Genomic DNA, 130,858 nt, shown 5'->3' on the forward strand with positions numbered 1-130,858 from the left:
ATATGGGTGGGATTTAAACCAGGAATGCAGGGCTGGCTCAATATTTAATGGGGCAGCTAAGTGGTGCAGTAGGAGTGCACCTGGAGTCAGGAGGACCTGAGTTCAAATACAGCACCCTTTTTCATTAACACTAGAGAGCTTAGGAATCATTTTCCAAACTTAAGAAAAATCTAGATAAAAATCAGCAAGTGCAGTATCCTTGAAACAAAACTAAACTGCTTGCAACAAATCACGTCAGCATTTCTATATATTACCAACAAAGCCCAAGAAGAAAAGTTCCAATCTTAAATATTTGGGAGTCTACCTGCTGAGATAAGCCCAGGAACTATATAAACACAATTGGAAAACACATAGATATAAATAACTGCTCATGGGTAGGCTGAGCTAATCAACCTAGCAGGAAAAAAATAGCAAAGGAATAGGGGAGAATGCAAAGAAAAATAGACTAGCTGTAGCAGACCTAAGTGGATCAGTGGAATAAGTTAGGTATCCAAGACAGACTTGTGTCTGAGATAAATTACTATTTTGACAAAAACTAGGAAAACTAGAAAACAGTGTGGCAGAAACTAGACATTGAAGGTTGAAAATGGGTACTATTATAAGCCAATGAGAAAAAGGAACAGTTTGTCAAATCTAGTGAGAAGGGAAGAATTTGTGATTGGATAAGATGAACATGCATTTTGATTACATTAAATAGGGTTTGTACAAACAGAACCAATGCAACCATGGGAAAATTTTTACAGCCAATATTTCTGGTAAAAGCCTCATTTCTAAAATGAGGACTGAGTCAAAAGAAATTTCCCCAATTGATAAATGATCAAAGGATATAAGCAGGCAGTTTTCAGTTGAAGAAATTAAAGCTATAGTCATATGAAAAATGTTCTAAATCTCAATTAGATGGAAATTAAAACAAGTGCCACTCACACCTATCAGACTGGCTAATATAGAAAAGGGAAAAGATAAATATTGGAGGGAATGTGGGAAAACCAGGACATTAATTCACTGTTGAATTCACTATGAACTGACCCAACCATTCTGGAAATCTATTTGGAACTATGTCCAAAGAGCTATCAAACTGTATACTCTCTGAAGCACCATTTCTACTGCTAGGTCTGTATCCCCAAGAGATCATATAAAAAAAAATCACCCATAAATACAAAAATAATAGCATTTTATGGTGGCAAAGAACTGGAAATTGAGGGGATGCCCATTTGGGGAATAACTGAACAAATTGTGGTATATGAATAAGGGAATACTATTCTAAAGAAATCATGGGGTGGCTAGGTTTCACTGTAGATAGAGCATTGGCCTTAGAGTCAAGAGTACCTGAGTTCAAATCCAGCCTCAGACACTTAATTACCTAGCTGTGTGGCCTTGGGCAAGTCACTTAACCCCATTTACCTTGTAAAAACCGAAAAAAAGAAAAAAATATCATAAGCAGGCAAATTTCAGAAAAAAGCTGGAAAGATCTGTATGAACTGATGCTGAGTGAAATGAGCAGAACCAGGAAAACATTATACATAATAGCAACATTGTGTTAAGATCAACTTTGATAAATTTAGTAGCTCTCAGCAATACAGGGATCAAAGACAACTGTAAAAGATTTGTAATAGAAAATACCATCCATATCCAGAAAAAGTAGTATGGCCTTTGAATGCAAAGCAACTATTTTCACCCATAAAATTTTCGTGCTTTGGGGGTTTTTTCTGATTAACAATATTCCTAATGTTTCTATCATGTTGTATATGAATAATCTCTTTCAGATTGCTTGTCTTGGGAAGGAGGAATTATAGAGAGGGAGAAAAATGTGGAACTCAAAATCTTACAAAAATGAATTCTGAAAGCTATCTTTCCATGTAATTGAAAAAAACAAAAAATAATGACTCCATGCATAACTATGAGGATCTAGTGTCACTGATTGCCTGCCTGCAGACAAAGCATTTTAAAATCAAAAAACTTACGAAGAAGTGGAAAATAAAGAATAAAGGAGATGAATTTAGAGGATTTCAGACCTAAGGGAGGAAAAATAAACCATGCCTTTTTAAATTCAACAGACCATACTAACATAAAAGCATAAAATCAGTTCTTGTCCTCAGGCAACCTACACATGGTCCCAGGTACCACAGATAAGTAATTTGAGGGAGAAAACACAACAGCTGAAGACTTTGGGAGAGAAATGGAGGAACCACCTCCTGAAAGAAACTAGGGATTCTAAGAGGTGGGAGGGAAGTACATTCCCAGAGCAGGAAACAGCCTAGGCAGAGGTAGGAGAAACCAATTCAGAGAAAAATTGGATTAGTTTGAAGGGTATAAATAATATGAACTATCTAAAAAGTTAATGGCATCTGGAATGGGGAAAATTCTACCAAACAAGATGAGATTGTATTTTATACAATTGTATAATTTTATATTAGATTATTATTTATATTAGATTATTTGAAAAAATGGATCAATTTGCAACACAATTTGGCAGACATGAGTCTCAACATCAAATCAAAGTCATTAAACCGATTTCATATGCATACAGTGTATATACAAGTGCAAAGAATGAAAACACTTCCTACTCAAAAAGCATAACATTCTAAGGGAAAACGAGTACATTTATAAGTATAGATATTATGAAACTAGGGAACAAAATACTTAAATTCAAGGTAATATGAAAGGCCAGTATCTGTTGGAATGAAAGAGGGCTTTGTACAGAAAATGTTTCTTGAACCGTGTTTTAAAGGAAGAAAACGATTTGAATGAGGCAGAACTGAGAGTCCAGCCAAACAGGATGAACAGAGCAAAGAGATGGAAATGGGAAATAGAGTATCTTATGTGAGAAATAGGGACCAATTTGGCTGGATTGCAGTATGGGAAAGAGTAATGTCCAGTGAGGCTGGAAAGAGAGAATTGGGTCAGGTTACAAAGGACTTAGATAAAATATAACCTTCATTTAGTTTTTATGAGAGACAAATACTAAATGAATATATGGTCCAAATATAAAAGATCCCTTTTAAAAAAAATTGGAGAATGGAAAGAGATGCCTTGTATGTCTATGGTTTAAAGGTGGTTCTGATAGAACACTGGCCTTGGAGTCAGGAGGATAGGAGTTTGAATCCAGCCTCAAGACACTTGACTCTTACTAACTGTGAGACCTTGGGCAAGTCACTTAATCCTGATTGCCTCGCATACAGAGCCATCTCCAGTCCTGTTTCATATCTGGTCACTGGACTCAGCTCTAGAGGAAAAGGTGAGGCTGGTAACTTAGCACAGCACCCCCTCATTCAAATCCAATTCATATGTTTGTCATGGCATCACCTCCTTGATGTCATGGTCTTTGAGAATGAAGGACAAAACAAAACAAAAAAAAAATCTTAAATGAGATATTTATTATTGGAAGTTCAAATGATTGTTTCATTACATAATACTGAAATACTCTTGTACAAAATGAATGCAGCCAGAATTAGAAGAGAAGCATGAAGTGCCTCCTGTATTTAGATACTGTTAAGTGCTACCTATGTATATGTATGTAAGAAAAAGAGCCATTCCCCAAAGAATAAGTAGACTCTAGAATGAGGGTTGTCCCCTGACATGCTGTAGAGAGTATGGTTTTACAAACATATGGGCAGGCTAGGCATTACTACCCAGAATATGATGACATTTTCCAATAAAATCTTGCTGTATCTAGGCAAAACATGGTAAAAAATTTGTTCAACCCACTCTGTCAATAATCTACCAATATGACTTCTGGCCAAGATGGCAGAGAGAAGACAGGCACAGTTCTAAATCTCCTGATCTTTCCCCATCTATCATATGAAACAAACCTCTTAAAAGAAACCCAACCTGGTTCTCTTTAGTCCTGGCGGCTGGAGGAAGATGACGAAGGGGACAGCTTCGTTCGGTAAGCGCCGGAATAAGACGCACACTTTGTGCCATTGTTGCGGCTCTAAAGCATACCATCTCCAGAAGTCAACATGCGGCAAATGTGGATAGCCTGCTAAGCGCAAGAGAAAGTATAATTGGAGTGCAAAGGCTAAACGACGAAACACCACTGGTACTGGTCGAATGAGGCACCTAAAAATTGTCTATCGCCGATTCAGGAATGGATTCCGTGAAGGAACAACACCTAAACCCAAGAGAGCAGCTGTTGCAGCATCTAGTTTATCTTGAGTATTCAACTATTTGTTAAAATAAATATCCTGAATTTAAAAAGTAATTGTAGTCAGTTTCATTTGATCCATTGATCACTTTAGTCAAATTATTGAGTTTTTGGTGGATATTTAATAACCAAAACTGGACTTATTTAGTAACCTGCATCTTAGGTCATATTTGGGTTTTGTTTGTGACTTAAGTTAGTGTTAGGCCTTCCACTGCCCTGTGAACATCCTCTTCACCCCCGCCCCTCCCCAATGCACAAAGAGACACACTTCAGCTATTAGAATTAATTAGTACTTAACCACTACCCATCTGTAGTACTCTACCTTACAGAAGTGTTGTAAGATTTAAGTGAAATCATGTATATAAATGTGTTATAAACTTAATACTATATAAATATTAAACTGACAGGAATTGGAAAAAAAATTAAAAAAAGAAACCCAACCCACAAAACCAGGAAAGAAAAGCCAGGAGAAAGAACATCTACCTCAGGATTTGTCTCCCCCAGCAACAAAGAACGAATTCAGGCAGGTGAATCTGGGCTCAGAGGGAGGATCAGTCCCAATCAGCAAGATTAGCAGCTGAAGTGGAGCCGGGAGTCTGAGGGCCGAAGAGCTGGACCTGCTGGATCAGCAGTGGGGCTAGACAGCAGGGGCTTGAGTCAACTAGGGAGTAGAGGCACTGGTGTTGGTGCTGTCCCCTGGGAGCTTGCCGACAGGGCTGGGGGGAGAGTTCCGAAGCAGGAGAGCTGCAGACACCATCCCTGGGCTCCTATGGTCTGAAGAACTCAGAGTCCACACCTCCATTACAGCTCATACCTCTTCCTGAACAAACAATTGCAGACTACTCCTGCCTCAGGCCCAGGTGTGTGAGCAGAAGAATCAGCCCTGCTAACAATCAATGACCTCAGGCTAGAGTAAAGCCCACAATTGATTGAAGGCAAAAGAATTCAATAGCTCCAACTCCTCCCTTCACGCAAAGGGAGAAGGCCTCAATCAAGGTCACAGACACTCCAGAGAAAGCAACCAACATCTCCTACTGGCCAGCCAGAGAAATTGCACTCAGTGAGTAAAGCCTTTAGCAATCCCAATCCCTGGTGAACCAGCCCCGCCCCCCCAACTCAAGGTTTTAGCAAAATAAAGAAGGGTCAGCGGAAAGGTGGATCCATAGACAAATTCTTGGAAGGGAAAGACCCTAACTCAGAAAGACCTAGAACCTCTGAGGAAAATACGATCTGGTCTTCAGCACAGAAAGACTTCCTTGAAGAAATAAGGAAGGAGCTTAAAAATTTGGGAGAGACAATTAATACCTTGCAACAAGAAAACAAATCCTTAGAAAGTACAATTGGACAAATACAAAAGGAGAATAAATCTCTCAGATCATCAATTGGACAAATACAAAATGAAAATAATTCTCTCAGATCCTCAATTGGGCAAATGCAAAAAAAAAAATAATTCTCTCAAAACCTCAATTGGTCAATTGGAAAGCTCTTTCAAAAGTAGAATTGACTAATTGGAAAAGGAGTTGCAAAAGGTTAATGAAGAAAACTCCACCCCCAAAAAAGAATGGAGTCTACAGAAACTAATGACTCCATGAGACAGTAAGAGTCAGCTAAACAAAATCAAAAAATAGAAAAAATGGAAGAAAATGTAAAATACCTCATCAACAAAACCATTGACCTCGAGAATAGATCAAGAAGGGGCAACCTGAAAATTATATGACTTCCTGAAAGCATTGAAGACAAAAAAAATAATCTACCAATATATTCACAAATCTCACCAGTTCTGATAGATGTATTTTCATCAAACTCCTAATTTAATACCTCCCCAGCAGCTAAGTTTGTACCACCTTCTCTTCATATTTCTATATTGCCAGAATATTACATATTGCATATATCAAATGGAACTGATCGAATGAAAATCCTGGCTATGGCACCCACCTGTTATGCCCATGATATGGCTCTTCCTTTATGCATGCAATTAAAAATGCACTGATTAACCTAAAATTCCAGTGCTCTGGCTTAGTTTGACAGAATAAAGATACTTCCTCAGAGTGACTCACAATTGCAATAAAGGTACCAATGAGGCAAGTCCTGTAAGGTATAACATAAAAACTTTAAAAAGAGTACAACAAAAGTACCTTAGAAGCTTAAATTCAATGAGGAATATAAAGACTAAAGAAGGACTAAAGTATAATGGGAATGAATCAAAAAAAATCTATGTAATAGGGAAAATTAAGAAGAAAAGTACTTTTAAGGGAAAAGTACTTGTTGGAAAAGGAAATGCACAGAATTTAAAACAATTTTTAAAGCAACTAATAAGAAGAAGGGGGAAAAGAGGGGAGAATTAAATAGATAAAATCAAACAGGAAAGAATTAAGCAAAACTTCAAATCTTAAGGAAAAGGGGGCGGCTAGGTGGCACAGTGAATAGAGCACCGGCCTTGGAGTCAGGAGTATCTGGGTTCAAATCCGACCTCAGAAACTTAATAAGTACCTAGCCATGTGGCCTTGGGCAAGCCACTTAGCCCCATTACCTTGAAAAATCTAAAAAAAAATCTTAAGTAAAAGGGTAACACAAAGGGGAAGGAGAGTGGTTTGAGGGTCAGAGAGTCAGTGGGAATAGAATTGCCTTAAAATAGAATGAGCTAAAATAAATGAAAAAAAAACATAGTACTATGTTTACAGAGAAAGAAAGGGGAAAGCCCTAATTCTAGGAAAAAATAATAGAAATGAAGGAAAAATAAAACCTGACTCTAATAATTTTGAACACAAATGGATCAAATATAAATCAAAATTTAAAAGTGAATGACTGAATAATAAAACATCACAGTCTGTTGCTTAAATGAAACATTTTTAAAAAGACAAAGATGGAATAAAAATGAAGAGCAGCAAAAATGTACTATGCATGAAATGGATCAAAAAAATCAGGAGTTGTAATCATGCTATCAGACAAAGCAAAAATAACCACTCAAAACTTAAAAAGGCATAAATTACATTATGCTGAAAATAACCATAAATGACAAATGAATGTTGAACTTATATATTCCAAATGCATTAGCATCTAAATTCATAAAGAAAAATAAGAAAGCATAGTAATGGCAGGAGATTTCAGTATTTCTCAATTTTGGATAAGTCTAATAGCAAAACAAAAGGGAACAAAACAGTAGAATTAAACAAATGACTGGAGAAAAGTAAACCTCAAAAACATATGACGTCTTCCAAATGGGACTGCTTAAGAATACACTTTTTGTTATTTTATTTTTTCCAATTACATGTAAAGTTGGTTTTCAACATTTATATTATTTCAACATTTTATTTATTTTGAGTTCCACATTTTTCTCCCTTCCTTCTCTCCCCCTTCCCCATGACAAGTAAGCTGATATAGGTTGTATATGTACAATCATTTTAAACAAATTTCCATGAAAGAAGAAGCAGGTTAAAAGGGGAAAAAACATGAAAAAGAAAAAACATACAACAAGTTTTGAAAAGTGAAAATGGTATGCTTTGGTCTGCATTCGTGCTTCATAGTTCTTTCTCTGGATATGGATGGAAAGTCTTTTAGAATTGTCTTTAATCACAGTATTATCCTAGTTAATCATAGTGCAATGTTGCTGTTAAGCTGTAAAATGATCTGGTTCTGTTCACTTCACTCAGCATCTGTTTTTCTGAAGTCTGCCTGCTCATGAATTCTTACTAAATATTTATTTTTCCAACTACATGCAATAGTAGTTTTTAACAATCATTTTTTGCAAGGTTCTGAGTTTTACATTTTTCTCCCTCCCTTCTGTCTGACAGAAATCAATCTAATATAAACTATATATGGATATGCTAAACAAAGATCTGTATTAATCATATTATAAAAGAATCAAATCTAAACAGAAAAAAATAAAGCAAAAAAAAAGACATACATAAGACAACTTTTAAAAATTGAAGATAGTAAAGCTTTGGTCTACATTTAAACTCTACAGTTCCTTCTCTGGAAATGGATGGTATTTTCTATCATAAGTCTTATAGAATTGTTTTTGATTAATTTGCTGCTGAAATGAACAAGTCTATCATCATTGATCATCATCTATTATTGCTGTTGGTATACACATCAATGTTCTTCTGGTTCTGCTCACTTCACTCTGCATCAGTTCATGTAAGTCTTTCCAGGCAATCCTAAAGTCCTGTTCCTCATGATTTCTTATAGAAAAATAGTATTCCTGGGGTGGCTAGGTGGCATAGTGGATAAAGCACCAGCCTTGGAGTCAGGAGTACCTGGGTTTAAATCCGGTCTCAGACACTTAATAATTATCTAGCTGTGTGGCCTTAGGCAAGCCACTTAACCCCATTTGCCTTGCAAAAACCTAAAAAAAATAGTATTCCCTCACATTTATATACCACAATTTGTTAATCCATTTCCCCAATTGATGGGCATCCCCTCAATTTCCAATTCTTTGTCACTATGAAAAAAGCTGCTATAAATAGTTTTGTACATGTAGGTTTTTTAGCCTTTTTTTGTGATCTCTTTGGGATACAGAACTAGTAGTGAAATTACTAGATCAAATGGGAAGCACAGTTGTATTACCCTTTGGACATAATTCCAAATTGTTCTCAGAAAGGTTGGTCTAGTTCACAACCCCACCAATGATGCACTAGTGTCCCAGTTTTCCCACATCTCCTCCAATACTGATCATTTTCCTTTTTAGTCATATTGGCCAATCTGATAGGTGTTGTGATACCTCGGAGTGTTTTTATTTGCATTTGTCTGTGATTTAGAACATTTTTTCATATGACTAGGTCTGTTTGTGAATTCTTATAGAACAATTATATTCCATTACAATCATATAGCACCAGTCATTCTCCAGTTGATGAGCATCCTTTCAATTAGTATATATTTTTAGCAGCATAATTTTTACAAAAATTAAACATGTTTTAGGGCATAGAAATATTACAAACAAATGTAAAAGAGTCAGTTAATAGCAAACACATCTGTGACAGGCCTTTAATGCATCAAAAATAGCAGTCAGGGAACATAAGCAAAAGACTCAAACCCAAATAAAGACTTAACAATGAAATCCTAAATAATAAGTGCGTCAAAGAACAAATCATAAAAAAACAATAATTAGGGGAAGCTAGGTGGCATAGTGGATAAAGCACTGGCCTTGGAGTCAGGAGTACCTGGGTTCAAATCCAGTCTCAGACACTTAATAATTACCTAGCTATGTGGCCTTGGGCAAGCCACTTAACCCCACTTGCCTTGCAAAAACCTAAACAAACAAAAAAAACCCCAATAATTATGTGACAAAAAGGATGAAACAACATACCAAAATTCCTAAGATGCAACTAAAGTAATCCATGGAAGGAAAATCATATCCCTACAAACGTATATTAACAACACAGAAAAAAAAGATTAATGAATTAAATGTACATTTTAAAAACTAAAAAGCCAACAAACCTAAAATAAGCACAAAAGGGACGGATCTAATGAGGACCACATCAATTTGCAGGGCTCTCCAGCAGACAAAACTGGACACTAAGACAAGAAGCATTAGGGTAGGAAGAAAACCCAAGGGATCCTTCAACTAGCTGAGGATAGCCAACTCTATAAATCACTCTCCCCTTCCAGGTGGCAGATGCAGAGTTAACTGAGGAGGGGATTTGCAGCTCGTGGAAGAAAAGAAGACTGGCTCTAAAGTGGGCCCTACCTGACTGAAAAATAAGTGCAGAAGCAAACAGTAGCTATGTGTCTCTCAATCCAGGAGCAAATCAGGGACTCCATTATACTTCTGATCCCAGGACAAAGCCTGCAATGGGATAACCAGGACAGAAATTCTAAACAGAGAAGAGTCTGCAGTTCAGTCACTATGAACCAACAAAGTCTTCCAGTAGGCTTAGACCAGCAGCCAGGCCTAGGACTTGGTCAGACACTTGCAGAGTTTAGATCCAAAGGGCAGTGACCAGGTGTTATATTGGACTGCATCATATTGGGAGAATTGAAGCTTTCAGACCCCAAATCAGAGTTATGAAAGCAGCAGAGGAACACAAGGGGACAGAAAGTCAACCAAGACCTTCCTCACAGAAGTGTACAGAGCCCAGTCTTAACATAAAGTCCAGTCAAGAATCAGGTTGGAAAAATGAGTAAACAAAATAGAATCCTACAATAATATTATGATGACAAGGAAACTAAAAAAAAACAAACAAAAAAAAAACAGAATTAGAGCATGATGTGAAAATATATCTACAAACCAAATCTCTCTCTCTCTCTCTCTGTCTCTCTCTCTCTCTCTCTCCCTCCCTCCCTCCCTCTTCCTGTCTCTCTCTGTCTCTGTCTGTCTCTCTCTCTCCCCATATATATATATATATATATATACATATATATGTATATATGTATGTATTTATATATGTATATAACTTGGAAAAGTCCAACCAGAATTTCTAGTTAAAGCAATAATTTTAAAAGAGTTAAAAATCAAATGAAAGCAGTACAGGAAAAAATGAGAAATGAAATGAGTTATGAAAGAAAACTCTAGGAGGTACCTAGGTGATGCAGTAGATAGAGCACTAACCCTGGAGGCAGGAGGACCTAAGTTCAAATCCAGCCTCAGACACTTAATAATTGCCTCGCTGTGTGACCTTGGGTAAGTCACTTAACCCCATTGCCTTAAATAAAATTTTAAAAAAAGAAAACTTTGAATAAGAGGCAAAAAACCCTACCTTAAGAAAATAGCTTTCTGAAAAATTAGAATCTATTAAACAAAAGTTAGTGATGCTCTGAAACATGAAATATTAAAACAAAGTCAAAGAACTGAATTAAAAAAGTAAGATATAGCAAAAAAACTGATCTAGAAAACATATCAAAGAGAATTTAGGAATCACTGGACTATTTAAAAAACTATGACAAAAAATAGTCAAGACATCATTTTTCAAGAAATCATAAAACTACCTGCATCTCTTAGAACCAATAGTTGAAATAGAAATTAAAAGAATCTGCTAGTCATCTTCTGAAAGTAACCACAATAAATGAAATGAAATGAAAACTTCAAATTCCAGATCAAAGAAAAATACTGCAAGCAGCCAAAAAGAATGAATTTAAGTAGAAAGGAGCCATAGTCAGGATCACACAAGATTTAACCACCATTCTAAATGAGTGGTTTAGCTTAGAATATGATATTCTAGAAGACAAAATAATTCTAGATTTACAACCAAGAAAAACTTACCTAGAAAAACTGAGTGTAATCCTATAAAGGAAAAAAATGGATTTTTGCTGAAATAAAGGACTTCCAAGCATCCCTATGAAAAAACTAGAGCTAAGTAGAAAATATGATTCAAATTCAGAAAGAAATTAAGAGAAGCATTCAAATGTGATCAAAAAGTTATTCCTGACATAGATTTTCCAGGCTTGAGAATCTGACTGGTGAAAAGAGAGTTTCTGTATTAAAGGATTGATCATTAATTAGGGAAAGATCTTAATCCCTCCCCAGTTTGGCTTATCAGAAGATGTGCAGTAGAGTCGATTATGTTTCAGCTGAAGTGAAACAGGCAGGGGTGGCAATCATGATCTGAATCAAAGCAAAAGCAAAAGTAGAACTAATTGAAAGAGCTAATCAGGGGGATGGCTAGGTGGTGTAGTGGATAGAGCACCAGCCCTGGAGTCAGGAGGACCTGAGTTCAAATTGACCTCAGACAATAATTATCTAGCTGTGTGGCCTTGGGCAAGCCATTTAACCCCATTGCCTTGCAAAAACCTAAAGAGAGAGAGAGAGAGAGAGAGAGAGAGAGAGAGAGAGAATGAGAATCAGGGAAATTTTGCTGAAAGGTAGCAAAAGACATTGAAGTATATAAAAAATTTTACAATAACTATGACAAAAGTCTCATTTCTCAAATATATAGGAAACAGAGTCAAATTTATAAAAAGCCATTCCCCAATGGACAAATGGTCAAAGGATATGAACAATTTTATGAAGAAATAAAAGCTATCTATAGTAATAAGAAAAAATGCTCTAAATCACTATTGATTAGAGAAAAGCAAATTAAATCAACTCTGAAGTACCACCTCATATTTATCAGAAATAGGTACATTAATGAATTATTTGATTGAGTAGTGAACTGGTCCAATCATTCTGAAGAATAATCTGGAATTATTTCCAAAGGTCTAGAAAATTGTTCATACCCTTGGATCCAGCAATACCATTCCTATGTCTGTACCCAAAAGAGATCAAAGAAAAAAGAAAAGCATATATATTACAAAATATTTATAGGAACTCTTTTGGTGGTAATAAAGAATTAGAAATTGAGAGGATACCCATTGAGAAATGCCTAAATAGTTTACCTTCTCATTAGGTGGGGAGAAGGTGACAGGGAGGGAGAGAATTTGGAACTTAAATTAAAAAAAAAAGAATTTTTAAAAAATTAATTAAAAAGAAATTTTTAAAAAGAAATTATGAGGTCCTGAACTAAGATTGTGATTATGTAAATAGAGAGAAGGGGCTGTATATGTGAAATATTTTAAAGACAAAGTGACAAGATTTTGGCAACAGATTGAAGAATGTGTTCTGCTTTGGACATTTTGGGTTTGATTCAAGATGTCTAGGAGACTTAGTAATGTAGAATTAGTGCTCTAGAGAGAGAGACCTATCTTCACTATAGAGACCTGGCAATCATCAGCACAGAAATATTCATCAAGCCCATGTGAGCTATTGAGATCAGCAAGCAAGATAGTATAGACAGAGAAGAAAAAGAGGTCTAGCATCCTTGGAGGATCCTCTCAGGACGAGTGAGCATGAAATGGATGAAGATCATCAAGAGAACTTAGTGCTCACTAAGTATCAAGCACTGTATTAAATGATGGGGATAGAAATACAAGCAAAAAGACAGTCCCTTTCTTCAGGGAGGGATTGGTGAGGAAATTAGGAGAGTAAATGAATGAATGAATAAAAGAAGGACGTTTCTAAGGGGATAGGCTAGCAGGGCAGTGTCAGAACTATCATGAAAAATTAGAAGTAGACAAAAGCCCAAACCAAAAAATAATTCAGTTCATAGATGAGGTTTTTCGTTTTGCATGTAGTCTCAAATTCATGATAATAAAAAAGAAAACATAATTAAATGAAAGAAAAATTATGGATATGAAGAATTGAGAAAAACATGAAAAGACACATGAATTAGTACAGTGACATAAGCCAAACAATGAGAACATCTTACAAGAGGACCTCAATGATGTCAAGAAAAACAACATTGCAAGACTTTCAGACCTATGATCAGTATCACAATCAACTGGCTAGGAAGCATCCTCCTGCCAATTTTATTGGCTGTGCTTATTTGTTACCAGAAGAGCTATCTCAGGTGGAATGAGGGGGAAGCCTTTGCATGTGATAGCAATGTTAAAAGGCATTTTGAATCAATAAAAACATTTTGAAGAGAGATTGGTAACCCTAGATATAATAATTACAGGAGAGGGAAGAAGTCTTCAAAAATGAGTTTGCCAAGTTCTGGGGCAAGTCAGTGGTGAGGAAGGGGAAACAATGGACATAAGCAACTCTGTAAAAGCTGAGCAGTTAAAAGAAGAAAAGATTGACCAATAAGTGACTAACATAATCAAATGAAGGTTTTCCATGTGTAGGAGTCAGGAACCCTAATACCAACAGTGCTTTTAGCTACTTAGTGCTGACTTCAGAGTCCCCTGCTTCATTTTCCCCATCTCCAATGTGAGGGAATTAGATTCACTGAGCTCCAAAGTTCCTTTTAGCTCTAAAATTCTTAGGGTCTGAAAACATTTGGTCCAGTCACCCCATTAGGACAAAAATCTTGTCTACAGTATGTGTGAAAGAAATTAGTCTTGACTTGAATACTCAGTGATGGAAAGCCCTGGGCTTCTTCGTGAAGCAGTCAATCCCCTTGGTAAGTAAGTGACTTTGTACTTTTGAACCCCAATCTGTCCCAGTACCTGTCTCTCTTTTGGCCTAGTTATGCTCTCAGTAGCAGTATTAAACAAATATATTCACTTTATATCTTCTAAAAAATTTGAAATGATACTATTCTACATTCCCCCTTCTCCTTCAATCAATAATTCTCTTCTTCAGGTCAAATATATTCCAGATTACAAAAGCTCTTCTTCCCGTATGATATAGTTTCAAAAACCCTCAGTATCCTGGTTGTCCTCCTTTGGGGGTGCATTAGTTGGACAATGCCCCTTCCAAAATGCAGTTTTCAGTTCATTTTTTTTTAAATCTATTACACACTAAGCTCCCGTTATATCAATCTGCTAACATGTGACTAGGGTAAGGGGGAAAAGGACAACAGCTCAGGTTCTGCAATGGACTACTCAAGATATAAGGAGAAAGCAGAGTAAGGCTTGGATGGCCCCTCTGTGGCAAATTTGTGGAAGGCTGTGGTTTAGACTCACAGGGTGGGTTGCGATCTGCATTGCTGGGAGAAATGTCAGATGATTGAGACTGTAGATCCATTTGAGTATCAACCCTGGAAATGGACTGATGTGTTTGAGTACACATGCCAGCAATAAGGAAGGTGGTTGTGATGAAAAGACCCTGGGGGCGGGGGGGGGGGGATTGGAATCAAGCTCAAATTCAGCCTCATATACTAATTTTTTGACCTTGGACAAATCAGTTAATCGTTGTCTGCCTCAGTTTCCTCATCTGTAAAATGGGGATAATATTAGCATCGTCCTCCTGTTATGAGGATCAAATGAAATATTGACGGTAAAGTGCTTCTCATAGTGCCTGGCTTAGAGTCGGTGCTCATGGAATCGCTTGTTTTCTTCTGTATAGATGTATGTATGTAGAGGAGACATATACAGATTTTCTTCATTTTCTCTCGCTCTTTATTTCCCTTTTCTCATATGCACTTGGTCTTAAGCAAATACATTCATCCATCCACTCGGGTCAGAAATCACTCTGCCTGCATTATCTCATCTGAAGTTGGAAACCCCAGACATGACTATCCCCATTTTACAATAAGGAAAAGGAAACCCAAAGAGCTGGTGACTTGCTGGTGGCTGTGCGATGGGCTCCGGCCCCCAGGGGCGGCGAGGGGTCATTTTCTTATTCCCCAAGAGTTCTCTTACCCGCTACTTCTGCCCTTAGCAGAGACTTTGTGCCTGACGTCATAACTTCCCACTTAGGCCCCTCCCTCACCAAGATCCCCAACCCCCCTCCTCAGGTTTCCTCCGCCCCTGCGTTGCCAAGATAAACTAAGGAGGGCTGGCTCTCATTGGTTCTTGGCGAGAGCGGTTGCCTAGCTACTCACTCGAACGTGTTTAACAACCGTGGGGGCAGCTTAAGTGAGTTCTAGAACAGTGTTGGACGAGGAGGGAGAGGTAAGAACCCCGGACAGTTGAGGGAAGGGAGTGGGGCGCCCCTTCCCCTGTGGGCTCCCCGGGATCTCATTCTCCCAAATCGAGTCGCTCCCTTCCAGCCTCTCCTGGGAGGCAGAGAAGCCTGGGCACCTCCCCCTAGACTGAGGCGCGGGCACCCCGCTCAAGGGCTTTCAACCAGACCCTTCTCTAGTCTCCCAAATAGCCCAGAGCTTTGTGTAGGGTTTGAGGGGGAGCAAAAGTGACAAGAAACAATGAAAACTGGTTGATTGAGATTGGCACAGTTGGGGTGGGGTTAAGTGGGAAGAGGTGATCCTGATGATCTTGTCCACCAGGCCAACACATAGTCGCTCCTCCCATCCAGTTCAGCTCAACTCAAAGAGGTATTTGACACCATCAGCGAATTTTATCTAGTTTAGACCCTTTCTTAGGGGCATGTTGATTATATGGGGCTTGAGAAAAAAAGAGACTTAACCCATTCCCCCTCCCTTTACATAGGTGCACATACACTGTAAAAAGAGAAGCAAGCTTACTATAGAAAATACCTTTTAAGTTCATTCTGGAAGGGTGAGAAGAGTAGGTAAGCAGGGAGAAAAATATGGCAGCAAGTGGGTGGTAAGAAGGCGGGGGAGAAACTGAAAGATGGTTTCCTCCAGGCCTCCTTTATTTATTTATTTATCTATTTACCTATTTATTTATTTATTTGTTTGTTTATTCGGTCATTTATTTATTTATTTATACATTTGTTCATTTATTCATTTATTTTTATCCAGAAGATAATTGGGTTCAAGGCATCAAGGACTGGGGTTGAGTGCCCCTGCAAACCTTGAACCATGGCCACACTGAGCCTCAAGCCTAGTTATCGCTTCCGGCTCCCAGACTGGCACATTAACAGCTACCTGCTTTCCATTAATGCTGAACGGCAGAGGGATGCCGCCAACCAGATCAAACAAGAGTGCCGAATTCTGCGTAATGAGACCAATAACCAGGTAAGGAGAGAGAATTAAATCAAATGTGATTCATTTCTTGTCCTTGAAACCCCTAATTGCCACCATCTCCCCTAGCTAGAAATTTGCTTCAAACTCTCCAAAGCACTTTCCTTATCACAGAGACATGGTAAGGTGAATTACTGATGCAGAAACAAATTCAGGTTAAATTATTTACCCAAGGTCACAAAACTCTCATGTGTTGGTCTAGATTTTTTTTCCTACTATATCATGCTCCTTCTCACACAATTCCTCTCTCTTCCAGACTATATGGGATGAACAGGACAACCAAACCCGCCTATCAGAGTGCATAGATTGTGTTAATCGATGGAAGGAGACACTAGACAGATGTCTGACTGACATAGATGCTGAGATTGATGCCATGACACAGGCAAGGGAGCTGAGGGAAGACTATCAGTTGGGTAGCAGGGCATCATGGGGCAGCATCCTTCTTGGGCAGAGAGGCATCGAAGGCTCTCCAGTGCCAAGAGGTTTGACAGGGCAGCAATCCAACCTGGGAGAATCACTCCCCCTGCCTTTTACCCTTAGATGAAGGAGGCAGCAGAGAGAGCCCTGCAGGGCAAAAACCTCCCTCTTGACGTGGCAATCGAATGTCTAACACTTCGGGAGAGCCGGCGGGACATTGAGGTAGTGAAGGATTCTGCAGAGGAGGAGCTGCACAAAGAGGTGGAAGTGATTGATAATATCCGGCAGGCTCTGCAGCAGAAGATAAGAGAGAACTTTGAGCAGCTTTGGTAAGAACTGGAAGGAAAATGGTACCTGTGCTCATAAGCAAACAAGGGGGCATCAGTTTAACCTGCACTTGTGCTGGTGCTTATGGGTATCCATGGGAGTCAACCTGCTTGTACCTGGAATTTCTGCTTTTACATACACATACATGTCTTTTACATAGGTATAAATATGCTCAATGTCTCCCAGGGTATGTTAAAGATGCTTGCATGCTCCACATGAGATATAAATGCAAGTATATTTACTAACATGTCCACCTATGGACAATGTCAGTGTCCTTGTGGCCACTCATCATATATCAGAGGCATTCATTCATTGAGTATTTTTTTTTGTTTTTGCAAGGCAGTGGGGTTAAAGTGACTTGCCTAAGGTCACATAACTAGGTAATTTTTTAAACGTCTAAGGCTAGATTTGAACTCTGGTCCTCCTTACTCCAGGGACAGTGGTCCTATTGACTATTACACCTAGGCTGCCCCTCATTGAGTATTTATTGAGCACACATGAAATACTATGCTTCTAGTTGGGAGGGATTATGAATGATCTGGAATTATCTAAGAAATGGGGTATAGTCTATGACCTGCTTCCTAGTGGAGCTTGAAGGTGGTTGGAACCATCTTTTCCATTTGTGGAGCACTCTCCATATGACATAATGATGATCCCCCTCTCAGAATTCAGCTCAACTCCATGCTCAAAGTGACAACTAGGTATAAAATGCTGCATTAAGGGAAGAAAATGACACATTTCTGCCTTCAAAGAGCTAACATTATACTTAGGGGTGGCATGTGGACACATCCACAAATGTGATATAATAAAGGTCAAAGGAGAGATCCAGATAACATATGAAAACCTGAAGCAAGAAGGAACACTTGTATCTGGGCATTTATGTATATTAGAGAAGATTTCACAGAGGGAGTTGGTCTCTAAAACTCAGCTTGCCTAAGAGGAAGATAAAGGAATTCTGGAAGGTGAGACAGAGGAATGCATTTTAGGCATGGGGACAGCCTGGGCAAATTCAGAGAGGTGGAAGATGGGATGCTGAGTTTAGGGAACAGTTAAAATTCCAGTCCAGCTGCAGTGCATAATGTGTGGTGAATCAAAGACAAAAGAGGCTAAACAAAAGTAGATTTTGAGCTAGACTGTAGAGGACCTAGATTATAAAAGGATTTCTTTTTGAAATTTTTGTTTTATTTATTTAAGGCAATGGGATTAAGAGTGGTTTGCCCTGGGGCAGCTAGGTGGCACTGTGGATAGAGCCTGGCCCTGGAGTCAGGAGGACCCGAGTTCAAATCCAGTCTCAGACACTTAATAATTACCTAGCTGTGTGGCCTTGGGCAAGCCACTTAACCCCATTTGTCTTGCAAAAAAAAAAAAAACAACAACCTAAAAAAAAAAAAAAGAGTGGTTTGCCCAAAGGTTACACAGCTAGGTAATTATAAGTGCCTGAGGTCACATTTGAACTCAGGTCCTCCTGACTCCAGGGCCAGTGCTCTATCCACTGTGCCACCTAGCTCCCCCCCCCCACTGAAGGATTTTTAAAGAAGAAAGTGAGATAATGATACCTTGGGAAGATTATTTTGACAAATATATGAAGGATTGATGGGGAGGGAAGAACCTGGAGACAGGAAGATGGGTTTAAGAAGTTAAATAAGGTGAGGGCCTCAACTCAAATAGGTAGAAGGAAATGAACCAAGATGTGGAGATTAAACAGACAAGATGTAGCAATGGCTCAGCTTGGGGGAGGGTGATACAGGGAAGGGTGAGGAAGAACAGGAAGTCGACAATGTGATTCCAAAATTTGGGCTCCAGGAACTTGAATTCCAGCAATCAAACCAGGGAAGTTGAAGAAAAAAAGGTTTGGAGGGTTGGAGAAGATGATGTTGTTGGGTTCACCTTTGGACATGTAGAATTAGATGAATCATCAGGATATACAGATAAAGATATTCAGTAGAGAGTTGGAGAGGCCAGTGGTCACACAGCTAGTATCAGAGGCATAATTCAAACCTGACTGCATCTGACTCCAGCACACTGCAAGGTGAATCCTATCAAGGGAGATAAGAAGGATGAGAACTGATAGTGATGATTACATTCACGTTTAGTTCTGTCCTGGGTACCAATCTGTCTTCTATACATCAGCCCTCAAAATACATCAGTCCTCAAAATACTTAGACAGCTGTCTATTCATCTTTGCCCAGATTCTCTCCTCCATGCTTCCCAAGCTCTGGTCCCTCCCTGCTTCCTTTTGCCTCACATATATTCATTCTGTTCTGCCCATTCTTCCTTTTATCTATCCTTTCAGAGCTATGTGACAGGCATAGGTCTCATTGCACCAAGTCTCAGTGATCCCTACAAGGTCAAATCTTGTTCCTGGTATTAGAATCTCTAGTTGCTTGTTATACATTCATATATGGACAATGGATCACCCAGGAGGTCTTGTTGCCCTTTCTTAGGAGACTTCCCTAGAATGAGAACAAGTCTTGAGACCTTTTACATTCCCCTCAAATCCTAGTGTTAAATAGATGTCAATCAACCTGGCTGGACAATGGCATCACACTATCTGACCCCCCATTGACTGTGCCCTAGAGCAATCTCATTCCCTTTCTGGGTCCTATTTTCCTCATACATAAATGAAGGTTAGAATGGGTCATCTCTAAGGTCCCTTCCATCTCTGACATTCTATATTCTATGACTGACAATTTCTGTCTCATTACCAGATCTCATTACAGATGGCCTAATGGGAGTATGACAACTTCCTCATGCCAGTTCATGCTTTCTTCAACCTAGCCAAGCATACAGAACTTACATGGGTGCAGTGCTCAAATGAAGTTTTTGTCTACCCCCATATTACCTTACCTACTGCCTCCCAGAATGTTGATGCCACCCACTCAAACTAAGAATTCTCTGGCACCTACATTTTCTTCTTTTTTTTGCAAGTGAACTTTAATTTATTATTACTATTATTACAATAATTTTGTTATAAGAGTAAACATAAACCCACACCCCCCCCAAGAAGATGAGAAACCTCAAGAATAGTGAGAGAGGAAAAAAAGTACTTCAGTCTGTGTTCAGATTCCAATAGCTCTGTCCACCAGAGAAGTTGCTTCAATATTTTTCCCAAAGTTGCTATTACTAGCTGTACCTCCCCTCTATTCCTCCCCACTCTCATCTATTCTATTCTCTCTCTCCTTTCATCCTGGCCCTGTCCAAAAGTGTGTTGTATTTGAGGACCCTCTCCATCAATCTTCCCTCTCTTCTATCACCTATTCCCCCCTTCCCTCTCCCCATTCTCCCTTATCCCATCCCTTTCTTCACATTTTTCTCTAGGGTAAGATAGATTTCCTCACCCTATTAAGTGTGTATGTTATTTCCTCTCTGAGCCATTTCTGATGAGAATGAAGGCTCACTCATTCCCCCTTGCCTTCCCCCTTTCCACTCCATTGAAAAAGCTTTTTCTTGACTCTTCTGTGAAATTTCTTAGCTTCTTCTTCATCTCCTTTCCCTTCCTCCCAGTACTTCCCTTTATCACCCATTGACTCCATCTTTTTACTATATTATACCATTATATTCCATTCCTTCCTGTGTCCTGTCTAAATATACTCCTTCTAACAGCTCTTATAAAGGAGAAAGTTCATATGAGTTATCAATATATTCTTCGCAGGAATACAAACAGTTCAAATATCATTAAGTTCTTCATAGTTATTCCTTCTCATCCATCTCCTCTGCTTCACCAGAGTCCTGTACTTTTTGTTCACCTCTGGTTGTCTCAATAGGAAAGTTTGAAAGTCCCCTGTTTCATTGAAAATCCATCTTTTCCCCTGAAAGAGGATGTTCAGTTTTGTTGGATAGTTGATTCTCAGTTGTAAACCAAGATCTTTTGCCTTCTGGAAGATCATATTCCAATCCCTACAAGCCCTTGATGTAGATGCTGCCAGATTCTGTGTAATCCTGACTATGGAGCCTCAGTAGTTGAATTGTTTCTTTCTGGTAGCTTTTAGAATTTTCTCATTAATTTGGGAGTTTTGGAATTTAGCTATAATATTCCTGGAAGTTTTTCTTGTGGGATCTCTTTCAGGAGGTGATCAGTGAATTCCCTCTTTTCTATTTTACCCTCTGCTTCTAGGATCTCAGGGCAATTTTGCTGTATTATTTCTTGAAAAATGAAGCCTAAGCTCTTTTCCTGATCATGACTTTCAGATAGCCCAATAATTTTTTAATTATTTCTTCTGGATCTGTTTTCGAGGTTGATTATTTTTCCAATGAGATATTTCACGTTTTCTTCTAATTTTTGGCTTTTTTGGAAGAGTTTTATTTCTTCCTGATTTCTTGCAAAGTCATCAGCTTCCTTTAATTCCATTCTGCATTTGAAGGAGTTATTTTCTTCAGAGAACTTTTTTAGTCTCCTTTTCCAGCTAGCCAATTCTGCTTTTTAAGGGATTCTTCTCCTCATTTGCCTTTTGTTTTGCTTTTTTCCATTTGACCTAAACTGGGGTTTTTTTTTTTAGGTTTTTGCAAGGCAAATGGGGTTAAGTGGCTTGCCTAAGGCCACACAGCTAGGTAATTATTAAGTGTCTGAGACTGAATTTGAACCTAGGTCCTCCTGACTCCAGGGCTGGTGCTTTATCCACTGCACCACCTAGCCACCCCTGAAACTGGTTTTTAACATATTTTCTTCAGTATTTTTTGTATTTCTTTCACCAAGCTGCCTATTTGGTTTTCATGATTTATCTGCATCGTTCTCATTTCTCCTCCCAATTTTTCCACCACCTCCCCTGATTGCTTTTCAAAGTTTTTTTTTAGCTCATCCATAGTCTGGAACTTTTCTATTTCTCTTGGAGGTTTTGGATATGGAAGCTTTGATTTTGTCATCATCTGAGTATATGCTTTGATCTTCCATGGAACTAAAGTAACTTTCTATGGTCAGATTCTTCTTTTTCTGTTGTTTACTCATAGAACTTCCAAGGCTTTGGGGTTTTTTTTTGGGGGGACACCCCACTGGGACCTTTATTCCTCCAAGATCTTATGCTCTCTTGCCTGTGCTTTGATATGTAGATGACCACTGCACTTCCCTCTGCCCTGGTGTTGTAAGGAGGAATCCTGCTTGGCTATCTTAGTATGGAAGCCCAAACTGCAACCTGGATCTGAGTGTGGGCAAACAGCAGAGTCCTGCCCCCAGGGAGAGAAGAGATTTTTCTGCAGTCTTCCCTGACCCCTTTACTGTCTGTGGGCTGTGCTCTGGTGGTACGGGCTGCTTTCTCCAGATTCTCGCTGCTGACTCTCTGGCCAGTGCTCCCTCACTCCTTCATTCTGGTGTAGCAGAATTCTTTCCCCACCCCTTCAAACTGTTCTGGGGCTATACTTCAACTGGGGCTTTTTCCAGCTCTAGGTCCTGGTGAAACATACCTTTCCCATGGAACTTCTAACTTATCTTGGACTGGGAAAATATATCACTCAGTCTTTCTGTGGGTTCTACCCCTCTAAATTTCAGCTAGAGTCATAATTTGTTGGCTTTTGGAGTTTTGCGGGGAAGGAGATCCTGGGAAATGCTGCCTTCATGCCACCATCTTGGCTCCACCACCCCCACACCTACATTTTCATAGCTCCCTTTCATTCTGAGCACAATACTGATTAGTTCCCAGCCTTTGGTGCTTTCCTTTCCTAGCCTGAGCAAATAGGTGATGAAGTGAATAGAGCATAGGCTTGGAGTCAAGAAAACCCATCTTCATGAGTCTGGACAACCTGGACAACTCAATTAACCCTGTTTGCCTTAGTTCCCTCAACTGTCAAATGAGTTGGAGAAGGAAGACTCAACTGAATAACAGCAACAAGTTCCTAACCTTAACCCATAAGGCTCCTCAACACTTGCCTGCTTTGCAGGACTGCTGTGAGGATAAAGTGAGATAATAGATGAGAAACTGCCATGAAAACTGTCAAATACTGTGCCTACAGACACCCTTGGGCATTCAGCCAGAACATGAAAATCTTCATCTCAAGTTCACAGAATCAAAAATTCCCTATTGCAGTGTTGGCAACTCTGATACAAGGCAGACCAAGGCTGCAGAAAAAGCTCCAGCCTGAGAGGAGACCTGGGTTTTAGTTGGCCCAACAATTCACTATATTACCTGGGGGGGGCTAATTATACTCTATTTCTGGGGTCTAGACAATGAGGGAGGTTAAAGATTTGTAGAATGCTAGAACTAGAAGAAATCTTAAAGATCCAGTATAACCTACTCCCCTTTATTTTTAGAGAGGGGAAAACTGATGTCCAAAGAGAAGGTCTCAGCCAAGGTCACTGCATCAAGACCATGGTAGAATTAGGTCTAGAACCTAGATCTCTTAGCTCCAAAATTGGAGGTCATTGTGCTGCCCTCCTGCTGTGTGGGTGGTCTCAGATTGGAGGAATGGGAAGTTATTCTTTGGTGGATGTGCTATGTGGGCAGATGTGGAGCTTAGGGCTTTTAAGCTGGTATTAGGATATCTGTATATGCTATAAATGAGAGAAAAAGACCAGGAAAGAGGCATAGCTAGTTGGTGCAGTGGATAGGGCACCAGCCCTGGAGTCAGGAGGACCTGGGTTCAAATCCAGACTCAGATATTTAATAATTACCTAGCTGTGTGGCCTTGGGCAAGTCACTTACTCTTTTTACCTTACCAAAAAAAAAAGACCAGGGGGGAAAAAAAACCTCTTTCTACTTAAGGGAATCCTGAATCAAACTCTAAACTGGGCCTGAAGATGATATCTAACTGTCCAGGGAATGGGTTTTCTTGACTACAACACATGAATACTTATGCCCTTGGTCTCCCCAGCCTTCTTCAGGAGGCAAGGCAGCAACTGAATTTTGACCATCGAGCCAAGATGGAAGCACTAGAGATCGATCGTGTCTGCCTCTCACTCAATGTTAACTCCCCCAATATATCTCTGAAAGTCAACCCTACTCGTATTCCCAGTGGGTAAGTCTGAGCCTTTGGTCCTAAGACTGCTCCTTCTCTTGTTTTCTCCTTGATTTGTGGTCCTCCCTACCCATGGGGTTTGACCCAACTACTCATGCCACATCCTCTCGACCAGACAGCCTTTATAAGAGTCACATCTGATCCTTGTTCAATTCATATGACCTATGTCTGATTCCATTATGACCCATGTCTAACCCTTGTGGGCCTGTGCCATTGTGGCTGCCCCAGCTCCTGCACGATGCAACAGTGGGATGACTACAGTCGGCACAACAAGGACCGAGCTGTGGCTGAGATGAAGGCTTCTGCAGATCTGCGTGAAGCTACAGCCCTCACCATTGCTGAGGTGAGCCCAAACAACAGGCTCCCCAAAACACATTTCCATTCCTGCTCAGGGAACTATTCACTATCCTTGCCAAACATACTTATCTGTCTATATAAAAACATATGTACACCCATTTTCCCTTCTCCCTTGATGAATCCTCTACCAGGGGATTACCTTCTCCTGGCTCCCTGTCATATTCCCATACCCTATTCTCACTTCATTATTCCCCTGGCCTTGGTCTCATCTTCCTTATCCCCTGACTCTTAACCCCAGACCAACAATGAACTGGAAGCCCAGCGTGTGGCCACCGAGTTTGCCTTCAGGAAGAGGATGAGAGAACTAGAGAAGGCCCTGAATGAGCTCAGGTGGCAGGAGAAAACTGTAAGGAGCCCAGTGGCTCCTATGGCTGGGGATGGGAGCTGGGGTGGGCCCAGGGAGACAGTGGGCATGGAATCAAAGGATGTTGGGGGTGGGGTTGTCAACAGAGAAGAGTGGACAGGAAAGCATGTCCACCCACCATCTGGCCTCTTCCCTTAGAGCTTAGAAGAAATTGGAGACTTGGAAGAAGACATCCGAAGGCTAGAGGAAGACCTACGTGTAAAGATGTGGAATCTGAAGCTAGCACACACCCGACTGGAAACCCGAACATACAGGCCCAATATGGAGATGTGCAGGGATCAGGTACGTGTACAGATCTGCATATGTCTGTGCTTACCCAGGGAAAATTGAGAAGTTTGACAAAATGGAGATGCAGAGGGAGGGGAAATGATTTATACAAGGCGACACAGTATCAGTACTGGATTTCAGAACCCCCTCAGGGTCTTTCCCTCTCAGCTCCCTCTGATGTATTAAAACTTAAAGGTTGAGCATCAAGATCAGTGGAACTGAAGGAGTCTAAGTACCCTGATCCCCATCCCTATCTTAACCAGGTACAATATGGGCTCACTGATGAAGTGCACCAGCTGGAAGCAACCATTGCGGCTCTGAAGAAGAAACTGACCCAAATACAGTAGGTTTAGAGTATAGTGAACTTGAGACTCTTGGGGCCCCATAAGTCACCCTGGCCCTTTAGCTGGTCTGAACTCTGACCTCCCATACTCAGGGGACCAAGTCAGAGGATTCATTCATTCATTCATTCATTCAACAAACATTAAGTACCTAATGTGTACAAAGAACTGCATATTTGGGGCTGGGGCAGATAAAAGAGAAGCAAATCTTCCCCTTTGGAGTCCCAAGACATACAAAGTGAACTACAGATACATGATATTAAATGATCAGTGCACAAGAAGTCCTAGTGGAAATGTCTCTTGGGAGCCTGGGGACCAAGAAAGACTTCTGAAGGAGATGGCATTTAATTAGACTTTATAGGAGGGGAAGGGATTGAAAAGGAGCGAAACAAAAGCACAGAGGTGAAAGAATACAAAAGATGTTTCCTGGGCAAAGAGTGTGACAATATTTGGGAGTACAAGGATACCCTCAAGTATCATCTAACTCCTTCATTTTACAGATCAGGAAACTAAGGTTCAGGGAAGTAAGGACTTTCCTAGACATACAATGACCTAATGGCAAAGGGAGATTAGGAGACTCTTGGGACCAGGGCCAGAGCTTGGGGAACCTGGGTTACCAGTTGCTCTTTTCTGTCTCTTCTGTGGTTAAGTACATGGGTAACTCAGCCATGCTGAAGTTCAGGCCTTTTCCACCCTTCCCTCTTGTGGAGCCTTGCCTAGGCTACAAGGAGAGAGGGCAGGAACAGGCTGGCCTCAAGCATTCCTCCATATCCCAGGGACACCCTAGATGCTGTTTACAAGCACCTGGCCCGGCTGCAAGCTGACATTGCCTGCAAGTCTAATTCCTTGATGTTGGACACCAAGTGCATGGACATCCGTCGCAAACTGACAGTACCAGCTGAAAAGTTCGTGCCAGAGGTGGACACCTTTAACCGTACCACCAACCGCACTCTGGCCCCACTCAAGTGCCGGCAGCTGGAGATGACTTAGTGACACCACACTGGGGGTTGAGGGAAATGAAAATGGGACCGAGAATGGGAGAGTCTTAAGTCTAATAAAGTACCAAGTATAATGATGATGATTATATCTGTAATCATGGTGGCTTGACTTTTGTGGGGAATTGGGGAGAAGGCCTGACTCAGAATGGCAGAAGGTCAAAGTTGGGAAGGATCTAAGGGTGATCAACTCTAACTTGATCCTCTGGGGAAGCATCACTAACATCTTAGACCCTCTGCTCGAATACTTTCAGCAAGGAGAAATTTACCATCATCTGAAAAGATCAGTCACTTGGGGACACCTCCATTAGGGAGGAAGCTTTTCCTTACATCAAATCTAAACTTTCATTTCACTGCTCTGCTCACTGGGGCCAAACACACTTCCTTTCATGTGGCAAGCCCTTCTGCTACTGGAAGTTAGTGATGGAACACCTGCCTCCTAAGTTTTTTTTTTAATTCCAGAGTAAACATCCCTAGATCCTAGATAGCAGCAGGCTCCAGTGTTGTTACCATTGTCATCTTTGTTCTAACATGTAGTGCCCAGAAAGGAAAATGGTCATTGAGGTGTAGTCTGCTCAAGGTAGTCCTCATTCTGGACACAATATAATGCAGGGTCACTTGTAGTAATCTAAACTCCCAAGATCTAATTCATACAAATATCTTCCCCCCATACTGTCTTTTTAAACCAAATGTATTATAATTGTTTGGGTCCATTCTATTTTTGGATTCTGATTTTTTCACTCAACACACTTGCTATTCCTCCCAATTTTGTCATCTCTAGATTAAATAAGAATGCTTTAGATACCTTTATCAAAATCACTAATACAGGGGCAGCTAGGTGGTGAAGTGAATAGAGCACTGGCCCTGGAGTCAGGAGGACCTGAGTTCAAATTCAGCCTCAAACACTTAATAATTACCTAGCTGTGTGACCTTGGGCAAGTCACTTAACCCCATTGCCTTGAAAAACAAACACAAATTACTAATACAAATATTAAGCAGCCAGAACTAAGGACCTATTATTAGCGAGTCCTACCCCCAAGAAGACATAAAGCCATTGATGATTACTAATTTGGTCTGGTCTTTAAATCAATTCCCAATTGTTATCTATAAATGAAAGAAATCTGCTGGAGTGAGAGAAAAATCGAACACTTTATTCATGAAACCTACAGGATACATGTAGCATGAAGCACAAAGTGGGGTAATTACATCAGGTATTATATAGTCTTTAGAAACACTTTCCCCTCCCACCTGGATTTTCATAGGCTCTCAGAATTTGAGTTACAGTCTAAGAGGTTCACCCATCCCATGAAATGTCCCTAATGATTCCCCCCCCCACATCATTCCATACATGTTGATGAGCCCCAGTTGTCATGGGGAGGGGGGGATAATATTCCATTACCTAATTAGGCAAACTCAGTTGCATTAGGTCAAGATCTCTAGGTCACTCTTAACTGGTTAAGGACTAGATTCTTCTAAACTTGGGTTTGTCATCTTTGGAATGGGATTAGAAGAACTCTCCCAATTTTGTGATTGGGGCCATTCTCCCTTTGTAATGGATTTCAAATCTACCCTGTGAAGACCCACCAACATCCTACATTCCTCACACCAATCTACCTTAGCATCCCATTATTTAGTCCATGTATCTCTATGTCCAATTCTATAGACATTTACGAAAAGCCTGTAAGATCTAAATCATTGATAAGAGAAATGAAAATTAAGCATTTCTGAGGTACCGCCTCACACCTCTCAGACTGGCCAGTAAGACCAAAAAGGACAATGATTAATGTTGGAAAGGATGTGGGAAATCTGGGACACTAATACATTGTTGGTTGGGCTGTGAATTCATCCAAACTTTCTGGAGAGCAATTTGGAATTATGCCCAAAGGACAATAAAAATGTGCATACCCTTTGATCCAGCGATACCACTACTGGGTCTATATCCTGAAGAGATCATGAAAAGGGTAAAAACATCACTTGTAAAAAAAATTTTTTAAAACATCACTTGTACAAAAATATTCATAACAGAAATCAAGGAGATGCCCATCAATAGGGGAATGGCTGAACAAACTTTAGTATATGCATGTTATGGAACATTATTGTTCTATTAGAAACCAGGAGGGATAGGATTTCAGAGAAGCCTGAAAAGACTTGCATGAATTGATGCTGAGTGAAATGAGCAGGAAACAGAATATTATACACCCTAACAACAACATAGGATGATGATCAACCATGATGGACTTGCTTATTCCATCAGTGCAATAATTGGGGCAATTTTAGGGTATCTGTGATAGAAAAGATCATCTATCCAGAAAAAGGATTGTGGATTTTAAACAAAGACCAAAGATCATTACCTTCAAAAAAAAAGTTGTCTACACTACATAATTTTGCTATCTCCAATATTTGATATCTTCTTAAAGGATATGTTTTTTTTTTCTGATTCCTTCCTCTGGAAGACATTGCATCTGTGGCTCCCCTACAAGTGACCTCCCAACAGAGAAGGCTAAAGGGAGGCAAAGGCAAATTCCTTTGCTCTTTACTCTCAATGCCAGTCTATCACTTTGCTACCATAAGCAACCTCTCCTTCGAGATTTATTTCCCTTGACTTTGTCACCTGCCTAGATTCTTGTCACTGTCAACTATCTTGCATCTAGTAGGTGCTTACTGAAAGCTTCATGGATATCAGGATATCATATTCAGCACAGAAGACAAACATGAGATTTGATTTGGGAGAGTTCTAATTCTTCCATTTCACTTAGGTATTTGGAATACTTATGGCTTAGAGACTTGCCTCATAAGAAGGCCATTAACAGATATAGTGGGTTGGGTTTTGGGCTTCATGGAAATAATTTGAATTCAAATAGATTTGAATTCAGAATGCTGAATTTGCATCCCAACTATGTATTATATAGTATTGAGACCTTTATTGAGATCTATTAACCCCTCTGGGCCACAGTTTCCTTACTGGCAAAATGGGGTTAATGATGTCTACTTCTGTGAGCTGATGAAAACCAGTTTCAATTCAATATGGCCCCAGCCCCCAGGATGCATATAGGCTAAATCCTAACTTATATAGAGAGACCAGGCATCATGTCTTTCCCCAGATGCTTACTTGCTGTGGTAGAGGTAGAAATATTTCCTGAGTATCTGCCCTTCATTTTTCATTCTTTATTAGGCAAGTCTAATAATACCCTGATTTCAGTGATTGGGACTGACCTGCTACCTTGCCTTACAGGCGATACAAGATCTGTCAAAAGCTCAAAAAAAATTTTGAAGGTCCTCTCACTCTACACCTGAACCACCAGTCTACACATGAAGCTGGGAACACTAGGAGAACCCTTAAGCTCTTCCTCAAAGTCATCTGATCCAGTGCCATGGCTGTCATTTGTATGGCAATGTCATCTTTTTTTTTTTTAGTTTTTTTTTGCAAGGCAATGAGGTTAAATGGCTTGCCCAAGGCCACACAACTAGTGTCTGAGGCCAGATTTGAACTCCAGTACTCCTGACTCCAGGGCCGGTGCTCTTATCCACTGTGCCACCTAGCCGCCCCCAGCAATGTCATCTTGAGGAACAACTCCCTTCCCCTTTTCCCTGCAAGTGCTTTTACTTTTAGCTTGAAATTTAATAAATTATTTACTCCTGGTGGGATCAGAATAGTTGTGTATAGGAGGTGGTATTGCCTGAAAAGAACCTACAAGCAAACCAAGGAATGCAAGAACAGGGGAAAGCTGCATTTTAGAGTCTGGGAACGGCCTGTTTGAAGTCCCAAAGGACAATATAAAACTCTGACAAACACTTTGCCGAAATGTATCAGCAGCATTATCCAGGGAGAGGGCTACCCAGTTTGAAAGGGCACAAGAGAAATTTCTCTTTAGTTTCAATCAGAGAGATTCATGCCTTCAGAAAACCATCACTTGGACAACAAACAAATATTTATTCAAATTCAACATTGTATAAAATCCCGATTGAAAACAGAGTACTCTAGTGATAGTTGAGTCTGTATGACATTAAGGTGAATCTGACAAAACTGGCAAGTCCTAGTAAGCTGGAATGAGTTTGAGTACAGGCCTACTGTTGCTATTGTATTAGTATCATGCAAGGACTAGGGTTCAGCCTAAATGAATATGGGAAAAATTCACCATCAAATGCAAGCCTTTAAAAAAATCCTTCTTCCTTTCTGGGCCTCAATCTCCTTAGCTGTAAAATCAGAAAACTGAGCCAAATTATAAGATCCAGAGCTTAGAAATCATCTAGTTGGGGGCAGCTAGGTGGCACAGGGGATAGAACACTGGCCCTGGAGTCAGGAGTACCTGAGTTCAAATCTGGTCTCAGACACTTAATAATTACCTAGCTGTGTGGCCTTGGGCAAGCCACTTAACCCCATTGCCTTGCAAAAAAAAAAAAAAACCTAAAAAAGAAATCATCTAGTTCAACTCCCTTTTATTTTTTTTACAGATGAGGAAATTGAGGTGCAAAGAAGCTAAGTGCTTAATTTCTAAGAACTCTTCCACTGCTGAAATTTTCCAATTTTGGTCATGAATGGATGAGTTTTTTTACACATAACTAAAGAAACCACCTACTAAAGGTAAAATGATAAGATTGTGTAGGCAAACATAACATGGACACTACAGATCTCTGAAGGATTAAAACTATACTTGCCTGCCCTGGGTCAAGTGGGATTGAAAGCAGAAATGGAGATGATTAAAACTTGGTTGCCATCCTCGGGACATTCTCAGACCATCAGGGAAAATCAATAATCGAGGGAGCTTGACTGGACAAAGAAATGGTCTGGAATCACAAAACATCACAGCTATGAGTTTTGGTCTGCCTCTAATTCAGGCATTTTTTGTTTTAGTGTAACCAACCCCTTTGGCCATGGTCTAAAGAAATCTAAGAGGGTGTGGCTAGGTGGCGCAGTGGAGTCAGGAGGACCTGAGTTCAAATCCAACCTCAGACACTTAATAATTACCTAGCTGTGTGGCCTTGGGCAAGCCACTTAACCTCACTGCCTTATAAAAAAAAAAAACCTAAAAAAACCCCTCAGGTCACTGTGACTCCCAGTCGGGATTTGCATTCCCTCCTGCCCCTTCCTCGGACAGGCCCCGTCTTTTCTCTAAGCCTCAGTTTCTTCCTCTATAAAATAAGGGGGGAGGGGGTGCCCAGCTTGGCTGCTTCCGAGGACCTGGCCAGGGGACCCCGCATGCCACAGGGGTGGAGGCGGCCCTAACAGCGGCTCCTGATTCTCTAAGTTAATACAAGGAAGATTGGTCACCTCGTTCGATCCTCGTAGCAACCTCAAAGAGATGGGGGCTACCATGCACCCCCATTTGACAGGTGAGGCACCCCTGCCCAGGGCCCTGGGTTCAAGCTTTAACTAGGCCCAGGTTCCTTTAAGGCAGGCGAGGGCGTTTATTTATTTATTTACAACTTTCCCGCCTTGGCACGCGCCTCCGTCACCTCCCAGCCGCCTGGCGCGGAGGTGCCAGACCCCCAACCGGGCCCTCCCGGAGCAAGGGAGGCTCAACCCGAGGGCGGGAAGGGGCGGGGCCTGATGGGGCGGGGCCGAGGAGGGGCCTGTGCCCCGTGCGGGGGTCGGGGAGCGGGGCGGGGCCTGTGCCCCGTGCGGGGGCGGGGGGGGCGGGGCCTGTGCCCCCCGTGCGGGGGCGGGGAGCGGGGCGGGGCCTGTGCCCCGTGCAGGGGCGGGGGCCCCGTATGGGGGCGGGGCCTGTGCCCCGTACGAGGGCGGGGCGGGGCCTGTGCCCCGTGCGGGGGCGGGGAGCGGGGCGGGGCCGACGCTTCTCCGCGGGGCGGCTGGCGGTGGAGGGGCCGGAGGGGGGCGGGGCGGGCGTGCCGGCGCTCCCGGAAGTGGCGGTAGACTGGGGCGGCTGGCGGCGGCGGTGATGGCGGCGGTGGCGGGCGGCGCGGCGGCCGGGGCGGCGCGCTCCTTATCGCGGTTCCGGGGCTGCCTGACCGGGGCGCTCCTCGGGGACTGTTTAGGGGCCGTCTACGAGACGCACGACGACGTGACCTTGGCGTCAGTGCTGAGTCACGTGGGCAGCCTGGAGCCGGAGCCGGGAGCGAAGGGGAGCGCGCGCACAGGTGGGGGAAGGGCCAGGGGCGCGTGCGCCGGAGAGGAGGCGGGGCGGGGCAGAGCCTCCGCCCTGGAGCACGTGGCCTGGGTTTGGGTGGAGGACCCCCCTCGGGGCGGCCTTCACCGGCCCCTCACGGCCCTCTTGTCCGGGACCAGCCGAACCAGCCCGGGCCTTCCCATGGCAGCCTGGCCTTGGCCTCGGCCTCGCCCCTCCCCCCATCCAGAAGCTCACCCAGCAGCCCGGGTGGGGCAGGGGAGGGCCGGTGAAGGCAGACCCGGAAAGGCCCGAGCCCCCCGTACACATCCGACTGACAGCCCGCCCCAGGGCCTCGGGTAGATGACCGAAGCTGCGGCCCTGCCGCCACCCACTCCTCCCTGGAAACCATGACTTTTTGTAAGGCCAATGGGGTTAAGAGACTTACCAAGGCCACACAGCTAGGTCATTATTAAGTGTCTGAGGTCGGATTTGAACTCAGGTCCTCCCGACTCCAGGGCCGGCGCTCTATCCACTGCCCACCTAGCTTCCACTGAAACTATGACTCTTTTTTTTTTAAAGACTTTTTTCAAGGCAGTGAGTGGGGTTAAGTGGCTTGCCCAAGGCCACGCGGCTAGGTAATTATTAAGTGTCTGAGGTCGGATTTGAACCCAGGGCCTCCTGACTCCATCTGCACCACCCAGCCGCCCCGGAACTATGACTCTTAATGGCGCACAAGATCGTATTAGCTTTCCGAGTTGCCTTGTCACCTTGTAACCTCACACTGAATCCCCTAGATCTTTCCTAGATGAACCCTTGTCTAGCCCTCCCTCACCTGTCTTCCACCTGAGAGGTTGGTTTTCTGAACCTACCGTTAAATTTCATCTCATTTTTTCCTTAGCCTGTCAAAAAATCTTTGAATCCCGACTTTGTCATCCAGTGTCTTAATTCTCATGCCTGTCTTTGTGCGAAGATTTAATAATAATTTCATCTATGCCTTAATCATGCCATTAATGAAAATGTTAAATTGTCGAATAGAGTGGAGCAACAAGAAAGTACTATGAAAGCCTCCTTGACCTTCCCTTTTCTGTGCCCCAGCTTCTCCTACTATAAAAATGAGAATTATGCTGGGTGGTTTTTAAGGTTCCTTCTAGATCTGACATTTTATGATCTACTTTTTTAAAAAAAGAATTAAAGATTTTATTGATTTTGAGTTTTACAATTTCCCCCCGATCTTTCTTCCCTCCCCCCCCCACAGAAAGCAATTTGTCAGTCTTTACATTATTACCATGGTATACATTGATCCAAATTGAGTGTGATAAAGAAGAAACATAAAGTATAAGAAATAACAAGATCAGACAGTAAGATAGCATATGATCTACTTCTTAAGGAACTTCCCTCTCCCTTTTCTGCTTTTCATCTCTCCTCTCTTCATCTACATCAATAGGCACTGGAAATTCAAGATGCTGTAAGAATATCCCTTATAAGACACACAAGGTCAGATATTGTAGTAATGCCAGAACATGTTCTGTGTCACATAATAAGGGGTATAGACAATTGAATTGACTGCTGAGGTTCAGAGGAAAGACATCACTGGAATCAAAGATGCCTTTTTGGAGACTATAGTATTTGGTTGGATCTAAAGGCTGACCAGGACAAAGGTAGTAAAAAGGTATAAGCAAAATCAAGGTGGGGAAAGCACATCTGCTTTGGTAAAGTGAGCTCCCCGTTGACTTGAGTGAAGGGGCTCATGCTAAGGAATGGTAAGAGAAAAGGTTGGAGATGTGGGCCTAGGTTAGATTGTGGAGGGCTTTCAATGCCAGGATAAATTATATCCTGTAGGAACTGGAGATTTAAGGAAAGTTGGGAGACCAGGAGCTGCTGGTGAGTGCAGTGAAGCATTTTAGTAAGGTAATTTTGAAGAGACAATGAAGGGGGCAGTTAGGTGGCACAGTGGATGGAGCACCTGTCCTGGAGTCAGGAGGACCTGAGTTCAAATCTAGCCTCAGACACTTAATAATTGCTTAACCCCATTGTCCAAATAGATAGGTAGGTAGACAGATAGTGAAGGTTTACTTAGGGACACAAAAGGTTCAGACTTCAGGGGAAGGCCTCACCCAGAGTATCAGCAGGATCTGTGGAGAATTGGAGAGTTTGAAGTTAGGATTCACCAAGCCTTAGTGCATGCCTAGACAGAGAGGGCCGAGAAGAAAAAAGAATAGAAAGGACTTGACATTTCCAAGTTGGGAGAATGACAGAGCCTGAGCTCACATGTAACCCTGTTGAGTTTGAGAGGGATGAGCTGCCCCTTGACTACAAACCTCAACCTCCCAACCCTGCCTACCTTGGCCCTCTCCCTGCAGAGGCCCTGTACTACACAGATGACACAGCTATGACCAGAGCACTGGTGCAGTCCCTGCTGGCCAAGGAGGCCTTCGATGAGGTGGACATGGCCAAGAGGTGAGGGGGTAAGGGGCAGGGGGTTGGGGAGGAACCAGGCAATAATACCCTGATGTGGTTAATGCTTGTCTAAGGCTTCTGAGCCTCCTGCTCAAAAAGATTAAGACAATAAGCCTTTCACTCTCCTCCGACTATTTCCTTTCATGGCTTTGGGATCTCTTGAGGCCTAGCCTGGGTCCTTACCTTTCCCTCTCTAGGTTTGCTCAGGAGTACAAGAAAGACCCTGATCGAGGCTATGGCGCCGCAGTGATCACTGTGTTCAAAAAGCTGTTGAACCCCAAATGCATAGATGTCTTTGAGCCAGCTCGGGCTCAGTTCAATGGAAAGGGTTCCTATGGCAACGGGGGTGCCATGAGGGTGGCTGGCGTCTCTCTGGCCTACAGTAACACCCAAGATGTTCAGAAGGTTTGTGAGCTAAACTGCCTATTGGAGCAGTTCTTCCTTCCCTTCCCTCTTCTCCCCCATGTGGCCCCTGTGACCACATTCCACTCTGCCTCTTCCTCTTCCCTGGCACAGCTCCTATGACAATGTTTCTTTCTTCATCTTTTCCCAACTCCCTTTCTGTAGTTTGCCCGACTCTCAGCCCAGTTGACCCATGCCTCCTCGCTGGGCTTCAATGGTGCCGTCCTGCAGGCTTTGGCTGTGCACCTGGCCCTGCAGGGAGAGTCATCCCGGGAGCATTTTCTCCAGCAGCTCTTGGACCACATGGAGGAGGTGGAGAGTGATGACCGGTCTCTGTCAGAAGCAAGGGAGTGAGTAGGACTGGACACTTGAATGGTGTTGGGCGAGTGTGGATGAACCATGAAGGCCCAGCCATGACCTAGGCCAGTACTAGCAGGGGTCGAGGAGCTGATTCTTTTTTTCATGGAAAGCATTAGGCAAAAGTTGAAATTCTGTTTTTTCTGATGAAAAGGTGCCTTGTTGGGACCCCCTGGATCTCAGTGAATAGATGACTACTGCAGTAGAGTTGATATTATATGTCCCTACACACACACACACACACACACACACACACACACACACACTCTCTCTCTCTCTCTCTCTCTCTCACACACACACACACACACACACACACTCTCTCTCTCTCTCTCTCTCTCTCTCTCTCTCTCTCTCACACACACACACACACACACACTCACACACTCACACTCTCACACTCTCACTCATTTCCCTCCCCAGCCCCACCACAATTTCCCAGGCTGCATGCTTTATCTAATTCAAGGGTCTGTTTTTCTTTGTAGCCCTCCCAAACTCTCATCCCTTCTCTGCATGTTCCTCAGTATTCAGAAAGCTCAGATCTGTTCCTTTCTCCCAAATCTGACCTCTAGTCCATTAGCTGTTACTTCTCGGCCTCTCTTTGATCTCCAGGCTGGGCATGGGAGAGCGTCCATTCTCCAGCAAACTGAAGAAGATCGGGGAGTTCTTGGAGCAGGGCTTAATGGCCAAGGAGGAAATCTTGTCTGAGCTCGGTGGGTCTCCCTGACCCCCACCTTGGATGGAGAGGATTGCCTCCATCCTTGCCATCCCTGGGTGGGCAGGGGGGAGAACAGGTGCCTCCATCACTGGGTCATCGGGGAGAAACTTGACTTTTGCAGAGGTTGGAGTGGAGAAGCCGGCAGGAGTGTCAGGCTCCTTTACTTTTACTTCAGCTTTGAAAGCAAAAAAGCGCCCTCTGTTCAGTGCCCAGAGATGGCACCAGTTTAATTTACCAACCATAAAGCACAGACTGAACATCTTGGCCCCTCAGTTGGGCTCATCTCTCTCCCTCCCTTGGGCTGCCTTACTAGATCTGCGAACTCTCCCAATCATCTAGCCTAGTGCCCCCCAGAGTGAGAGTCATCTCTGACTTGGGGTGGTCTACCTCGTGTCCCCACAGGGAACGGCATCGCCGCTTTCGAGTCAGTCCCCACCGCCATCTACTGCTTCCTACGCTGTATGGCTCCTGACCCCACAATCCCAGCCACCTTCAACAGTCTCCAGCGGACGCTCATCTACTCTATCTCCCTGGGGGGGGATACTGACACCATTGCCACAATGGCTGGGGCCATTGCTGGGGCCTACTATGGGATAGAGCAGGTTCCTGAGAGCTGGCGGCAGAGCTGTGAAGGCTATGAAGAAACTGATGTGCTGGCCCAAAGCCTGCACCAGCTCTTCAGCAAAGACTTGTGAGGGCCACTGCCAGTGCCCATCCTGGGACCTGCTGATTTTCCCGCCCTGTCCCACTCCAGCCTGGGGCCATGTGTGGAGATTGAGAACTGAGACCCTCTTTTTCATTGGTTTTGGTAACTGGAGTGAGTGGCATAGGTGTGGCCCTCTGACTACATCTCTGACCCCTTGAGACCCCAGAGCTTGAGTCTGGGGCCTGACTCAGGAGACCTACAGGACTAAAACTGGAACAGGTTTGAACTGAAAGGAGACATTTCTGACTCTTGGCAGGAATGAAAAATAATTGAAACCATGGGTCTGGGGAGATAGATGTGGTTTCCCGAGTCCCATTCCTTGTGGGCATTCCTGGACTGATCAGGCTTGACTCACTTGTCTACAGACCTTGAGAGTCTTGAAGTTGTTAGTTTGGGGACCTCTTGGGCCTCAGAATGGACTGCTTCCTTGAGGTTCCACTAGGTATCAGCTCTCATGGGGTGGGCTCCTTACAGCTTCCCCTGGAAATCATGTAGACTCCCAATAAAGTTGCTGGTGGATCCTGCTGGTTTCTTCCAAGCTCCTTGGTCTTTGGTTCTGGATACTTTGTCTCTTCTACCTTTTTCCATCCTGGAAGTGTGTGCCAATAGGAATGGGAGTTGGGGGGAAGGCAGCCTTCCTCAGAGCTGGGAACCCCAGGGGACAGGAAGGCAGGTTCCTCTGGGGCAAGCTTTTCTTGTAGAGTGTCACACAGCAGGGTTCAGAAGATTGGGCCAAGTGTCTGCCACAAGAATGTTTTCCCCACAGATTTGAAAGCTACTTAGCCTTGGATACCAAAAAGGGTGAGGTAGCAGAGAAAGCGTACGGGTCCAAAAAAGTTTCTCCTGCCCAGCGGGAGTCTGACCCAGCTTCTCAGGCTCCCCAGACCAAAGACAGAAGCCTGCTTTGAGGCAGCTGCAGTTGAAAGGAAAATGGCACCTGATGAGAGGGCCAGGCAAGATCATTATCTGCATGACCCATGACCACAGGATTGCTCCATGTGGAGCAGCAAGAACCCTGCTACATCTGTTTTTTCAAAAGCTCTGTTCTGTATTCTAGCTGATGGAATGTTTTGCCTTGCAAGGGTCCTGTTTACTTGCCCAAGCTGGGTTCCAAGAGGAAGTAGTTGGTTTGCCCCAGAGCAGAGATGGATACACTTAGGAGTTTATACAAAGAGTCTCATTCCTGGATAGGAAGGAGAGCACCAGACATCCTCCCTGGGATGCTGCTGCCTGGCTGGAATCTCCTGCCCTCTAAGTTGTGGGAATGTGAGGTCTGAGCCCCCTGTTTACAGGGAGGAGGTCTGCCTGGAGAGCAATTTGTCCCTCACTGAGAGCAAAATATGGAAGAAATAAAGATTTTTAATGACAGCTCTTTCTAGGTTCAATTGTGCCTTCTTCAAGACCAAACTGAATTTGTCCCACATTGGCCTGAAGAATAGAGAAGTGAGTACCCCTGGTTGTCCCAGGGCAAGGCTGTCAAATGCATGCTTTCTGGTCCAAGTCCCTGCTTGAAGATCAAATCCTCTCACACAGATGGTCCCTAAGGCTCAGTTTAAAGACTTCCAATAATTGGGAGTTGTAAGAGAGGTCTGCCTCAGACAACTGGCCCACATTGAACCCCATCTTCTACCCTTGAGAACTGGGGCCTGGCTATGGTTCTGCCTTCCCTTGGGAATGAGGATTAGTGATTTCATTCATAATTTGCATCAGATGTTGAAATAACTTATGTTAGGGACACAGCCAGCTGTCACGCTCTGCTGCTAGAGAGCTCTGGAATGCTCTGGAGAGGTTTGGTGTCTGCCCCAGAGTAGCCATCGGCAGGCCAGCAGCTGCCTTTCTGGGCTTGCCCAGAATTGCCCTGAGAATAGATGTGTGCATGCACACCTATGTGGGCTGTAGGCAAGGTTGCTTAAATGGGGGTGGGGGGGCAGGTAACAGCAGGAGAAGAACCAGGCAGAAATTCTGGGCCTAGCCACTGCTTTCATGATGCAAGAAAACAATTCAGTGCTGTATTTTAATAGATTTTTATTGATGTGTCATTACACTCAAGTACTGTAGTTTTAGTTCCAAAGAGAAACCCATTTGTTTATCACAAGTGTTTTTTAAAAACCGAATTTGTTCTGACACAGTGCATGGAATAGGAGTGTACAAAACTACAACCCTCTATATATCAATCAGGTTAGCAATAAGGATACTAGAGGCAAATATTTTAAACATTAAAAAAACAATTAGAATAATATACAAATGCATGGGGTAATGCAGTTTTCATAGTTTAAAAATTGACAGACTTAATCAGAGTCAGCCCTTAGGAGGCACCTAAAAGTGACCAATTCAAGGTCCTGCTGGCTGGGAGTCCTTGCTGAGTGGCCAGGGGCTTCTGGTGAGGGACAGTCCTAATTGGGTGGCTTTCTTCTGCCACTAACTCCACATTTGAGGCAGATCAGTGCCTGCCTGGCCATTTCAGCCCAAGGGAGTGGTGGCTTTGGCACAGAAAAGGAAAGGGACAAGTGGCACAGCAAGTGGGGTTTGGTGCTTCCTACAGATAGATAAACCCAAGAAGGATGAGAACTCCTTCAAGGCCCCCTTTCCCTAACCTTCTGCATCCCAGGTTCTTCCCCAACCCTTGTACCAGAGAGTGGGGTAGATTCCCTTTAGTTGTCCCTGCCACCATGAGGTGGAGATTCAGATGGTCTAGATTATGGGGAGAGGAGGGTGGAAGAGCATATCAGAATGCACCAAGGTTAGCAAAGGCCCCGAGTGAGCCAAAGCCTGGAGAACAAGCAGCAGTTGGCAGTAGTTTCGTCACAACGGACGCTGGGTTCTGGAGCAGCTAGCACCAGCAGTTTCAGAGATGATTGCAAAGTTCACACATTGTCTCAGTAAAGTGGTTAGGTTGGTCAAGCCTAGGATCCTTGGTTTTAGGGACCAACACTAGCTTATAGGGCTGCTGGGCATTTAATCATCAATTTGAAGGGAAACCCCTTCTCTCTTCACAGTGGGATGGAGTGACCACTGGCCTTGCTGTCCCCCATCATGTCCTCTTCCCTTCCCTATCCCCAAAACTAAAGCTGGAACTGGTGAGGAGAGGATAAGCTGCAGCCATCACCCAGCAGTGAAGCCTCTGGCAGGGAGATCCAGCCCAAACTCCTCTCCTGCCCCTTTTGTGAACACACACTTGAAGTTAGAAGTTGGGAAGAAAACAACCTGATTGTCTTCTGTCCTCTTTCCAGATGTGGCTGCCAAGACTAACATCTGTTACCATCCAGTCTTACTGCTCTTTATTTTTCTAGACCCTAAGATCACATAGAATATCAAAATGAAATGGGAGAGGGCCCCCAACTCTTTGCTTCATGGTTCTTGTTCAGGAAAGCAAGATGGAAGTGAAGAATGCAATAAATATCTAGACTCCAGTCAATCTACCACAGACTGGCAGCTCCCCTACCCTTGCCTAAGGATTATGGGAACAGGACCAGAGTGCCTCAGCCTTTCACATAAGTCCTCTTTCTTTGGGCCTCATGGAGGCAGGTTAACTGCAGGATCCCAATATTGACTACATCACACCCCATCCACCCAGTGGCTTTAGAGGGAGGTGGCTTTTTCATCCTCTACACATCTGGGTGCCTTGTCTTCCTTTCCCTCTAAGAGACCCCTTGGGAGTAGATCTTTCTTGATGATGTCTCCACATTTCCCCTCTCCTTCCTCCAGTAGGAGCTTGGGTTGTGGGAATTAGAGAAAGCAAGAGTCGTATGAACACCAGTAAGGCAGCTGGACCCAACCTCAAGCTTCATCCCTGTTCACCCATCTAGTTGGACTTTTTAGGGGGAGTTTGTGGCCAATAAGCCTAAGGCACTTTGTCCTATAGGGACACCACACAGGACATTGTAGCATCTCTGTGACTAGGGACTTGTCTTCCTCTCTCCCAAAATAAAACTTGTCTTGGAGCCAAAAGCCCTGTGCATTAGAAGCGAGGGGACAATGGAGAGGGGAAGCTTCTTTGAATCCTCAGTGCAGTCTGAGTATGAGAGCCCCCCACTTTTTACCCAGCAGAGAAGCCCAGGGATGAAGAGAGGCAGATTTCCAATAATGGTCAATGAATCTTTGCCCCAAGACAAGTGCAGAGAAGATCCATGAGTTGCCTAGTCCTTGGGATCAGAATTCCCATTAAGACCTGGAAGCCAGGAGCCACCTGCCCTGAGTGAGTTCACCCTCATCATCTCTGAGGCTGGTCAGTGGTTGGCTCCGTCAATTCAGCACCATCTTCGGCCCCAGTCCCAGAAGGAATGGGGCGGGGGGGGAGGCGGTCCCACCTTTGCAAAGCCTCCTTGGGGATCGGTCTCTTTCAGAAGAAATCAGAAGAAGAAAGCCGATCTCCTCTAGCCATTGCCATCTCCCAGTGTCTTCTCTAATCATCAGGTCCTTTGCTTTTCATTAAAAAATACTACTACTACTAAAGATGGGTGTGGGAGGGGTAGTGGGTGGCCCTGGGTCCCCGGCCTGTTATGTGGGGCAGAGCAGAAAGCCAGAGAAGGACGAGTGGATATACTCAGTGGAGTAGAGACCATTGGCTTGGTCGGAGGGCATCTGCACCCAGACCTGGTCATTGGTGCGCAGCTCCAGTACAGCCCCACCGGAAGCCTGATCCAGGTAGCCTTTCTTGTATTCGTCATAAGTGTATGTGGCAGGTACATTGTTCTTATAGAGAGCCACCCATACACTGGTGCCCTTAACATGGACATGGTAAGCAAAGTAATAGACACCACCAATGGGGCAGGTGAAGATGCCTGTGGCAGGGTTGTAACCACTGTGGCCGTTGTACAGCGTCCGGTCAAATTTGACTGGCATCCCCGAAGCCGGAAAAGGTGAGGTGAGCACTGCAGTAAAAGCTGGAGCTACGCCGACCGACAGTTCCCCAAGACCGGACTGGGGTTTGGCCCCTCTGCCATTGCCTAACACTGCCCCTTCTACACCCCCGTTGGGCAGGTGCAGCCCTGCTATGCCCATCTCATCTAAACCCCCTGGGGGCCCTGGTGGACCAGGGGGTCCTGGAGGCCCTGGGGGGCCATTAAGTCCTGGGTTGCCAGGGATGCCTGGGGGGCCTGTAGGTCCAGCTAAGCCTGGCTCACCCACCCTTCCCTCCCCAGGAGGACCTTGAAGGCCTGGCTCCCCTTTTAGGCCTGGAAGACCCTGAGGCCCAATGGGACCAGATGGGCCCTGCAGCCCAGGGATCCCTGAGGGTCCCCTCAGGCCAGGTTGGCCTGGAAGGCCTACCTCCCCTTTCTGTCCCAGCCCTCCTGCTGCACCTGGTCCCCCAGGAAGCCCAACAATGCCCGGTTCTCCCTTGGGTCCACTTGGCCCTGGAGGTCCCTGTGCCCCAGGTAATCCCCTCTCTCCAACAACCCCAGGTTTTCCCACAATACCACTTGGACCCTGGTCCCCTCGGATCCCAGGTATCCCTGGAGGCCCACTTGACCCTGCCTCTCCTTTGGGCCCAGGTAACCCATGCCTCCCTGGTAATCCCATGGACCCAGGAAGTCCAGGAGGGCCCATAAGACCCTGAGGTCCTGGTTCACCTGGCTCACCATCTTCTCCTGGCTCACCGGGTTCCCCCAACCCTCCTGGGACCCCTGCAGGGCCCCTTTCCCCTTTAATGCCTGGGAGCCCTGGCTTCCCATAGCCTGTAGGTCCTGGCATGCCAGGAAGGCCCCTTATCCCAGGTTCCCCCTTTGCACCTACAGGCCCCTGGGGCCCAGGTACACCTACTGCCCCAGGTACTCCAATGCCATCTAGTCCTGGGGGACCCCTCGGTCCCAGGGCCCCTGGCTCCCCAGTTAGTCCTGGTCCCCCAGGAGCCCCAGTGGCTCCCTTGTCTCCCGGGGCACCTGGAAGCCCATCAAGTCCAGGTTTGCCCAAACCCATGGGACCTGGAGGTCCTGGAGGGCCAGGGGGACCACCATTGCCTGGGACACCTGGCTGTCCTGGTGTGCCCACCCCATTGTCACCCTTGAGGCCTTTTTCCCCTCGAGGTCCTGGCTCGCCTCTGGGACCAGGTTCCCCCCTAAACCCTTGTGGACCTAGAGCACCCTGTGGGCCTGGTTTGCCAGTGACAGCAATGCCTGATGGGCCTGGAAGTCCAGGGGGCCCAGGCAGGCCTCGAAGACCCTGATCCCCCCGAAGGCCTGGCTCCCCCTTGGGACCGGGCTCCCCCTTGCTGCCCACCTTGCCTGGGACACCTGGGACACCTGGCTTACCCATCCTAGAGAAGCCTGGAGGGCCAGCAGGGCCTGGCTGACCATGCAGACCTGGCTTGCCTGTACCTGGCTTTCCTGGGTAACCAGGAGGTCCTGGAGGGCCCCGGGGGCCAGGCTTTCCAGGTGGTCCAGGTTCCCCTTTCAGATCCATTGGGAGCATTGGTGGTGGCAGTTCTGAGGAAAGAAACAGACAGACAGGGTGTCCATAGTCAAAGGCTTTGGGAATGAGATCACCTTTAACACTTTCTTTTCTTCCGACCTAGCCTAAGATAAAGAAGCTCAAGGCTTTGAGGCCAGAAGTTGGGGAGAGAAAAGACTCAACAAACAGTGAGAGGAAACCTCAGGAAGCTGTAATGGGTGGAAAGGACCCATTTCCTGTGGGGAGACTCCAGTCTGGTGGGTTCTCTGAAGAGGCAGGAGGAACTGCTCTTGTTCTGTGGTTCCTTCCACTCAGGATTATGGGGGGAGGGAGTCGCTGTACACCTAACACTGAGGCAGTCTCTTTGTTGACCTTCTCCCTCAGACCCCTAACTGGGGCCCTCTGACTAAAGAAGATGTTCTTGTGGCTCCTTCAATGGGAGGGAATTGACCCAGTCACTCAAGGCTGCCCACTCAGAGTCGTGTCCCCTCTTGCCCATTCTCCCTGTGGAGTGAAGCCCAAGGGTTGCAGGTGTATGGGGGGGCGGGTGCCAAAACCATAGAAAGCCCCTCCCTTCTGCATCTCTACCTGGGAAAAGGGTAAAATGAGAACGCTCCCAGGTGATGTTAAGAGTCTCCACCCCCTTGGCCTCCAGATTAAAACAGTCCACAGATAGGAAGGATGGAAATCCAGAGAGGCAGTGAGAGAGACGGAGCCTTTCGCAGACATCATGGAGATACGAAAGAGGCCAAGAGTCCAGGCAGCAGCAGGAGCTGTCTGACTGCCTTGACCGGCTCAGGGCAGGGAATGAGGAGTGGTGGGAGCAAGTATTGGCAGATGGAGATCTTAGGAGAAATTGAAAAGAAAGGAGGAGGAGGAGGGGGGGGGGGGCTAAGGGAGGCCTGTGGCCTGGGAAGGACAGGGAGAGGCGCGGTGGGGTCCAGGGAGGGGCTTACCCAGATACTGGCCCTTGCCCTCCCGGAAGGGAGGTCCGGCAGGTCCCTTCACCATGGGCTGCACGTACTTCACTTGCGCGTAGCCTCCCCCGCCGGCCCCTCCTCCGGCTGCCGCCCACAGCGCGGTGACTAGCAGCAGCAGCAGCGGCAGCAGAGAAGGGGACGGGGGCCCCGGCGGCATGACGGCTCCCGCTCCGATCGCGCTCCGGCCCCGGCTCCGGCTCGAGCTCTGGGTTTAAAGGCGATTCGCTCTGCTGGGAGGGACGACAGAAGCTCAGCGTGGTCCCGGGGGCCGGGGGGACTTGACGGGGAGACGAGGCTCTAGGGGGCCACTAGGGGAAGGGGGGGGGTCAGTAGGGTCACCATTAGGGCATCGGTACAATCACCACTGGAACATCAACAACATCAGGGTCACTATATTGGAAGCTGATAGAAGTGTCACCATGGATAGAGCACTAGCCTTGGGAGTCAGGAGGATGGGAGTTCGAATTCAGCTTCAGACGCTTCCTAGCCGTGTGACCTTGAGCAAGTCACTTAACCCTGATTGCCTCGTTGCCAGATGACTCGGGAGGAGAAAGTGAGGCTGGTGACTTTGCACAGCCCCAACCCCCCTTACTCAAATCCAATTCATGTGCTTGTCTGACATCACCACCCTGATGTCGTGGTCTTCTTGGAGAATAAAGGACACTCGTTAAGTGCAAGCGGGGAGGCTCTAAGACAGTGTAGGAGCAGCAATAGAGAAAGGCAAATATTTCCGTTTTCCAAAAAGAGAGGGGGCATATTTTGCAAACTGTGGACTAGTGAGCTTCACTTTGTTCCCTGGCAAAATTCTAGAACACATCAAAGGGATGAAAAGGGGGAATCATAAGAGTCTTCAAAAAAGGAGAATCTTTATAAAAGCCTTCAAAACAGCTAGCATTTATAGAGTGCCTTAAGGATTGTAAAGCATTTAAAACAGTGTCATCTCATTTGATCTCACAATAATGCTGAGAGGTAGGTACTATTATTATCCCTATTTTACAGAAGAGGAAACTGATACTGAAAGAGGTTAATCAATTCATCCAGGCTTACACAACTAGTAATAATAATACTATTAACTATAATGTATATAACACTGCTTCACAATTATTATTTCATTTTATACTCACAACAACCCTGGGAGGGAGGTACTCAGAATCTTCATTTTACAGACAAGGAAACTGAGGAAGGCAGCAATTAAGTGACTAGCCCAAGCTCACATAGCTAATAAAAATCTGAGGCCAGTGTTGAAATCAGGTCTTCTTCAGTTCAAGTCTACTTTGCCCCAAGGGTTCAAGACCATATCAGGGAAATTCAGCCCACAACTTAGCTTTCAACAAAGCATATGACAAAAATAGAGACCTGGGCTAGATGATAGATAGTACAGTTAGATGAACTGGCCATAAGTCAAGGTCAGCTTGAAGAGAAGTCTTACAGAGTGCCCCAGGGGTCTGTCCCTGACAAATATGCATTTTATCATTTTTATCAATGGCTTGAATGAAAGTAATGATGACATGCTTATCAAACTGGCAAAATGACAAGAAGCCTGGAAGGATAGTTGCCTCATCTGATGACAAGAGTCTGGAGTCCCCAAAATATTTTAGGCTAGAACAATGGATTAATTTTTTTAAATATGATATTTGGTAAGGATAATTGTAAAATCCTGTCCTCAATTTCCAAAAAATAAATCCACAAAAATAAGATAGAAGAGGTTAGATAACAGTCTTGGCAAAAGCTGGGGTGGGGGGGTTACAAGCACAATGTAGTTCAACAATGTCATGAGGGATTCAAAATATCCAATAGTCTCCTAGCTAGACTGTAGTTAGAGAGAGTCACTAATAGTCACTTCCCTCCCACAAAGGGAGATCTAGCTCCCAGGAATAAGTACTTTAGTCAAGGATTCCCCAGCTGGGGACCCAAGGGAGAAGGTCAAGGATAATGGAGGTGATGCTCTTACTATACTTTGTCCTGGTCAGTCATATCTGGGGTGCTGCATTTACTTCTGGGCATCATGTTTTGAGGAAAACCTGGAAAACCTGGAGCATGTCCAAAGATAATATCCAAAATGAAAAGACTGGAGTACATGCTTAATGAAAATTGATAAAAAGAACCAGTCTAAGGTAGTTCACCTCATACACAGAAAATTGGTTAAAATGAGTATAGTCAATGTTGGAGGGATAATACTGGAGGATACACTAATGCAGTGGCTGTCATAGTTTTGGGGTTCAAGATTCCTTAATATTAACACTCTGAAATTATTGAGGACCCCAAAGAGTTATTTGATCTATTTGGTTATAGCTATCAATATTGACTATATTTGAAATTAAAATAATACATTTTTAAAATATTTCTTAATTTAATAAAAACAACAGTAATAAACCCACTAATAAGAGTATAAATCACATTTTTAATAAAAAATATTTTTTCTAAGCCAAAACTTTAGTGCAAAGAGTGGTATTGTTTTACATATTTTTGCAAATCTCTTTAATATCTGGCTTAACAGAAGACAGCTGGATTCTCCTGTCCACTTCTACATTAAATTTATTGTGCTATATTGTTTTTGTTGAAGAATATGAAAAATATCCCGCCCTCAGAGATATGTAGTTGGCAAAGGAAGGGAATATTTTAATAAGTAAAATAATGTCTTAGTATTATAGCAAAAATACTTTTGACTTTAGGGACCACTTGAAAGAGTCTCAAGAATCCCAATGTGTCAGAGAACCATGTTTTGAGAACTGGTGCACTAATGCATTGTTAATGGAGCTGTAATTGGCCAACTATTTTGAAAAGCAATTTGGAATTATGCTAAGAAAGTGTTAAAGTACCCATATTCTTTGATCTAAAAATCTCACAGAAAGGAACATATCCTAAAGTAATAAATGATAAAAAGAAAGGCTCCAGACACTCTAAAATATTTTTAACAGTACCTCTTACAAACAATACCACTGATTTTGCTTACGAATATATTACAATATTATTCTGTTGTAAGAAATGACTATGTCAAAGGATATAAAATGACAGTTTTTAAATGAAGAAATTAAATCTATAGTCACATGAAAAAATGCTCCAAATCATCAATGATTAGAGAAATGCAAATTAAGCCAATTGTGAGGTACCAACTCACACTTATCAGATTGATTCAGATGACACAAAGAGGGGGCCGCTAGGTGGCGTAGTGGATAAAGCACCAGCCCTGGAGTCAGGAGTACCTGGGTTCAAATCTGGTCTCAGACACTTAATAATCAACTAGCTGTGTGGCCTTAGGCAAGCCACTTAACCCCATTTGCCTTGCAAAAATCAAAAAAAAAAAAAAAAAGATGACACAAAGGGAAAATGATCAATGTTATAAAGGATGTGGGAAGATTGGGATATTAATGTCCTGTTGATGGAATTGTGAACTGCTCCAACCTTTTTGGAGAGCAAACAGGAACTATACCCAAAAAGCAATAAAAATGATCATACCTTTTGACCTAGGAATACCAATACTAGACCTATATCCAAAAGAAATCATAAAAAATGGGAAAGTCTCACATGTTTAAAAAATTGTAGCAATTCTTTTTGTAGTGGCAAAGAACAGGTAATGCCCATCAACTGGGGAATGTTTGAACAAGTAATGGTATATAAATGTTATAGAGTACTGTTAGATCTATAAGAAACCATGAATGGTCAGACTTTAGGGAAGCATGGAAAGAATTACATGAACTGATGCTGAACAAAGGGAACAGAACCAAGAGAACATCGTACACATTAATAATATTGTGAGCTGATCAACTATGATGGATGCAGTTCCTCCCAGCAGTTCAGAAATCTAGGACAATCTGGGAGACTTGCTGTGGACAATAGCATTCACATGGGGGGGAACCCCACAAAATCTGAATTTATACTATGTTTACTTTGTTAAAATTTCTCTTATGTTTTTCCTTCTTATCTCACGTTTTTCTTTCTTTTCTTGTAGCCCTAATTCCTCTTGCACAAAATAATTAATATGGAAATGTGTTGAACACAAATGCACTTGTACAATTTTTACCAGACTGTTCACTGTTGAGGGGTGGAGGGGAGCAGAGGGAAGGGTAAAAATAGAAAAATATTTAACTTATAAATTTGCAAATGGATGAGTGATGAAAAACAACCATAGTATGTAATTAGAAAAATAAAATAAAATATCAATTAAAAAAGAAAAGAAATGACTGTGATGAATTACAGAGAAGCAAGAGTTCTACAAGAAGTAATGCAGAGTGAAGTAAGTAGAATTAGGGAAATAATATATCTAAGAATGTAAACTGGATGAAGAACTATAGCAAAATGCTGTTAAACTTGTCCCCAAAGAAGGAAAATAAGAAGCTGCCTCCTCCTAATTCTTTGCAAAGGTAGAAGAGTGGTTGTGGGACATTACATAGATCAGCTTTTTTAAAAATCTATTTCTTAATTTTGTTGAACTGTTTTTTCTTCTTTTTCTTTTTGTTTTTTGATATAAGGCAACATAGGAAAGGGAGAGCAGGAAGTCTATGACTCTAGGATTCAGAGCAAACCACTCAGTGCTTTAGGCAATCTCAGACTCTGGAAGCTAATGATGTCAGAAGGAGTTGACAGTAGTACCTCACCTGGACACTCCTAATACCAAGGAAAGATCCACTCCCTATCCCCGGGGGGAAGAGAGGTGTGCTTTGGGAAAGCAGGTTGTTTTTGTCCTTTGTTCTTGAAGAGGACTGTGACATCAGGGATGTGATGCCATGACTTGCAAGTGAATTGATTTTAAGTGAGGAAAGGTTATGCTGTTACCAGCTTCATTTTCTTCTCTGGAGCTATCTGGGTCCAGTGACTAGAAATGGATCAAGATTGGAAATGACCCAAACTGCAGTGGGAGACCTTGGTCTTTTAAAGCTAGGGTCTTTAACAGGCTTCAGTTTGAGTGAGGTAATGAATGACCCATTCAGTGATTAAGGCTAGGTAAGAAAGAAATGAAGTAAAAAAAAAAATAAAGTCAAAATTAATTAATTAATTGATCAAACTGGGAGAGGAATAACTTCAGGGTTTGGGGCCAAAACTGAAACAATTTCCATTGAGCTAATCAGGGCCCAAATAAGGACTAAGTTCAGCTTTAGCCTGGGGCCTGTGTTTGGTCAATCAATAAGAGCAGGTGAGGTCAAAACCAAAGCTATCAACAACTTAAAAAAAAAAGAACTGGGAATATTTAGCCTAGAAAAAAGAATAAAAAGGAAACTTCATAGAGTTATCATATTTCATTTGTTCTCTTTAGTCCCAGAAGACAATAATGGGTGGAGCAAATTTAGACTTTCCTAAGACAAAGTTTCCTCATCTTTGGAGCTCTCCCAAGAATCAAAGGTGTCTTCAAGAAGGAGAGTGATCCTCCCTTCTGGGAAGACTTCCTGCAGAGGCCAGATGACCACATATTCAGAACTTTGTCCTTTATTCTTTTTTATTTTTTTTTTAATTTTGCAATTTTTTTCCCCCAATCTCGCTTCCTTACCTCCACCCCTCATAGAAGCCTGTCTGATAGTCTTTACATTGTTTCCATGGTATACATTGATCAAAATTGAATGTGTTGAGAGAGAAATCATATCCTCAAGGAAAAAATAAAATATGAGAAATAGCAAAATTACATAATAAGATAACTTTTTAAAAATTGAAGGTAATAGTCTTTGGTCTTTGTTTAAACTCCACAATTCTTTCTTTGAATAGAGATGGTATTCTCCATCACAGATACCCTAAAATTGTCCCTGGTTGTTGCACTGATGAAATGAGCAAGTCCATCAAGGTTGATCATCACCCCCATGTTGCTGTTAGGGTGTACAGTGTTCTTCTGGTTCTGCTGATCTCGCTTAGCATCAGTTTATGCAAATCGTTCCAGGTTTCTCTGAATTCCCATCCCTCCTGGTTTCTAATCGAACAATAGTGTTCCATAACATACATATACCACAATTTGTTCAGCCATTCCCCAATTGATGAACATTCACTCAATTTCCAATTCTTTGCCACCACAAACAGAACTGCTATGGATATTTTTGTACAAGTGATGTTTTTACCCTTTTTCATGATCTCTTCAGGATATAGACCCAGTAGTGATGTTGCTGGATCAATTTTTATTGCCCTTTGAGCGTAATTCCAAATTGCTTTCCAGAAAGGTTGGGTAAGTTCACAGCTCCACCAACAATGTATTAGTGTTTGTCTTTCATTCTTAAAGAAGACCACATTAGGGAGTTGATGCCAAGACAAGCACATGAATTGGATATGAGTAAGGAAGTACTATGCTAAGTCACCAACCTCACTGCCTCCTCCAGAACCAACTGGATACAGTGACCAGATATGAATCAAGACACCTGGAGATGGTACTGGATATGAGGCAATTGGGGTTAAGTGACTTGCCCAAGGTCACACAGCTAGTAAACCTCTGAGGTTAGATTCAAACTCCCATCCTCCTTGACTCCTAGGCCAGGGTCCTATCCAACGTGCCATCTAGCTGCCACCTAGCTACAGTGCTTTGTAGAAGGGCTGGGGCAGGGTAGATATTCAGTGAATCTCTTTGGTTCACTAGAAAAGGGGGCAGTACTTTCACTCTGACAAGCAGTCAGCAGTCACTGTATCAGCATGGTATCAGCATGATCCTTCTTAAAGGGGAATACAAAGAGAGACCTGGGTTCACATCCCCGCCCCCCCCCCCCACAATTAGATGCATGATTATAGTAGTCATTTAACATCTCATAGCCTCCATTTCTTTTTCTATGAAGTGGACACAATATTGCCTTTCTTTGAAACCCTAGCTCTGAGGACAGTATTTGGCCCCTAGGTAGTGCTTATGTAGATGAGGAGGAGGAGGATAATGATGATATTAATACTTGCATCAACATGTTGTTTTGAGCTCAAATGAGATAATGGATGTAAAGCACTTAGGAAATATTAGAGTAACAATCTAACAATATTAGTTGATGTTATTATAAAGAGGGGATTTGGAGTCAGGAGGACTGGGTTCAAGTCTTTATGACCCCAGGCAAGCCCTTTAACTTCTCAGTGGCATTCTGAAGTGGTAAAAAGGTGTTTACCTTCATTGGTAGAACTAGTTATATCACTGAATGCAACCCACAGACCTGGTCTGAAACATTATATTGTCACTTGTAGAGGAACTGCATTGAGAGGGAAACTCAGAGAGGAGAGGAATCAGAGAATGTTGGAAAATTAGAACTGGGAGAGACTTAGAAACTGTTCTTATCCAGAGCCCTTCATTTTTAAGAGGAGAAAAATGAGGCCCAGGGAGGGGAAAAAGACTTACCCCAAGTCACAGAGTCAGATAGTAAAGGAGCAGAAATGGGAGGTTTTGGAAGGGAAGCCTGGGGAATTGGAGGGAAAGGTGCTGAGAGGACTGTGGGGGTAGTGAGAGGAAGAGTTGGGGCCTGAGCCATGACTGTGGGTTGAACCAGGTAAGACAAATACAGGAAGTGCTGATTCAAGGGGTTTGGGAGGAGTCCACTCTGTATTGTGACAGCTGTAAACCCTTAAAGGAGATTTTTCCCCCCCTTTCACCAAATCCCTGTGAAATAGAGTTTCATCCAAGTCAGCGATTCTGCAGCAAAAGCCTGGTTGGAGCCAGAAAACAGCCAGATTTGTCTTGGGCTAGGGCCCTCCCTGCTTTCTTACCCATGAAGGGGCCAGATAGTAAACCAAAGATGGTGGAGTTCACCCCTATCCTGCCAAAGGAGGTCCTGTAGATTGTGAACCCCTGAGACTTAGCACAATGTCCAGCACATAAAAGGTATTTAATAAAGTTTATTGATTGACTGACTAGCTAGACTGAAGGGTGGAGGAAATACTGATTTCCATATCATTTACTATCTGATTTTTTTTTTTGGTTTTTGAAAAACAAAGGGGTCAAGTGACTTGCCCAAGGTCACATAGCTAGATAATTATTAAGTGTCTGAGGCTAAATTTGAACTCAGGACCTCCTGACTCCAGGGCTGGTGCTCTATCCACTGCATCACCTAGCTGCCCCTCCATCTGATATTTTAACTCTTCTGGGGTAGGGCAGGTGAAGTAGAATGGGAAAGATGCAGTAGAGGTCTTTCCCATCTAGACACTCTTTCGAAACACTTGACCAATAAAGTTATAGGACCTTGGAAACCATCAAGCCATCAAGCTCAAAAAGAAACTTACCCTGGCCCAAATAGGCAGAAATTTAAACTAGATTCTGGTGTTGAGAAGCAGGGGTGGTAATAGAATCGGCTAGAAAAAAGGCCACCAGACTTCTGCCCTCTCCAAGGATGCCAAGTTCCTAGAATTCATTCCTTCCAAGATGTGTTTTCCTCTACCTCCTTCAGAGATTAGGCCCCCAAGCCCTAGCCTAGCCAAGGTTCCAAGGCTCTTCTGGTCCTCTTCTCCACAACTTTCCTCAGAATAACATAAGAGGGATCATGTCACCTTACAAAGGAAATGCTCAGAATTTTCCCAGGTTCTGTGTCTCTGTCCCACTTTCCTGGGCCTCACAACCTTTCCCCATTAGGTCTAACTTAGAGAAGGAACTGGTGAGACTTAACTACACCAAAGTATCACATGGAAAAAGGAAGAGAACCCAACAAAGTGGAAAGGACAGACAAATCATGCCTTTCACTCTCCTAGTTTCCCTTGGTCACCTGCTCCATCAAGAGGCATGCTACTTATGTCAGAAAATTCATCTCTCAATCAATCAATAGGTAGGCATTTCCATTTCCTGATGGTAGTGATGGTGATGGACAGTATATGATACTTGGGGGTCTAGATTCTTCCAAAGGAAGTTTTCTTCTTAGCTCACTGTTGCATTCCTACATCTTTGTGATCCATAGGCTCTGCTCTCAGAAACCTCTCCCCCCACAACCAAGGGGCCTCTACTGAAGTATTCTCAGCTGCACTTCATGCCTCCCCCTTTTCCCTCCTCCCCATCGTGGCCCCAGATCTTCCAGACCCAAAAGAGTGTGGGGAGCCCGGCTGCCTTCGAGGTGCATAACTCGGTCAGCCCCAGGGCCTGGCCAAACCACAGGTATTTTATGAGACATTTCCTGTTATGAAGATATTTCTGTGGGGATTCTTGCTGCTCTGTTCTGTTACTGCCCCCCACCTTCATATTCCCCACCCCCATTGCCTTCTCTCTCTCTCTCTCTCTCTCTCTCTCTCTCTCTCTCATTCTCTCTCTCTCCCACCACTGATCTGTATCTAGTTCTGTATCTGTCTGTCTCTTGGACAACGGAACTATCTGAGATCTGGAAAACACTGAATTTCCAGGCCTGACTCTGATTCCTACCCTTTCAGTTGGGGGAGCTAACAAGGTAGGTATGTGAGGCCTGGAAGGGGGTTGTTGGAACCAGAAGTAGGACCCATGTATCCATAGGCAGCCCAGTTCTTCGCTGCCAGTTCGACAGAAAAAAAATCTAATATCTAGAGCAAGAGAGATGATACTTCTGCTTCCTCTGTCCTGGGCAGAGCACATTTGCAGAATTGTGGGCATCTCCAGGGTCACAATTTAGGAGGAACATTGACAAGCTGGAGCATGTCCAAAATGGGGAGGGAATTTAAAACAATCATGCCCTACGAGGAAAAATGGAAAGAAATGAAAATATTTGACTTGGAGAAGAAAAGCTTTTGGGGAGACATAATTGTTGACTTCAAGTCTATGAAGACCTGCCATGTGGAAGAGGTATATTAGTCTTGTTCTGTTTTACCCCAGAGACCAGAACGGAGAACACTAGGGAGGGGTGGGGTGCAGTGTTAAAAAAACTAATTTTATTTTTATATAAAAAAGAATATATTAACAATTTCTTGGGAAAGGACTACCTACTTGACAAGAACTACTGGGAAAAAGCTGGCAAAAAAATAGATTCATACAAACATCTTATACCACATAGATTTCAAAATGATATTCAACCTAAAATGTAAAAGATCACATAACAAAAAAATCTAATAAAATGGATAAGGGTACCTATTGTAACTATGTCTAGAGGAAGAATTTTACCTGAGAAGGTAACTGGAATTTAACTAAGCAATGTTAATTATTTTAATTTGTTTTCCAAAACAAACTTTCACATAAACAAAATCAACATAGGGGAAAATGTCTGCTAAGAAATTTTTATATTATATAATCCAAAGTATTAGGGAATGAACACCAAGAAGCCCAATGCACAAGTGATAAAAAAAATAATTCCTTTAAAGAACTGCAATCATTAACATTCCTTTGACTGCTCTAAACTGCTAGTAACAGAAATGAAAAAAAAAAAACATGGAGTTTTTACCTTAAAACCAACAAATTGGCAAAGATGATAATAGTCAATGTTGGAGGGGCTGTGGGAAAGCAGGCACATTATGCACTGTTGAAGGGGCTTGAAATGATCTGGTGATTCTGCAAAACAATTAGGAATTATTACATCCCCACCCCCATCAGCCCCCCCAAAATTAGTGCTTCTCATCAATCAGAACTATCCTATCAAGGATGTGGAGGATTGATTTTCTGTTGCTGGGCACATTTCCCAATGAGGTCAAAGATTAAAAGAAATGTCTCATATGAACAGAGATATTTATAGCAGCACTTTTTGCATTTACTTTTTGTAAGTCAATGTCTAAAGAAATTGTGGTACCTGAAGACTGAGCCATAAGAAATAATAAATACAAAAATTCAGAGAAACATGGGAAGATATATATGAATTGATACAGTGTAATTTTAAACAGAACCAGAAAAGCAATATATATGATGACTGAAAAAAAAAAACTTAAACTGAATGATGTTTAATGAATAAACTGAATCATAATGATCAAGATTGAACCCAGAAAAGAGATGGATAAATATCCTTTTCTCTTTTCATTGGAGAGATAGAGGATTGTAGGTATGAAATGTTTCTTATGTTGTCAGACATGGTTAATGGATCAGTTGGATTTTTAATGGTTTTTAAAAATCTTTTTAAAAATTTTTATTTTTTACAAAGGATAGTTCATGGGTAAAGAAGCAGGAAAGGGATGAGAAATGAATGTGAGGCAGGTCAATGTAACTGATAGGGTATTGGACTTGAAATCAGGAAGATATGAATGCAAATCCTGTCTCAGAAACTTACTAATCAGTTAAGTGACTTAACTTCTCTCAGTCTTGATTGGCTCATCTTTGAAATCTCACAGGATCTTTGTAGGTATCAAATAAGATAATATAGAGTCAGCTAGGTGGTGCAGAGCACCAGCCCTGGAGTCAGAAGGACCTGAGTTCAAATCCAACCTTTAATAATTACCTAGCTGTGTGATTGAAGAGCAAGTCACTTAACCCCATCGCCTTGCAAAAACAAATCAAAACAAAACAAATAACTTTGCAAACCATAAAAGGGGAAAGAAAATGGTTACTATAAGGACAGGAATTATTAATACCAAATGTACTGTGGATTGTCACTCCTTTAAATGATCATAGTAATGTCAGAATTTCAGTAAGTAATTCCTTGCATTCCTTTTCTTAAAATATTCTTGATTAAGTGAGGTCCCCCCACCCAAGGATTTTGCCCCATGCAGGGGCTTAGCCAGTTCAAGCTTGACCTCAGCTTCTAGAGTCCTTAGTCCCTTCCATTGGGAGTCATAGCATGAAGGACAAAATCGTCAGAATGAAGTGACTTTCTTTGCCCGTATCATCAAGGGTCATTTCAATCCCATGGCCAGGATTTTCTACCTCATACTATCTCCTCCCACTCTACTCCTCAAAATATAAACATTTTTTTCATGGGTGTCTTTGGTTGATAAATCCATTTGACATTCCCCAGTATGGCAGGTTTGCCACCCTTTTATCTCAATTAAAGATACTTTATTCTTCAACTCATGTTATTGATTTATTTCAAGACCTGACAAAATATTTAAATGGCTATCAATATTGTGGAAAAACAAAAGACATCATCAATAAAAACTGAAACAACTTCCTGTCAATCAGAACTGAAACACCAAGGATGTAGAATAGAAAGTTCCCTGTCCCTGAAGATATTCAAGGAACAGTTGACTGATTCTGTCAGAGATGGATTGGAGGGGTGAAAGGTTGAAATAGATTGGTCACTAAAATCCTTTTGAGTCCTTCAGGGCTGACTCTTTGGGGACTTTTCATCCCCAGAGGTTGGGAGCTGACTTTCTATCTAAATCACTCCTCCTATCTGCAAGAAAAATAGTCTCTGAATTTCTAGAAGTTACATCTCCACCCATTCCCCATCCCCACCCTATGATTGATGCTATGTTCTTACTAGATTCTGTTTCTTCCACCCCAGTCTTCCACCAAAGTCTTTAAGGCTTTGTTCTCTAAGAGTTTTTGAGTTGTGGAGTCCTCAGAATGCTATATTTAAATGTATTACATAAAATACATTGGATTACAAAGGAAAACAATAATAGTGTCCCAAAAGTCTTGGTGCAGTTTTAAGCTTTAATAACCTTATAACAATTGTATTGAAATGCAATTGTCAAAAGATTTTTTTTCTTTAGGTTTATAGACTCCAGGTTAAGAACCCAAGCATACAGGTCTGGCCTGAGCATCTGTATTTGATTCCTTATTTGATGTGACATCTTGGGGAAAGCCTTTCTGGGCTTCATCATCCCCTTCTAAATAATGAAGGGTCAAGCAGTGTTTGAATTAACTAATCTCTAAGGTCTTTTCCTAATGTAATATTCTGTGATCTACTGTTGCCTGTCCCCATCATCCATCATCCTAAGTGGGGGTCTCTAGACTGAGGGAAGGCAATTCTGTCAGAATAGCCCAAGTATCATCATCTATAACTCCTGGGCCCTTGGTTTGAGGCCCCTGGCCTGGCTTTCTATTCTTCTTTTTTCCAGCACCAGCTTGAACTCAGTCAGAGTTCCACTGGATCCTTTGATCTCTCTTTCCCACTGCACCCCCAATGTCTTTAATCAAAGACTCATCAAACCCACAGTCTAATAAGGAGCTGTCAGGAGGTCCATAGGCAACTTGATCACTTCAGCAGCACTCCTTCACCAAGACACACTTAATCCCTATCAGCTTCAAGTACCTTTTTCTAATCACAAATGGTTTGCTGTTTTTTTTTAATAAGGAAATAACCTTTCTATTTAAATAAGCTTTAGGATTTTCAAAGTATTTTTCATCATTTCCCTTGAGCTTCATAACAACCTTGTGAAATAGGTGCTATTGTTATTTCCATTTTACAGAGGAGGAAGAAGAGGTATACACAGGTAAACTGACCACCACAAAACCCGTCTTCTCCCAAGTCCAGACCAGTCTGTGCTTCAAAAGAGATTCCTCTGACTAGAAGGACTTTTCTTAAGTTATATGATCCATCTTCCTACTCCAGATAGGACTGCCCCCATTAAAGAATCTACAGTCTCATCTACCCTAATATCTTGCTGTAACTGTCTCTTATTCCTATTAAATCTCTTTTTTCAAAGACTAGGAAATTCTCCTTTCTGATCAAACTCAAACTCTCTTGTTCTATGCTAGTTCATGATCTTACCCTGGTTTAAAAGACAGGAGACTTAGGTTTTAGTCCCAGAAGCAATGCTTTGGGAAAGCCATTTAACTTACTTTTCAAATTATAGCTTTTCCATAGGTAAAGTGGAGAGGAGAATCTTTCTGGAGTTCAAAAGAGATTGTATATAAAAGTGAGAGTGTTCCTCTAAAGGAACAAGGCATTTTACTTTCTAGACAGTTTGAAAATTGTAACTGTGTGATAGTTTCCTGGAGGTTCTACACTCCCAACCTTCCCAACCACCCTGACCTTACTACTACAACATGGCTTCTTTTAAAATAATTGGGGCAGTTAGGTGGCACAGTGGATAGGGAGCACTGGCCCTGGAGTCAGGAGGATCTGAGTTCAAATCCAACCTCAGACACTTAATAATTGCCTAGCTGTGTGACCTTGGGCAAGTCACTTTGCCTTAAATAAATACAAAAGCAAAATAATGGAAGGAAGCTTGGTATCTTGGTAAATCTGGAGACAGAAAACCTGACTTCAAATCCAAGCTTTGTCCCTGGTCCCACCTCGCTATCCACTCTCTGGGTTTCAGTTGCCTTCACATTAAGATGAGATTATTAGAAGTGGTAACCTGGAAAAAAATATTTGCATCAAATATTTCCAATAAAACAATGTGAGAACTAACACAAATATATAACCCCAAACTCTAAAGATTATATTCAAAGAATATGAACAAACAGTTCTCAAAAAAAATACAAGCTATTAAGTACCATGTGAAAGACAGTTCAAATAACTGATAACAAGATGAGAGAAATGAATGTCAAAACCACTCTAAGGTTTCACTTCATACCTAGCAAGTCAACAAACTTAGAATAGTCAGTACCCCAGGGGTGGTAAAAGATAGACACACTAATTCACTGTTAACAGAATTTAGCTCAATCATTCGGGAAAGCAATTTGGAATTATGCTAAAAAGTAACTAAAAATGGCCATTCCTTTGATCTAGAGATCCTACTGTAAGTCATGTCCCTTAGAGGTCAAAGACAGAAAGAAAGGTCCCATATATACAGAAATATTTTTAGCAGTATATTTTCTTTTTGTGGTTGCAAAGAACTACAAAGTAGATGGCCATCTATAGGGAAATGCTAAAAAATGTTTTGGTACAAAAATATAATGGAATTTTACTGAGCTGTAAGAAACAATGACTTTGATGCACACAGAGAAGTGTGGAAAAGTTTAAATGAACTGAGGCCAAAGGAAGTAACTAGAGCCTAGAAAGCAATATATGAATAGACTACAACAATAAAACAATAAAAATTGGATGCTGTGAAATTTAAAGGATCAAGTATGGTCTTAAAAAAGAGAGACTATGGGGGGGGCTATAGCTGTGGAACAGAATGTGTAATGTCAGACTTGATTGCTTGTTTTATTGGTTTGCTTTGTGAACTTTTTTCCCCTCTTTTTCTTTCTTTATTGATGGTTCAACTGGAAGGGAATGTAGAGGGCTATATTTCAAAATGAAAATAACACAAAAAAATACCAATTTAAATTTTTAAAAATAAAATGAGAGTGTTAGATTCAATGAGTTTTAAGATCCCTTATAGTTCTGTAGTTAGACAAAACTAATGAGGCATTTAGTTGGTGTAGGAGATAGAATATTGGCCCTGGAGGCAGGAAGAACAGAGTTCAAATGTAGCCTTGGAGACTTACTAGCTCTGTGACTTTGGGCAAGTAACTTAAACTCAATTGCCTCAAAAAAAAAAAAGAAGTTAGACAAACCTCTTGCCCTACAAGCAGCATGCAACAGTGGACATAGTATAAGATTTGAAATCAGGAAGACATGGATTCAAGAACTGAATACCACTTGTAATATATATTATTAGCAGCATACCCTGGCCAAGACATTTAATTCCTATGTGCTTCAAGTATCTTTTCCTAATTCACAAATGGTTCCTTGTTCTTTAATAAGGAAATAATCATTTCTACTTATATAAACTTTAGGATTTGCAAAATATTTTTCATCTATCATTTCCTTTAAGCTACATAAAAACTTTGTGAAGTATGTGTTATTCCCATTTCACAGAGCAGGAAGATGAGACACTGAAGAAGTTAAATATTTTTTCTAGGGTGCCAATAGCTAGACACTATCTGGCATAGAATTCGAATCCAGGTCTTCCTGACCTCAAATCCAACATTCTAGCCACTATTATCAAAACACTACAAGCCATGAAACCTAGGATTAGCTGGTATTAAAAATATGTGAATTCATCAAAAAGTTTTATTAAAAAGTGCCCCTTCCTTCTACTTCCTCCCAGCTTCTCCTTAAACCCCTACCTTTCTAGCTTAACCACATGCTTAGGTCAGGAAAGTACTTTGTAAGCTGTTAAGCTCAGTACAAATATAAGGGATTATCATTATTGCTATTATTCATTCCAGGAAGGTCCAGCCCAGAGGCAAGAAGGATATGGGAGGTAAATACCTAAGGTTCCTCCCAGTCCAAGCATTTCATTGTTTCTACTCTCAAGAGGTAATTCAGGTGTTGAGTCCTCCTAAAGGTTTTCCCTAAATACTTAGACCCATACTAATTCTCTTGCTCTTGAATTCCCAGGACATTCATTGTATTGATTGGGATCCCAGAAGGGTCCCTCATTGTTTCATTAAATCATATCTCACTATAGGGGTGGCTAGGTGGCTCAGTGGATAGAGCACCAGCCCTGGAGTCAGGAGTACCTGAGTTCAATTTTGGCCTCAGACACATAATAATTACCTAGCTGTGTGGCCTTGGGCAAGCCATTTAACCCCATTGCCTTGCAAAAACTAAAAAAAAAAAAATGAAATAAATCATATCTCACTATCCAGGGAAGAACCGAAGGGGCCTTCTATTCTCTAGCCTGATGGCACAGTCCAGTCTACCTATTGCCATGGTTGGAGAGCTGAAGTCAGTAGGACTTCATGCCTCCTTTCAGCTGGGCTTTGAGAAATAACTTGTGGCCTCTGGCTGAACCAAACTTGGAAGCTCAGTCTATCCCACCTATACTTAAGGGCCCTAGCTCCAAGAATATGTGAATAAAATTAGTTTTCTGCCATCTGCCCATTCCTACTGCCAACTCTGGGGAGACTTCAAGAAGACTTTCTTTCCAACTCTTCCTTATCTCCAGCACCATCTCTCCATGCTATGACATATCTTAGCCCCCCCCCAAAGTTCTCGGGTTCTCCTCTCCCTCTGAGACCATGTAATAGTTCCCAGACTTCCAGCCTAGAGTAGAATTTTATAAGCAATGTATCTGGACAAGCCAGGAACAATGGACAGGAATTCCTGGACAACTATGTATCTGGACAGCCTTCTGACAGCAGGCGGCACACAGATGCTGTCAAGGTATATAGAAGCTGTCAAAAGGAAAAAGAGAAAGTGTGTGTCGGGGAATCTGTAAATCTCTCTCAGTTCTCAATCTCTGGTCCAGGCTCTCCAAAGGCATACATATTTATGTATGAGTTTGAGGGAGCTCCTGCTCAGCCAGAAAGAAAGAAAGAAAGAAAGAAAGAAAGAAAGAAAGAAAGAGAAAGGAAGGAAGAAAGAAAGAAAGAAAAAAGAAAGGGCTGAGGAAGGAACAAAGAAGAGAAAAGAAAGAAAGAAAAGAAGGAAGGAAAGGAGAGAAAGAAGGGGAAGAAAGAAGGAAAGGGAAAGAAAGGAGGAAGGAAGGAAAGGAAAAAAAGAAGGAAGGGAAAAGGAAGAAAGAAAAAAGAAAGGGCTGAAAGAAGGAACAAAGAAAGAGAGAAGGAAGGAAAGAAAAAGAAAGAAAGAAAGAAAGAAAGAAAGAAGGAAGGAAGAGAGAGAGGGAAGGAAGGAAGGAAGGAAAGAAAGAGAGAGAGAGAGAAAGGAAGGAAGGAAGGAAGGCAGGAAGGAAGGAAGGAAGGAAGAAAGAAAGAAGAAGGAAGAGAGAGAGGGAAGGAAGGAAAGAAAGAGAGAGAGAGAGAGAAAGGAAGGAAGGAAGGAAGGCAGGAAGGAAGGAAGGAAGGAAGAAAGAAAGAAGAAGGAAGAGAGAGAGGGAAGGAAGGAAGGAAAGAAAGAAAGAGAGAGAGAGAGGAAGAAAGAAAGAAAGAAAGAGAGAGAGAGGAAGAAAGAAAGAAAGAAAGAAAGAAAGAAAGAAAGGAAGGAAGGAAGGAAGGAAGAAAGAAAGAAAGAAAGAAAGAAAGAAAGAAAGAAAGAAGGAAGGAAGAGAGAGAGGGAAGGAAGGAAGGAAGGAAAGAAAGAGAGAGAGAGAGAAAGGAAGGAAGGAAGGAAGGCAGGAAGGAAGGAAGAAAGAAAGAAAGAAAGAAGAAGGAAGAGAGAGAGGGAAGGAAGGAAGGAAAGAAAGAAAGAGAGAGCGAGAGGAAGAGAGAGCAAGAGAGAAAGAGAGAGAGAGAGGAAGAAAGAAAGGAAGGAAGGAAGGAAGGAAGGAAGGAAGGAAGGAAGGAAGGAAGGAAGAAAGAAAGAAAGAAAGAAAGAAAGAAAGAAAGAAAGAAAGAAAGAAAGAAAGAAAGAAAGAAAGAAAGAAAGAAAGAAAAAAGAAAGAAAGAAAGAAAGAAGCAGCGAAGCTGGAAACGGGAGGAAAGAAGTAGGTTTAGGACCTGGTTCCGCCGAAGAACCAGAAGCGGATCGCTTGAGCTGAATTGGACGGAAGGGGGCAGCCTAGGGCCGGAGGTGGGGAGAAAGCACCTGCCAAATGTTCCTTGGGGAGGGAGAGCTCAAGCCTTTCTGTCTGTTCTGGGACCCCGCACCTTCCCAAGCTCCTCCGGAGGCAGGAGGCTCTGCTCAGGCTGGAAGGGCTCTGGTTTCCGGTATTGGGGCGCAGATTCTCTGTGGGGGGGGGGGGCAATGACTTGGGGGGATCAGTTTTTTGAACTTGCAGCTCCTTCTCTACCCCCCCCCACCGCCCCAACCAAATTCCAAACTAAAACCAACAAATCAACCAAAGCAACTCAGGGACTGAGAGAGCTAATGCCAGCGAGGCTGCCCCAGGTCTGGAACCCTGGAGTCCGGATTCCGGCGTCCGTCTGCAGGCGGTTTGGACCCCCGTCCCCCGGATCTGGGGGGCTGGAAGCCTGGATCCTGGAGCCTCGAGAGAGGCCGGCCCCAGACAGAGCCGAGCCGAGCCGAGCCGAGCCGAGCCGAGCCGAGCCGAGCCCAGCCGAGCCCAGCCGAGCCCAGCCGAGCCGAGCCCAGCAGCCCCGCGACCAAGGGGGCGGTTGGGAAATAGCTTACAAATGAGAAAAAGCTGCTTCCGAGCTGGCCTTCCCTTCAAACCGCCGTCTCCAGTGAGGGGGCGGGGGCGCCGCCCAGCGGCTCGCCAGCCCAGCCGAGCGCTCACCGGGCTGCAGGGCGGTCACCGCACTGACCGCGCCGCGCCGCTTTCCCTGCAGCAGGAGGGAATGTGGGGAGACAGCAGGAGGGACAGGCCTCGGGGCCCGGATGGAGGGGAGAGACCAGAAAGGAGCGAGCCGAGACCAGCACCGACATACCTTTAAATTGGGGCACTCTTGGCAGAGATGTCACCAGTCCTGAGCCCTAAGGACAGAGAAAGGCAGAAAGGGTAGTGAGGACAGAGACACTGGGGGAGACGAAAGGGAGCTTCTGCCTTCCAGTTCCAACACCCCAAAGGAAGGCATCCTCCTCCCTTTCCCCAGCAGCTGCCTTCCTCTGCCATCCCAAGCAGTGGGCTTCAGAAGTAGGAATGGTCTGGAAGTTCTGGGAATCCCTAGAAATTCAAATGGGGAGCTGTCTCTTTCCGCTTCATTCCCAACAATTTTAAGGTTCTTTTAAGAGAATCTGTGACCCTTCTCCAGAAGGGTCTTTTCCTCCCACTCGGACCCCTCAAAAAAAATTTCAGATGGAATCCAAGATTTTTGAAGGGAGGTGGGTGGGTGGGTTGTCTTTCCCCTGCAAGGAGTCTCAGCCAGGATTTTGCCACTCTTTCCCCAGCCTTCCATCTGTTCACATGGAAACTCTGATGGTTCCATTCCTTTAGTCATTGGCTGCCAGAAACCCTCAACAGCCTGGGCCCATAGCTCTGTGGGTTTGTTCCGGAACCTTGGGGCTGTTCCCCACCCGTCCCCTTCTACTCCACCTTCCACCCTTCCCTTCCTTTCTGCTCCCTGAAGACTATGGAGCAGCCAACAACCTCCCCCCTCCCCATGTTGTCGGTTCCCTAAGCCAGAAATGCCCTGCCCAGTCCTTTCATTTCAAATCCACATACATTTATTAATCAGCTACTGAGTGCTGGGACTATGCAGACTAAAAGGAAAGAGTTCCCTGCCTTTACCAATCTCCATTCTACTAGATTAGTGACATTTTATCCATTCTTTGAAAGCCCGATTCAATTGGAAATCAAGTAAATGTCCTTCAGTTGGAGAATGGCTTAGCAAACTGTGGTATATGTATGCCATGGAAGACTATTGTTCTATTAGAAACCAGGAGGGATGGGATTTCAGAGAAGCCTGGAAAGACTTGCATGAACTGATGCTGAGTGAGATGAGCAGAACCCTAACAGCAACACTGGGTCGATGATCAACCTTGATGGACTCACTCATTCCATCAGTGCAACAGTCAGGGACAATTTGGGGCTCTCTGCAATGGAGAATACCATCTGTATCCAGATAAAAAACTGTGGAGTTTGAAAGAAGACCAAAGACTATTACCTTAAATTTAGGGGGAAAAAACTGATATCTTATTATGTAATCTTGCTATCTCTTATGCTTTATGCTTCTTCCTTAAGGATATGATTTCTCTCTCATCACACTCAATTTGGATCAATGTATACCATGGAAACAATGTAAAGACTGGCAAATTGCCTTCTGTGGGGGGTAGGGGGGAAGTAAGATTAGGGGGAAAAATTGTAAAACTCAAAATAAAATTTTTTTTTAAAAAAAAAGCCCAATTCAGATGCTTCTTCTCCCAGGAAACCTTTCTCTGCTTGTACCTCACACAATACTTTTCTTTTAAAATACTGCAGGCAAATAATTGCCTAGCTGTGTGGCCTTGGACAAGCCACTTAACCCCATTTGCCTTGCAAAAAAAGAAAAAAAATACTGCAGGCAATAACTTTATGTCAAAGGTACCTGGTTTTCTCCTACTGGAATGTCAACTCTATGAGGGCAGGGATGATGTCTTTACCTAAACTTTGTATCTCTCCTAGTAAGAAGAACAAGCACAGTGCCATTTACATTGATGATTAGCATAGAATGATAGAGTGGAAGAGTGGATAGAGCCTCAGAATCGGAAACATTTCAAGTCCTGCCTCTCTCAGCACCCTCCTAGTGTTCCAAGAAAGACACAGATTTGCTTTGTTTGTTTTGTTTTTATTTTTTAGGTTTTTGCAAGGCAAAGGGGGTTAAGTGGCTTGCCCAAGGCCACACAGCTAGGTAATTATTAAGTGTCTGAGATCGGATTTGAACCCAGGTACTCCTGATTCCAGGGCCGGTGCTTTATCCACTGCGCCACCTAGCCGCCCCCTTTTTTTTGTTTGGTTTTTTTTTTTAGGTACAGATTTGCTTTGGAAAAGAAATATTACCCACTGGGTACTCCCTATACTGAGGAAATTGCATGTCCAATTAAAAATATAGACAACATCTGAAATTTTTTTTTTGCAAGGCAATGGGGTTAAGTGGTTTGCCCAAGGCCACACAGCTAGGTAATTATTAAGTGTCTGAGATCATATTTGAGCTCAGGTCCTCCTGACTCCAGGACCAGTGTTCTATCCACTGTGTGATCCAGCTGCCCAACATCTGAAATTTAAATAAAATTTGCAAAGTGCTTATCTCATTTGGACCCTACTAATAGATATTATTATCAGCATTCTACAGATGAAGAAACTGAGGCTCAGAATTGACTCTACTCCATCAATCTCCTTTCCCTTACCAACCTTCCCGGTGCCCTTTAGCTCCAGACTATAGACTCTTGCCAAATACTTTTGTTAGGAAATGGAGCTAAGTTGAAGGACTGTGGAGAGGTAGAGGGAAAAGAGATATAAGTGGAGGGAAGAAGAGCACAGCCCACAGAATTCTGTCTCATAACTTTCATGGAGAATTCTGGTTCTATTAAAGAATGCTTCTTCTCTCCTTCCTGCCTAAATCCTAAGCAGGACACTAGACTCACTTTAAGAATCCAACCTCAAATGGACATTTAATGACAGGCTTTCATCCCTTTTAGGCTTGAGGAGAATAAGGGCAACCTGAGAATACTGAAACAGTGGCTTCTAAAGGCTTTTGTTTCTGGTAAGCCTTTCCTGAAATCTGGGCCCCCTCTGACTCTGGGATCATTTTCTATGATGATTAATCAGGGGCAAAATCCAGCTCAGAGTGGACCAAGAAATTGAGGAGGGAATTATGAATTTATATGGAACTAGTCAAATCTAAACTTTTCTCCCTTCTCCCAGTGTTTCCTTGACCCAGATTGTTCCAGAATCTCACATTAAATATCTCTCCAGTGAAAGCCACAGGGACAGGGAGCCTCCAATCAGGATTTCTGGGAACAACTTTCAGGAGTACCAACAGCTGAGTAGCCCTGGGTCAGTCTCTTAACCTCTCTGGAAGATGGATTTCCACTTGTGTGAAATGTGGATAAGGGAAATAACACAATTCACAGGGCAGCTGGGTGGCACAATGGGCCTGGAATCAGAAAGATTCCTCTTCCTGAGTTCAAATATGGCCTCAGACACCTATTAGCTGCATGACTCTGGGCAAAACATTTAATTCTGCCTCAGTTTCCTCTTCTATAAAATGAACTAGAGAAGGAAACGGCAAACCACTCCAGTATCTCTGCCAGGAAAATGGGGCCTATGTAAATGCTAGCTATTTTATTATTATTCCAGGCAGTTAAGTATTGCCTTGGATAGTGTTGGATTTGAAGTCCGGAAGCCTTGAATCTGAATCCTATATACAAGTTATTTTTGTTGTTTTCTCCGTCCGTGGCTTTGCAGCTGGTTGTGTTGCCTCAGTGAATGCAGCTAGGTTTGTGAGTTTTGCCTGTGCCTCAAAGTTTGTGATTATCTTTGGACAGAAGCAGCTAGAAAGCTGGCCTTGGAGAAATCAGCTAAGTTATTCGAGTTGACTTAGGACACATGCTGGCTATGGAAGCCTGCATAAATCATTTAATCTCTCAGGGTCTGATGACCTCTCTAAGACTAGAAGTCACAAAGCAGGGGCTGACCGAAACTGGTGAAAGGACTTCTTCCCCAGGGAGTTCCCTCCCAGATGAAACCACAGATTTGGCATAATCCTCATCCTCAAAGTACATCTCTCAAGTTGTGTCTGACATTCCTTCTGTCTAAATGTTCTCAATCTGTGGCCTCCTTTAGGGCAGTGGAAAGGAGTTTCAGGGGTTGTGATGGGGAGAGGACAATTTGACCTCTTCTCTCCAGTCTCAGTAAGAATACCTGTTGCCTACCCTTAATCAGTTGGTCAGTCAAAAATCTGATGGGAAAGGGAGCTGAGTGGGTTTTTAGAGGACCTAGCTCACCCTGGTCTGAGTGGAATAGGGGTGAGCTGTAGTAGAATTAAGGAGTATAAGGGTCCCTTTCCCATCTCTAAGTCCTATTCCAGAGCTCAGCAGTTGCTTCAGTCCCAAGACCACAAGCATTTCCTGCACTAGCATTTCCTGGCCTGGGCTACCAGGGTCCCAGTGGGCCTCCCATTTTCCCTCAGGAGGCCCAGGGCACTGATTGAGGTGTCTAACTAGCACCCTCCCCCTTGCTGAGCAGGCAGCAGGCACCTCCTTAGCTTTCCAGACTGACCACAATGGGGGGCTTTGTTCTCAGTTTGGCTCCTCTAACCTGGAATGGGGGAGGGGCAGTAGAAGTTTCTTCTTTTCTTCTTCTAAGGACCACCCCTGGGTCAGAATAGGACCACACCTATTGCCCTTGGTCATTATATAAGTTCTACTTGAACAGAAGTCCTACTGCACTCCCAAGTTTTCCCTCCCCTTAACCACCCCTGAAAAATCCATCAATGTGTTTGAGGATGTGAGAATGAGTAACTGTCTGGTAACCAGAAAAGTGGAGTGGTTTAGACTATTGACCTTGAAATCAGGAAAGATCTGGAATCAAATCCTGCCTTAGACACTGACCTGTATCACTTAACAAGCCAGAAAACATATGAGATCTAAAACTGGAAGGTACCTCTCATTTTATAGAGGAGGAAACTGAAACCTAGAGAACTGACTTGCCTAAACTCACACAGATTCTCAATGAATCAACATGTATTATTAAGCAGCTTCAGGCTATTTCAGGCTACTGTGCTCCTCATCTGAGAGACACAAAACCTGAGCTTCAACATGGTCCTGGACTTCAAGGAGCTTATATTCTAGATGGGGGGGGGATCTTTTTTCTGCCAAGGTTATTTGGATAATTATGACATCATTTGCCTGCCATATTTGCTCAAATATTAATTTACCCTTAAAAAGCTCCTAGATTTATTGAATTTCAACTCTTGCCTGTTGTCACCATGACAGTACCAGATCAAATGATTTCTCTGACCTTATTTGGCCCTCAGACATTTCTGCCCATTTTAGGTGTTTCTTCTCCTAATTAACACCCTCCCCCAAATTGATTTTTTTCCTTTTCATACTCCCTTCTCCAGGATCACTTCTCATAAGCTCATCAGTACAGGATCATTCTCTCCATCCTTAGTAGGTGATTTGGGTGGATGAAAAGGGAAGGATAGGAGATGGTGCTAAATTCTCACTTCTCTCTCTAACCTTAGGGCTCTATCCTTGTCACTATCCTACCTCCTCTTTTCAGCTTCTTTCTCCCCCCCAATATTCCCACCCACCCCCTCAACTCAGGCTCAGGAGATCACTTGGGGACATTCCCAATGCATTCTCTCAGTAAATCGCCTGGATTTGCTGTGCTCTAGGAAATATGAAAAGAATGTTTTACATGAGCCCAAGTCTCCTGAACTGGCTTTGGTCCAAGTGCCCACGCGAGGCTGTTTAGCCTGGGGCCTCCCTTCCACTCAAGCCAATACAAATCCATAACCTGGTGAGAAGGCCTCCCTACAGCCAGGATCAGCTTCACCTGCTCAGATACCTTGGGGGAGGAGTGAAGACTGGATGTGAAAAAATGAGGAGCTGCTTAATTGGCAGGGGAGACAAGAGGAAGCAGGGGAGGGATAGAGAGAGGAAGGCTGAAAAATCTTCCCTGGAAATCTTTCTAAATGGAAGAGATCTCCATGTCCTTATTGAGGTAGGATCTCCTTGCATCGGAAGCTGAGCATCTCCATACGATCTCACCTAGAGGGACAAAGACCTTTATTCAAAAGAGTTCAGTGAATGACCTCATCCAGACCAGGGCAGAGGCTGTCCATTCTGTCCTGGGACTTCTTTCAGGAAGTCTTAAACTATTTCACCTCAGCTTGTTCCCTTAAAAGAATGAAATATTGGTTTTCTTCTCTGCTTATTCGTCTCCCCCTGGAGACCCTGGTCTGAAGTTGGGTGGTTAGTCAGGACTAATCCTTCACTAAGTGATTCTTTGTGTGGAGGGACAAAATACCTCTCCTCAGCCAAACACACACAATCCTGCCAAGTCTCAACTGCCTCACACCAGCAACTCTGAGCCTTGTCTGCTGCTGCATGTGGGTCATAGAACTGACCTGAGAAGGTCATTTCTCCCTTCTCCTTGGTCCTAGATTAAACATACCCCCCCCACAACCCTCCCTGCCCCACTTCAGCTAAATGGATAATGTTCATTCTTCATTTTTTGGATGAAGACCATGATCAGGGAGTTGATGCCATAACAAGCACTTGAATTGGATTTGAGTAAGAGGGTGCTGGGCAAAGTCACTAGCCTCACCTTCTCCTCCAGAGCCATCTGGATCCAGTGACCACATAATGGATCAGGATGACTGGGAGATAGCCTTGAATGTGAGGCAAGCAGGGTTAAATGACTTGCCCAAGGTGACACAACCAACTAGAGTCAAGTGTCTGAGGCTGGAATTAAACTCTGGTCCTCCTGAATCCAAGGTCAGTACTCTATCCACTGCACCACCTAACTGCCCAACTGAATGGATAGGGGTCAAGAAGATTTGAGTTCAAAACTTGTCTCTGATATTTACTCTTTGGGTGACCCTAGGCAAGTTATCTAACCACTTTGAGCCTCAGTTTCCTCATCTGTTAAATTCATGTAATATAGAATCTGCCTTAGAATTGTTGTAGGAATGAAATGAAAAATTTGTATGTAAATCACTTTGCAAAACTTAAAGCACTGCATAAATATTTATTATTACCCCAAAATTCCTAGACACACTGAGATCTTTTTCAATTTTTTTCTGTCACAGCCTCTCTTCCCTCCTAAGAAAAAGAATACACCTGACTTTGGTCCCCTTTCCTAAAGCCTTATCCTCAGTCTCACATTAAGACTCAGAGTTCCCTTAGAGCTCAGGTATTTGAGACTTCAGACCCTCCTTCCTTCTAGGATCCCATAATCTTAAGAGATGTACCAGGAATTTTTGGTCAGATATAGCTGAAGTAGATATTCTGTGAGGTTCCTTCTAACTGAAAATCTTGTTATTCTGGAAAGGAACTCAATTGAACCTGGTCCAGCTCCTACCTGAAGCTGAATCCTATTTGCCTTAACTTAACCCTATTTGCCTCAGTTTCCTCATCTGTAAAATGAACTAGAAAAGGCAAAGGCAAACTACTCCAATATCTTTGCCAGGAAAATCTTGAATGGGGTCACAAAGAGTGGAACACAACTAAAATGACAACAACAAAGCAATAACAAATGTAGTTGGACAACTCTGTAACTCTAAGCACCCCCAAACCTAAAAATGACAACCTTTTGATCTTGTCCTCTTCTTTCTCCTCCTCATCATTTTGTCTTCCTCACCTCCATTACCTACTCCTCTCTTTTCCCTGCTCAGGTTTTCTTTCCCTTCTAGTGATGAGCCCCCATCAAATGACCTCATCAAATGAGCTAGTTACTGGTTAGGGCAAGAAGCTGTGAACTTGAGAGCAGAGGCAAGAGGAGTGGTGGTGGTAGTGATGTTGTGTGTGTCTCTGTGTGTGTGTGTATAATTTGTATATAATATACATAAGTATAAAATGTGCATAGACATATACCAAGGTCATCTGCAGACCTAGAGATAAGGTAATCTTAAGGAGTTGGGGGTGGGGAGAGGTAGGAAGAAAGGAAGTGGGGAGGGGGATTTGGATTAGCTAGATGCTAATTGGACACTTAACTGAATATTTTCTGTTATAAAGTCATAATGTTAGATCCATATTGGCCATCTGGATCCAAGTCTTTCATTTTACAGATAAGGAAATGGAGACAGAAAAGGTTAAGTGACTTGCCTAGGGTCACAGAGTGGACATAGAGGTGGGAATGGGTACCATGAGCATATATGTTAATTGAGCCATGATCTCAAGGTTATAAATGTTTCTTACATCAAACACCATCCATCTTACACCCCTCAGTTCTAGGGGATTCCTGTCGTTCTATCCAATTCACCAGATAGGATCTGACTAATGTGTCCAAGACCTTCCCTAGTGTCTTTCCATATTTTGTGAGTGCCTAGCCTGCTGCAGGTCTGATATGATTTTTTTTTGGCAAGGCAATGGGATTGTGACTTGCCCAAGGTTACCCATCTGAGGCTGGATTTGAACTCAGGTCCTCCTGACTCCAGAGGCAGTACTCTATCCACTATGCCCTTTGATATACCTTGATTTCCCCAGACCCCATAGCCTACCCACCTCCCTTTTCAGCCTCCACAGTTTTCATTCCATTCCTTGTCTCAGTGGAGTTGTCCTTTAAATCATAACCACCATACAACGAGACCCAGAGGCACTACCTTCATTATTATTGCAATCTCATTCCCAATTAGAGCTGGGCTACATTGTAACAGCCAACTCATTGCTACCATATAACCCTCTGTAGAAGGTAGTTACTGTATCTAAGTCATCTCTCATCTAGACTCTACATAGCTACATTGTTACTCTTATCCACAGGTACTACTAGCTACAGTATTATTATCATTATTATTATATTATACATGGTTATTACCTAACTACAGCTTGTCACTATATAGATACATTGTTGTTCCCTAACACTTATAGCAGTTACTTATATAATTGAGCAACTAAGTGACACAGTCAGGAAATTCTGAGACATTTTTACTAGCTATGTGATCTTTTGTAAGTCACTTAACCCTATTTGCCTCAGTTTCCTCATCTGTAAAATGAACTAGAAAAAGAAAAGGCAAACTACTCCAATATCTTTGCCAGGAAAATCTTGAATGGGGTCACAAAGAGTGGAACACAACTAAAATGACAACAACAAAGCAATAACAAATGTAGCTGGACAACTCTGTAATTTATAGTCTTGAGGAACTGCCCTGAAAGGTTATTGAAAGGTTAAACGGCATCCTCAGGGTCACATAGATGCCAGACTAGACCACACAAGGTTGACTCTCTGCCATGCTGTCTACCTTTATTCTATTCCATGTAGGATTCAAGTTAAATTGCCTTTTGGTGGGGAAGAAAGGATTAAGATCCAAACTTGTAGGGAATTCCTGGAAAAAAGCTCCCTCTACAAAGCATTGCAATTTGAGGAGTTGCCAGTGGGTCACTGAAAGAATAAGTTTCTTGCTCTGAGCAACATGTTCATAAATATCAAAGGCAGAACTCGAACCTAGCTCTTGCTGACTCTGAAGTTGACTTTCTATCTAGAAAGACATGAGGAATACAAAACCAGAAATGACTCAGTTTCTGCCTTGGGGAGCTTACATAGAACATACTAGCTACCAGAATACGTTACTTCTCACATTATTACAACCTGGGTATATTTATCTACCTACTTTGTACATACATTGAGTCATAGGAAGAGACACGAGACATCTCTTCTTTTCCTTTCTGAAAGCGAGACTATCAGGATAAGTGACCTGCTCAAGATCTTACAGCTAATAAGTATTAAGTGCTAGCTTTGAACTCAAGTCCTCCTGACTCTAAGACTGACCACTGCCTCACATCCAGGGTCATCTCCAGTTGTCCTAGCCCTGGAGGAGAAAGTGAGGCTGACCTTGGCACAGCATGCCCCTCACTCAAATGCAGTTCATGTGCTTCTCATGACATCATCTCTCTGATGTCCTGGTCTTCTTCAAGAACGAAGGACAAACATCATCCCCATCTCTGGCTCACAAAGCTGCTATGGTTAGTTCAGGCCCTTGTATGTAATGTCCTCCTAATGTGGTCACTCTGCCTCTATCCTCTCTCCTCCCTGATCCATTCTCCAAACAGTGAGTGAATTAGGTGAGCACAGATGCCAAAGCAAACTTCCTAATTACTATAAGTTTAACCATGTTATTCTCTCATTCAAAAAACTTCCCATTGTCAACAGTATAAAATAGACACTCATGATTCTGGAATGTAAAGCCCTTCTGCAATGTGATGCCAATCTACTTCTTGAACTTTATTTCACAAATACCCCCTTCTTGCCTGACCTTGAGTACTTTACATTGGGACCCACCTGGACTAATAGCCACTCCTAGATCATAGACAGTGTTCTATTTTTTCCCGTACCAGCACATGCTGACTTCCAAAACTCACAAAATGTTAACTCCCTAACTTCCCCGTTAATATTCCCTACTTTTATGGAACAGCACACCTCCACAGAGTCTTCCCTGGTTTCTCAACTAGAAGTTATCTCTTCTTTAAAGTTGCGAAGGATCTCAGCATCCACCAATTCAACATGTAATTACATCTACAATTATCTATAAGAAGGTTTTGAAACCCTCCAGCTGATTACCTCTAAAAATGGGAAGTTCACTACCTCAAGATACAATATAATTCATTCTGTGATAGCTCTGATTACTATAGCAAGTCTCTCCAACTCTCTGGACTTTTATGACAGTCATATTCTGATTTTTGTCATTTATATTTGTAACATATCTCCCTGTTATATTATGACTATCTGGAAGACAGAGACTGGAGATATATAAGATTATATTTTCACTTTTTATAATCCCATTAGGGAGATATACATATAGTTTACTATTTGCTGAGATGACTTGAATTGAGTTCTAACTAATCTGTGATATTCTCCTATCCCCCTCCCCTGCTCTTCTGTTCATTATCTCTGCTCTAGAAAAGAACAAAACATGGTCCAGGTTCTTTTGGGGGGAAAATACTATTCCCCACCCCCACACTGAGAAAAGACAAGGTCTGGAGGGAATTGAGTAAAGGAGACAGTGAGTGGTGGTAGAAGTGTTTTATCCTTCTAAGGACAGGGGAGCCCAGGAAGATTCAGGAAACACCATCTCTCTCTCTCTCTCTCTCTCTCTCTCTCTCTCTCTCTCTCTCTCTCTCTCTCTCTCTCTCTCTCTCACTTTCTCTTTCCCCCTCTCAAAATATATCCATATATGAACTTTCTGTCCTTTTATCTCTCTGAACCCCATCCCTTTTTTCTCACTACCTCTCTATTAATTGCAGTTTCTCTGAACCTCTCTCCTCCTGTTACAGTCTGGATTTTTTTGCCTTCAGTAAAACAAGTATTTTTAAGTTACCATATGTAAGTCACTGTGTTCCCACATCGTTCCCTTTGTCTTTGTCCCTGTTTTACTATTTCTTTTCTTCCTGTCCCTGGATCCCATTTTCTATCTGACTCTTTCCCTATCTCTTTGTCCCACTTCTCACTTCCCTGTGCCTCAGTACCATTCCCATTCCCTGGAATTCTTTCTTACTGTCTATTCCTATTTCCTCTCTCAAGTTCTCTCTAACTCCTCTTCTTACCTATCTGTCTGCCTCTCTTTCCCTTTCTCCATTACACTATCCCAACTCTGTTTTATTCTGAAAGAGAGAGAGAGAGAGAGAGAGAGAGGATATTGATAGCATTCTGCTTTCAAATCAGTGTCAAATCAATTGGTACAGCAATGTCCAGCAAATTCTGAAAATGTGTAAAAATTCATGTCAATTTATATTGAACAATTAGTTTTTTTCCTTCATGTCTCTGACCCCCTTTTTCTTTGGAGTTCTAACTGACTCTCTCTTCAATTCTTTTCTCCATCCCTCTTCTATCTCTCAGTTACCCTGATCCCCAGCAGTGACATCAGAACTGATTGGTAACAAAACCCAGGAAATTCACAAGTGGCTGAACCATTCTGGGCTTCTCTTTGTAAATTGTGCAAATTCCATAGAAAAAAGTAAATGCAGAAGCTCACATTCACATGATCAAACTCACATTCATACTCACAGACAATCATTTGTGCGCACACACAAACACACCCAGGCAGCCTCCCTCACATATAACTGTACCCACTCAGATACATTCTCCCAAATCCATTCACTCAGTTACAAACCCACATGCATATTCACTCATATTGCCCCAATATACCTGACTTACAATAAGCATAGCACATAGTTCTGCTAGGTATGGAAACGCACACACACACATCTCTTATCATCACTGCATTGACTCCCTATTGTCTATCATTTCCAGAACTAGCCCTCCTCCCTGCATGCTTGATCTATAAGACAGAAGCCTCAGTATGCCCTCTCCTAGGAAGCATCAAGGAGACCTCAAAGAATGCGATAATCTATATACGATGCACTCTCTTCCAGTTCATCCTGATGACCAGAACTGGGAATAGGCTGAATCTCCCAAGAGTAATGAAGTCTTTTCCTGGGGGAGACCAAGGGCCTTCTCCTTTGGGCATGGACCCCAGCCAGCTGGAGGAACAACTCTGAACTGGCTTTGGGAATTGAGTGTCAATAGGGTCTGGCAGGACTGCCAGAGAAAAGCTGGGAGGAGGCCTCAGGCCTTTCCTTCTCTGGATCTAGCTCCCAAGACAGAAGGAGGAAGGCAAGGAGGGCTGGAGGATTGGCAGTAATTAGACCTCAAGCTGACAAACCAATTTAGGGATCTTTCCCCTCCCCCTTCCTTACAGACACATTCATTTCATTTTTTCCCCCCTTCCTTCTCCTCTGAGCCAAAGAGAGGAAACACTATTTTCACTGCTGTGGATGGACTGAAATAAGAGACGGAGACGGGTGTGTGTGTGTGTGTGTGTGTGTGTGTGTGTGTGTGTGTGTGTGTCTGGGTGTTAGGATTTGTGTGTCTGCACGTGTGCATGGCTCTGCTGTCCCCAGGAATGTGTGTGTGTGTGTGTGTGTGTGTCTTAGGATTTGTGTGTATCTACACATACAAGTGTCTCTTCAGTCCCCAGGAGTGTGTGTTAGGATTTGTGTGTGTGTGTATGTGTGTCTGGGTATTGGGATTTGTGTGTGACTGCACATGTGAGTGTCTCAACTATCTCCAGGAGTGCGTGTGTTAGGATTTGTGTGTATCTGCACATGCAAGTATCTCTTCTGTCTCCAGGAGAGAGAGAGAGAGAGAGAGAGAGAGAGAGAGAGAGAGAGAGAGAGAGTGTTTGTGTGTTTGTGTGTGTGTGTGTGTACGTTAGGATTTGTGGATACATGAATGTCTCTGCTGTCTCAGGAGTGTATATGTTAGGATTTGTATGTGTGTCTGTCTAGGTGTTGGAATTTGTGTATACCTGCACATATGAGTATCTCTGCTATCCCTTAGAGTATGTGTGTGTGTGAGTGTGTGTGTATGTTAGGATTTGTTTGTATCTGCACATGTGAATATCTCTGTTGTCCTCAGGAGCATGTATACATGTTAGAATTTGTGTATATCTGCACTTGTGTCTCTGCTGTTTCCAGGTGTGTGTGTGTGTGTTAGGATGTTTGTGTGTGTGTGTGTGTGTGTTTCTGGAAGATCCCTGGGTGTGTGTCTGAGAAAGAGTCTGGGTGAATAGCTGAGTCTGTTTTTCTTTCCCTGCAGGGTTCCATCTCCAAACCAGATCCACTGCCCTGACATTGCTCTTTTGGTCCCAGACTCCACTGCTTTTTTGGATGCATAGACCCCAGATCTTTCCTGAGACCTCCCTGTCCATCCTTCCCTTTGCTACCCCCCCCCCAGAAGAACTCGGAGGAAGGAATTCTCCTAACACACTCACATTTACACACATGTACTCACACTTACACAGCCTCCCCCATATGGTCCAACCTGGTACAGGAAACAGGACCACTGGGAGACCCTTCTTTTTCCTCTGAATATTTAGTTGGTTTGGGTTCAGTTCAGTTTGGCATTAAGGAACTGATGGAAATGACCTCAGAGGGCTCTATGCCCTCACCCCCTTCCCGAGGCTCATCATAACAAACCTGAGACAAGCATATAGATTCTAGGGCTCCCTGCAAGTCTAGTCAAGCCAGGCTGGTCCCATCACCTAGCCCTGGAGCCTCCACGTAACTTTTGGCCCTCCATTCTGTCTGTCCATTGAGTCTCCCCCTTCCTCCTGTCCTTAACCCTACGTCTCACCCCCAGACTAGAGAGGAAGGGGAGGTAGACCAGCATTCCATTGAGCCCACAGTCACCCAGCTGTGGTGGGTTGAAACCAAGAAAACAGCTGGAGAGCCCCAGACTGAAGGGCGGGGGTGGGGTGGGGGTAGGGGGGAGCCCAGAACAAGAGACAGACACAGAAGAAGAGAACTAGAGATGAATAGGAAGATAGAAAGGAAATAGTGGAAAACTTCACTGACCTAGAGAGACTGCGCCTGAGGCTGAGGCCCATCCAAGAACATGAGAAGAGGATGCCCCTACCTGTGCCTGGGGCAAGGTTTAGGACAAAATGCTTATGGTCTTATTACTCTGCCAGTCCTTTCACTCACTATGTCCCCAGCAAAAGTCATTTCATGTAAACTACCACCCTCGTGGCCTCTGGAAATGGGTAGAACTCTGGAGTGCTGGTCATTTGAATGATTCCCCAGTGGCAGATCCTTAGACCCTTAGTCTGGGATCCCTGAAGTCATGAAAACCAGCAAAGGACCCCAGGCTAGTGGCAATAAGACTGTAGATTCCTAACCATCCTCTTTCATCTGGGAAGGCAGGAGGGGAAGTCCCCTTTCTCATGTTCACCTTGGCCTTGACCCTAAGTAGTGAGGTGAGGGCTCCCCCATTCACCTGTTTCCATCTCTCTTCATAGCCTGCTCCCCGATCTCCAGCTCTCGGCAAGCCCCATCTGTTATTGGCCCCCCTATTCTTAGGATACCTAATTCTCAGGCTCCCCACTGCCAATTCCTCATTCTGCACCCCTCCTTTCCTAGCCCCCCTCCATCGTCTGCTCCTAGGCCCAGCAACCCCTTCCCTAGCTCCACTTTCTGACCTCACAGGCCAGATCCCCCTCTCCCTGGCCCCGTTCTTCATGCCCTTGGCCCCAGGCCCAGCTCCCCCCTCTCCCTGGCCCTGCTCCAGACACCCCTCTTCTTGCTTGCCTCTCCCATTCACTCTCCGAAGCCCCGCGCTCTCGGCGAGGCTCGGGCTCAGCCGGGAGAAATGTGCTGAAGGCGGGGAGGGCGGGAGGCCAGCGCTGAGGGGCGATCAGGCTGACGTGGGGAGGCTCTGGAGCCTCGCAATCCCTCCCCCCCCCCCACACACACACACACTTCGATCACCTCAACCTTCCCCAGCCCCATCCTATACCCGTCTCCCTATCTGGGGGGGGGGGTGAACCGACCCCCCAAACAAAACACCCGCGGTCCGAGAGCAATGCCCCATTGTCCCTCCCCAGGACCCTTGCAGCGGTCAGGGACCCAGCTATCCAGGCTGCCTGGCACCCAGTTGGAAAGGGACACCCTACGGGGAAGCACCCGCCGTCCATGAGCCATCTGAAAACACCCCGCAGGCCAAGGACCCTGGCGTCCGAGCTGACTGGTGCTGGGTTGGAACGAGCAGATGCTTAGCGCCCAGCGCCCCTGTGAGGCGTGGCAGCTCCCGGCTCGGACCCGGACTTCTGACTCCCCGAGCCGCGCCCTTCCAGGCCCAGGGAAGGCCCGGCGGCTGGCTGGCTGGCTGCTTACCTGGGCTGTCACTGGATCCGCTTGTCCGTCGGGCCGGGCCCGGGGCTCCTCACGCTCCCATGGGGCCTCCCGGGGGCCCAGTGGAGGCCGGCCGAAGGCCCGCCGCGGTCCGGCCTCCCTCTCTCCCTCCGCGCCTCAGCCCCGAAGGCAGACTCGGGTTCGGACTCCGGGTTATCCGACAGAGCCGAGCCCGCGGGATCTGAGCGGGGCGAGTCGGGCAGGCGCGTCCAGAGCGGAGCGGACCCGGGCCAGGGCCTGGCAGGGCAGGGCAGGGCAGGGCCGAGCAGGGCAAGGTCGGGCACAGCAGGGCAGGGCGGGCAGCTCCCAAGCCCGGGAGGAGCAGACGGCTCCTGCTGCGGGAGGTGAAGGCTAGACGGGACAGAGGGAAGGAGGGAGGGACGGAGGAGGGGAGGGCGAGAGGAGGAGGAGGGAAGGAGCGCAAGATGGGGAGAGGGAGGGGAAGAGGGGCTGGAGCTTCGGGTGAGGGCCAGGAGAGGGGGCTGCGGCGGCAGCTGTCGACTATTTTTTTTTAAATTTCCTAGATCTCCGAGCCCGTCTCTCCGCTCGGTCTATCTAGAGTCTCTAACTGGTTGAGCCGTACACCGTTCCTCGTTCCCCCACTCCCCCGGCCCCAAATCAAGAACCATTTCCCTTTGCCTGGGACGAAGTCCTGCATTCAGAGCCCAGGGCTTGGATTTGGGGTTCATTTGGTGGTGGTGGGGTCCTGCCTGGGGAGAATGGGTCTGGACTTCTTTAATTGAAGCCAGAGGATCCCTGGAAGAGGATGTCACAGAGAGACTCCTGTACCACACAGTTCCAGTACTTCTTGTCTCTGACTAGTCGGATTCCCGGACTCTGGACTTCCCCGGAGCTAGTTTGCATTAAACCCTAAATCTCCCCTTCAAAAGACAGGGGTTCCCAAGACAAAGGTATTCCTAGATCCTCTGGGCCTAGAGGCTCAGATTCTCTTTGACCACAGGATGCCCTCAGTCAGCCCCACCCTTGAAACCACTTACTGGAGACCTACCTGGCAGGACCAGAGGGCTATTTCACCCAGTCTAAGGTCAGACTTTCAGACCCATAAAACCGACCAGTAGGACACATGGGAGCTTAGAGCACCTGATCCCTAGGCACCTCCTTCTATTGCTATCCCTCCTCCTCCCCTTCCCAGTCTTTGGCCATTCTGACACTTTTCCATATACTTAGGTAATCTTGAGGTCAAAGGGCTTTGTAGAGTTCACAAAAGGTTCCCAGAACCAAGTTTTCCGAAATCCATTTCCTTCTGTCCTTCTTAATATAGCTGAAGTTCTGAGATCCCAGAAAACAGGGCTGTCCTCATGTCAAACTGGCATCTTCTCACTTTTTCCACATCTACCATCTAGTCTTAGTCTAGGAGATAATATCTATAAAGCAGTTAGCACAGTACCTTTATGTAGCACATAATGGGAGCTTTATAAACACTTGCTCTCTTCCTCCCCCCTCTATCCTTTTCTTTCCCTTTCACCCATCTGCCCTGAATCCAATCATACATGAACACTCCCCAACAGTCATCATAGTCACTCTCATGGATGCCACTCATATCCAGATACATTCATTGTGGAAGAAGCAAGGAAACTTTTATCAGGCACCTACCTGGGACCTCCAGGGACCTGGAGGTCTCTCTGGGTTCAAATCTGGCCTCAGACTCTCACTAGCTGGCTGATCCTAGACAAGCCACTTTACCCCTGTTTGCCTCAGTTTCCTCTTCTGTAAAATGAAGGAGAAGGAAATAAATGGTAGACCACTCCAATCAATATCTTTGCCAAGAAAACCCCAAATGGGGTCATGAAGAGTTAGATGTAGCTGAAAAATGCCAGACAGCAAGAAGTACCTATTAAGTTCCAGGCACCAGGGTAAGAGCTTTTCAAATATTATTCAATCCTGACAACCACCCTGGGAGATAGATGCCCTTATGCCTTCTTTGCAGTTGAGGAAATTGAGGCAAATAGATGTTAAATAACTTGTCTAGGGTGATAAAGTCATATCTGAACCAAAACCTTCCTGCTTCCATGTCTGGTACTCTATCCACTATACTGCCTAGCTGCCTAGGAAGTTCATGTTGAGAGAGGGCTTGAAGACTCACCAAGTGCTTTCTATATTTCATCTGATCCTTATAACTCTTTAGGGCACTATTGTGATTTCCAATTTACTGAGAAGGAACTAAGATTCAGAGTTCGCAAGACAAGGTAGCACAGGAGAAAGAGCTCTGACTTCAGAGACCAAAAACCTACATTTAGATAACACATCTAATACTGCCGTGGTGACCCTGGACAAGTCTCAGTTTCCTCCTCTCTAATATTATAATGTCCTCTGAGGTCTCTGCCAGTCCTAGAACAGAGGCTTAAAGTCCTATCTATGATTTGCCAAAGATCACAAAACGGTATCTGAAATGAATTTTGATTCTAGGTCTTTCCTTCCTTCAAGGGTAAAGAGGTCAGCCACTATTCCTGACTGGCTACCCAATAGTTATTCTTTTCTGCATTCTTTTATGCCCTCACACTCTGATATTCAATCAACCAGTATTTATAAAAATGATTCATCTCTTCCCCAATCCCACTCACCATTTACATATCTTCTTCCCCAACACACAAACTGATACCTATCTTCTCATGCCTCAAGGTAAGAAAATGGGAGTCTTTGCCACCCAACCTAAGCAGGAGAAAAAAAATTCACGACTGAAACAATTAAAATATAATTGATACATGAAATCCTAATGGATAGTGACTTATTAGAAGTGCTTTTTGGTATGGCATTGAAGAAGTGGACCCAGATGGCTTCTGAGGAGAAAGTGAAACAAATGACTTTCTCTAGTCTCCCTTCACTCCATATCCAAATCATTTTTATATCATGGCATCACCTCCCTGGTATCATTCTCTTTGAGAATGAAGGCCAAATTATATCAACCTCTGAAGAACTGGATAACACTAACTTAGGTTCCCAGATGCTCTCACCAGTATTTGGTTGCCTTTGATAGGAAGGATGACTAGTCCTGTTCTGGTTGAGGAGGGCCTGGGCTCACTGAGAGGCCTGCAGGGTAGTCAGAGGGTTATGAACCTACATTACTTTCCATGTTCCAAAGTTCAGGGAAGTCAATGAATTTCTCCAGACCAAGGATCTTAGTTCTCAAATCTTTCATTAGGATGAGGAAGAGAATCCAGGCAGAGGCAGTGTGGTGTATTAGGATTAGGGTAGATCTTTGCTCTTAAAAGCAAATGTCAAAACAATAGAAAGATCTTAGATTTTTAACCCCTCTGTTGGTGGGAGAAACCAGAGTTTAAAGGTTGCTAGGTACAGCCTCCTATGAATATTCCCCATCTCTGGAATCCAAATATCTTATGGCTTTGTTAATGTCAAGTTCAAGGAGATAGTCTTCTATGGACCACTCTCTTGGTTCCTCTCCCTCAGATCCAGGAAGTCAGCTCCCACCTCCCTACCACTCCCAACTCCCTCAACTACCCCTGCCCCCCAACAGGCCTCAGGTTTCCTTCTTACAGAGTTCTATAATTCTTCCTATCCAACAAAGGAGAAAAATTCAGGAATCTTCAGGAAAAAAAATTCAGGAAAATTCAGGTCCAAGACAGCGCTGCCCTTTCCCTTTGGGAATATGGATAAGGTTTGGAATTTTGGCTTTGGAAATGAAGGGGGGGGTGTCTTGATTTGTCTACCCTAGGAAGTAAGTCTGTAGGGTGGAAGAATATATGCTTCTCTACATGCCTTTGGATACCTGCATTTCCTGTGTTTTTGTGTGTGTGTGTGTGTGTGTGTGTGTGTGTGTGTGTGTGTGTGTATGTGTGTCCTCTGGAATGTTTGCACCCCACCCCTATCTCTCCACCCCCAACACAGGAACCTCATGGTCCTCACATACTGATTCCTTACTTTTTACTCCCTATTCTCCTTCCTTTTCCACTTTCCCACTTTCATTTACTACTTTTGTGATCTTGAATCCCAGGACCAAGATCTCTGTGCCTCAGTTTTTTCATCTGTAAAATGAAGGAGTTGGACTAGATAGCCTCTAAGGTCTCTTCTAGCTTTACATATTTAATCCTAAAATGCTACTTCTTTCTTCCTTTTCCCTCTTTCCTTTTCCCTTTTCTTCCCCTTTGGGATGTAAGTGTTGTTCAGTTGTTTGAGCCATGTCCAACTTTTCATGATCTTGAGGATTTTTTGGCAAAGATACTAAATTGGTTTACCATTTCCTTCTCCAGTTCACTTTATAGCAGAAGAAACTGAGGCAAACTGGGTTATGTAATTTTCCTAGAGTCACACATGTAATAAATGTCTGAGGCCAGATTTGAACTCAGGAAGATGAGTCTTTCTGACTCCAGAGCCAGTGCCCTGCCCACAGGGCAACCTAACTGCCCTCTTGGAACTTTAGGATAATGGAACTAGAGAGAGGACAAGTAAAGAATCCTTCAGTGAAAAAAAAGAAAGAAGAAAAAAGGACCCAAGGTAGAATTCTCACTGTTAGAGGGCATGATATAGACAATGACCCAGAAGAGGAGATTGAGACTCAGGAGTCATATTGGCTGGAGGCCAACCAGGAGAGAATGGTGTCAGAAATAGAGAGAGGAGAGAGGGCAGCAGTGTCAAATGTAGCAGCTAGGCTAAGATGATGAGAACCAAGAAAAGAACATCAGACTGAGCAATTCAGAGATCTTCAAAAACTTTGGAAAAAGAAGCTTCAGTTCAATGATGAGACTGAAAGTCAAATTATAGAGAGTTAAGAAAAGAGTAAGAGAAAAGAAACCAGAAGCATCTAAGATACATAGTCTACATTAAGTTTAGTGATAAAGTCAGAATCTGTGTTGCAAAGGACTGAGGAGTGAGGTGGAGAAGAATGTCAACAGTGTTTTCAAGACATTGGAAGAGAAAGAGATCAAGGACGATAGCTTAAGAGGATAGTAAAGTCTAGTGAAGGTTTTTTGGGGTTGGCTGGTTGGTTGTTTTTTTTAAGATATGGAGACTTGGATATGTTTGAAGGCAGTGGGGAAGTGACCAGTTGATGAGGAGAGATTGAAGTTGTTGGGGGAAGGGCTTGAGGAGGGATAATTGAGGATGCAATCTTTTGGACAAGAATCTAGGGGATTTGGAAGAAGATTGAGAACAATGGTTCAAGTGTGAGATGAGGAAGACCTGCATCAGGATATTGGCAATATCAGAGAAAAGAAGGGAACCTATTCAAAAGATATTACGGAGATAAAAATCAACAAGACAGCAACAGATTGGAAATGGAGGGGAGAAGTGGAAGAAAGAATACAAAGTCAGATGACATCTAGGCTGCAAACCTGATGATTAATACAGTGATGCCTTCAATAATAATAGGGAAGATAAAAGGAAAGGAAGATTTAAGGGGGAAAGATGAGTTCTGTTTTGAACAAGTTGAATTTTAAAATGTCTGCCCAACATCCTATTTTGACCAACCCAGGAAGACTTCATGGAGTAGGTGACATTTCAGATCTAACTATCTGGCTGGGAATCTCCTTGATGGGCCTGAAGGGCCGTAAACGCCTTCTCTGAATTCCGGCTCCTGAAATCCCAGTCTGGAGATAGAGGAGAGCTTGGACTTGGCAGAGTCAGGGTGCCCTAAGAGCATGAAGAGGAATGAGGGAACCCCCTACTCCTCAATGGGGGCTGGAGAGCACCTGGTTTATGGTCCTAATAAATGTTGATGGGAAGAGGCCTGGCTGGTTATTTATGGGCAATAAAGCAGAGAGCCAGGGTGAAGCTCCAGCCGGACTGGCCAGACTAGGCTCAGCATTGGCTTAAGATTGAAGGGGGGGAATAACTGTCTTGGATCTCTCAGTGATGGGCTGGCTCAAAAAGGGGGCCTATTCTTAGCACAGACCCCCTCCCCCTGACTTCCTTCTGGGCCAAAACCACTTGTGAGCTGCGTGGGGCCAGGGAGCAGTGCTGGGGAGGCCTTCGGCACCACTCCTGAAGTGCTCAGCTACTGGGGGTGCGGGGGCGCAGATCTGCCCCCAGAGACCTCAGCCAGGCATGGGGCCAGGATCCACAGAAGAAATGTTTTCTTACTTCCACCCACCTTTCTGTCTGGCCGCTCCCTCCTTGACTTAACAAGTTCTCAAAGACTCAAAGACAGAGACCTGGTACAAACCTCCATCTCCTGATCTGAAGAATGGGCTGAATCATTTCTTCATCCCAGCTCATCCTCACCCCTGTCTTGCTCAGCAGTCCTTCCTTTCTAGGCTGGGTTGGTCAGATCATGGCTATAAACCCCCAAACCTCCCACCTTGGCAAGTGAGATTTGATCTCCCGGTCCAGGGCCTCCTTAATCCAGCTGGGTCTCCAGGCACCCCCACCCCTTGTCAGCACCTCCCCCTTTCCCTCCACCCTAGTCTGGCTGGCCCTCCCACTTTGTTGTCTGCTGGCCAAATTACACACAGTTTCTCCTTTAAACTCCTTCCTTCAATCTGGGCTCTGTCTCCTGATCTTTCTCCCCTACCCCACCCCCATCAATCTCCCTTCCATTTTCACTCCTTCTCCCTCACATACACACACCTAACCTTGAAATTGGGTTTCTTCTGTCTAGGGGTCAGTGATGGGGTGGGAGCTTAATGGAGAGGATGAAGGTTTGATGAGGGCTCAGTGATACAGATAGGGTGTCTTGGTGAGTGGGGATAGAGCGATAGAGATGAGGAACTCAATGAGAGGGACAGGGATGAAATGATGGGATTGAGGACTGAATAAAAGGGATGGGAGCTCACTGAGAGGATGAAGAGTCAGTAAGGGGGACCTGGTCTACCACCAGACTCTTCAGTTCTCAGGATCAGGGACATCAGACTTTTCCTTGGGGTCAACCCCCAAGTCTCATTCTTAGCATTCACCATTCGCGTACTCATCCCAGATTCTGTCTGATAGCAGGTGCTCTGATTCAGGACACCACCCTTCAGTCTGGCTTCCCACATAGGGCTAAGAGAGGAGAGTGAGGCTCAAGCTGGCAGTTGACCTTACTTGTCCAGCAGCAGCTCAGGTACTTCGTCCAGATACCCAAGTTCCTTAGAATTTCTAGTTCTAGGACAGAAAGGCCCTCCACTGCCTTTTTCTGGCTCCTAAATGATTATGGAATGGGGAGGGGCAGAGAACACAGATGTCCTCTAGTCTGATTCCACTGAGCAAGAGTGGCCGCCAACCTGGGATCCAGTGGGAATGAGAGGACCAGGCCTCAGGGAGGGAGGCCAATGGGGGGTAAGGCATATTCTTCTATTTGTCTTTTCTCCAGATTTCCAGGGACAAAGTAGCCTGACAAAAGTTTGTAACCTGCCCTCATTTCTTCTCTTTTCACCCCAACCCCCCAACAGAACCTTCCCCAGTCTCCACCTTCCAGCTTGCCAGAGGCTGGTCTAGGAGATTCCACTGAAATAACAGCTCAGATCCTGGAAGAAGCCAGACCTGGCACTGGACACTCTGTCGGGGGAATGGCACTTAGGGATGAAGGTTGTTTGGGAAGAGAGAGGATAAACTGTTTTTCCAGCTGTAGAACTGAGGAGGGTATGAGTCAAGATCCCCTCACCTGGGAGAAGGGGAATTGTCTGCTTCTGTCCCCACATCCCAGCTGCTGCTGAGGCCTCTTCCCACCCTAAACCCTGTCCTCTTTACGATCTTCCCTGTATCCACCAAAAGCACCCTCATCCTTTTTTCTGCCAGATTTATATCTTGGGCATTTTGCTGGATTCCTTATTCTCCCTCACTCCATATAGCCAATCAACTGCCAAATCTTGCTTATGGGATGGACTCCCCAGCATCTCTCAATTATGTCCCCTTCTCACTACACATACAGCCACCGTTTGAATTCAAACCCTCATTGCCTTTTGCTCAGACCATCACAACACCCTCCTATCTTGTCTTCTTGGTGTCCTTCATAATCAAAAAAGATTATGACATCAAATGAATGATGGTTTAATTTGCATAATGTTTATTATAGTGAGGGGAATACTGTGTAAAGACATCCTTCTCGTAACCTCTTCCAGAACTCTTTTTATCCTATGAACTGATTTGAGAGGAAACAGGACTTCTGGGGAGGGTCTGGATGCTGTGGGAGACTTTGGCCTTTTGGATATGTTTCCCCAACCCAACCCCCTATGTCAGTGAGGTAGTGATGAAAAATAACAATACAGGATTCTTTTGAGGTCCTGTAATTGGAATGAGTACACTTTAAATCCTTTAATGAGGATCCATTGGAGGGCAAGTCTGGTGCCAGCAGCCAAAGTAATTCCACTCCAATAGTGTATATCAAAGTTGCTGCAGTTAAAAAGCTCATAGTTGGATCTTGAAATCAAGCTGGTGGTCCACCATGAGGTGAGTCATTGCCTGTCTCTCAAAGGCCCCTTCAATGCTCTTAGCACCAGGCCTGAGTATTTACTTTGAAAAAAATAATGTTAAGCAGGAGTGAGTCACCTGGATACCCCAGTCACACAGATACCAAAATGACTTTCTTTGTAAGTGGATAGACCTTGTCATTCCCCAATTCAAGAAATTCCAGTGGCTTCCCAGTCTCTCTAGAATAGAATAGAAACCCCCTCAGTTTAGCTTTTAAAGCCCAGACAACCTGACCCCACCCTACCTTTCCAGCCAAGATTTATTCCCTTCCCACACTCTGTGGTCCAGACAAACTGTCTTTCTTTCTATTCTTCACAATCTTCAGGCTTTTACATTAGCTGTTCCTCATTCCTGGAATGCTCTCCCTCTTTATCTCTCCCTCACAGAGGCAGTAGGAGCACCATCTTTAGGGCTTCTTAACCTTTTTTATCATGGAATCCTTCAGCAGTCTGGTGATCTCTATGGTAAGTAAGTATCCAGGGCCATCTCCAATCATCCTTATTCATTTCTGGTCACTAGACCCATCAGACAGCTTTGGAGGAGAAAGGGAAGTTGATAACTTAGCACAGTACTGCCTCGCTCATTCAATTCATGTGCTTTTCAAGGTATCACCTCTCTGATGTCATGGTCTTCTTCAAGAATGAAGGACAACACCCTAACAACAACATGGGGGTGATGATCAACTTTGATGGACTTGCTCATTCCATCAGTGCAACAATCAGGGACAATTTGGGGCTGTCTGCAATGGAGAATACCATCTGTATCCAGAGAAATAACTGTGGAGTTTGAAGAAAGACCAAGAACTATTACCTTTAATTTAGGAAAAAAATCTGATGTCTTATTGTTTGATCTTGCTATCTCTTATACTTTATGTTTCTTCCTTAAGGATATGATTTCTCTCTCATCACATTCAATCTGGATCAATGTATACCATGGAAACAATGTAAAGACTGGCAAATTGCCTTCTGTGAGGGGGGAGGGAAGTACGATTAGGGGAAAAATTATAAAACTCAAAATAAATAAAATCTTTATAATTCAAAAAAATGAAGGACAAAACATCATAATGATATCTATGAATTCCCTTATCAGAATAATGTCTTTAAGTGAATGGAATAAAATATATAGGATTCTAAAGGAAACCAATGATAGCAAGTTCCTCTGAAAAAAGTCTACTTTCCAAGATATAGAAAGAATTGACTTAAATATATGAGAAAAAGAGCCATTACCTACTTGATTAATAGTCTAAAGATATGAACACAATTCTCAAGGGAAGAAAGATGGTTAATTTCTAGATATATATATTTAAAAAGATCCAAATCACTACTAACCAGAGAAATGCAAATTAAATCAGTTCTGAGATTCTACCTCACACCCATCAGAGTGGCAGAGATGATAAAAAAAGGAAAATGATAAATTTTAATACTGAGAATTCAAGCTTACTAATACACTATTGGTAGAACTGTGAGTGAGAACAATTGTTCTAGATAAAATTTGGAATTATATAAACAAGTTAGAAAAGGATATGTGTTCCCTTCAACCTAGCTATAATACTACTAGGTATATATCTAAAAGAGATCAAAAAAAGAAGAACAAAGAAACTTTGTGATGGCCTCCCTGGAAACTAAGGAGATGTCCATCAATGGCATCCCCTGAAGCAGGCTAAGACTAGGTTGTAGTATATGAATATGATGAACTACTATTGTGCTGTAGGAAATGAGGGGGGAAAGAACTTCAAAAAGGCATGGGAAGGCTTGATTAAACTGATGCAGAGTGAAATGAGCAGAGCCAGGAGAATAATTTATACCATATTCAACATTATAAAAATGAACAATTTTGATACATTTTTATAAACTGATAAGGAAGGAAATGAACAAACAATTTATACAATAACAACAACCCTGCAAAAACAAATATCTTTGAAAATTTTAAGAACTCTAATCAATGTACTATCTACAATTTCAGAGGAATAGCGAGGAAATATATTCTTCATTCCAGAGAGATGATAGATTTTGGGTACAGAGTAAAATATTGATATTTTGAATAAGGTCAATAAAGGAATTTATTTTGCTTGACTATGCCTATTACAATAAATTTTTTTTCTTTTTAATGGGGTTGGGTGGAAGGAGAGAAAATAGATTTCTCTTCATTTTTTTTAACAAGTGGAGACCTACAGATGTGGAATATTGCATGTTGTTCCAGATGAGGTCACCATATTATTAGTTCTACCTTGTTACAAAAGCTCTCTCATGAAATGGGAGTATTCTGAGTTTATATAAGGTAAAAACAAAATGTACCAATGAAACTTTTCAGTCTACAGAAAGGAAAATTGTTATCATATGAGAGCTAAGGGCAGATTCAATTAGCTACAGCAATTTTGAAGTAGTGATGAGCATAAGAAATATTTCAGAAATACTTGCAACAACTGTAATGTGATATGAAAAGATCTGTGATTTCTATTTGTGACAAAATTGCAGTAACCACACATGGGGAGGAGGGGAGCCCTGGCAACAGTCATTTATCAAGTGCCTATTATGTATTGTCTATATTTAATACTACTGTGATTGGTTGCCTACATTCATAATGGGAGGGAATGCTAATCTTTAATTAGAAGATGGTAAAAAGAAAGGGTTTTTCCCCTTCCCATACAAGGTTAAGAACCTTGGTTCTACTTTCCTGATCTCTGCAACTGTCTTACATTTATTCTGGAAATACTTAAGTTTGTATTAATGTCTTCCCCTATGGTGTGTGAGAACAAAAATAGTTTCTTTTTTTGTCTGTTTTCTCAGTGCATAGTAGGTGCCTAATAAATGCTTGTTGCCTGATTGGTTAATTCCTGACTTTAAGATCAGCCCTCTAATCACTGTTCCAAACTGCCTCTTGTCACATATAATAATAGCTTCATAGATGTTTGTTGAAAAATTGAACTGGAGTGAGTTTAAAAAAAATTGGGGGGGGTGGAGGCAATTAGGGTTAAGTGCCTTGCCCAAGGTATCACAGCTAGTAAGTGTCTGAGGCTGTGGATTGACTTTAAAATTTCAGTTAGAAATGGATGAGTCAGGGGTGGCTAGGTGGCACAGTGGATAGAGCACTGGCCCTGGAGTCAGGAGGACCTGAGTTCAAAGACAGCCTCAGACACTTAATAATTACCTAGCTGTGTGGCCTTGGCCAAGGCACTTAACCCTACTGCCTTGCAAAAACCCTAAAAAAACCAAAACAAACAAAAAAAAAAACAAGAAATGGATGAGTCAGCCATAGTGGGCAGTATCCAAGCCCAAGAAGAAGAGTGGGGTGGAGGAGAGGGAGTCATGAGCTAAGTCTGATGACTTAGTTGTGGGTTCATTTAATAAGGGTCAAAGGGACATGCTGATGGGTGTGGCTTGTGCTTCTCAAAATGTCCAGGGACTTCAACTGCAAAAGGATAAACTGAGGTAAGATATTAGAAAGCAATTAATGGTTTATAAAAGTAAGTACTGTTAGATCTAGGAATAGGGTGGCTAAGGGGAAGGTAACCTACATAGGGTGGTACATCTTAAAAACTGAAAGCCATAGCAGTTTGTGTTCAAGGCAAAGACAAGGGGATGGATAAAATGACCTCTTAGGAGCCAATCCCTGGCACAAACCTCACTTCCTTCAGCATTCCATTCTAGTGTATGATATGGGGCTGAGAAAGCTTTGGGTCTATTCCCCAAGGTAGAGAGAAGAGAAGGAAGAGGGAGCCACTGAAATCCTGGAGCTCTACCTGGCTAGTCTTGAAGAAGGTATCCCAGAATAAGGAAGAGGGAATCTGCACTTCTATCTCTGGGTTTGTTTGGACCCTCCATCCTAAGGATAGTACCCCCAGACCTAGGGGAATGCTTCTTGCTAGGAGGCCCCATGCCAGGAATGTGAGATGGGAAATCCTGGAGGGCAGCAGTGGGGGTGGTGGTGGTAACAATGTCGTTATTGATGCTCCCATTTAGGCCCCACATTCCAGGGAGGCTGGCCCCTACCCAGCCTTCATCCCCTTCTATCCAGGGACCCACCGCAGAGGGGCCTGCACTCCTTTGTCAGCTCATGCTGTCAGCCCCCTGACAGCTATGGGAGCTGGGGTGGGTAGGGAGTAGACAGAGGTCTTCTCCTAGAGGACCATGCAGAAGGATGCCCTGTTGACCCCATTCTTGGGGATGGTGCAATTCAAGCTGCCAGTCATTAAGCCCTGTGTCCTGTTCTCCCTAGGACAGTGGGTGTATACAAAGGGCAGTCATGTAAGTGCCCTCATGCTTTCCCCTTGACCTCTTCCCTTTCCCAGAGCTTGTAAAAGAGCTTTGCAGAGCTCACTTTGGTAAGACGCCAGTGGCTCCTGGACCCTGAAGAGGATATACCTCCCAAACCCTTCTGGGCACCAAAGCAGGACTTGCCCCAGCCCACATCCATATTGACCTTATGGTGAGGCAGCTGTTGAACACTGTGACCTATGGGCCAGGATAGGTATTCCTAGTTCCACAACTGTTTACTCAGTAAACCATAGGGCAGGAAATGGGGTTGCTAGCCTCTTACTTGGATCAGGGGTCACTGATACCACTTCTAGTCTATGGAATCACAAGGACCCCATAAAAGTGTTTGATCTGAACCACTCCTAACCAGCTCTGAGAAAGTCCTAGGTTTAAGCTACATCTGAGGTCCTTTGCCCTTCTTATCTGTCTTTGTCTCTCCCTGTTTTTGCCTCAGTCCCCCTATTTCTTTTCTCTTTCTGCCTCTCAGCTTGTCTCTATCTCTACCTCCATCACTTCCTTCTGTCTGTCTCTACCCCTGTCTGTCTCTACTTCAGTCTTCCTCTCCCTCTCTTTCTCTTCTTCAGTCTATCTCTATTTCCATCTCCATTTCTCTCTGCCTCTCTTTTGCCTCTATCCTTCTTTCTGTCTGCTTGTGTCTCTTGTCCCCTGTGTCTATTTGGCCTATCTCTGTTTGTCATTATATCTACTTATCTCAGACCACCTGTCTCTCTCCCTGTCTCTTTGTCTCTACTTCTGTCTCTGCCTCTCTGCTTACCTGTCTCTGTTTCTGTCTCTGTTCCAATTCCCTCATAAGTATCCTGTGCTTGGAGGATGAATGGGGGGGGAAAGGGCAGGAGAGAGAAAGGACACTAGTCTCTTTTGGGTTTCCTTCTAGTTTTAAAGCCCATAACCATACGATGTTCCTCCTTAGCCCCTGCCCTCATGGAATTCATGTTTCCTCTCTCTGTAGTTTTCTCAGCCTCTGTCTTTGTTTTTCCTGTCTAAATGCCCATAAATATTAGAACTCATACTCCGTGATGTCCTCACTTCTTATCTCCCCCATTTCTCTTTTCTGGCTTCCACACTATTCATATCGAAACCAAGAGTTGTTGGGGGGGTTTTTTTTTTATCACCAAATGGATCCCAGGATAAGCTGGATATGCTCCCATCTCATCCTGTTGACCCCTCTCTCTCTATCTCTCTGTCCTGGTTCTCAATATCCCATGGGTTGGGGGGGCACTGTGACATAGGGAGGGATGCTAGAGGAGGGAAGTTGTTTGCCCAAATGCATGATGTGTGTGTATAAATAAAGGTTGAGCTCTGGTTCAGGTGGGAAAAGCTGACTTCTTGGTCCTGTCCCTCCTGGCAAATCTAGCCTGGAGCCCCCATTTTACTTGTGTTTCACTGGCTAGAAGGAGCAAGCCTAGAAGAATCAAGAAGGAAGAGGGTATAGAGGCAGGGAAGACCCATGTAATTTTGGACTGAGTTAAACTTGAAGTGATTTTTTTCCTGGGATTTTCAAGCTCCTAATTTCCTATCTGTATTTTTCTCAGTCTCTGTCTGTCTCTGTTTTCTCTGTCTATATCCTGACAACACAATGGTGATTCCATTTCTAAGACCCAAGGTCTTAGAGTTAGAAGATCTGGGTTCAACTCCTAGGTCTCCTATCTTGGACACATTTTCATGTGTCTTCTCTAGCCTCTGTTTATTCATCTAATTGGTTTCAATATTCTCTAAAGTCCTTTCCAGCCCTAACATTTTGTGATTCCTTTGGGGGAAATATTCCATGGACTTCAGTGATTTCTGGTAAGTTCTTTCTGGTATCTACTTTCAGCTCTTTCTAGTTTTCTATAGACAGATAGTGACCCAACAGGTCTTCAGGTAGGAGAGGAAAGGTCTGCTACACAGTGGGATCCCTTTTATCTCCAGTCTTTCTCAGAAGTTTGGAATTACTAGATGACTCCGTCCCTGGTCCTGGAAACCTCCCCTCTCTGTCTTTCTCTTGTGCCCTATTCTGCCCAAACCAGTCATGGCCCCATCCTCAAAAATGCCAACTATGCAACAAGAATCAAGGTTGCCCTAAATATTTCTGTTTTTTTTAAAACACAATTTTGCTTCAATCACCATTTAAACTTGAACACATGTATCCAGACCACCCAGAGACCCAGATGGAGGGGTGAGAGAAGAGGTTCAACTGGGAGATGGGAGACTCATAGGCTAGGCTAGGCCAGGCCAGGTCAGGCCAATCTGGGGGCAGCTCTGAAGGAAAGGAAGAGAGAAAGGGGAAAATGAGATCATCTCATAGAGGGTGGCCTGACTCTTGTGAGCCTAGAGGTTGGGATGGTCTAATTTGAAAGTTCCTTTCAATGGGATCTCAGTTTGGGGCTCCCTTTGTAAGGTATTTCTGTGAGTACCCTCCCCAAGGAAATCATTTTTAGTTCAATTTTCTAAGGACCTCTAAAAAAATATAACAGGTGGTGTGTCTTTTTCTTTGTAACTCTTTCCAGGACAGCAGGGGTAGAGTGGGTGGGATAGATGGAAGGTCTCTCAATCTGGACTCCCACTGTCCAGAGTCCAACAGAAACCTTGAAAGGTTATCTCACCTTGTCTACACCCAATCTACTTTTCTTCAAACCCACCTGGTCTCTACCTTCCTATAATATATATATCACTTTGTTTATACATATTCTGTTAAATAAAATTTATAAAGAATTTTCAACTCTGACTCCCCACCTTCATCCTTTTTGCTCTACTCCTGTCTCTTTGCCCATTCCTTTCCTTGATGTGTTTCTGTTCCTGCTGCTTTCAATCTCCCCACTGAGGTAGGGGCTGCAATGTCCTGCCTTCCTCACCCTCATACCTAACCAGGGTGGGGAGCTCCTTTTGGAAGCCCAACTGGAGGGCTACTGGAAAGACAAACAGGGCTTGGATAATTTCCAAATATGTCCACATCCCTCCTGCTGAACTTCTCTGGACTTCAGTTTCCTATCTAGTTTACCTAGGTGATATCTAAGGTCCTGCTCTTTGTGAGGGTACTTCAAAGACCTAGTGCTTCTCTGGGATGGGTGGCTGGGCCATTTCTGTTGGGGGTTGGAAAATGGGGAGAGGGAGAACCTGCTGAGAGAATGGGGATGTTTTCTTCTAAAAAGTGAGTTGGATTGGGTGGGCTGGGGAAAGGGTCTTGTCAGCTGCTTTGGGCATCATCAGAGAAGGCTTCCTGGAGGCAAGCTTTATGAAGAAATCTGAGCCAGGCAAAGGAGGTTCATTGCATCAGGATAAAGGAAGGAGAAAATCAAGTGGTTAAGTAAGAGAAGTTAGAGAGGGCCTTCCAGAAGGGCTGGAGCAGACAGGCAGGAGGAGGAGCTGGAGCTGGAGAGTGCCTGCCTATGTCTGTATCTCCAGGCCTGTCTGTCGTGTGGCCTTCTCTCTCTTTTGGTCTCTGCTCCCAGAATCCTCCCAGCCCCTGGTCCCAAGGCCTCCCCATCCCCTGCTCTGGCTGAACTGGCCCCAGCCCACTCCCCCCATCATACCGCAATCCCCCCTAGAGCTGAGCCCCGAGCCCAAGCCACGAAAGTTTCCTCTCTCCTCCTGCCAGGTTAAATTGCCCTCTCGGAATGCAACTGCAGCTTTTCCCCACAAGCTGCCTCTCCCCTCCTGGGCAGCCGCCTCCATGGTATGCATCCCGGCCTGGGGTCCGGACTGGCGGAACATCAAAGCCCAGGGTAGCCAATAACCTCAAGCATTGGAAACCCTTCCATCCGTACTTGCCTGCCAGTGGCCGCCTGCTGCCCGCTTGGCTGCCCCCCGCCTGCCTAGAGCTAAACTGAGCTGGGTTGGACTGAGCAGAGCCGGCCCTGGGCCTGCCTGCCCCATTTGTTTCCTATAAACAGCACATGGGAATGTTTAGGAGGCTGGGGAGGACTTTTTCTCTGGGCCAGGCCTCTTCCCCCTCCTCCTGCCCCACAACCACCACAACCACTCCCCCCCACCCCCCCTGTCTACAATGAGCTACTTGTTAGAAGACAATTTTAATTTTGCTTAATGCAATTTCTGCTGGAACTGGGGAGGGGGGGTTGGAGGTTGAGGGAGAAGGCGGAGAAGGGGTGGCTGGACTCACTCCTTTGACCCCCAGCTCTGCAGATTGTTCATTCCTGAGGATGGGAGCGGAGCAGTCCCAAGCCTGGATGCCAGACTAGGGAAGGATGGAGGGACAGATAGTCTGGTACAAATCGGAGTCCAGGGTAGGTATGGGCAGGAATCACCAGAAGTAGAACAAGAAGATCAAGCTTCCTTATTTTGCAGACAAAAACTGAGGCCCAAGGTTGCATAACTATTAAGTAGCAGAGGTAACATCCCTCCCCATACCCAGCAATCCGGGGCTGCCTTACCAGTACCAGTTATTTCCCCCCCAATATCCCTATAGCCAGACCTCTCTAGAAGTTATCATAATCCTTTCTCTGGCCAGAGGTGGGCCCTCTTGTTCTCATATAGCCTGGGAAAGGAAAAACTACAGCTCATGCTGTTAGGAAGTTCTGCAAGTAATAATAATAATGATCATATTCATAATAGTATTTTTATCTTGCTTTGAAGTTTGCAAAGCACTTTACAAATGTTAACTGTTTGATTCTTGCAACAGCCCTATAAGATAGACACAATTATTATTCTCAGTTACAGATGAGGAAACTGAGGCACATGGACATTAAGTGACTTGTCCAAGGTCACAAAGTTATCAGAAGTCTGGAACAGGATTTGAACTCAGGTTTTCTTGACTTCAAATCCTGGTGTCTCTTTGCTCTATCCCCAGCCTTATTACCCTCGTGCAGCCCTTTGATTTCTCAGTCTTACATCCTTGGTTTTTTCACAATTCATTTTTTCACCCTCTCTGAAACCAACTAGATGACAGTGGGTAGAGGACCTGAATTCAAATTTGACCTCAAATACTTACAAGCTGTGTGATTTTGGGCAAGTCACTTAACTCTGATTGCCTCATATCCACTGCCATCTCCACTTGTCCTGATTCATATCTGGCCACTGAACCAAGATGGCTCTGGAGAAGAAAGTGAGGCTGTTGACTTAACAGCATCCCCTCACCCAAATCCAATTCACTTGTATGTCATGGCATCACCTCCCTGATGTCATGGTCTTCTTTGAGAATGAAGAACAGGGCAGCCAGGTGGCATAGTGTATAGAGCACCAGCCCTGGACTCAGGAGTATTTGAGTTCAAATGCACCCTCAGACACTTAATAATTGCCTCGCTGTGTGTCCTTGGGCAAGCCACTTAACCCCATTGTCTCAAATAAAATAAAATTTAAAAAAAGAGGGAGAATGAAGGACAAACATCATCAGCAGCAACCTCAGGCTCAATGCCCAGGGGACTTCTGAGGTCCTCCCTAGCAACTTCTTCTAATGGAAAAGAATAACCAGGGCAAGGTAATAGAAATCCTGTATCCTTATGCTGGAAGAGACCTCAGAGTCCAGCTCTAATCTATACCACCAGAAGGGTCCCCTCTGTGACACTCTGGTGAGCATTCTCCCAGTCCCTGATTAGACGCCTCTACCAATGTGGAACTAACTTGAAAGATGACTATTCAGGGCAGCTAGGTGGTGCAGTGGATAGAGCACCTGCCCTGGAGTCAGGAGTACCTGGGTTCAAATCCAGCCTCAGACACTTAATAATTACCTAGCTGTGTGGCCTTGGGCAAGCCACTTATGCCTTGCAAAAACCTTAAAAAATAAAGATGACTATTCACCCTTGGGGACAATCCTACTGACTAGGCTCCCAGGTCTCAGTGTCCCTGCTGTCTCTCAGAACCAACCTAGAGACAGGGTTGATTATGATAGAGGGCTGAGCTGGGAGAGACCTAGAATTGGGTATTATTCCAGGGGTGGGTTTACTATGTGTGACTGAGCTATTGGTTGGCCCTCTGGTTTCTAAACATCTAGGGAGGCTTCAAGAAGATGAGGGTATCAGTAGCTCTTCCTGGGAAGGGAAGGGAGGGAAGGAAATGCTAAGACCTTAAGTATAGAGTTGGGAAGGGCTTTAGAGATCATTGAATCCAACTTTCTCCTTTTACAGTTAAGGAAACTTATTGGTTAATTGGTTAAGGGACTTGTTGAGGGGTCACAGCAGGCAGTAAATGAGGTAGGATTTTAAGGCCAGCTCTTCCTGGCCTCTTATGAGTTCAGAACTGTATTTGTTCCACTACTTCAGGAGACTTAAGGCACCAGGACTCTGTTCCTGGGCTGCCCAAAGCGACCAGCTTAGCTCCAGCCAAACCAAGGAGGGTGTCTGCCCTAGCCTGGGCCTGACTTGGCCTGGTTTGGTGAATTTTTCTCACCCTCCTCATTTCTAAGTCCAGGCCAATGCAGCCAAGTATGCAGAGATCCTGGCTATTAGCCCACCCTGCTCCCATTCTCTCAATGACAGCCAGTGATCTAAGATACCTGGAGGGAAGGCTCTAGCAGGCTGGCCAGGTGGGGCTGGGAAGGGGGTGCTGGTCAGCTTACATCTATTCTATCTCTTCCCACCCCTAATCAATAGACCAGCAATTCTCATCTCCAAGACCTTCCTGGCACCTCAAGGACCTCCTTAGGAATTCTACCAGACTGCCTCTATTTGGAGGATGGGGAGAGGGATATGTACCTGTGATTTAATGATGTCGATACTACTGGTGAGGAAACTTTCTCCATCCATTTCATATTATTAACTGTTCCACAGCAAGTCCCAGAGAGTTCTCAGAGGTATGGAAAAACCAAATGTCTAGGGTCATTCTGCCAGTGTGTGTCCAAAAGGGACTTGAACATCCATTTCCCTGACTCTGAGACTGGCTCTCTATCCACTGGGACAGACTGTCTCTACTCACATTGCCCACAAATGATCCAAGAGAAATTAGGTCAGGTCCCAAAGAAATTGGTGGGGAAATGTTGGAAGAGTAGAGAACATTTCTAAAGAGTAAAGAAACTGCCCCAACCCCAACCAGGGCCCCAACTGTGGCAGGACATGTTGGCAGAGTTCTGGAGTTCTGTGCCATGAGGAGGGGGGTTAGAGGCTATAAAACAGGGGCCCTGGGGAGCCTGATCCACTTTCCCTCCCACTCCCCACATGGGGGTCCTGCTGCAGACCCTGGCTCTATGGGCACCAGGAAACCAACTTCCATGGGTTTTTACTGTGAGTGGATTGGTTGGGGGATGCTACTAGCCCTAGGTGCAGAAGGCCTGATTACCAGTGATTGGGGGGAACCTTATAAATGGAGCTTTGTTTCCATGGCTCCGTGAGCCATAAAGCTGCCTGGCTGTGGGGGAAAGGAAATATCCCAAGATCTGACATTGTATAAACAGCCCACTTGGAAAGTGGACGGTATTGGGAGAGCAGAAGGGAGAGGTCCCTGTTATATATATGTGGAGGGGGGGGGGGCAGGGAGGCAAAGCTGATGTCTCTCAAGGCTTACTTCCAGAAACCACAAGACTTGGAATCAGAGACCCTCATTTCAAGATCCAGATCTGTTCAACCTGTGGGACTATGGGTCAATCCTTTCCCTCCCTGGCTTCAGTATCCTCATTTATGAAATGAGGAAGTTCATCTCTAAGTCTGGTCCAGGTCCAAAGTCCAATGTCTCTGAGATTCCTAAATCTTCAAAGTTGTTGCCCCTTACCTGTCCTACATCCCAACATCACTCCCATCCTATCACCTGTCTGTAGGTTCCTTCAAAAATTGACTTCTGCCTTACAGACATGGGCATCCTTTCCTTCTGAGAGACAGAAAGAAGATTCAGATTTCTGCTTTGTAAATGGATGGTGAGGTTTTCAAAGGCCTGATCTTAGTTATTGGCCACTTCCATGTCTTTGGCAAAGAAAACTGGACAAATTATTTAAAGAACAAACCCAACACCTTTGTACTTTAAGATGGCTGGCAACTAGGGCTTTCAGAGGTCCCCAGCCCTTCCCTGCAGAAAACAGAAAGGCAGATCACTGTTCCTTTCCCAGAACATTCACTGTGGACTGATAGAACCCAGAATGTGGAAAAATTCAGCACAAGTTGGAGCTAACCTGCTGTTGTTCTTTTGTGGCACACGAAGCCAGAGCTCCCTGCTCCCTGCAGAGACGAATGGTCATCCTGCCACTCACTCCCCCCTCTCCAGGAGGGTCTCGGGGGCTCCAGGGGAGTAGCTAATAGCTTAAGTGTGAGAAAGTTGAGCCAACTTCCTCCACTGAATCTAGCCAGCCCAGCCCACTACTGCTGCCTACTCCACCCAGCCTACTTCTCTTTCCAAGGGGTGAACAAGCTGGGCAATGGGTCCTCAAGCTAAAGAACAGGAGGTCTTTTCAGTTGAAGGAATAGTACAGCCATGCTGCCTTTGAGTCAGAAGAGACTCGAGTCTCAAAGAGAGGTTGGCTCCTACTTGCCTCGAACTCAATTTTGATTCAGGATTCTAGGCTTCTGGTCACAAGCTCTTTATTGCCACCACAACTGACAAAAAATGGACATTTTACACATTTCTGCCCCCAACTTTCCCCACAAAACTTACTTGGTGCTTTATAACGTCCTGGAGGAGGAGACAAGTAATATTAACTTTTCCCTAAATTCACCATTGGCAGCCCCACCAAGGTTTTTCTGTCTTCTTCAGCTGACCTTTTATAGAACCTAGTCAAAGTAGCATCTCAGGTTCACCTATGGGGGTGGGCAGGGGTGCCTGGGAGCCCTTCAGTCCAAGTATTTTCAATAGCTCTTCTATCAGCATTTAGGAGAACTGGATTTGGATTGTCCTTGAGCAAGTCATTCTTCTCTGAACCTGTTTCCTCATCTATAAAATGTGGATAAATTATATTTACACAATTGATGTAACAGGATCTTGGTGGGAAAGCCTTTTGTGATTCCTAAAGAAATGTGAATTATCACTCCAAAAACCCCAAGGACATAGGTCTCCTCCTGGGAATTTTTTCAGGCACCAAATCCCCTTTGCTCCCTGCCCTGCAGAACTGGCACACTCACTACTGAATCTTGCCTGCTAAGTATGTCAGACTGGCCCCTTCAGTCTTGCAGCAGAATCCACAGGCCAGTTGGGTGGAGCTGAGCAGAGAAGAGGATTAGGAAATGAATGTGTCTGGGATTTCTCTTAGGAATGTGTCTTTATTGAAGAGTGTGAATATATGTATATTTATAAAAAGATGGACCCTCTGTAAAAAGAGAGCTTATTGCCTCCAAACAGCCAAGCAGAACAGAAGACAAATACCTGGCATATTCCCAGAAGTCATAGGTTCCTGCACTGTTGGCTCTGTCTTTCCTGGCCAGCATCACTGTTCGTCACCAAAGATTGAGAGCCTCCTCCCCCTTCCAGGTGCCTGCCCACCCAACTTGCAGATGATTCTCAGGAGGACATAGAAAGTATAGGAATAGACAGATGCACCAGGCTTTTCTCCCATTCGGGTCAAAGAAGGTTTTGCTTTGGAAAATTCAATCAGGAATATAAAGTTAGCTTGGAGCTCCTTCTGATTCAAGAAGTGAAGAAGTTTCCATCCTACCCATTAAGGGAAGAAAAGAGAGAAGGACTTTCTCTCTAGGGTATGAAACAAGTATCCACTGTGCAGAGTGAGATCAGTAGCACATACTTGTGGGATAGATGGACTATATCACACAAGTCTGTTTTTTATTAGCATGGAAAATGGAAACAAAATTAGAAGAATATATAACATCTTAAAGAGTCACTGAGTTCTCTAAGGTGGGGGCACTTTGACTTTACAACCCCGGGGAGGGTTGAGAATTAGCAAGTGCCCTAGCTGGTCATTTCCACTGTCCCAAGAATAGTTATTCTTCTCCCGCTGGGAGATTGTCCTCAATTCGCTTGATGAACCGCATCCTGATTTCTGTTACCCCATCTCCTTTCAGCGTGTCCTGAACAAACTTCACATCCACTGCCATCTGGACCTGGGCAGAGAGGAAAAAAATGGAGCTGTGGGCAGAGCCAGCTGCCTGCTTACCACTTCACAGAGTGAGGGCTGACAGTTCAGTTCACCTCTACTTTCCTATGTCTGGAGTCATAATTGGAGCATTTTTGAAATGTTGAATTTTACTGATTTTTTAAAATCAGTAAATTCTGGTTATGTGCCCTCTTCACTCCTACCCCTCCCAGGGAGCTTCCCCTTATAACAACAACAACAAAACTGTCCACCTATAGCAGCTACATGCAATCACATCCTCAATGACCCTTCACCTCTCCAAGGAAAGGAGGGAGGTAGGTCTCCTGGGATAGGGAGATCAAGGCTGGCTATTACAGAGATTTCCCAGTCCATTTAGCACTCTTCTCACTATCATTAATGTAGCAAAAATTTCATCAACCTGTTTTTTTCATCAATTCATACAAGTCTCTCCATGTTTTTTGGATAACCTCCTATTGATCCTAACTTATGGTGCAATAATATCCCAATGCATTCATATATAATAATTTGTTCAATTATTTCCCAATTCACAGGTACTCATGCTATTTAGAGTTGTCTGCAACCATAAAAGGTGCTGCTCAGAAGTACTGTTTTAATGGGCCCTGTCTGACTCCCCTCTCCTTAAGATATATACCCAGCTGTTAGGATCTCAAGGTCAAGGGTATGAAGTGGGGGATGATTTCACTTGCATAATTCTAAATTGCTTCCAGAACCTTTAGACCAATTTGTAGCTCCACCAATCCCAAATTAGTATGCCTGTCCTCCTGTGATTATTCCAATACTATTTCTATCTTATGATATCTTTGCCAATTTGTCGGGTATGAGGTGAAACTTTAGAATTGTTTTAATTTTTATTTCTATTAGTGATTTACAGAATTGTTGATTGTCTTCAATTTTATTTTTGAGAACTCTTTCTATTCTTTGACCCCTTATCTACTAGGAAGCCAGGACACTTTCACAGATTAGGTCATATTTAGCCATCAGGACACTTTTTACAGATGAGCCCGTCCTTAGACATCTTCTATCTCCCTTGAAGACTCAAAACAACTCCCAGTCTCCTTCCAAAATAGTTTATGTAGTGTACTTTGTTACTCTTAAAGGGCTTTAGAAAATGTTACCAATTATTCCATGTCAGTGATGACTCTCTTTAGATGAAATGGCCTCAATGAAGGGTCACCACTAACAGCTCTGGATGATGACTTGCATCCAATTGGGGCCTGAGCTCAGCCTTTTAGAGCCTGTCAAAGACAGTTAGCTGGTGGTACATAGAACAAAGAGCTGGGCCTGGAATCAGGAAGCCCTAAATTCAAATCCAGCCTCAGTTACTTACTAGCTATGTAATCCTGAGCAAATCACTTCACCTCTGTCTGCCTCAGTTTTCTCCACTGTAAAGTGGGGTAATAATAAAAAATAATAAAAATAATCAAAGGATTCCTGTGAGGATCAAATAAGATAATATTTGTAAAAAGTACATAGCGGGGGCAGCTAGGTGGTGCAGTGGATAAAGCACCAGCCCTGGAGTCAGGAGTACCTGGGTTCAAATCCGGTCTCAGACATTTAATAATTACCTAGCTGTGTGGCCTTGGGCAAACCACTTAACCCCATTTGCCTTGCAAAATCCTTAAAAAAAAGTACATAGCGAGGGACAGCCAGGTGGCACAGTGAATAGAGCACCAGCCCTGGCATCCACCCTCAGACACTTAATAATTACCTAAATGTGACCTTGGGCAAGTCACTTAACCCCATTGCCTTAAATAAATTTTTTAAAAAAGTACATAGTGGACAATATATAAATGCTTATTCCCTTCCTTCTTTATTCCCTTCCCTGTTCCCTTCTTACCCCAAATCATTTATTTATAGACAGAAAAGACAATACAATGTCCCCCAGGAAAGAAAGGGTCCCCCCCTTCATATTCATAATGAGAAATCTTGCATCAAGTCAACCAGTGGTATGGCAAAGATCCTGGTAAGGCTTACTAAGGGAAGCTGTCTGACCATAAGTGCAGTCAAGAAAGGAGGCTCAGCATTAAGCAGAAAAGTCCTGAGCAGGTCAGCAGCCTCTGTCCACTACAGTCCCATTCCTAGAAGGAAAGAATTGTACTCACCATCTCCAGGGCTCCCCTCAACACCCCACATAAGAGATTGGAATAAATGAGGGATGAGTGGTTATCAGGAAGCTCCACAAAATCGACCAAGGGGTTGTTTTCCAAGATGAGAGAGAATTCGTCTCCAGCGGGGCTCCAGTTGGTGATGCTTGGGGTGATGCCCAGATACATTTTAAATGCTACCTATTAAAGATAGACAGAGCAGCAGGGGTAAAGATGGAGCAGTGAGTGATCCTCCTTTCTCTTCCTTCCTATGGTACCTTCCTAGGTAAGGTGACTACCCTGGTAATACGGGGAAATGAGAAGCAGGGGAGTGATGATTTGGGCCAAGGGTTTCTCTCCAGAAATAATTAATGGAAAAGTATTTTTGCTCATCCAAGTCTATATCCTCCGGGGTAACACAGTGAAGGCTGAAGCTCTCAGGGGAAAGAAGCACTTACTTTCTCAAGCAAACATTCTGGATGAGCAAAAGAAGAGTGGTGGCTAGCACTAAGTATCTGAACCAAATCCAAAAAGAAAATTCAGAGAAAATAGTCATAGCAACCTAAGGCATAAGGTATAGCTTCCCCACCTCTGCCTATGTTCCTCTCCTGACAAAGGGGTCCTTGTGTCATTCCTAGGACAGACTCACTCTGAGCACATCATTTTCTCTGTATGGGAGGTCACCTCCTCATCAGTAAAATGAATATGCCAATGTTGGTTTTACAGTGCAAGAAGGATAATGCTCTCACAACCTCTTGAGCCTATCAGTTACAATTATGTGATAAGGAAGAATGGTCTCCATGCTGGAATAGAAAGTGTCTCTTTCAAAGATTGAACTCAAAAGAAGAGCCAGCAGAACATTTCACATTTTTGCCACAATGAGGAAAAAGCTGGTTTTGATTTAAAAGGAGTTTAGAATTTACACAGGTGTCTCCTATGCCCATTCCCCTCCCTCACAACTCAGCCATCTCTTAACCAGCTCCAAGAGGTTCTGGAAGTGTTCTGCAACTATAATGGCTATTAATTAGCTCCCCAGTACAGCCAGAGTCTCTTCTGAAAGAATGAAGGAGGGAATGCCTGGGGGCCCTTGGGAGATGACCTTGGCAATAACATCTGCTGTTTCCCGAAAGTCATGGCACCTGCCAACATTTGACCGAGCCAGGAAATCTTCAATCAATCGGACACCGATATTGTAGCCCCTAGAAAGGTGATCAAACAACAACAAATCACAAGGTAACCTCAAGGATGTGAGGTTGTCATAGCTGGGGGTGAAAGCAAAAGATCCTCAAACTTCACAATAAATTGACTTAGTGAAAGTGCAATCAAAGAGCTAGTATCAAATAAGAATAACTTCAAAGGAAGTTTTTGCCAAGTTCCAAAAAAATAATGAGGTCCTAGGGCAGCCAGGTGGCAGAGCACCCTAGAGGGCCTGAGTTCAAATCCAGTCTCAGACACTTAATAATTACTTAATTGGGTGACCTTGGCCAAGTCATTCAATCCCATTGCTTTGCAAAAACAACAACAACAACAACAACAATAACAATAAGGATAATAATAATGAAGTCCTAGAGCACAGGGTACCCCACCCCCCCAGCCCCAAATTTCCCAAAGAATAAAAATTCTTGCCTCAGGTACAACTCACATTTTGTCAAGTTGTTTGTTTACATCTTCATCATTTTCATAGTCCTTGCAAAGCTGAGTTACCAGAGCTCCATAGGTCAAGGTAAAAAGCTCAGAACTCTAAATGAGATTCAAAAGGCAGTCAGTACCAAACACAGGAAGAAGAAAAGATTGTGTAAATGGGGTAAAAGACATTGGTGCTATTTTCAGGCTTCAGAAGAAATTCACCTGTCTGCTGGGAGAAAAAGTCAATTCCAGCAAAGCTGCAGTGAGCCTGGACCCCTCCAGTATCTTGCCCAGGACTAACCCAAAAGAATTTGGGCCTGGCTTCTTTAGGGAAAGGGTGGAGGAGGGCACTTTGCCCAAGAGCTCCTGTCTAGCAGTCAAGTGCCAACAACTCATGCTAACTACTGGCCAAGGCTGGATTCCCCAAAGCAGAGGCTGCCATTCCCTGGTACAGAGCCCATAGCTCAGACCTAGACTACAGGATCCTAACTCAGGAAACGAACCATGGCTCCCCCTGGTGGACTTCTTGGACTGTGAATCCAAGTCTTCATTGGAAGACAGCTGAATGAATGTTCCTTCATTTATCAATTATCCTCTGCTCATTAGCATACAATTTGAATGGTTGATTCAGAGGTCTCAGGGAATGCCTGCCCAAATAACTAGACTGTAGTCTCTGCAGTATCTTTATAATAGCTCCAGCTCTTGGACAGCAAAAGGCACTGCTAGTCAGGAGGGAAGGAAACCAGGTCAGGGTTACCTGCACCCTCTACAACAATAGATTAGAGCCCTCACCCTGAAAAACAATATTGAGAAAACCAAGGTTGATTCTCTGTATATAGTTCCAATGGGTCCTGGGTGAAAATGACTTTGTCATGCACTGGGTTTGCTGGGTGTTGTGAGGCTGTAGGCTGAGCAGTTTGGGAATAGGATGGGGGAAGCAATGGAGGGGAAGGCTGCACATTTGAAAACATTTTTGATCCAGTTCAAAATGTTGCCCTGAATGCCTTTCAACAACAGCTGTCAGACAATCACGGCAACTCTTTTCTCAGCTAGATGAAGAAACCTATCACCTACCATGAGACGCAGAGATGCTGAAGGTAAAGGAAATGGCAAATACCAATACTACAGAATGAAAGCAGCAGGCAGGTGGAAAGAAGGGAAAAAAGACAATATCAGCATTAAATAAGAAAGACAGACACATATGGGCAAGACCACAATCTGTACAACTAGGTCACAAAGAAACCAGGCTGAAAACAGAGGCCAACCCACCCTACCCCCATCTACACTGGTAGGTAAGTGAAATAAATTAAGGCACTTATGAGAATTGTCGTTCTGAGGTTTAGGCTCTTTGGAATTGAGACCCTGAGGACAAAGCTGAAGGTCTTAGGTCAAATGAGCACTTGAGATGCTTTGTCCCATCTCGCATTAATAAAATTACATTTTAGAATAAGGGCTACAGTGTGGGTTGATGCATTTAATACTTCCTGTATGTCTACGGTATGGTACTGGGCTTAAATTAAGAGTAAAGACAGGTTTACATCCTGCTCCTGACAGTAGCTATGTGACCATAGATAAGGAACTATTTTTTTTTGAATCATAATTTCCTCCTCTATAAAATAGGTTTTAGACATATTGGTAGAACCTACTCAGAAGGCTGTGGTAGGGATCAACAGTGTGTCTATAAAGCATTTTTCAATCTTGAAATAACTACATTAACGTCATCTCTTACTTTGAAGGATCCCTGAGATAAGCCCTTCTCATTTTATGCTATCTAGACCCATATCTGCCCAGTCTCCAAAGATTTACCTCGGGAACTTTCTTTTGATTCTATTAGCATTTTGGTAAAAATAATCTACTCCTGGAACTATCCCTGGTCTCTCATTTTCCCTATATGTCTGCCCTGCTCCTTTCCCAGTAATAACAAGGATACTTTCTCCTTCCCAGAAAGTTTTTTATTGCTACTCCAGTTGATTCTCATAATATTCCTGTGAGACAATTTAAGCAGGTATCCCCACTACAGATGACTTCCATGAAACTTCAACTCCAATACGATGCTATAGCAAAATACATAACAAAGTGAAAGGCAAGAGTTTCATCATATATACTGGGAAAACAAGAGTGGATCAAAAAATATCTCAGGTTATGACATACAGCTGACTAGCAATCTATAAAAATTAGTCTAAATATACATTTTGGCAGTCACTGAACTCGTAACTGAATAGGAAGAGATATTGTAGACCTCATTTGAGAAACTGCAAAATACTTGCTCATTCTTGCAAAAGTCTATTTCTTTAACACCAGTATTCTCCCAGTGATACTATATGATTGTGAATCATCAAAATTACAAATAACTAAAAGGCAAAGGAAAGATGCATGGTGGATAAGTTAACTGAAAAAATGTTATCACTGGTGAACTGTATGGAAGTGCCATGAAAGGCATTGTGGAGGACCCATATAAGTTTTTTTTAGTTGTTTGTTTTTTGCAAGGCAATGGGGTTAAGTGGCTTGCCCAAGGCCACACAACTAGGTAATTATTAAGTGTCTGAGGCTGGATCTGAACTCAGGTAATCCTGACTCCAGGGCCAATGCTCCATCCACTTCACCACCTAGCCGCCCCCCAGGACCCATATAAATTAAAAAGGAAGTAGGTAGGTCATGGAGCAAGAATGAAGCACAGAGAGAAAGTCCATGTGGTACAATGGTGCTTCCAGGATATTAAAAGAGAGTAGATCCTTCTAGGTATAATCCGAGAAAATACAGATAATTTTATGGGATGAAAAGTCAGGAAAGAATTAGGATCTGTGCTGGTAAAGGAAACATCTATAATGAAATCATAAGTCCAAAGAATCAAAGTTTAGAGGAAACTAAGGCTTGAAAAGGGGAAATAAGCTGACCAAATTCATATAGACTTTTAGTGGAAGAGTCACATTATAACCTACATCTCCAAATTCCTGGGTCCAGTGATGTATTTCACCAGGCTGTCTCCCACAACTTCGTTGTTATTAATCACAATCTCTCTATAACAGTAACAATAACTATAACCATATACCCAAAACATTAGAACCAGCTCTGAAAACCTGAAAACCTGATTTTTTTTTAGGTTTTTTTTTTTTTTTTTTGCAAGGCAAATGGGGTTGAGTGGCTTGCCCAAAGCCACACAGCTAGGTAATTATTAAGTGGCTGAGTTGGATTTGAACTCAGGTACTCCTGACTCCAGGGCTAGTGTGCTATCCACTACACCTAGCCGCCCCCAACCTGATATAGTCTTGCTAAGAATTACAAAGTTCCTTTAACACAACTGAAAAAATTCTAACCAGGGCATCTCCAGGAGGTAATTTACCAAATATGGCAAGGAAAGACAGGTATTAGGGAAGGAAATTTTTTCTTTAGTAAAGTCAAAGACCTGGCATTTGTAAGCCTGGAGCATGAATGGATGGAGTATATCCAGCAATTACCAGTCCAGCAATTTGGCCTTACTGCATTAAGTCATAAGAGCTTTCCATCCATTATTAACAACCTGAAGTCAGGACATCTGCCTTAATATCAGAAGCCCCAGTCCATGGTGATGCCAAATAATCTGCAAATCACAACCATTTATATTTTTCACATGAGGGCAGCAAGCATTTTATTCATGCTGCTGTCCCCAATTCCCTGCCAAGAACAACAGGTACCAAGAGATAACAAAATTTTGTCCAACATCATAGGCAGATTCTTCCAAATCTAAGATGGAGAAACCTGACTTTTGACTTTCTATTCCCCACTCTCATTTCTAGGTTCCCCCTTAAGAACTCAAGTTTTTACATTTTAAAATGTAAATATGCTACTTCCTGAGGGTTTCTGGGCCGAACAAATTAGGCTCTCAGAAGGAGCATCAAGAATCTGCTATTTGTCAGTTAACCTCCCCCTTCTGAAACTGGGTGTCTACCCCTAAACTTAAAGAGCTTGATATGAATGATTAATTGCCCTTTGGAGCCAGCCTTGGAACCATCATTCTAATGTAGGAACAAATCAATCCAACACTGGCCAGTATTCAAGTCTCAGAGCAAATCTGTGATTTAAGTCAAATATTATTACCCCCATTTTACAGATGAAGAACAGTAACTTGAAGGATATGTTTTCCCCTGTTTGCAAAAAAAGTTGGTAAATAAAGAAGTTCTCTTTCCAAGTATCCTACTCTTTTTCACCCATCCATTTTTCTTCTTCAGGACTTGAGACCTCAAAGGCCAACATCTCTGACCTCTGAAGGATGAAGATTATAAATTCAGGTTACTAACAATTAAGAATGGAAATGACTGTGATTAGGGTCATTGGCTGGTTTTCATAAGGAGTGGCCTCAGACAGACAGAAATAGCAAATGAATTGCTTTTGTCTTTCAAATGCATAAAATAAAAAAGTAACCTTGTTAAGAGAATAACTTAACTTCTCCAGGTCTACAAAAGAATTGAAAATCAAGGTTGAAATAAGTTGAAAAAAGTAGAAGGGGCTTTTATTGATAAATTACCAAAGAGAGAAAGTAGCATATCTAAGCCCACACCAATATTTAAACAGATGACTCTGTAAAGTGAGGGTTAGAAGTATGAATTACATTCCCTAAGCAACGAAGGATGGAATGGGAAGTGACTGTTTGAGCTGATCAGTGGAGTTCTAGACTTCCAAGTTAGATAAGCTCTATCTTTTTTTAGCTGTCACCTCTAAAATGGAAAAAACACCAATTGTTCATTTATATTCCAACTCCCCACCACTAAATTCCAAAAGAAATCTTGGTATTTTTTCCCCACTAAAATCAAGCCAGACTTTTGAGATTCACAGACAAATTTCGTTTTTAAATGGAAGATAGTGTAATCATATATGCAGAGCTGAAAGACACCATCATGTCCAACCTTGATTTTAGTGGATAAAGCATGAGCCTTGCAGTCAGGAGGATGGGAGTAGAAATCTGGCTTCAGACACTTGCCATTTACTATCTGTATGACCTTGGGCAAGGCATTTAACCTTTGCATCCAGGACCATCTCCAGTCATCCTGATTCATATCTGGCCATGTCTCTGGAGAAGAAAGTAAGGCTGGTGACTTAGCACAACACCCCTTTACTCAAATCCAATTTATGTGCTTGTCACAGTATCACACCCCCCCCCATATCATGATTTTTCGATAATGAAAGACAAACATCGTCATCAATACAAATGAAGAATCTGATGCCAGGAGAGGGGATGTGTGTGTACATTTTAAAGGCAGATGTTGCCACAATAATGATTTTTGATCTCTTGGGTTCTACTCATGATAAAGTGAAGGTATACTCATGGATGAAGTTACACTGCCTCTCCAATGATCTGAGTGAAACAATTCTATCATGGGATGGAGATCCTTGACTGCAGGGAACTTAGTTTTATATATCAGAAAATATTTTTATTTTTGGCAAGGCAATGGGGTTAAGTGACTTGCCCAAGGCCACACAGCTAAGTAATTATTAAGTGTCTGAGGTTACATTTGAACTCAGGTACTCCTGACTCCAGGGCTGGTGCTCTATTCACTGTGCCACCTAGCCACCCCTATATCAGAAAATATAAGGAGGGAGTGTGATCAGTGCTGGGATGGAAGCAAAGAAAGAAGGTATGGAAGATCCCCTGGCCCTGAGATGAGGGTTCTGGTCCTCATAAAGATCCTAGCCTTTCTATACATATACCCTCTTTCCCCACCCCTCCTCTTTCTTTTTCTTTCTTTCTTTTTTTTTAAGGTTTTTACAAAGCCATGGGGTTAAGTAACTTGCCCAATTCCACACAGCTAGGTAATTATTAAGTGCCTGAGGCCAGATTTGAGCTCAGGTCCTCCAGACTCCAGGGATGGTGCTCTATTCACTGTGCCACCTAGCTGCCCCAACACCCCTCCTCTTTCAAGTATGCATAAAATCCCTGTTCTCAAACTCATAAAGTGAATCCCCCTTTTCCCACCCACATTACACACCCTTCTTTTAATTTTTGATCTGCACTGGATCTCCAAATATGGGACAACCAGTTGGCATAGTGGATAGAGTGCCAGAACCCAAGTTCAAATCTGGCCTCAAACACTTATTGGCCGTATGACCGCAGGCAAGTCACTTCACCCTATTTGCCTCAGTCTTCTCATCTTCTGAAATGAACTGGAGAAGGAAATGGCAAACCACTCTAGTATCTTTCCCAGGAAAACTCCAAATAGGGTCATGAAGCATGGGACACTGTTGAAATGACTGAACAACAACAGACCTGCTCCAGCCTGCATCATATATCAGCTCCTCCTTAGCCTCCCTCCACCAGCCCCATGATGCTTTCTTCTCCAGTCCCTTCAACCCCATCAACTCCATGACACTTTTTTTTTTTTAGATTTTTATAAGGCAAATGGGGTTAAGCGGCTTGCCCAAGGCCACACAGCTAGGTCATTATTAAGTCTCTAAGGTTGGATTTGTTTGTTTTTAGTTTAGTTTTGTTTTTTTTGTAAGACAAACGGGGTTAAGTGGCTTGCCCAAGGCCACACAGCTAGGTGATTATTAAGCGTCTGAGACCGCATTTGAACCCAGGTCCTCCTGACTCCAGGGCCGGGGCTCTATCCACTGGGCCACCTAGCCGCCCCCCACATAAGCCTACAATACACAAGTCTCCAGTCCTACTCTGCTGTCCCCGGTTCAGGCCCTCTCCTGAGGCCCCCCTCCTCTTCCCAGTTCTCGCACCCCCTACTCCCAGTCTCGGAAGCAGATCCCTACTTACAGTCGGCCTTCCTGGCTTGCCGGGGGGATACCTTCAGAACCCCCTCCCCTTTCCTGGGAAGCTCCTGCCAAGGCTGGCAGCCCCATGGAGGACCCCCTCCCCACCCCTCCTCCCGCCTCATTCCACAGCTACTCTTCGGTCCCCCCCAGTCAGCCAACGAGGTTCCCGATCCCCAGGGCAACACCACCGGGTCCCCCAGGGGCTGGGTCTTAGGGAGACGACAGTCAGATCGCCCCTCTTCGCGCCTCCTCCCCTCCCCCCGCACCTGCCCCCCTCGCCTTCGCGCCCCTCCCCCCTCGGGGCCCCATTTCCCTCCTGGGGGGGGGCAGACACCCCTTCCCCCCCAGCCCTCGAAGCCCTTCCCGGCACTGGCCCCACCCCCCGCTCCCGGTTACCATTTTCTTGCTCTCGGTGCCTCGGTTCGCTTGCCTCGACATGGCTCCGGCCGCCCCCGCCTCAGGCCCGCTCACCTATTCCCCGGTGGCCCCTACCCCCCTATCCCCCCCGAAGCCCCCAGCCCGGTTCCGGCCCAGCAGCGGCCGCACAGCCCGGGCCTCCAGAGACTGACAGACCCTCCCCCCGACCCGCTGCGCAGGCGCGGCCGGCTGCAGGGCACCACGGGAGTCGTGGTCCTGCTTTGAAGAGAAAAGGAAGCCCGCTCGGTCTCTCTGATCCTCTACCGGGAGCGGTGAACTACAATTCCCGTAGGACCTTTCGGCCGCACCGCTCCCTGGACGCCGTAGGACTACAGTTCCCGGCGTACCCCGCGCGAGAATGAGGCGTCAGAGGGCTGAGCTAGCAGAGAGCCTGCGCCCGCCCCAGAGTTCTGATCGCTGGGGGGTGCTCGTCCCTTGTGGGAGAAGCTGCGACCTCCCTGGAGGAAAACGGGGGTGTCTCTGGATCGACACACTCTCCCTTTAACAAGGTCCTCCTTTCATTTTTAGGGCCAGTCACTCTGCTGCAACATTAAGCCGCGTGATAGGGCGGCTAGGTAGAGCGCCGGCCCTGGAGTCAGGAGTACCTGGGTTCAGATCCGGCCTCAGACACCTAATAATGACCTAGCTGTGTGGCCTTGGGCAAGCCGCTTAACCCCATTGCCTTGCAAAAAAACCTAAAAAAAAAAAAAAACACACGCATTACAAAAAGTTCAACGGTTTTTAAGAGGGGAAAAAAATGGGGTCTTTTGGAGGGGACATAAAGGGAGGCCTGGTTTTATCAGATATCTGGCTGTTTCATTGGTCCAACAAGAGAAAAATAGGGAGCAGTAGAGGAGAGTCCATTAGCAAGACCCAGAAGGAATTGAACACAGGAGGGCTACTGAGAAAACTGGAGGACAGTTTGGCAGAAAATTGATTAGACCATCATTTTATCTCACATGCTATCATAATAAGTTGATTATGCAGCCTAAAAATGTCACATTGCATAAAAATCAAAAGTGAACTGAAATTGGCTCCATTCAGATCTAAGATTAGAAGAGCCAAACACGGAATGAAGAAGATTACAAGTTATTTTGAGTATTTATTCTAGGTCACTCCTCTATATAGTCTGTTTTCAGGTTCATAGAATTTTTCATCTGGTCATCTATTCAAATCCATAACTTCAAACGCCTATAAATTCACTTCTATAATAGACCAAAACAGACAATACAAGAATTCAAAAGAAAAGAATTCAAGCAAAATTCAAATTAAATAATTAGGAATTTTACCATTTAACAGAGAACTCAACTGGTTACCACCCTCAGATGTCATTTTGTTTTAGTCAGCTCCCAATTAACCTCTCTCTAACACAATGGTAGAGATTCATATCGATTTTTCATGGAAAGATATCAGATTGGTAGATATAGCAGGTTCTAACTACTTTTCTTTCCTATCTCAATTCAGTAGCCATTCAAAGGGCACAGACTTCTCAGCATAGTTACTAAAAAAAGGTTGTTTTTCAAGATACAGTTCTACTCAGGATTACCTTTGGTTTTGCTCAAGAATTGGAAGGGTTAAGGATATGATTTCTCTGTCATCACATTCAACTGAGATCAATGTATAATATAGAACCAATGTAAAGACTAACAGAATGCCTTCTGTGGGGGGTGGGGGAGGGAAGCATAAATGGGGAAAAATTTGTAAAACTCAAAATAAATATATTTCTAAAAAAAAAAAGAATTGGAAGGGAAGTTATTTCCCACTTAATCTGCTTCTCTGCTCCCTAAACTAGTTTGGCTTTGTAGCTGATATCCTTGCCTACAGCAAGGTGTGGACCTGCTATCAGTTCTAAATCACTGATTTGCAGTCCCAATCTTGAGCTCCTGCTGTACTCAAGGCTGATCCTAATATCATTAGGCCATTTCTGAGCTTATGAATGATTCAACCTAGCTATTGCTGCCTCCAGCCCTCCGATGAATAGATGCTCTATTTCCTTGAGGATATCCACAAACTCTTTGGCAGAAAAATGGAACTCTCTGGATTAATACCTTCCCTATTGTCCAAACAGAAGTCTATCTTCATATCAAGTGAAAGGCTTCTGTGACTCTTGAGAGGTACCAAGTACAAGTGATTCTTTATCTGAATCTTAGTCCAAATTTTTTCTGTAGATGCTATTGTCTGACTCCAATAGTCCATCTCCAACTAATGGACAGGTCCTGCTCAGGGCCATGTGGATGGCTTTCCATTGCTTTTATCCACCTTTTCACTAAAGAATCTGACTCACTCATCCATGGGCAGCAGGTCTTTGTAGGGCTTTCCTCATTCCCTGGGGCCAATTTGTAAACTACTAGACTGCTTAGTCATTCAACTCCTTGGTATAAGTAGCTCTCTTTTGGTGTACCATCTTGGGTTTTCCCTGAATGCCAAGATTTCTTTGTTTTTAATTTTTATTTATTTAAGGCAATGAGGTTAAATGACTTGCCCAAGTTCACATAGCTGGGCAACTATTAACTGTCTGAGGCCGGATTTGAATTCAGGTACTCCTGACTCCAGGGCTGGTTCTCTATCCACTGTGCCACCTGGCTCCCAGATGCCAAGATTTCTTAATAGAATTTTATCTCTTAATTGGAGGTCTTACTAATGAATCAGCATCATATTGTCAATCATTTCATTTTGAGCTTTTCTGAGTTGAAGCCATAGCTAGGTGCTAGACCTTCTTTAGCCTGTCTCTCAGGCTGAAAGTCACACTGATACTGAGTCTTCATGCTTTTTTCTTCTTCTCCTTTTTCTTCTTTTTCTTCTCTTCTTGCTCTTTTTCTCCTCTTCTGCCTCCTCAGTCTTCTCTTCCTCTTCCTCCTCCCCTCCTCCTTCTCCTTATATGATTTCACTAGTTTAGAGAGTTCCCAGTGAGAAATTTCCTTTACTAATGCAACTCAGCAATATATCTCTAACATTGGGTCTTAAAGAGTTCTCTGGGGCATTGAAAGGTTAAGTGATTCTCTCAGGATTTTCATCTTAAGACATGCTAATGCACCAATCATTAGACAAACATAGTTTCATAGTTTCAAACATCAGCAAAGACTGGGTAAAAATCTGTGACATCATTCTTGGTGACAGTATGTAGATACACTAGAAATATCATATGCCAACCCCAATGAAGTTTATGTTTAGATTTCAGGCCATCCTTCCCCTTCCTCCCACCCAGCATATTCAGTAACTTTTGTTTAAAGTATTTTGATTGCAAAATAAAGTGTAGTACAGTAAGGTACATTCTAGACTTTTTGATTCCTGCCAAAGATAATACCTTCTTGGGTAGCTTGCTCTCAAAATCTTGACACTGATTAGAATGGGTCCTGGCAAATAAGGTAGACCCAGAGAAATATATCTCCCACAATACTTTGGCAGTTGTAGAGGCTTTCCGGTTCTTGGTTGAATATGACTATGCCTACTTAATGAAATGATTTGTTACTACCTGAATGTTGCATATACTAGTCCTAAGTTCTACTAGAGATAAATTGATAAAATGTACACAAGTTCCAGCGTTTTGTCAATTCTCTTTTCTTTCAGGTGCAAGTTGCTAGAACCTTCCTTTGAACACAGCAAACACAGGGTTCACACTTGCTAAATATATTGGCTATTATTTTGGTCAAGTGGACTCTATTTCAAAACAAAGTTCCAGAGTTCTCTCTTGTGGCCAAGGGTCCAAAATTAGCAGCTAGATCATGTATGATCCTGGTTTCAGATCCAATTCTCTTTTTGTGTTCTGATGTGTATTTGGAATGCTCTTGTTGGTGGTATTTAAATTCAGATATTTACGTTTTTAATTTAATTTTAAAGAGAAAAAGAATCAGGTCCAGAGAATGGACAAGGTAAAAGTGGTCTTCCAAATCTAAACTCATCAGTTCTTTTTTTTCCACTTTTGTTGCTGAGTGAATTCAGTCTTGTGCAGCTCTCTGTAATACCATTTGGGATTTTCTTGGCAACGATACTGGAACAGTTTGCCATTTTCTTCTCCATCTCATTTTACAGACAAGGAACTGAGGCACACAGGGCTAAGTGACTTGCCTAGGCTCACACAGCTAGTAAGTGTCTGAAACTGAATTTGAACTCAGGTTCTCCAGAATCTAGAACTGGCTATCTATTTTGTCATCTAATATTCTGCAATCCCTCCTGGACATTCCCCAGCATTGTGCCTTTTGGAAGAAGATTACATTCTTAGCCCCTTTCAGGGGGAAGAGGAAGAGAACCATAAGATGAAGGAACAGAAGACCTATGCCCCATCCCCTCCTATAAACTATGAGCCATTTGATCCATGCAGGTACAATTATGGGAAAGGAGTTGTCTAGCAACCCCAAGTGCATTGCTTTCTGGAAGGAATCCAAATCACAGAATGGTGCTATTTATCTCAGAGGCACTGTATAAGACACTATAGGCTGGGAATTTAAAATACATTTCACACCCTGGCAAAGTCCAGTTTCTTTCAGAGAAGAGCTGTAGTATATTAGGTGTTTTCTGTATCTATTTATGGGTTCCCATTAGTCCTTTAGATTGTCTTCATTTCCTGTGGTAAAAATGCTTTCCTCTCTACAATATGCACTTGTTAGCTCTTGAGCTCCCCTCCTCCATTCAGCTGGCTTTTCAGGTTTATATAATCAAAATTTTAATTTTGTCTTCTAACCACTTCTGTCAGGTTAAAAATTCTCTTTAGTCATAGTTCTAAAAGTTATCACTTATCCTTCCCTTTAGAAAAAGTGAGTGTTTATATTTATGTCATATGTACATTTGGAGTTTATTATGGTATATGCTGTGAAATTTTGGCATAAGTTTAATTTATGTCAGACTGCTTTCTGGTAATTCTAAAAGTTTTTGTTAAATAGAGAGTCCTTACTCCAGCAGTGAGTGTCTAAGTTTATCAAATATGTTGCTATTTTTCATTGCATCTAAGTCTTGTATGAGATTTGTTTTAGTTTCATATATGTTTTAGTTTCAACACAATGTTACAATGTGTGCTATTGAAGTTGTATTATGTATTATGTTAACTTCATACCAATATTACCAGTGTTAGCTGCCCACATTTCTATTGTGAATGTTATATTCAAATAACAATGTGATCATTGTACTATGTAGTTAGAATGACTGCCTATAATTATTTTAAACCATGATGCTTATGATATATGATCACAGATGGTCTGATGTACTCCAGAGAATATGCAGAAGGTGTAAATGTTTCTTTGATAGGACATGTAGAGGATTGTAACTGTGCCCGGACAGAGCAAAAATGGGCAGTCCCACCCATAAATCTTATAAATGTAAATACATCAACCAAGCTTTGACTGATACAAAAAGCATCAAAGAGGAAGTTGATAGAAAAATTGTAGGAAGCAGTTAAGAAGATATTCACAGAACAGTGACTCAAAAGGGAAGGAGACCTTCCTTGGGAATCTCTCCTTGCCTGAGACTGCTCTCAATTTAACCTCTACTTTCCATAAACAGGCAGCAAAGATTGACTGATGTCCCAAACAGTCCAGTCAATAATCTAACCGCACTGAGTAAACAGTCAGAAGGCAAAATCAAAGGTTTTTGCCAGTAGTAGAACACAAGGGAAAAAAGAAAAGTCTCGGCTCTAAATGACTTGCCTTTTACTCTTTGGGAGGCTGTGAGTAGAATGGCAGATGGCAGGTGTTTGTCAGATCCTTGTGGGAGCTGATGACAAGGATACTCAACTCTCTGAGAACCACAGAGGGCTAGATGTCCCCCCCTTGGGTACTGGGTAAAGTGCATAACTGCTTGGGTGAAAATAGATTTGAGCCCTCATCCCTAAAAAAGGATTCATAAGAGGACAGAAGCAGGCTCTGGGGATTAAGCGATACTCTAAATGACCTTAAGAGTTCCCAAGGGTTCAATTATCGTTGTTATGCAGGTGATTCCCAAACCTACATAGCTAGCTTTTATATCTCTCCAAAGTTCCAGTCTCCAAAGCTTGCTGAAAATCAGATGGCTCTCCCATAGATATCTCCCACTCAAACTGTTCAAAAGTTATCTTTTCCCTGAACCTATACTTCCTCTGGACTGCTTTATTTCTCTTAAGGCCATCATCATCTTTATCATCACCTAGTTTTAAAACTTCAGAATCATTTTCTCTTTGGGAGGGTGAGAGAGGCAATAGAGGTTAAGTGACTTACCCAGGATCACTTAGCTAGTAAGTGTCTGAGGTCATATTTGATGCCAGGTCTGCCTGACTCCAGGATTGATGCTCTATCCATTGTATCACTTAACTTCAACTCCTCACTGGGCGTTCCCCACATTCCAATCCCAAATCCATCAGTTGCTAAATCTTGTCATTTCCACCTCTGTAGCATCTCTAATATCTGTCATCTTCTTTTCATTCACATAGCCACCACCATAGTTCAGGACCTTATCACACCTCCTCAAAACTATTGCAATTGCCTCCTATTTGCCTTCTCTGTTTCCCATCCTCTCCCCTCTCCAAACCATCTTCCAGAGGGCTGCCATATTGCTATTCCTAAACCACAGATTTAATGATGTCACTCCCTGCTCAAGAGGCTTCAGGATTTATTTCCTTATTTACTCTAGAATAAAATGCACATTTCTCTGTTTAGCAATTAAAGCCCTTCAATCTTCGATCTTTCCAGATTTATTCTCAATTACTCCCCATCAGATACCCTAAATTCCAGCCAGACTGGCCAGTCTACAGATGGCTATTTCCATCTTTCAACTTTAGTGCCTTTCTACAGTCTTATCCTCCATTGTTGAAACTTTTTTTTTTTTGGCTTTTGCTTCTGCCTCTTGAGTTCCGCAACTTCCTTTTAGGTTCAGCATATGACCATCTTGTAACAAGAGGACTTTCCTGATGAGGCCTGTCATTAATGTTCTTCTATCAGAAATTCCCTACCATTTAAAAAATTTCTATGTACAGGTTAAACTCCCTCAGTATAATGATTTAGATGAACAGAGCCTGTGTTATTTTTGTCTTCGAATTCTCAATGCCTTAGATATACTAAATGCTTATTAAATACTTGTTGAATTGAATTCTGGTTTTTCTCTTTGTGTCCACTGGTTATACTTCTAATTTCTTGACCAGTCCCATCAATTATATGAAATCAAAAAGCTGTCCTTGCTGTTCCATTAGCAATACAGCAGATAGGTATATTCTGGGCCAGATTCAAGTTGGTCCCTTAGTTAAGATTCACTGTTGGAATCAAATGAAACTAACCCAATGCTTAACAAAAAGATTTGTTTATTTGACAATAGCATGGAAATATTTGGATCTGCATAGCATTGGGACTTATCTCTGCCATGACACCATTAAGGCCAAGTATTAGAATAAACTAAACAGACCCAGACTCAGGAATGACTGCATTATAAGGTATTAAACCAAGATTTTTAAAAAATGCAGCATATTCAATGATATTTCTCTCAGTACAAAATATTAGTGGTAGTAATGGTGTTTTAGAGACGAAAACTTTTTGTGCTGTTAATAAAATAAAATATTTTAAATTACAATAGCAAGGAAAGGATATTCAGTACAAATATAGCAGTGATTCAATGCTTTCAGTAAGAAGACTCCCATCACCACCACCACCACAACCACACACATAAACATACTTTGTTTTCATATGGAACTCATTCTCAGCAAAAATGCATTTTGGACCAGAAGGTTGTGTTGGAATGAGAAATCTGTCAAGTATAAAGAGTGTTGCCTTACCTTGGTCTGGCCCTTTCATTCTCTGGGTGATGTGGAAGATGATTCAAGCTGGAGCCCTTGTCTTCTTGATCATTCACATTTCAGGGCCTTTTTGCTTTTAGGGAAATCCTAGGCCAGCCTACATGGCAGGGACTCTAGGAGCTGCTGCTTCTACTGCAAGCTCAATTCTATGTTTTTATCACATAGTAAGCCCCTGGTGACTTGAGTCTATCGTCATTCATCTGTTTCTCAAGTAGTACTCTTTTCTTTGACTGCTACCCTCTGGGACAGTTTTTTCCTAATGTAACAGAAAATAGGAAACCTTCCCCCCAATCCTGAAGGGTAGCAGGGAACTGGACATAAATATCTTCTGAATTGTTCACATTACCAAATGTCCATCCATGCTGCTAAGTACTCAAACAGGGAGACACAAAAGCAGGTTCCTTTATGTTCATTTGTTGTTTTTTGCAAGGCAGTGGGGTTAAGTGACTTGCCCAAGGTCATACAGCTAACTAATTAAGTGTCTGAGGTCAAATTTGAACTAAGGTCCTCCTGACTCCAGGGCCATGGCTCTATCTATTGTGCTACCTAGCTTCCCTGTTCCTTTATGTCCTCAATGGGCCTCCTACATTTCTCCTGAGTGCTAAGTTTCTCCTAGAATTCTGGGCCCAGAAAATGAAGATTCATTTTCATGAGTTCAAATCCAGTCTCAGACACTTACTAACTGTGTGTCCTTGGGCAAGCCACTATTTGCCTCAATTCCTTGTCTATAAAATAAGCTGAAGAATGAAATAGCAAACCACTTTAACATATTTGCCAAGAAAACTCCAAGGGGAGACACAAAAAGTTGGACACACTGGAAAAAAAATGACTGATATATTTCTACACATCAGTTATTCTCAAGTTACTTCTGCAACATGGCTCATCTAGGACTTGAAGGTTTCTTCTCCAGATGAGTATGAATGTTCTCCAAAAAATGACAAGGCTTTGCATTTTAGATCCCTTACAGAAGTGCTGATGCCATTGGGTCATGAACTGCTGAGGATTGTGTTGCCAGCCCTAACAAACTTCCTGCCTTGTTTTCGGGCCATTCTTTTTTCACCAGGAAGGCTGTAGATTTTCTCACCATATCCTGGTCAATAATAAAGCGTTTAATAGTTGGCTTTCAAACAAACCCTTCAATAATTGCTTCTTTGAGATCAAATAAAGAGGAAAAATGACTTATTTGTACAAAAAATATTTATTGCCACTCTGTGTAATGGCAAGGAATTGGAAAGTGGGGGGGGTGCCCGTCAATTGAAGAATGATTGAAATAGTTATGGTATATGAAGGTAATGGAATATACGGTTTTAGAAAAATCTTGTAGGAATTGGTACAGCATGAAGTGAGCAAAACCAGGAGAACAATTTATTCAATAACAATATTCTATTTTTTAACAGTTTTGAAAGACTTAAGAACTCTGATCAACACAATGACCAACCACAATTCCAGAAGATTCATGATGAAACATGCTAGCTCCAGATAAAGAACTGATGGACTCAGAATGCACATTGAGACATATACATCTATCTTTGAAGAGAGTGAGAGTGAGGGGGGGGAAGTGCAAGGGGGAGGGGAGAGAGAGAGAGAAAGAGAGAGAGAGAGAGAGAGAGAGAGAGAGAGAGAGAGAGAGAGAGAGAGAGAGAGAGAGAGAGAGAAAAACCAATGCAGGGATTTGTTTTGCTTGATTCTACTAGTTTGTAATTGTTTTTGTTTTTCTTACTTTTTCAGGGTGGGGGAGGGAAGGAGGAAGTGAGTGGTAGAGAATGTGGATCTGAAAATAAAATGAAATTGAATTTTTTCTTATATTACCTCTTTGGTGATAGTGGAATATCCCACTATTTCAGGCACTTTACAAATTCAGTTTCCCATTTTCTCTTCATTCTTTTCTAGCTTGACAAAGACTGCATCTCCCTCTCCAAGTTGTTCACTGTCCTTGTAATGTAATCAATATCATTACTATTAACATATATCCCCTGAAGTCTATAATTCAGTTTTTTAAAAAGTTTTTGCAAGATAAATGGGGTTAAGTGGCTTGCCCAAGGCCACACAGCTAAGTAAGTGTGTCTGAGGCCAGATTTGAATTCAGGTACTCCTGACTCCAGGGCCCGTGCTCTATCCACTTCACCACCTAGCCGCACCTGAAGTCTATAATTCTTTTTTTTTAATTTATTTTTATTAAAGATATTGAGTTTTACAATTTTCCCCAAAATCTTGCTCCCCCCCACACAGAAAGTGCTCTGTCAGTCTTTACTTTGTTTCCATGTTGTACCTTGATCCAAATTGGGTGTGATGAGAGAGAAATCATATCCCTAAAGAGAAGTCTAAGAGGTAACAAGATCAGACAATAAGATATCTGATTTTTTTCTAAATTAAAGGGAATAGTCCTTGAACTTTGTTCAAACTCCACAGCTCCTTATCTGGATACAGATGGCACTCTCCTTTGCAGACAGCCAAAAATTGTTACCTATTGTTGCACTGATGGAATGAGCAAGTCCTTCAAGGCTGAACATCACTCCCATGTTACTGTTAGGGTGTACAGTGTTTTCCTGGTTCTGCTCATCTCACTCAGCATCAGTTCATGCAAATCTCTCCAGGCTTCCCTGAAATCCCATCCCTCCTGGTTTCCAATAGAAAAATAGTGTTCCATAATATACATATACCACAGTTTGCTAAGCCATTCCCCAATTGAAGGACATTTATTTGATTTCCAATTCTTTGCCACCACAAACAGGACTTCTATAAATATTTTTGTACAAGTAATGTTTTTACCCTTTTTCATCATCAGGGTATAGACCCAGTAGTGGTATTGCTGGGTCAAAGGGTAATACACATTTTTGTTGCCCTTTGGGCATAGTTCCAAATAGCTCTCTAGAAGGGTTGGATGAGTTCAAAGGTCCACCAACAGTGTAATAGTGTCCCAGATTTCCCACAACCCTTCCAACAATGATCATTATCCTTCCTGGTCATATTGGCCAATCTGAAAGGTGTGAGGTGGTACCTCAGAGAAGCTTTAATTTGCATTTCTTTAATAATTAATGATTTAGAACATTTTTTCATATGGCTATGGATTGTTTTGATCTCCTCATCTGTAAATTGCCTTTGCATATCCTTTGAGCATTTGTCAATTGGGGAATGGCTTTTTGTTTTAAAAATATGACTCAGTTCTCTGTATATTTTAGAAATGAGTCCATTGTCAGAATCTTTAGTTGTAAAGATTGTTTCCCAATTTACTACATTTCTTTTGATCTTGGTTACATTGATTTGAACTGCAAAAGCTTTTTAATTTAATGTAATTGAAATCATCTAATTGGTTTTTGGTAATGTTCTCCAACTCTTCCTTAGTCATAAACTGCTCCCCTTTCCATAGATCTGACAGGTAAACTAGTCCTTGATCTTCAAATTTGCTTATAGTATTGTTTTTTATGTCTAAGTCCTGTAACCATTTGGATCTTATCTTGGTAACGGGTGTGAGGTGTTGGTTTAATCTAAGTATCTTCCATACTAACTTCCAATTATCCCAGCAGTTTTTATCAAAGAGGGAGTTTTTATCCCAATGGCTGGACTCTTTGGGTTTATCAAACAGCAGTTTACTATAATCATCTCCTGCTTTAACACCTAGTCTATTCCACTGGTCCACCACTCTGTTTCTTACCCAATACCAAACAGTTTTGATGACTGATGCTTTATAATATAATTTTAGATCAGGTAGGGCTAAGCCACCTTCTTTTGCACTTTTTTTCATTAAGCTCCTGGCAATTCTTGACTTTTTATTTCTCCATATGAATTTACTTACAATTTTTTCTAATTCATTAAAGTAACTGGAATTTTGATTGTTAGGGCACTAAACAGGTAGTTTAGTTTTGGTAGAATTGTCATTTTTATTATATTAGCTCTACCTATCCATGAGCAGTTGATATTTGCCCAGTTATTTAAATCTAATTTAATTTGTGTGAGAAGTGTTTTATAATTGTTTTCAAAAAGATTCTGAGTCTGTCTTGGCAAATAGACTCCTAAGTATTTTATATTGTCTGGGGTTACTTTGAATGGGATTTCTCTTTCTAGCTCTTCCTGCTGTATCTTGCTAGACATATATAGAAAAGTTGAGGATTTATGAGGGTTTATTTTATAACCTGCAACTTTGCTAAAATTGCTAATTGTTTCCAGTAGTTTTTTGGATGATTTCTTGGGATTCTCTAGGTAGACCATCATGTCATCTGCAAAGAGTGAGAGTTTTGTCTCTTCCTTCCCAATTCTAATTCCTTCAATTTCTTTTTCTTCTCTAATTGCTGATGCTAACATTTCTAATACAATATTGAATAGTAGTGGTGATAATGGGCACACTTGTTTCACCACTGATCTTATTGGGAATGCCTCTAGCTTCTCCCCATTGAATATAATGCTTGTTGATGGTTTCAGATAGATACTGCTAATTATTTTAAGGAACAGTCCATTTATTCCTACAGTCTCTAGTGTTTTTAATAGAAATGGATGCTGTATTTTGTCAAAAGCTTTTTCAGCATCTATTGATATGATCATATGATTTCTGATAGGTTTGTTGTTGATATAATTGAGTATACTAACAGTTTTCCTAATATTGAACCAACCCTGCATTCCTGGAATAAATCCTACTTGATCACAATGTATTATCCTGGTGATAACTTGTTGTAATGATTTTGCTAAGATTTTATTTAAGATTTTTGCATCTATATTCATCAGGGAAATAGGTCTATAATTTTCTTTCTCTGTTTTAACTCTTCCTGGTTTAGGTAGCAGCACCATATTGGTTTCATAGAAAGAGTTAGGCAGAGTTCCACTATTCCCTATTTTTCCAGAGTTTATATAGAATTGGAACCAATTGTTCCTTAAATGTTTGGTAGAATTCACTTGTGAATCCATCAGGCCCTGGAGATTTTATTTTAGGGAGTTCAATGATGGCTTGTTGAATTTCTTTTTCTGAGATAGGGTTGTTTAGGTATTTAATCTCTTATTCATTTAACCTGGGCAACTTATATTTTTGTAAATATTCATCCATTTCACTTAGATTATCAAATTTATTGGCATAGAGTTGGGCAAAATGATTTCGAATTATTACTTTAATTTCCTCCTCATTGGTGGTGAGTTCACCTTTTTCATTTATGATACTAGCAATTTGGTTTTCCTGAAGTCTATAATTCTTGATAATAAACTTACTAGTTTCTATTTCTGCATTACTTTATGTTTTGCAAAACACTTGACATACCTAATCCAATTTGATATTCACAACAACTCTCTGATTAGGTGCTATTGTTATTTCCATTTTAAAGATGAAACTAAGGCTCTATCTTGGGTGGCTTTTCCACTAGGCAATAATTTATTTTGACTGCTGTATCCACCCATAGTTTGAAGTGCTGTGAATATATAAATTTCAAATTGTAAAAGTGAGAACAACAGCATCCCAAAGAAATTTTTTAAAAAAGGACCTATAATGTGCAAAAATATTTATAGTGGCTCCTCTTGTGATAGCAAAGAATTGGAGGTTGAAGGGGAAATTAGGGAAAGACTGGGTGGCTTGGTGGCACAGTGAATAGAGCACCAGCTCTAGAGTCAGGAGGACCTGAGTTTAAACATTTAATAATTATCCAGCTGTGTGACTTAGGCAAGTCACTTCACCCCATTGCCTTGCAAGAACAAAAACAAAAAACAAACAAAAAAAAAAAGAATTGGGAAAAGCTGAATAAGTTGTATGAGATTGTGCTATAAGAAAGGACTTGCAGGATGCTCTCAGAAAAACCTGGTAACACTCACATGAACTGATGGGAGTGAAATCAACAGAATCAGGAGAACAACGTATATATAGCAACAGAAATACTGTACAATGATCAATTGTAAATAGTTAGCTATTTTCAGAATACAGTGATCCAAATCAATTCTGAAAGACTTAGAGAAAAATACTATCCAACCCCAGAGAAAGAAATGATGAATTCAAATTGAAACATAATTTTTTTTCTAATTCTTTATTGGCAGGGGGAGTGTTGTGATTTAGTATCTCTTTTCTTTCACAGCATGACCAAGATAGAAAAATGTTTTGCATGATTGTTCATGTATAATAACATATATCAAATTGCTTGCCTTCTCAATGAGGGAGGAAAGGAGGGAGAGAATTTGGAACTCAAAATTTAAAAAAAATGAATGCTTAAAAATGTTTTTATGTGTAATTGGGGAAAATAAAATATGAAATTAAATCAGTGAGACTGAGTGATGGACCAAACTATTATTTTATTATTGTTTATCATAGCCTGTGACTGCAAGTAAAATCTCCATTTTAGAAATTATTTCTGTTGTTCAGATCTTCCTGATCCCATTTGGGGTTTTCTTGGAAAAGATATTGAAGTGGTTTGTCATTTCCTTCTCAAATTCATTTTACAAATGAGGAAACTGAGGTAAACAGGGTTAAATGACTTGCCCAAGGTCACACAACTAGAAAGTTTCTGAGGATTGATTTAAACTCAGAAAGATGAGTCTTTTTGACTTCAGGTATGGTACATTATCCACTGTACCATCTAACTGCACCCCTCCATTTTAGGAGACTATTTCCTAAAAAGAAGACACATTTGTATTAAATCTAGGTTATTTTTTTTACTTTGACCTTGACTTTTTTACTTGCCCTTGAATAATTACCAGTTTTCTTTGAAGCTCAGACTTGTATAACTTCAGTTTGCATGCTTAATTTCTATAGGGGGTTTTCTTTCTTTGTGATTTTTTTCAAAGAATCCTTCCTCTTTCACACAAATATGCCCAACACATACACTCTTAGATCTTGAATTGGACAGGTTGTCTGAGATAGTTGCCATCACTCAAAATCACTGATGGTAAGTTAGCTTTACTCTCAATTACTAGAACTTGCCCCTTACAGATTTCTTCCAAATAAGAGGCATCTACCTCTGAGGTCACTAAAGGTTTTGAATATGTGCTGAGATTTAGTTGCTCAAAACATAAATTAATGTGTTCACAAAAAAAGAAACCCATAGAAAAGTGAATAATAAAGTTAGAGGCAGGTAGATGACTCAGCGTATAAAGCCTAGACCTTGAAGTCAAGAAGACCTAAATTCAAATCTGACCTCAGATATTTGCTATCTATGTGACCCTGGGCAGATCACTTAACTTCTAACAGCCTCAATTTCCTCATCTGTAAAGTGTGAGTGATAACAGCAGCTAACTCCCAGGGTTGCGGTGAGTATCAGATGAAATAATATTATAAATATTGCTTAGTACAGTATCTGGAACTTCATAAATACTTGTTTAAAGTCAACAATCATTTAGTAATCATTTCCTGTGTGGTACATGCTTTGATAAGCACTGTGGTTACTGCTTTCAAGAAGTTTACATTCTGATGGGGTAAAATAACCTAAAAAAAGAAGCTGAAAAGGAGGGGAGAGATTGATAGGGGAGAAGCTAAGTTAAGAACTCAGAAAGAGTCAAGAGAGAAATGAAAGAGTGACTATGTCTGGTCTGGGAACTTCCTCAAAATGGAGGTTCTGAAAGGAATTAACCAATCAGTGACAAGGATTACAAGGCAGAGGGATCTTCCAGGGTGACCAGGCTGCTGAGTTATGGAGAAGTCTGCAGGGATAGACATGATCTGGGAGCTTCCTCAAAATGGAGGTTCCAAGAGGAACTCACCAATTGAAGGAGGGGAATACAGGGTAGAGGGTACTTCAGGGTGAGAAAGATACAAGAAAAGAGGTATTTTTCAGGGTAAAATGCTGTGTAACTTTGCTTCTCATAGACTGCCCATGGTTATGAGAACAGTGTCTGAGTGTCTGAAAGAAAAAAAAGTAGCAAGAGTGTCCATCTATTGAAGAAATTGAACAAATAATGCTAGAAAGACATAATGAAGATGATTGTTGTTTGTCATTCATCATGCCAGACAGGAAATTAAGTATTTCCTCTTTCTGGGGAACTCCTGTTTTGCTGTAGGACCATCTCTGGAGAGAGACCACGTCATATCTAGAACCATCATTCTTCAGCAGATGGATGATAAGCAGGATGACAAGACAGTATGGGGGAAAAATGGTGGTGGGTTGAATGACTAGGAGAAGGTGGGACTACCACACACTCTCAGGTTGGCTATGATGGCTGGTGCCATACCCACCATATGTGGAAGTGATGTCCTACATGGATGTCAGGGGTTCACCTATCAGCTTGGTCACCATGGAACTAGTAGGAATGCTAACCAACTTCCCTCAACCCCCACCCAATCCCCAGAAACAGGAATTGTACAGGCTTGAAGGAACATGCCTCTGATCTGGAAGCTACCAAGAGTATCCTGGAAGTTATTTTTATTCTTATACTTAATAGTCATCTGAGATCTGTCTAGCTATAATATTTCTCTGTACAAACCCTATTGAAATATATGCATTAGGGGCAGCTAGGGGGCACAGTGGATAGAGCACCAGCCCTGGAGTCAGGAGTACCTGAGTTTAAATCTGACCTCAGACACTTAATAATCACCTAGCTGTGTGGCCTTGGGCAAGCCACTTAACTCCATTGCCTTGCAAAAAAAAAAAAAAAAACTAAAATAAAAAAAAGAAATATATGTATTAAGTTTTGCTTTCTCCTTTTGGAGAAAGTGACACAGAAGTAACATTCCCCACTGAAATAACCATTTAGAAGCATTTTGGTGCTAAATATTGGTAAAAGGTTGATCACCAAATTTACAAGGTTATAATTCATTCCCCAAGTGATAAATGGTCAAAGGATATGAATAGGTAATTTTCAAATGAAGAAATTAAAGATAAATACAATCATATGAAAAAATGCTCCAAATAATTATTGATTAGAGAAATGCAAATTAAAACAACCATGAGGTACCACCTCACACCTATCAGATTGGCAAAGATGATAAAAAAAGGGAAAATGAGCAATGTTGGAGAAGTTGGAGCATTAAAGCATTATAGGTGGTTATGAATTAATTCAACCATTATGGAGAGCAATATGAAACTGTGCCTAAAGAACAATAAAATTGATCATACCCTTTGATCCAGCAATATCAATAGTAGACCTATATCCACAAGTAATCATAAAAAAACGGGAAAAGTCCCACACATTCCACAGTATTTATAGCAGTTCTTTTCATGCGGCAAAGAACAGGAAATTGAGGGGATGCCATCAATTGGGGAATGGCTGAACAAGTTTATGGTATGTGAATATTATGAAGTACTATTGTTCTATGAGAAACCATGAATGGGGCAGTTAGGTGATGCAATGGATAGAGTACTAGCCTTGGAGTCAGGAGGACCTGAGTTTAAATTTGACCTCAGACACTTAATTCTTACTTAGCTAGGGCAAGTCACTTAACTCCACTGCCTTGCCAAAAAGAAAAAAAAAGAAACATGAATGGTCAAACTTTAGAGAAGCATGGAAAACATTACAAGAACTGATGTTGAACTAAGGTAGCAGAACAAAGAGAACAGTGTTCACATTAAAAATATTGTGAGTTGATCAACTATGATGGAATATGTCTCCTCCCAGCAGTTGAGAGATCTAGCACAACCTTGGGAAACCTGTTATGGATAATTCCATCCACATCCAGAGAGGAAAAAAAATCAAACCCCCCCAAACCACAGACTGAATGGATTCTATGGTTTTTTTTAAACTTCTCTTTGGGCAGCTAGGTGGTGCAGTGGATAGAGCATCAGCCCTGGAGTCAAGAGTACCTGAGTTCAAGTCTGACCTCAGACATTTAATGATTACCTAGCTGTGTGGCCTTGGGCAAGTCACTAACCCCATTTGCCTTGCAAAAACCTAAAAAAAAACCTTGTATTTTTTCTTTCTTTTCCCTTAATCCTAATTCCTCATACACAAAATGGCTAATATATAAACATGTTAGATACAAATGCGTATATACAAGTTTTACCAGACTGTCCATAAAAATGTGTAACATAAATATGCAAGTGGATGAATGTTGAAAAACTTTCACACCAGGTAGTTTGAAAAGTAAAATAAAATATCAATTAAAGAAGAAAGAATTAAAGGAATCAAAAATATTTTTTAAAAACCAAATGAGAACTATGAAAGAAAGATAGGAAACAGGTTTAACAGTTTTCCATTATTGAAGATCAAAATGGATCACTCACTGTGTTAGAGATAAGTTACAGCGTCTTCAGCTATGGCTAATCAGACCAATGAGTTTGGAATGCTCTACTACTTGTAGTAGTCCATGTGAACACCAAGGGTGATTACTATATAAACTTATATATATCATGCTTTCTTTGACCTGCTTCAATTTTGCCTTTCTGATGAGGACTTGCCATGCTGTTCAGATCACCTTTCCATCCCCATGAATTTTAGTCTCATGGTTCTGCAACTATATACCAATTTTCCTATGATTACATAGGCACAGTTAGCTACTTAGCCTAGCACTCATTCATTTCTTAAGTTATTTCCCTTTATCTATTTTCTGTATCAGTTATTTATTCTATATTTTACAATTTCTGCTATTTTTTCAGTCTTGACTTTTCATTATTCTTATTTTTTTGATGTTGTATGGTATTGGCTTCTGTTTGGTCAATTCTAATTTCCAAGAGTTATTTTCCTCAATAAGGTTTTATACTTCTTTTACTATGCTGTTAAACTCTTGTTTCCTATCTGTCTTCCATAGTTCTCATTTGGTTTTCAAAAAATATTTTTAATTCCTTTAACTCTTTAACTCTTCTAGGAATTCTTATAGACCTTTATATAATCTACAATTTTCTTTGACACTTTGCTTGTGGATATTTTAAAGTCATTGTCTTGTTTTTGAGTCTTGAGCTTTCCTGTCACCATAATAGATCAGGCTCTTTTTTTTTTAGGTTTTTGCAAGGCAGATGGGGTTAAGTG

At 42.9% G+C, this 130,858-nt stretch overlaps 4 protein-coding genes and 1 pseudogene across 7 annotated transcripts; 3 read left to right on the forward strand and 2 right to left on the reverse strand.

Moving 5' to 3' along the window:
• The first annotated feature begins 3,819 nt into the window (after positions 1-3,819).
• On the forward strand, positions 3,820-4,178 carry LOC141508695 (large ribosomal subunit protein eL37 pseudogene; annotated as a pseudogene).
• Positions 4,179-15,363: 11,185 nt separating this feature from the next.
• Positions 15,364-26,554, forward strand: TEKT2 (tektin 2). Of its 3 annotated transcripts, none has more exons than XM_074217531.1 (11): positions 15,367-15,454; positions 15,950-16,031; positions 16,225-16,440; positions 16,703-16,828; positions 16,987-17,192; positions 23,989-24,132; positions 24,361-24,475; positions 24,728-24,835; positions 24,992-25,135; positions 25,384-25,463; positions 26,238-26,554. In XM_074217531.1, the coding sequence occupies exons 3-11, from the start codon at positions 16,285-16,287 to the stop codon at positions 26,449-26,451; spliced, it is 1,293 nt and encodes a 430-aa protein (XP_074073632.1). In that variant the 5' UTR covers positions 15,367-15,454; positions 15,950-16,031; positions 16,225-16,284; the 3' UTR covers positions 26,452-26,554. The 3 variants fall into 3 exon arrangements, with proteins under 3 accessions (XP_074073633.1, XP_074073632.1, XP_074073630.1); XM_074217529.1 differs by lacking the exon at positions 15,367-15,454 and adding an exon at positions 15,461-15,834; XM_074217532.1 differs by lacking the exon at positions 15,950-16,031 and having other exon boundaries at positions 15,364-15,454.
• Positions 26,555-32,330: 5,776 nt separating this feature from the next.
• On the forward strand, positions 32,331-37,696 carry ADPRS (ADP-ribosylserine hydrolase). Its single transcript, XM_074217534.1, has 6 exons — positions 32,331-32,552; positions 34,882-34,978; positions 35,176-35,383; positions 35,546-35,730; positions 36,347-36,447; positions 36,855-37,696. Exons 1-6 carry the CDS (start codon positions 32,354-32,356, stop codon positions 37,145-37,147), a joined length of 1,083 nt encoding a protein of 360 aa, XP_074073635.1. The 5' UTR covers positions 32,331-32,353; the 3' UTR covers positions 37,148-37,696.
• Positions 37,697-39,175: 1,479 nt separating this feature from the next.
• On the reverse strand, positions 39,176-44,699 carry COL8A2 (collagen type VIII alpha 2 chain). The gene is made up of 2 exons (XM_074217533.1): positions 44,502-44,699; positions 39,176-43,580 (listed from the first exon to the last, which is right to left on the reverse strand). Exons 1-2 carry the CDS (start codon positions 44,680-44,682, stop codon positions 41,656-41,658), a joined length of 2,106 nt encoding a protein of 701 aa, XP_074073634.1. The 5' UTR covers positions 44,683-44,699; the 3' UTR covers positions 39,176-41,655.
• A 56,344-nt stretch (positions 44,700-101,043) lies between these two features.
• Positions 101,044-112,327, reverse strand: TRAPPC3 (trafficking protein particle complex subunit 3). Of its 2 annotated transcripts, XM_074217536.1 has the most exons (6): positions 112,234-112,293; positions 106,177-106,224; positions 105,119-105,216; positions 104,576-104,675; positions 103,495-103,677; positions 101,044-101,378 (listed from the first exon to the last, which is right to left on the reverse strand). In XM_074217536.1, exons 1-6 carry the CDS (start codon positions 112,273-112,275, stop codon positions 101,259-101,261), a joined length of 591 nt encoding a protein of 196 aa, XP_074073637.1. In that variant the 5' UTR covers positions 112,276-112,293; the 3' UTR covers positions 101,044-101,258. The 2 variants fall into 2 exon arrangements, with proteins under 2 accessions (XP_074073637.1, XP_074073636.1); XM_074217535.1 differs by lacking the exon at positions 106,177-106,224 and having other exon boundaries at positions 112,234-112,327.
• Between the last annotated feature and the right edge of the window lie 18,531 nt (positions 112,328-130,858).

This window comes from Macrotis lagotis, chromosome 1 (assembly GCF_037893015.1).
Source record: "Macrotis lagotis isolate mMagLag1 chromosome 1, bilby.v1.9.chrom.fasta, whole genome shotgun sequence".
NCBI lineage: Eukaryota > Metazoa > Chordata > Mammalia > Peramelemorphia > Peramelidae > Macrotis > Macrotis lagotis.

Excerpts from the sequence above, each read along its gene's own strand:
- TRAPPC3 (XM_074217536.1), bottom strand. The coding sequence starts at position 112,275 with ATGTCGAGGCAAGCGAACCGAGGCACCGAGAGCAAGAAAATG. Across the intron at positions 104,676-105,118 it reads AACAAACAACTTGACAAAAT|GGGCTACAATATCGGTGTCC; the intron begins GTGAGTTGTACC and ends TCACCTTTCTAG. Across the intron at positions 103,678-104,575 it reads CAGCAGATGTTATTGCCAAG|GTAGCATTTAAAATGTATCT; the intron begins GTCATCTCCCAA and ends TATCTTTAATAG.
- TEKT2 (XM_074217532.1), top strand. The coding sequence starts at position 16,285 with ATGGCCACACTGAGCCTCAAGCCTAGTTATCGCTTCCGGCTCCCAGAC. Across the intron at positions 16,829-16,986 it reads AGATTGATGCCATGACACAG|ATGAAGGAGGCAGCAGAGAG; the intron begins GCAAGGGAGCTG and ends TTTTACCCTTAG. Across the intron at positions 17,193-23,988 it reads GAGAACTTTGAGCAGCTTTG|CCTTCTTCAGGAGGCAAGGC; the intron begins GTAAGAACTGGA and ends TGGTCTCCCCAG.
- ADPRS (XM_074217534.1), top strand. The coding sequence starts at position 32,354 with ATGGCGGCGGTGGCGGGCGGCGCGGCGGCCGGGGCGGCGCGCTCCTTA. Across the intron at positions 35,384-35,545 it reads ACACCCAAGATGTTCAGAAG|TTTGCCCGACTCTCAGCCCA; the intron begins GTTTGTGAGCTA and ends CCCTTTCTGTAG. Across the intron at positions 35,731-36,346 it reads TCTCTGTCAGAAGCAAGGGA|GCTGGGCATGGGAGAGCGTC; the intron begins GTGAGTAGGACT and ends TTTGATCTCCAG.
- COL8A2 (XM_074217533.1), bottom strand. The coding sequence starts at position 44,682 with ATGCCGCCGGGGCCCCCGTCCCCTTCTCTGCTGCCGCTGCTGCTGCTG. Across the intron at positions 43,581-44,501 it reads GGGCAAGGGCCAGTATCTGG|AACTGCCACCACCAATGCTC; the intron begins GTAAGCCCCTCC and ends TTCTTTCCTCAG.